Consider the following 121,896-nt stretch of genomic DNA (forward strand, 5'->3'; position numbering starts at 1 on the left):
GAGCCATGGCCGCTGAGCCTGCGCGTCCGGAGCCTGTGCTCCGCAACAGGAGAGGCCACAACAGTGAGAGGCCCGCGTACCGCAAAAAAAAAAAGAATACAGATTTCCCCCCGCCCACCCCAAGGTGGCACAAATGCTATAAAAAATAAAAACATGCTAGACTGGTCCAAAGTCCAAGGGCAAGCAAATCTTCAACTCACACATATTTTTTATAAACCCCTAAATTCACAAGCAATTGCCAGGTATAATAATAGTGATTCCTGAGTAAACATTTTCAGAAATATTTTTTTGTATAGAAAACATTTAATTAAATTAATTTCTTTAATTTTTTTAAAGAAAATGCTTCAGCCATCAAATTTGTCAGCAAAATGAAACAAGGACACTACATACTAAAATGCCAAAGTTACATGAGCAAAGCCAACCAACAACAAGCCAAAAACACCTGATTTTTTTTTTTTTTAGGGCTGCATTCTGATGTATGTAGGGATGGAGTGATGTCCGGCATTTGCTTTAAACTTCTTCAATAGAGACTAAAAGAAGAAAAATGAAAAGGAGAGGATAGGTAGACAAAACAAATGTGGGGAAATGTTCATATGTGTTGAATCTGAGCAATGGGTACATGGGGATCCTTTTTCTATTCTCTGTACTTTTGAATATGTTTGAATGTGTTCATGAAAAAATATGAAGACTTCCAGTTTCAGCTAGAACATGTAAACAGCTTGGAAATTGTCATCCCCTACCTCACAACAAGAAGAAAGTGAAAACTGACAACTTCTCTTAGATTCATCAAAAAATTGAAGAGGTAGGGCAAACCTCCATGATGAAAAATGGAGAGAAAGGGGAGTAGAGATCCTCAAAGCCAAGCAGACATTGCTGGAGCCAGAAACTGGTAGGGAACTTAACAGCTATTTTGACGAATGCCTGGAGGCTAAGTGTGGACTAGATTGAGAGTGAGAAACCCCTGGGGGTCCAGTCTTAGGGGCTCCACATTTTCATGAGTTTTGGACACCAGGAACCCCATCTGGTTCTCACTGTAAAGATCCAAGAAAAATCTCCTGATGTTTCAGGTAGGGAGAGGGGAAACGTAACCATTGTGAGATATGCCCAAGTCATTCTCCATTACAAGTGTCTGCCCACTAAGGGCAACTACTCTACCAGAGCCTTACCGACCTGGGGGTGGGGATGGGGGCAGCATTAGGCAACTCCAGCCCCCTCCAGCCTTCCTGTCTCAAGTCAGGTGAAGGAAAAAAAGTCAAGGAAGTGCTTCTGAAAGTCACAGCTCAGGGACTCAGGCCCTCCCCTCCCCCACCCCCCAAAAGAACAGAGACGTAATCAAAAGATTATAGAATCCAATACCTTACTACCACTTCAGCAGGACTCCTGCATAATAACAGTGGATTACCACTGAGATAGTTGGAATATACAGACTGTATTTAAGAAGGAGTTCTTGGAGATGGAAGCAACTTAAATGTCCATCAACAGATGAATGAATAAAGAAAATGAGGTATATACGTATGATGGAATATACCTATCCATTCTTTATGAAGAAGGAATTCCCGTCATATGCTACAACATGGATAAATCTTGACGATATCATGCTAAGTGAAATAAGCCCATCACAGAAAGACAAATAGTGCCTGATTCAACTTATACGAGGTATCTAAAGCAGTCAGGCTTACAGACACAGAAAGAAAATGGTGGTTGCCAGGGGCTGAGGGGAGTGAGAGGCAGGGAGTAGGTGTTCAGTGGATGTTGGATTTCATTCCGGATGGGGAGGTGCTGGGGATCAGCTGCATGGCAATCTGCATGGGGTTGACGGTATTGTACCACATACTTGGAAACTGTTGACAGGGTGAATTTTATGTTATGTGGTTTTTTGCCACAATTTTTTAAAAGGCGTTCTCGGAAAACTAAAGACAACAATGAAGGAAAAAAAAAATATGGTAACTACAGGAAACTGAAGCCTCTGGCACCTACAGCTATAGTATACACTAAACACGGCCCAGCTATGTCTAACCAGATTAACATAAACCTTTCACATGAAAGCTTAATTATCTCAGTTTCTATCACCAATACATCATGTCTAGTTTTCAACAAAAACTATAAGGCATGCTAAAAGATTTTTTTTAATACAATTGAAGAAACAAAGAAAACATCAAATTCAGATATGACACAGATTTTGAAATTATCAGATAGGGAATTTAAAATAACTATGTGTAATATGGTAAGGGTTCGAATGGAAAAAGTAGACAACAGGCAATAACAGATGGTTGATGAGGCATAGAGGTGGAAACTCTAGAAAGAATCAAAAGGAAAAGCTAGAAATAAAAAACACTGTAACAGGGAATTTCCCTGGCAGTCCACTGGTTAGGACTGGTGCTGTCAAGGGCACAGGTTCAATCCCTGGTCAGGGAACCAAGATCTCATAAGCCGCGTGGCGCAGCCGAAAAACAGAACAAAACAAAACAAGTAACAGAAATGAAGAATGCCTTTGATGGGGGACTCCCCTGGCGGTGGACTGGTTAAGAATCCACCTGCCAATGCAGGGGACGTGTGTTTGATCCCTGGTCCGCGAAGATCCCATATGCCGCGGAGCAGCTAAGCCCGTGCACCACAACTACTGAAGCCCGTGCACAGCAACAAAGATGCAATGCAGTGAAAATTAAATTTTTTTCAAATGTTTAGGATGATAAATTTAAAAAAAGAATGCCTTTGATGGCCATATGAATAGATTGGACATGGCCAAATCAGTGAGCTTGAAGATATGTCAATAGAAACTTCACAAACTAAAATGTAAAGAAAGAAAGAAAAACAAGAACAGAATAGCCAAGTACTGTGGGACAATTTCAAAAGATATAACATATATGTAATGGGAACACCAGAAGAAGAGAGAACAGATTAGAGAAACAACTAAAGTAATAATAACTGAGAATTTTTCAAAATTAATGACCGCTTAAAACCACAGATCCAGGAAGCTTTGAGAATACCAAACATAATAAATAAAAGGTCTACACCTGGTTATATATTCAAACTGCAAAACCAAAGGCAACAAGAAAATATTAAAAGAAGCCAAAGGAGAAAAACAGCTTACCTATAGAAGAATAAGGATAAGAATTACATCCAATTTCCCATCAGAAACCATGTAAACAAGAAGAGAATAGAGTGAAATATTTAGTGTTGAATGAAAAAAACACCTACCTAGATGTCTGTATCCAAAAAAATTATTCCTCACAAGTGAAAGAGAAATAAAGACTTCCCAGACAAAACTTGAATTTGTCATTCATAGACCTGCCCTTCATTTTAACAAAAAATGTTAAGTTTTTCAGAGAGAAGAAAAATGATAAAAATCAGAAAATCAGATCTACATAAAGAAGTGTTAGAAAGTAATGCAACATTGTAAATCAACTATACTCCAATAAAATTTTTTAATAAAATAAAATAAAAAAGAAGTGTTAGAGAAGGAATAAATAAAGGTTTAAAAATCTTTTTTCTAACTCTTAATTGATCTAATTGATAATTGTTCAAAGTTATGATAGCAACAATGTATTTGGCAATTATAGCATCTGGGTAAATGAAATTAATGACAGCAATCTTACAAGGGACAAGTGGGAGGAATTGGGAATGCTCTATTACAAGGTACCTGCACTACTTGTGATACTCATGAAGTGGTATAATCTTATTTTAAAATACATCTAGTTCATTGCAAATGTATACAACAAACTCTAGGATAACTACTAAAAAAGAAATATCCTTGATATGCTAAGAGGAGAAAAATAAAATTTAGAAAATACTCAACTAAAACCAGAAAAGGCAGGAAAAGCAGGGAAGATAAAAAAGAAATAAAGAAAAGCAGGAACTTGAACAGATACATATATAAGGATGTTCATAGCAGCATTATTCACAATAGCCAAAAAAGGAAACAACTTTTAACAAAACAATAAATGTCCATCCATCAACAGAAGAATGGATAAACAAAATACGGTATATCAATACAATGGATTATTATTCAGTCTTAAAAAGAAATGAAATTCTGGGCTTCCCTGGTGGCGCAGTGGTTGAGAGTCCGCCTGCCGATGCAGGGGACACGGGTTCGTGCCCCGGTCCGGGAAGAACCCACATGCCGCAGAGTGGCTAGGCCCGTGAGCCATGGCCGCTGAGCCTGCGCGTCCGGAGCCTTTGCTCCGCAACGGGAGAGGCCATGGCAGTGAGAGGCCCGCGTACCGAAAACGAAAAAAAAAAAAAAAAAGTATGCTTTCAAACCATGGTGGAATCAAACTAGAAATCAGTAACAGAAAAATTACTGGAAAATCCCCAAATATTTGGAGATTAAACAGCCCACTTCTAAATAACACAAGTCAAAGAAGAAGTCACAAGAGAAATTTTTAAATATTTTGAACGAAATGAAAATGAAAATACAACTTATCAAAATGTGTGGGATGCAATGAAAGCAGTGCTTAAAGGGAAATTTATAGCATTGATTGCATATAATAGAAAAGAAGAAAGATCTAAGAATAAACAATCTAAGCTTCATATTATTATGAATCTAGAGAAAGAAGAGCAATAGCAGCCTAAAGCAAAGAGAAGAAAAGAAATAATAAAAATTAGAGCAGAAATCAATGAAACTGAAAACAGGGAATCAATAGAGAAAAATCAATGAGCCAAAAGCTGTTTCTTTGCAAAGACCAATAAATGGATAAACCTCTAGCCAGGCTAAGCAAGAAAAAAGAGAAAAGACACAGATCACTAATAATAGAAATAAAAGAGGGGTCATCACTACTGATCCCAAAGACACTGTAAGGATAATAAAGGAATATAATGAACAACTCTATACCCACAAATTTGATAACCTAGATGAAAACGGACCAGTTCCTTGAAAGACACAAACTACCAAAATCCACACAAGGAGAAATAGATAATCCAAATAGGTTTACACCTATTAAAGAAACTGAATCAATAATTAATAACGTCCCCAAAGGGCTTCCCTGGTGGCGCAGTGGCTGAGAATCTGCCTGCCAATGCAGGGGACACGGGTTCGGGCCCTGGTCTGGGAAGATCCCACATGCCGCGGAGCAGCTGGGCCCATGAGCCACAATTACTGAGCCTGCGCGTCTGGAGCCTGTGCTCCGCGACAAGAGAGGCCACGATAGTGAGAGGCCCGCGCACCGCGATGAAGAGTGGCCCCCACTTGCCACAACTAGAGAAAGCCCTTGCACAGAAACGAAGACCCAACACAGCCATAAATAAATAAATAAAGCAAACTGTCAACAAGTAAAAATAAACACTATAAAAATAAATAAATAACGTCCCCAAAAAGAAAGTACCAAGCTGAGATAGTTTCATTGGTGAAGGCTTCCAAACATTTTTTGAAATAATATCTATTCTCTACAGTCTCTTCCAGAAAATAGAAGCAGAGAGGACACTTCTGATCTATGTTTTCTTAGACTTGGTATTTATCTATTTGTCATCTATTAGTCATAGGCAAAGTTATTTACATCTCCCCTTCAATCCAGAGCCCTTACCCTTTATCTAACTCTCACAAATAAAGACAATATTTCTCCTGGCCTAAATCAATCCAGGGTCAAGTACTGGACACCTAGGAACAGCCCTGATGTCCCAAAGCCCACCAGAAGTATTCAAACTAGCCAGTCCTAAGCTGTTTCCCTTACCTGCCTTGCCTTTTCCATGGAAAACACAATAAAGGCTCTGCCCCAGACTTTCTTGCTCCCTCTGCCTCCTGACCAACCTTGGTGCTTCCTCACATGCCCCTGCCTGCAGTGGCATGCCCTCCTTCTCTTATGAAATGGAAGTAATAAGTTATTCTTTCAAAAGTGGTTGTCTTTGTGTCTGTCACCTTACCATACCTGGTTAAAACAAATCCTGAGAACACATTTTAGAACAACTTCCTAACTCATTGAATGACGCCAGGCTTACCCTATCACCAAAATCAGATAAAGATATTACAGGAAAGGACAACTACAGATCAATATCTCTCATGAACATAGATGCAATAATCCTCATCAAAACATTAGCAAATCTTGGGCTTCCCTGGTGGCGCAGTGGTTGAGAGTCCGCCTGCCGATGCAGGGGACACGGGTTCGTGTCCCGGTCCGGGAAGATCCCACATGCTGCGGAGCAGCTGGGCCCGTGAGCCATGGCCGCTGAGCCTGCGCGTCCGGAGCCTGTGCTCCGCAACGGAAGAGGCCACAACAGTGAGAGGCCCGCGTACCAAAAAAAAAAAAATTAGCAAATCCAATCAAACAATGCTTAAAAAGAATTATACACCGTGACTAAGTGGGATTTATTCCAGGTATGCAAGGCTGATTCAACATTCAAAATCAATTAATGTAATCTAACATGTCAACAAGATAAAGAAGAAAAATCTTATGATCATATTGATGGATGCAGAAAGTGCATTTGACAAAATCCAACAATGATTCATAATAAATGAACACCCAATCAGCAAACTAGGATTAGAGGGGAACTTCCTCAAGTTGATAAAGAATATCTACAAAAACCTTACAGCTAACATCATACATAATGGTGAAAAACTAGATGCTTTCCCCCTAAAATCAAAAACAAGGAAAAGATATCTGCTCTCATCAATCTTATTGAACATAATACTGGAGGTCCTAGCTTGTGCAATAAAATAAGAAAAAGAGGGGGAAGGGTATATGAATTGGGAAGGAAAAGATAAAACTATCTTTGCTTACAAATGACGTGAATGTTTAGGTGCCTAAAGAATCAATAACAACAAAAAATTCCTGGAACTAATAAGCATTATAGTAAGGTTTCAGGATAAAAGGTAAATATACAAAAGTCTATTACTTTCCTACACACTACCACGAACCATTGGAATTTGAAATTAAAAACACAATACTATTTACATTAGCAGCCCCAAAAGATAAATATTAATACTTAGGAATATGTCTAACAAAATATGCACAAGATCCATTTGAGAAAAACTATAAAACTCTAATTAAAGAAATCAAAGAAGATCTGAATAAATGGAGAGAGACGTTCATGGATAACATTTAATATTGTTAAAGTGTCAATTCTTCCCAAATTGATCTGTAGGTTCAAGGCAATCCTAGTCAAAATCCTAGCAAGTTGTTTTGTGGATATCTACAAACTGATTCAGAAGTTTATATGGAAAGGCAAAAGGCTCAGCATAGTCAACACAATACTAAGGAGGAAGAAGAAAGTCAGAGGACTGACACTATCCGACTTCGAGACTTACTGTAAAGCTTCAATTATCAAGGCAGTGTGTGGTATTGGCAAAAGAACAGGCAAACAGATCAATGGAACAGAACTGAGAACCCAGAAATAGACCCTCACAACTATAGTCATCTGACAAAGGAGCAAAGCAGTTCAGTGGAGAAAAGACAGTCTTTTCAACAAATGGTACTAGAATTAATAGACATGCATATATAAAAATAATAATAATCTAGACACAGACCTTACACCTTTCACAAAAATTAACTCAAAATGTATAATAGATCCAAAGGTAAAATGCAAAACGATAAAACTTCTAGAAACTAACGTAGGAGAAAACCTAGATGATCTTGGAAACAGTGATGACTTTCTAGATACAACACCAAAAGCACAACACATGAAAGGAAAAAAATGATAAGTTGGACTTCATTAATGTTAAAATATTCTGCTCTATGAAAGGCACTGTCAAGAGAATGAAAGATAAGCCACAGACTAGAAGAATATATTTGTAAAACACATACCTAATAAAGGACTTGTATTCAAATATACCAAAAATCTTTGAAAATCAACAGTAAGAAAACAAACAACCCATTAGAAATTGGGCAAAAGATCTAAACATACCACATCAAAGAAGGTATACAGATGGCAAATAAATATATGAAAAGATGTTGAACATCATATGTCATTAGGGAACCTCAAATTTAAACAACACTGAGAGAGCATCACACATGTATAAGAATGGCTAAAAAAATTTTTTAATAAGAAAGAAACCTGACAATATCAAATGCTGGTGAGGCTATGGAGCAACAGGAACTCTCACTGATTGTTGGTAGGAATGCAAAATGGTGCAACCACATTGGAAAGCAGTTTGGCAGTTTCTTATAAAACTAAACATAGTCTTACCAGGGAATCCAGCAATCACAGTCCTAGGTATTCACTCAGTTGAGCTGAGAACTTCTCTGTAGGCAAAAAGCTGCACATAAATGTTTGTGGCAGTTTTATTTATAATTGCCAAAAACTTGGAAGCAATCAATGGAATATTATTAAGTGATAAAAAGAAATGAGCTATCAAGTCATGGAGGAATCTGAAATGCATATGACTAAATGAAAGAAGCCAATCTGAAAAGGCTGTATGATTCCAACTATCTGATATTCTGGAAAAGGCAAAACTGTTAGAGGTGGTAAAAAGATCAGTGGTTGCTGGGGGCTGGGAGGTAGGGGATGAAAATGTTAAGCATAGGAGTTTTTAGGGTGGTGAAACTATTCTATATGATGCTTTAGGGGTAGATACAAGACATTATGTATTTATCAAAACCGAAAGAACTATAGACACAAAGAGCAAACCTTAATGTAAACTAGAGACTTTAGCTAATAATAATGTATCAAAAATATTGGCTCTTTAATTGTAGCGAATGCATCACACTAATGCAAGATGTTAGTAATAGGAGAAACTGTGTAGGAAGTTGGTCTTGTGGGAACTCTCTTTACTATCTGCTCACTTTTTTCTGTAAATATAAAACTGTTCTAAAAATGATCTATTAATTTTATTTTTTTTAAATATTCATTTATTTATTTGGCTGCGCCAGGTCTTAGTTGCGGCACGCGAGATCTTCGTTGCCGCTGTTGCGGCATGCAGGATCTTTAGTTGCGGCATGTGGGCTCTTAGTTGTGGCATGCAGGATCTAGTTCCCTGACCAGGAATCTAACCTGGGCCCGCTGCATTGGGAGTGTGGAGTCTTAACCGCTGGACCACCAGGGAAGACCCTAATTTAAAAAAATATATGAAGCTTTTATTGATAGATAGCATTGCAATATAAGTGAGCACAAATGTTATTGCCTGTGATTTCCTGCTACCCCATGATTCTCCCTATCTGGGCAGCTAGAACAAGAGTCTCCCCCTTCCACTGGTTAATGGCAGGGCTATTATAGAGGAATGAAGAAGAAAAGAGTCTGAGTCTTGGCTTTAAGCTTTCAAAACTCCAAAGATGATTTAGAAGACTATTCTATCCATTAGGTAAGGTTTTCCCTTGAAGGAGGAGGGAAGAAATGTGCTGGAGTGAGAGAGAAGAGCTGAAGGGGAAGCAGGAGGGTGAAAAAGACCTGAGAAGCTCCACATCTCCATCCAGATAGCTTTAACAAAACATCATAGACTGAGTGGCTTGAACAACAAACACTATTTCTCATGCTTCTAGAAGCTGCGAAGTCCAAAATCAAGGTGCTGGCAGATTCCATGTCTGAGAGGGCCCTCTTCCTGGATTGCAGTTGGTAGTCTTCTCCTTATGTCCTCACATGGCCTCTTGGTGTGTGCACAAGGAGAGGGAAAGATCTCATGTCTCCTTCTCTTTTATAAGGACACTAATCCCATCATGAGGGCCCCACCCTCATGACCTCATCAAACTCTAATTACCTCCCAACGACCCACATCCAAATACCATCACATGGGAGTTAGGGATTCAACATATGAATTTGAGGGGTACACAAGCGTTCAGTCTATAGTAGTCCCCCAAGCTACAGGAGAGGCCAAGAAGAGGGAATAGTGAGAGAAACCCAGAAAGGCATGGGTGATGGTCCAGGGGCAAAGAGGCCTACCCTTCCCTTCCTGGGGAGGGAGGGACTCTGGGGCTCCCTCGTGGGAAGGGGGAAGAGGCCCAAGACAGCCTCGGGACCCTGACTTCCCAGGCTGGAGCCTGAGGAAGCATGGCCAAATTTCTCCCTCGCAGGAGCTGTGAAAAAACCAGAACTGTGGGAACCCTCAGTTAGGAGAAGCAATGACACAGCAGTGACCTTGATGGACCAGAAGGACAGTATCCACCACAGTGGACACCAGCCTGACAGACAACAGCAAGGATGGACTCCCTGCTCATCCAAATCCCCACCTGATGCTGTGATCCCCTCCACGTTCCTCAAAACATCAGACTAACAATTAATCGAGGAAACTCTGACTGAAAAATAGAAGTTAGGTTGAGTTCTTTAAGTACAGAAAATTACATGTCTTATGTACCTGAGTTTGTGGGTTAGGATTCACTCACACAAAGACTAGATAAACCTTCCTTGCTTCAGCCTCCAGGGTAAAGACGCGCTCTCTCATTTACTGCTCTTTTAGCACTCTTTTCTCATCAAAGGCATCCATCATAACTTTCAAAGAATGCCTTAAAGAAGAAAAAAATTATTTTTTCAAACACAGCATGCTTTCTCCCTTAAAACAGGGTATGTAGCAACACATTCAGAGGTGCATGTTAAATCAGCATCTGAAATGCCTTCCTGGATAACACAGTCTACCCAGGAGCAGCAGTTCTTCCAAATGACGTTTCTGATACACAAATAGAGTGGAGACGAAAAATTAGTTAAATATTTTTGCTGACTTTGGTAACAAGGATGATCTGAACAGATTGTTACCATACACAGAAGCTTCTGTGTGGACAGCTCTACCTACCCTCCATCCCACCAGATCCCATGCCCATTCCAAACCTCCCTTTCACACCTGGTACTTGAAATGTGACTTAATTATCTTTTCTTACCCTGTATACAGCTCTGATTGGATGATTATATAATAATTGTATATACTTACATATCATTATAGGTATAGATAATGATTATATATTATCTATATATATGTGTAATAATTATGTTTACTGTCTTTTTAGAGGATGGAAAGACATAGAAACATGAGATGCAGGGCTAAACCCTTTAATGTAATGGAGAATGGTTAACTTTTATTGGGTGATTACTATGTACTAGGTTTTCCATTCATTAACCCTTTTAGTCCTCACAGTCCTATGAGAGAGGTGCCATTATTGTCCCAATTTTTTAAGTTAAGGACCATGAGGCACAGAGAGGTTAAGCAATGTGTTAAGCAAGGCCACACACACAGGAATCCAACACCAGAGGCCATGCTGGTAAGGACTGTGGCTTACTGCCTCCCATCATGTGAGTCTCATGTAATGACATTTACATACATTATTTACTCTTACTGTAGTACTACAAGTTAGACGTCATCCCCAATTTTCTAATGAGAAAACTGTGACCCAGAAAGGTTAAGTGATTTTCCCCGCAAGACACCCAAATATTAAGTGGTAGAGGTGGAATTCCATTCTCAGAGAATTTTCCATCACACCAGTAGAATGCAAGGTCAGTGAGGGCAGAGATTTTTCACTTTTGCTCATTGCTGTTTCCCCAGCACTGAGAACATTGACTAGCACACAGCAGGTACTCAATATATGTGTGTTAAATAAATGAAGGCTTCCCCTGCTACAAATGCCGAGATAAGCAACAATTATTGTCAGGAGGTTAGAATCACGTATCCATGCAGATAGCCTTGATTTCATTGTGCAAGATTCGGGGATCTCCCAGCTGTTTGCAACTCAGATTCTTCAATTTACATATGAGGGGAAAGTTATATGATATACATCTACTCATCTAACCTTCATCTTTTTCCAGAAAGAGTTTAAGGAAGTTTACAGGCTTATAACCAAAGAGAGATGAAAACTGAGGCAAAAATATGATGGAGACAAAGTAAAGCCAAGAATGGGGCTCAATAATTCAGAGCTTAAGGAACTCAATGCTTGCTAGGTGGGCCTTATATTATGCTCCAGGCTTCCTAACAACCTGTGCGAAAGGAATATCTGATTAGTTACACAATCCACAACGTCTGTGAGATGAAGGCAAAGTCCTGGATCCGAAGAAGTATAACTGTTCTTAGTGCTAAAATCAGAAAAACCTCTATATTGGAATTTCTCATGAAGGTGACTTGTGTGCGTTTTATTAGAAACTCAAAAAGTGAAACCAGAGGAGGAAGGTCCCAGGGTAAGAATTTAACTGAGACTTTACATAGTCTAACAGAGCTTATAGCTCAGTGCACTGGATTGCATGCTAAGAAACAAGTCCCTACGTCTTGTCAGAGTGATATGCCATTGTGTGATAGACCTTACAGTTTTCTAGTTTACTTAGCTGAGGACACACCAGTAAGCCTGCATAGAAGGGATGTTCCTAGTGGAACTCCACTGGCCCCTCTCAGATCCATGGGGATGCACTGGTGACTATTCCCTTAGCTGCACTAAGACATGACCAACATTAATTCTCTTCAGTTGTTTAGTTACTCCAATCCTTCAGTTAAGTCTCTTCTAGACATATGGAATTACAAAGTGATCATGGTGGTGATGGTGGTGGTGGTGATGGTGGTGATGGTGGGGTTGGTGTTGGTGTTGGTAGTGATATTGGTAATAGTAATGGTGTTGGTGAGGGTAGTGATGGTGATAGTGATGGTGGTGATGCAGGTAATGGCAGGGGTGGTGGTGATGCTAGGGGTGATGGTGGAGATTATGGTGATGGTGATGGTGGTTTGGAGAATACAGGGAATGGGCAGTAAAGCTAAAGCAAGTGTAGCCTACTGCCACATTTCTACAAAGTTGGAAGAAAACACAAACCACAAATGAGACTAATCCTAGGATTTCTGGGCACTGACCAGCAGCCACAGGAGAAGCACAAAGGTGACCTACCTCTTTTGCAAGGCAGTACCTTCTGGAAGGGCCAGAATTCTCCTCAGAAAATAGTTTTACATTCCTGTAGGTGCAGAGGCAAAAGAGACCTCAAAGTTCTACTCTAAATGACCTGGCCAGGGACTTCCCTGGTGGTCCAGTGGTTAAGACTTCGCCTTCCGGGCAGAAGGCCTAAATAGACATTTCTCCAAAGAAGATATACAGACTGCCAACAAACACATGAAAGAATGCTTAACATCATTAATTATTAGAGAAATGCAAATCAAAACTACAATGAGATATCATCTCACACCAGTCAGAATGGCCATCATCAAAAAATCTACAAACAATAAATGCTGGAGAGGGTGTGGAGAAAAGGGAATACTCTTGCACTGCTGGTGGGAATGTGAATTGGTACAGCCACTATGGAGAACAGTATGGAGGTTCCTTAAAAAACTACAAATGGAACTACCATATGACCCATCAATCCCACTACTGGGCATATACCCTGAGAAAACCATAATTCAAAAAGAGTCATGTACCAAAATGTTCATTGCAGCTCTATTTACAATAGCCCGGAGATGGAAACAGCGTAAGTGACCATCATCGGATGAATGGATAAAGAAGATGTGGCACATATATACAATGGAATGTTACTCAGCCATAAAAAGAAACGAAATTGAGCTATTCGTAATGAGGTGGATAGACCTAGAGTCTGTCATACAGAGTGAAGTAAGTCAGAAAGAGAAAGACAAATACCGTATGCTAGGGCTTCCCTGGTGGCGCAGTGGTTGAGAGTCCGCCTGCCGATGCAGGGGACATGGGTTCGTGCCCCAGTCCGGGAAGATCCCACATGCCGCGGAGCGGCTGGGCCCGTGAGCCATGGCCGCTGAGCCTGCGCGTCCAGAGCCTATGCTCTGCAACAGGAGAGGCCACAACAGTGAGAGGCCTGCGTACTGCAAAATAAATAAATAAATAAATAAATAATAAAATAAAATACCGTATGCTAACACATATATATGGAATTAAAGAAAAAAAAATGTCATGAAGAACCTAGGGGTAAGACAGGAATAAAGACACAGACCTACTAGAGAATGGACTTGAGGATATGGGGAGGGTGAAAGGTAAGCTGTGACAAAGCGAGAGAGAGGCATGGACATATATACACTACCAAACGTACGGTAGGTAGCTAGTGGGAAGCAGCCGCATAGCACAGGGAGATCAGCTCGGTGCTTTGTGACCACCTGGAGGGGTGGGATAGGGAGGGTGGGAGGGAGGGAGATGCAAGAGGGAAGAGATATGGGAACATATGTATATGTATAACTGATTCACTTTGTTATAAAGCGGAAACTAACACACCATTGTAAAGCTATTATACTCCAATAAAGATGTGAAAAAAAAAAAAAGACTTCGCCTTCCAATGCAGGGGGTGCAGGTTCGATCCCTCATCAGGGAGCTAAGATCCCACATGCCTCCCAGCCAAAAAACCAAAACATGAAACAGAAGCAATATTGTAACAAATTCAATAAAGACTAAAAATTAAATAAATGACCTGGCCAAAATGGTTTTCTTCAAAAATGTATGAAGGAAGCTGAAATCTGACACCTGACTCGGCCAAAATAAACACTCATTCAGTCACGCAGAGAACCATTGCCCAGCTTTGAGCAATGCTGCCTCCTCGTGCCCCTCTCCACCCATGAGGTGTTTGCAAAACTGCAAGATGGCATGGAAGGGTGACTTGATTGTTTAGGTCAGGGGTAGGCAACCTTCTCCCATCAAGGGACAGACAGCAGATAGGCTCTGCAGGCCATATGATCTCTGTTGCAACTACTCACCTCTACTGCTATAGGGCAAAAGCAGCCACAGACAATATGTAAAGAAACAAGTGTGGCTATGTTCCCATAAAACGGTATTTACGAAAGCTGATATTTAAATTATGTATAGGGCTACCCTGGTGGCGCAGTGGTTGAGGGTCCACCTGTCGATGCGGGGGACACGGGTTCATGCCCCGGTCCGGGAAGATCCTACGTGCTGCGGAGCGGCTGGGCCCATGATCCATGGCCGCTGAGCCTGCGCGTCCGGAGCCTGTGCTCCGCGACGGGAGAGGCCACAGCAGTGAAAGGCCCGCGTACCGCAAAAAAAAAAAAAAAAAAAAAAAACCCCAAAAAATGTATAATTTTCGCAAGTCCTGCAATATTATTCTTCCTTTGATGTTTTTCAACCCTTTAAAAATGTAAAAACTATTCTAGCCTTGCAGGTCCTATAAAAACAGGCGATAGACTGGATTTGGCCAGCAAGCCATAGAATGCCAATCCCTGGATTAGAATGCCAGTTTCTAAACCAGTCAAGAGCTGGGGAACTTCTACCAGAAATCACAGATTGAGTTTTAGTTTCATTGAACTGTGGGACCTTCTTTCTGATGACAGTTCTGCCAGCTGGGACCCCTTCTATCTATTTCAGTGTGACAGAGCCATCTCTTCATCTGTGACAGAAAGCTGGTCTTTCTGTCCTCTGCAGCAGAGGCTGAGCTTCCATTCCAAAGCTGGCCCAGATAATTAGGAAGAATGTTATAAAGAAGGGAAAAGAGGGAGGGTAGAAAACAGTTCCCAGGCCACCCCACCCCCCGGAGGCTCTAACTGCTTTGCTTCTATTGCTGTTGGCTGTCCTGGTGGTGCTACTTTTTTTCTTTCTTTTTTTTTTTTTTTTTTTTTTTTTCCTGTGTTCGGTCTTCGTTTCTGTGCGAGGGCTTTCTCTAGTTGTGGCAAGCGGGGGCCGCTCTTCATCCTGGTGCGTGGGCCTCTCACTATCGCGGCCTCTCTCGTTGCGGAGCACAGGCTCCAGACGCGCAGGCTCAGTAGTTGTGACTCACGGGCTTAGCTCCGCAGCATGTGGGATCTTCCCAGACCAGGGCTTGAACCCGTGTGCCCTGCATTAGCAGGCAGACTCTCAACCACCGCAACACCAGGGGCTTCCCAGCTTTGAGCAATGCTGGGGCTTCCCACTACTTTGTGGGCAGAAGAAGGAACCAAGTTCTAACTTCTGAGGGGGCAGACCTGGGGAAGGCACTGGTCTACAGGATAGGCGTGGAAGCCACAAAAACGCCAGCCCCAAGCCTTGATTTTTCATTCTTTCTCTAATGCCTGTTATCATATTCTTAACAACTGTCATGTCAAAGTATAGCATTAAAGGGATTTCCCTGGTGGTCCAGTGGCTAAGACTCTGCACTCCCAATGCAGGGGACATAGATTCAACCCCTGGTCAGGGAGCTAGATCCCATATGCCGCAACGAAGAATTTGCATGCCACAACTAAAAATCCCACGTGCCACCACTAAGACCTGGAGCAGCCAAATAAATAAATAAATAAATATTTTTTAAAAAAACATATAACATTAAAAATATAACAAAAAGTCACAACCATTGGTGGGGAGCACCCTAGCTAGAGCCTTAGCTTTGCTTCTGTAGTTCCTGCCGCAGAGTCAAAGGCAGTAGAAATATCAACAAAAGCTTTAAATTGGGTGGTGGTTCCAAGTTCAAGGTCTAGAGTCAGATAGGCCTGCTAGTTACTAGCTCTGAGATCTCAGTCAAGTTACTTGAAACTGCAGTCTGTACTCCACTGCCATGGCTACTGAGAATAGTCCCTACTTGTCCACCATCTTTGGGTCAGTCCTTCCAGATTGTTCTACCTGGGGGAAGCTCTGCATTGGCTGAGCCTGTCACATGGCAGCACCCCAGTTGCCGGGGGCAAAGCATCTGGCCACCTTTCAGCTTCTACCTTGCTTCCTATCAAAGTATGTACATTGGGAGATGCTCCCCAAATAGGAAGGAATACAACTAAAAATGACACTTCACTGAATTAATTACATTGTAGAATTATTGTAGAATAATACTTAAGGACATAGAAAAAATGCCATTTATTGGTAGGTCAAATTTTAAAAGATTACAAAGTGAATGTATACAGTATGATTTTATATATATGTATATATATGTTAATGGAAAAATTAAGACCAAAAAGTTAAAAGTGGGTACCTCCAGTAGGATGATAGGATTATGGGTGGCTTTTATTTTCTCATTTGTGGTTTTCTATATATCCCACCAGGGAATACCCACTAAGCTGGCTATAATCAAAAAACAGATAATAACAAGTGTTGACAAGGATGTGTAATGGTGCAGTCACTTTAGAAAATAGTCTAGCAGTTCCTCAAAAGGTTAAATATAGAGTGACCATAATACCCAGCAACCCCACCCCCAGGTATATTCCCTAGAGAAAAAAGAAATATATGTCCACATATAAACTCGTACACAATGAATGGATAAACAAAATGTGGCATACACATACAATGGAATATTATTCAGCCTTAAAAAGGAATGAAGTTCTGATACATGCTACAACATGAGCGAAGTTTGAAGACATTATGCTAAATAAAATGTCAGTCACCAAAGAATAAATATTGTATGATTCTATTTATATGAGGTACTAAGAATAGGCAAATTCACAGAGACAGAAAGTAGAATGATGGTTGCCAAGGGCTGGGGGGAGGGAAGAATGAGGAGTTATTCTTTAATGGGTAGAGTTTCAATTGGGGAAGATAAAAAAAGTTCTGGACGTAGGTAGTGATAGTGGTTGTACAACAGTGTGAAAGTACTTCATGCTCCTAAACTGTACACTTCGAAATAACTAAAATGGCAAATTTTATGTTTATGTCTATTTTACCATAATTTTTAAAATAATTACCAAAAGTTTTAAAAAGAAGTGGAAATGAAACAAATATAGTTCTATAAATGTAAGCAAATTATTTTATACACTTAATAAAGTATTCTACAATAATTTTATAATGATTAATATGGTAACTTTTTTTTTTTTGGCCGGGCAGCTTATGGGATCTTAGTTCCCTGACCAGGGATTGAACCCAGGCCTTCAGCAGTGAAAGCACAGAGTCCTAACCACTGGACCACCAGGGAATTCCCTGGTAAATTTTATATTATCCATATTTTACCACAATAAAAAAATGTGTACGTGAATATTCACAGTAGTCAAAAAGTAGAAACAGGGACTTCCCTGGTAGTGCAGTAGTTAAGAATCTGCCTGCTAATGCAGGGGACATGGGTTCAATCCCTGGTCTGGGAAGATCCCACATGCCGCAGAGCAACTAAGCCCGTGTGCCACAATTACTGAAGCCTGCGCGCTCTAGGGCCCACGTGCCACAACTACTGAGCCCACGTGCTGCAACTACTGAAGCCCATGCGCCTAGAGCCTGTGCTCCGCAATAAGAGAAGCCACTGCAATGAGAAGCCCGCGCACCGCAACAAAGAGTAGCCCCTGCTTGCCGCAACTAGAGAAAGCCCGTGTGCAGAAACGAAGACCCCACTGCAGCCAAAAATAAATAAAATTATTTTTTTTTAAAGTAGAAACAAACCAAATGTCCATCAACTGATGAATAGATAAAATGTAATATATCTGTACAATGAACTGTTATTTAGCAATAAAAAGGAACAGAGTACTGATACATGCTAAAACATTGGTGAACCTTGAAGACATTATGCTAAGTGAAAGGACAGACACAAAGGCTATATATGGCATAATTCCATTTATATGAAATGATAGAATACACAAGTCCATAGAAAATGAAAGCGGTGCCTGGGGTTAGGGAAAATTTCTCCTGGCGAGTAAATGTATAGTTGCTACTGGCTGGGTTTCTTTTGGGGATGGTGAAAATGTTCTGATTGTAGTGGTGGTTGCACAACTCTGTGAATGTATTAAAAGCCACGAGTTGTACAATCTAAATGGGTGAATTGGAGCATATGTGAAGTCTGTCTCAACACAACTGTTACCAAAAGCAGTTAATGGGGGGAAAAGCAATCTATAAAGGCATAAGCAATTTTAAATTTTAAATGCTAGATGGTAGAGACACAGATTAAATAGTAAAAACAACCAAAACAAATGTTAAAACTATTCAAATCCAGGGCTGACCTCTCCTTGAGATGCCATATTCCTCTAACAGTCTTTGGTTCCACAGGGCCTGGGGGTCCTGTCTGGTACAAGGTTGCTATGGTCTGAATGTTTGTGTCCCCCCAAAATTCCTATGTTGAAATCCTAACCCCCAAGGTGATGGTATTAGCAGGTGGGGGCGTTTGGGGGGTCATTGGGTTATGAGGGTGGCGCCTTCATGAATGGGATTAGTGCCTTATAAAAGAAACCCCACAGAGCGCCCTAGCCCCTTCCTTCATGTCAAGACACTGAGAGAAGACAGCTGTCTATGAACCAGGAAGCAGACCCTCAACAGACACTGAATCTGCTGGCTCCGGGAACTTGCACTTCGCAGCCTCCAGAATGGTGAGAGACAAGTTTCCGTGGTTTATAAGCTACCCAGTCTGTGGTAGTTTGTTCTAGCAGCCTGTGAGGACCAAGCCAAAGATGAAGTATCATGCAACCATCCTAAGGCAGTTCCAGACTGAAGGTTTCCTGCTGAGGGGTGCCTGAGAAAGCCGGCAGAAATACAGCCGCTTTCCTAGGGCAGAGCACGTGCTCAGGAGGCCTACGCTGGATTGGGACACTCGTAATGTTTCAAAGATGCATGAAATTTCATATCAAAGTCTCATGTGCCTCTACGCCTCAAAAAAAAAAAAAAATCCCATGTACCTACATGGGCTGAACCAGGGTAGCAACTGCCCCATGTATAAGGCACGGATCTCACGGCTTCTACAGCACCCCACTCCTACCTGACTCCCAGTAGGTACTCACACTTGCTTTACCTGCCTGGTCCCAACCCCCTGCTTAAGGTTTCTAAGGGCAATGAGGGAGTCAGTTCATCAACTCACCTCTTTGGTTTGAGGGGGTAGGGGGATCACCCTGGGGCTGTTTTTTTGCCTTTAAAGAATGTTCTGCAATTCTTGGCTAAATTTAAAATGTGAATCAGAAAAGAAAAGGCTTGGTGGTGAGAGAGGCAAGGGACAAAATCCCTCCCCGGGGGGAAAACAAGTCTAGATTTAGAAATTACCAGGAGCTGGGCTCCTTGAGCCACCTTGGCCTTGAACGTCCTACAAAAGAAGGACATCTGTGAGGATTTAAGAGGTACTTAAGACCCCGCCCTTGTGGTGGCCTTTACAGTTTGGTTTCAGTTTTCAACACGTGGCTTTAAAAGGGACTTTCCCTATCAGTGCAGGAAGCGTTGACAACAGGAACAGCCCCAGAGCAAGAAGCAAACTGAGCTGAATTCAGCTACAGCTGGTGAGCAATAAGCTTGAGATGCTGGATTGTCCCACAGCTGGCAGCAGCTGGAACCAGCCAGGGGCCCGTCAGATCGGAGACTTGGGACCTGACACAGACCAAACCCTGAGGCTTGTGAAAGCACAGAGCCTTTCTTAGGAGGTGGAAAAGGAAATGAAAGCCAACATTAGGTTGAGCAGCTACTGGCAACGCTGAAAGTTCAGGCCAAGTCCACGTGAAGAAAGATGCCCCAGGTGGCCTTTCTGATGCAGGATAAAGGCATCATCTCGATGAACCTCAGCCAGGGACCCCGTCCCAGACACACAAATTACCATTCCCCTCCCTGTCCTCAGGTAAGGAGAGTAAGGAGAGGGGTGCCTTTAAAAAAAAAAAAAATAGACAATACATTAAAATTGTAAATGGTGGCCTTATTTGCAAAGCAGAAATGGAGACATGGAGAACAGGTGAGGGGAACAAATGTAAAGATACCAAGAGGGAAGTGGGGAGTGGGATGAATTGGGAGATTGGGATTGACATATATACAATCTTGATACTACGTATAAAATGGATAACTAATGAGAACCTACTGTATAGCACAGGGACCTCTACTCAATGCTCTGTGGTGACCTAAACGGGAAGGAAATCCAAAAAAGTGGGGATATACGTATACGCATAGCTGATTCATTTTGCTGTATAGTAGAAACTAAAACAACATTGTAAAGCAACTATACTCCAATAAAAATTAATTTAAAAAAATTTTAATGGTGAGAAGTACACATTGAAGTTTCCCTCTCATCGTCTCTTGGACACCCAGTTCCTCTCCCCAGAAGAACTGTAAGTTTCTTTTGTTTCCTTACAGAACTAGTTTATACATAAACGAGATAGATATATATATATATATATATATTTACATATATGTATAATTTTTATATATATATTTTTTCTAAAAACGGCAGCATATTATAACGCAGTTCAGACACTTGCTTGTCCACTTCTCAGTATATCATGGAGAATGTTCCAGATCAGCACATACAGAGCTTCCTCTTTGGTTTTACAGTTGCATAGGATTCCTTTGTGTGGTTGCACCATCTTTTTTATTAATATTGAACATTAAGGTTATTTCCAATCTTTGCTATTACCAACAGCGCTACAGTGAAAAACCTTGCACATATGTAATTTCTTGCATGTGCAAGGAAAGTACATTCCTGAAAGAGAAAATGCTGGAAAATTTTTGCTCGTTATTGCAAAATTTTCCTACATAAAATCCATGCCAATTTACCGTCCCCCCCATTTGCAATTCAGGGCATGTGCTCCAGGTAGGAATTGAGATGATTCTGCCCCGGGGGAAAGGGCTGCTCCTTCCTTCCAGAGCTCTTCCTTTCTACCTGTATTATTCGTAGTCATCAAATTCAGACTGGTCATTTGGTCAGTCTCCCCAGCTCTGGCCTGTGAACCCCACAAGAGCTAAAAATTGGGCCTTATCCACCTTTGTACCTCCAGTGTCTGGTCCAGAGCAGGTGATCAATAAATGTTTATTAGATGCGTGAACAAATTAATAAATTGGGCTCCTAGCTTCCATCTAGGAAAAAGAATTGGAAACTGTAGAATAAGGACTAAGCCTATAATAACCGTAAGAGATTTCTTAACTCTCTGCAACTTTCCTGTGTTTGGGGGTTTTGTCTTCTCATCTGTATTTCCCTAGAGAGATTAACAGTTAAATATCAAAACTCTTCTATTTGGCTCTTGCTGAGTCATATCCTTTATAAGAAACTGGTGAATACAAATAAATTGTTTCTCTGAGTTCTATGAGCCATTCTAACAAATTACTGAACCTGAAGAGGGGGTTGTAGAAACCCCCGATGTATAGCTGGTTGGTCAGGAGTACAGGTGGGAACCTGGGCCTTCCTATTGGCATCTGAAGTAGAGGCATGCTTGTGGGACTGAGCCCTTAACTTGTGGGATCTGACGCTAACTCCAGGAAGGTAGTGTCAAAACTGAATTGAATTGTTGGACACCCAGATGGTGTCTGGAGAGTTGGAGAACTGGTTGTTGTGAGGAAAACACCCACACATTGGATGTCAGAGTATCGTAAGTCAAAACAGTTCAGGCCTCCCCAGCTCCCAAACCGGAAAACCTGGCATCATCTTAGATGCCACCCTCCCACTGCCCACCCTTACCACTAGCCAATACCACCCTTACCAATACCTTGACAACTTATCCTGATTCAACCTCTCAAATATCTCTCATCTCCCCTCTTCACCTTTTATTCATCCGTTTACTCATTCAGTCCGATATTTACTAATTACCTTTTCTGTGCCAAGTTTTATGCCAGGCATTGGAAACCAATGAGACCTGGCCCCTGACTTAGGAAAATCACACTCTGGTCATGACTTAGAAAGAAAAATACAATCATAAAGCAATGGAATTCACGCAGAGACAGAGAAATGCCCAGAACCCCATGGAGCCCAGAGCAGGGGTCCCTAGCCCAGCTGGGAGAGGTGGGGGATGGGATAGAGATGTCAGTAAACTTTTCTTGGTGGAATGATGCCTGCGTTTTAAAAGTTTAAAGACTGAAGGGGAACTGGCCATGCCAAGAGGAGGGAAGAGGACATAGTAAGCGGAGTAGGCAGCCTTGAGAATGGCCCAGAGGTCAGGGCAGCATGGACAAGAGATCGTTAACGGCTCTCCCCTCCCATTCTCCTCCACCAGAAAATCTCTCTAAAGCTCAAATTTGACTTCCTGTCTCCCCTGCTTGCTGCCCTCTGCTAGTTCCCCTTCCTGATCTGTGGCTTCTCAGCCTCACCTCTGTTCATAAACTTCTTAGGGTGCCCTGGACAATATTTCCTGTCTCTGCACCTTCATCTCTGCTCTTCTCTCTGTCTGGAATTTCCTGCCCTGCCTTGGTGGATTTGGCGAACTCCTATTCCCACTTCAGTGTGACTCAGCTGTGACTCAGATGTGACTCTTGCGCAAAGATCCCCTCCCACTCGCACTCACCTCTGTGGTGCACGTATTCCAGGGCCGTGAACTTCACCTATTTCCAAGTCTCCCTCCCGCTCCGGCTGTGCGGGGACAGACCTCCTGGCACTGGCACCCACTGGCACCAGGACTGGCACCCACTGGCACCAGGACTAGCCCACAGCGGATCTTCAGCAAATGAGGAAATGAGGGCTACTGACCAGGTGAAAATGCAGCCGATGACCCGGAAAGCAGAAGCTGCTGGAACATTCCTGAGACCCTTTAGAGCTAGAAGGGGCTTGATGTTGGGGGTTGGGGGATGCTGACTGCAGAAGGCCTGAGCTGAGGCTTGATGCCTCTGTCTTCAGCTCTGCCGCAGACCCTGGCTCCAGACACAGCCTCAAGCCTCCCAACCAAGGCTCTGACCTGGCTTCTCAACCAACCTGCCTCCTCTTGTCCATGGATCCGTGTAGACTCCCATTTATAACCATGAGATGCCATGGCTTAGAGGCACCGTGTAATGGTGATTGTGTGGTTATTATGATCGCGAAGTTGTTCTGTTTTACGTAGCATATAACTTTATGTACATCGTGACTAAGACTAGTAAAATTCTCTGAATTAAAAAAATCCCAATTGAATTTTATTTAATTACAAAAGCAAAGCTCTCTCATTTTGAATGTGCACAACATTCAGCAAAGTCAGGAAAAGAGCCCATCAGTCCCAACCTCCCACTTTCCCAATCCTAATCACTAGGTGTGACTACTGTTAACAGTTGGGTGTGTGTCCTTGAAGGTGTATGCAATTTTGCTCCCTCCCCCGAAAAAAATATACATGTATATATGTAAACGACTTGATGGACATCTCTGTCAAAACACCTAATTCTATTTGATTCTCTTTAATAGCCACATAGTAAGAATTCATCATATCAGAGGTGAGCAAACCATGACCTCCACACCAGAGATGGCCCAGCACCTAAATAAAGCTTTACTGCCACACAGCCAAGCCCATTCATTTACATATTGTCTGTGGCTGGGTTTGCGCTACAGTCACCGAGATGAGCAGTTGCATCAGAGACTCTATGGCCCACAAAGCCTAAAACATTACTATCTGGTCCTTTACAGAAGAAGTGTGCCAGCAAATTCCCTGGCAGTCCAGTGGTTAGGGCTCTGCGCTTCCACCGCAGGGGACACAGGTTTGATCCCTGGTCGGGGAACTAAGATCCCACAAGCCGTGAGGCTCGGCCAAAAAAAAAAGTGTGCCAACCCCTGAAATATATGGCTGTCCCATGCTTTATTTAATCTGTCCCTTATTAATCACATTTACATTGTTTTCATTTGTTCACCATTACAAACAATTCCACCATGGGGATCAGTGAGCGAGAACATGACAGAATGTGAAATCAATGTGTTCACACAGAAAGACTTCCTTTAGGGACTTCCCTGGCGGTCCAGTGGTTAGGACTCCACGCTTCCACTGCAGGGGGCACAGGGTCAATCCCTGGTCAGGAAACTAAGATCACACAAGCCATGAGACGCCCCCCTGCCCCCCCCCCCCGCCAATAAAAAGAGATTTCCTTTAAAGGGGGTCTTCAAGTTAATAGACCAAGTGGCTCATGAGGGGTTTCTGGGATTCTGAGCAATTGTTAAAGTAATTGAGATCTCGTTTTCATGAAAAAGAACCAGGACACCCACCAAAAAGCATCAAAGCACCCTCCAGGATCCAGGATTAGATGAAAATTCAGGGATGTAAGACAATGAAAAATAGATTCTAACAACCAGTGACCTCCTCTCTATGATGGCGGGACATAAAGGAGCCAAAAAATAAGGAAAGAGAAGGAAAGGAAAGGAAGAGTTACCAACTGCATGCCAGGCACGTGTGCTGGATACTCTGTATACAGGCATGGTGTTCCAAATGTTAAATAACCGTTATGGAATGGGCATCAACCAGTCAGAACAGACGCAGACCTTAAACAATTGGTATCGCTGAACCAGTGTGAGCCACTGAATATCATACTGCCCATATTAACCCTCAACTGAATCCCCACAGTATTATGCCACCTGACAGCCAAGAAAAGTAACTTTGAGGAAAAACGTCAACCTGCACAAAATGTCTCTTCCTTCAAGGAAGCCTCAGGGATTATCCCCTCTGCTCTGACCGCCAATGATAACTGAAGAAGCAATTATCAGAACTTGTGCACAGTCTCAGACTGTACTGGGGAATATGGGTATGTATGTGTACAGTTAAAGTTATACATAGGTATTTACCCAAAGAAGATATACTAATGGCCAATAAATGTTTGAAAAGTTGCTCAGGATCATTAGTAGTTAGAGAAGTACAAATCAAAGCCACAGTGAGGTACAGCTTCACACCCACTAGGATAGCTCTAGTCACAAGATGTACAATGACAAGTGTTGGCAAGAATGTGTGGACACTGGAACCCTAGTACGTTGATGGTAGGAATGTTAAATGGTACAGACACTGTGGAAAACAGTTTGGTAGTTCCCCAAAAAGATAAACATGGAATTACCTACCACAAATGACCTAGAAACTCTAGTCCTAGGTAGATACTCAAGAGAAATAAAAATGTGTTCACACAAAAACTTGTACACAGATGTTCATAGCAGCAGCATTGCTCAAATAGCCAAAAGGTGGAAATAACACAAATATCTATCAACTGATGAGTGGGTAAACAAAATGTGGTATATCCACGTAATCGAATATTATTCAGCCACAAAAAGAAACGAAGTCCTGATAAATGCTACAGCATGGGTAAGCCTTGAAAACACTGTGTTAAGTGAAAGAACAGAAAGAAAAGGCCACCTACCTGTTGTATGATTCCATTTCTGTGAAATGTCCAGAGTGGGCAAATCCAGGGACTGGAAGTAAATTACTTGTAGCCAGGGGCTGGGGAGAGGGGGATTGGGGAGTAACCACTACTGGACTCAGGGTGATGAAATATTCTAGAATTAGATAGTGGAGATGGTTGCACAACTCTGTGACTATACTAAAAACTGCTAGGTTCACCCTTTAAAAGGGTGAATTTCATGATATGTGAATAGAATTCTTTTAACAGTTACACATTGTTATATCAATGAACTTCATTGCTGATTAACCTTAATGGCTCGTGCCACAGATCTCCCTGTACAAGAGAGAATATTTGCTTCATTTGCATAATTTTGGCACATCCCACCTGAGCCCTCATTCCAGCTAATCCTGCTGGTTCCTTTTTGAAATCAAGCTCTGTGCTCAGCCCTGCTACTGAAGGGGCCTGATTCAGACTGTGTTTCTCCCCTAGGCCCTGTGGGCCCCATGCCACACTTCAGACCCAGCCTGCTGGCTTTCTTCCTGCATACCGTGCCCTGCTCGGCCAGACTGCCACCGTGGTGGGGACAAAAGTTAGAGCCACTCCAGGATGGGAAATAGCCTCATTAAAGAAAGAGACAGAGAGAGAGATTGAGGGGGAAAGGGGAAGAGGGAGGGATGGAGGAAGGTCCCAGGTCACTGGAAGCCAAATCTTGCTCTTGACTCATTTATTTATTTGATTTGCTGGATATTTTCTTTTGTATTTTCTTTCTCTTTCCTTCCCCTCTTGAACCCATTTATCCATCCTTTCTATTGGGCTGGCCAAAAAGTTCGTTCAGGTTTTTCCACAACGTCTTACTTTGTTCTTACAGACCAGGCACAGGATCGGGTCCTGAGGAAGCTGCATGTCTTCTCTTTCAGGTTTGTTCTTCCCTTTGGTGAAGCGTCTCCTCCTTCTGGATTACTCCCAGCTGACATCCTGGCTGACTTTTGCCAGCGGCCACGTGGCCTCGATGGTGGATGTCCTCGGTTCCGGGAGTCTGTCAGCAATGCCTCAGCAGCTTCTGACAACTTGAAGTGCATTCCTTGTATCTTCCTATTTCAAGGCCCATGTTCACTGGAGTCCAGTGTCCTGCCTAAGAGACACCCCTCTTGCCCACAGTCTATTTACAAGAAGCCAGGGGGTGCTAGACACTCTCCAAGTCACCAGCTCCTTACACTTCTCTAGGTCTTTAGGGGAAGGGCAATTAACAACACTCAGTCTTCGTTCGGGTGGAGGGTCACTTGTAGCGAGGAAGAGGAGAGATGACTTCATAGGGGGATAGGACTGGATGAAAGGATCGTTGGTCACAAGCTAAGAGCAAAGCCAAAGGAAGAGATGAAGAGGAAGTCCTTGTTCATGAAAGGTCAAGATGAGTCCTACAAGCCAGATACATGGAGCACAGTTTGAGGCAACATGGCAGGGTTGAGGGGGTGTCCAACTACCTTTACAACAGGCTTTTTTTTTTTAGCCGTGCCACGCAGCTGGCAGGATCTTAGTTCCCCCACCAGGGATTGAACCCGAGCCCTGGCAGTGAAAGTGTTGAGTCCTAACCGCTGGACCTCCACGGAACTCCCACAATAGGCTTATTATTTTTAACTGCTATATATGTCTTCCTCTTTGGGGGCCAAGCCTTGCCTAGTTTAATTACATGGTAATAACAACAAGAACAACAGTAAGTAACACTTATATAGGCTCACTCTGGGCCAGACACTACGCTTGGTGCTTTACATGAGTGAATAAACCTTACTGGGTGGGAGGAGCCACTGTTTGTGCTTCTAGACCAGTGGTCCCTGAGCTCTCCCCACGAGAGTTCTGAAGAATTGGCCTCAGTGGGAGGGTGGGCAGCCGTGGCACAGAGAGAGCACAGGACACTGGGTTCAAAAAAATCAAATGCAGACTCAGAACCCTAGTAGAGGAGCACCCGGGACAGTATCAGGAGCCAGGCTGCAGACCAGGATTAGAAAAGAAATCAGAGTGGGAGGTGGGTTCCCAAAAGGGGACGATGCTCAGCACCCCATGGAGGGGCTCGTTCTACACCACCTAATCCCAATAAAGCATGATAAATTTAAGCCGGGTCTACGTCAAGAGTTCTTAAGGCGCTTCTCTGGTGGTTTAGTGGTTAAGATCCCGCACTTCCGGGCTTCCCTGGTGGCGCAGTGGTTGAGAGTCCGCCTGCCGATGCAGGGGACACGGGTTCGTGCCCCGGTCGGGGAAGATCCCACATGCCGCGGAGCGGCTGGGCCCGTGAGCCATGGCCGCTGAACCTGCGCGTCCGGAGCCTGTGCTCCGCAACGGGAGAGGCCACAACAGTGAGAGGCCCGCGTTCCGCAAAAAAAAAAAAAAAGATTCCGCGCTTCCACTGCAGGGGGCTCAGGTTCGATCCCTGGTCAGGGAAGTTCTGCATGCCAAGAGGTGTGGCCAAAATAAAAGAGTTCTTCGGGCTGCACGTGGAGTAAGATTGGGGGCTAGAGGTATGGGGGTGAGGCCCAGATCTGGACGTGGAGCAGGGAAGAGGCCGGTATGGATTTCCAAACCTGGTTTTCCCATGAGCTGTGATAGGGCACCGTCTGGGGGAACAAGGGCAGGAGTCAATGCTCTGGGTGGTGCTCAGAGTCAAAGATCCAGTCCACAGGGAGGACACGGAAGAGATCAGGACAGAACAGTAGGACCCAAAAAAAGCCAAACCCAGGGATGGGGATCATGGACAGGGCAAGAAGTGATTTCAGAAACACGTAGGTTCATTGGGCGTCCCTGAGCCAGAGACTCCTGGGGCCATATTATAAAGAAAAGGCATGGGACACAGCAACACCGGAGCTCAGGAACAGCCCAGGGCTAACAGAGCTGAGTCTCTTTGCAATGTGCTCCCTGGAATGAAGGTGGGCCCATGGGCTGCATAACAGGATGCTGAGAAAGACGGTCCAAAGTGTCAGTCTGAGGGGCTGGGTAGAAATAGACCAAATTTCAGGAGGCAAGACAAGGACGTTCAGAATGGAGAGAGGAGACAGTCCTGGAGAAACTCCCCCTTGCCCCTTGGAGCAGGTCAAATGTGGTTTTATGCCCCCGGGAAGAGGGTACTGATGACAGCTCACCATATGCTGGTTCAGACAGAGGCTGGGTCCTCACTCCTTGCTTGCTCAACCCCACCACACAGCCTTGGGAAGGACCGGCTCAAGAACTGGATTAGAGAAAGTAGCCGTGGGCCAGCCGTGAGGCGGCGTTTATTGAGTTCTTACCGTGGCCAAAAGCAGTGCTAAGCATGACTCCTTAGTTACAGTTAATCTACCCAGACTTTCCATTCTTTCTTCCTTCAATGAAGTTCTCCTTTTGATTATTTATCAACCACAACCTCTACAAGAGCCTTTGTTTTAGGCAAAATGACAGGTATCTGTTAATGTTTAGGCAAATGTGTAGGCAAAATGACAGGTATCTAGGAGTGGGGCCCCTGTAAACACGTTATTCTTTGTTTAATTTTTTTTGTAGTTTTCAGTCACTGAGATTTGGGAGTTGTTTGTTACTGCAGCGTAATTTACCTTATCCTGATTGATCTAAGTGCATAGAGGAAGGAAATCAGGACAGGCTTCACAGAGAAGCTTGGGAAGATGAGGCCAATTGGAGCAGCAGAGAGCAGAGAAAGGGACACTCTAGAGGGTGATTGGGGTGTGGAATCACAGAGCTGCACAAGCCACTGACAGGCTCTGAGGTCTGATGTGGCTGTCATGCAGGACACAGAGAGGAAAGGAAGTAGGGTGAGACGAGGCTGCAGGGAAACATAGGGGCCAGATCGTGACAAATCTTAAAAATATACTAAGGAGTTACAGAAAATGAGGAACCAACAAAGGTTTTATTGAGTTAAACCCTAGTGGGATATATATTTTAGGAAAATGACTAGCTGCAGAGTAGAGAGAAAACAGAGTAGGAGGAGGACCAGAGGCTAGAAGACCAGTTAGGAGGCAACTACAAGTTGAGAGTAAAGTGGCGAAGGCCTAAATCAGAGACTGACAAAGTTTTCCTGTAAAGGGCTAGACTGGAAATAGTTTACGCTTTGACTACCATGCAGTCTCTGTGACCACTACTCAACTCCTCATGATAGCACAAAAGCAGCCAGAGATAATATGTAACAAATACACATAGCCATGTTCCAATAAAACTTTATTTACAAAAGAAGGAGGTGAGGGCCAGATTTGGCCCATGGGCTGCTGTTTGCCTAGCCTCGACCTAAAGTAATAATAGGACAGCTACCATTTTTTGAGACCTGCCATGTACCAGGCACTTTTCAGACATTGTTACTGATTCTTTCAACCTTGCAGGGAGGGATTATTGGCTCCATTTTACAGAGAAGGAAACTGAGGCTGAGAGCTGTTGGGTAACTTGCCCAGGGTCATATGGCTGGTATATGGCAAAGTCAGGATTCAAAGTCAGGTCTGACTCTAGAGCCCAGGCTCTTAACCCACGCCACCCAGAGGCAGCCAAGAAGGAAGGGACGGGGGATACACAGGACTGTCAGTTCTCAGTGCCTGAGAGAATTCATTCGCTCACTCATTCATTCATTCATCCAACCTCCCTTCAACACATATTTTGCTTTATGCTATTTGCGAAGTATTAGGGATTTGAAGATAAATGAGATGTGCTTCCTGTCCTTGAGAAGCTCAGAGTCTAGCATTTAAACCGATAACTGGATGTGGGGATGAAGAAAGGGAAGTGTGATTTATTAATAAGATCAAGGAAGTAAAACAGTGAAATCGCTTTCATCCCCACCTGCTTCTTTCCTCTAAGCATCCAGAGAGCCCTCCAGTCCTTTGGGATCAGAGACACCCAATATTTTCACCTTCTAGCAGGAACGTGTAGGTGATTTACCATGAAACTATTGAAGTTTAAGCTTCAGGGTCCCTTACTTCCTAAAACAGGCCCTTCTAAGGCCCTGTGTCTAATTTTGTATTTCTTTCTTAGGAATCACCCCTCAGAAGTGTATAGGCCTCAGGCTCCCAAATCTGGATCTGCCCTTGAGTGAATGTTTCACAGAGCCAGGTCTGTGAAACACCGTTTTTAGGAATTACCAGGGGCTAAGGATCCTGGTTTGGGCTCTCAGGGAAACTAAGAACCTGGGCTTGCCCTCAAAGTCACAGGTGTGGCCAATTCAAAGTCGTTCCCCTTAACAGCAGCTGGTTCTGCTCCCTTTTCCTTTAAAATCAACCCTGGGCCCAGTGGTTTCTGCTGACTCAACTCCTTGGAATTTAAGACACCCAGGAATTCAAAAATCTTCCCATCAACCTCTCAACAACCTCTCAGTGGGCCACTGGGGCAGCAAAGGACACAGGCAATCCTAATGGTACTGGGGGTGGGCCTGAGGCTGGGCAGGAACTGAGAGCCACTGAAGGTAGGCTGCTGGCCATCACAGGGCTTCCCAGGCCGAGGACGTCTCTCCAGCTCATCCGTAGGCCCAGAGGAAATCAAACTCTGCAGAGCTGGCTGTTTTACGCTCATCCGAGTCACACATGACTCAAAGCTAGAATGTTGTTTGTGTGAAAACAGGAGGCCTAACTGGCAAAATAATGGGCTCTGGCCATTGCTCAGAGTCCTGTGCCTTGCCAGGCAAACCCACAAAGCATCCCAAATTACAGGCTGGGAATTGTGTGAGTGAGTGAGCACGACGCTGAGACTCCTTCAGGGCAGGTACTATGCCTGTGTTGTCCACTGTCACATCTCCAGCATCTGGTACGGCCCCTGACCCATGGGAGGTGCTCAATAAAGACTTGGATTAAAGAAAGTGGATTAGCTGTTCTTGGGAGATAAATCTGTTTCTCCTAAGATGAATTAGCCATCCTTTGGACAGTTCCCTCTAAATGAACAGCACTGACCAATGGTTTCAGAGCATCTTTTTCCTTGGACAGTGTGAGAGACACACTATAGTTTCTAACCTTGTGGCCTCCCCTTTTTTGGATTCTGTGCAAGTCACACACAAGCCTCTTGTTATGACTCGTTACCTGCCAAGCAGTCACCTTATTAACAGTTACATTCCAGGGCTCTTTTCCAAAGCTTGTTTTAACTCCTTGGTGGGTGTTGGGGAGACAGGTGACATACTGAGAATCCCCACCGGCTGCAGGGACTGGCTCATCCATTCGGTGTGGGTTCCACTCACTTCACTTTCAAAGGGCCTCGGGTTCTGACTTTCCTTACAGCCACCAGTCCTCCTTAAGTCCATTCTTCCCAGGATCTTCCTATGTGGGTCTGTAAGGGTTTTAGTTAGCATATGATTTTTTGGCATAGTTGAAGCAGGAAATGCTTTCATGAAGAATTCAGCGGCTTGTGGAGATAAACCATGATGTCAGAGGGACATCAGGATGCCTGGACTCATTTTGGACACACCATTCATTTCACAACTTAGCACCCGAAGCCCTCTGTGGTAGCCAAGTGCAGGGCTGTAAGCAAAGTTTGTAAATGAAGAGACACTCCCTCCCAAGGTCAGCAAGCTGGTAAAAGGGAATAGCTTAATTGCAATCACGGAGAATTGTAAAATGAACTGGGAGCGCTTAGTGGGGTGATCCTCCAACTTTGCATGACCGGGATCCCTGTGGGTGTTCTTTCAAATGCAGATCCTTGGGCTCCACCCCTCAGAAACTCTGACCAGTAAGTCCGAGGGGGCTGGGAAGGTTTTAACAAACAAGAGCTCCCCCCTCAACCCCCCCCCCCCAAGAAGGTGATGCTACTGGAAGTGGCCCCAGCACACTTGAAGGGGTCAGGAAATTGTTCACAAGGGCAGGGGTCTACTGCTGACTTTTTTTTTTTTTTTTTTTTTTGCACCGCAGCGTGCAGTTTGCAGGATCTCAGTTCCCCGAGCGGGAATTGAACCCGGGCGATGGCAGTGAAAGCAATGAAAGCGCCAATTCCAAACCACTAGACCACCAGGGAACTCCCTCTACTATTGATTTTTTTTTTTTTTTTTTTTTTTTTTTTTGGCGGTACGCGGGCCTCTCCCGTTGCGGAGCACAGGCTCCGGACGCGCAGGCTCAGCGGCCATGGTTCACGGGCCCAGCCGCTCCGCGGCATGTGGGATCCTCCCGGACCGGGGCACGAACCCGTGTCCCCTGCATCGGCAGGTGGACTCTCAACCACTGCGCCACCAAGAAAGCCCTCTACTGCTGATTTCTAAAGGAGGAAGGAGTAGAAACTTACCAGGCACAGAGGCACAAAATGGCCTTACCTTCGACTTTGAGAAAATGAAGGCCAAGAGACACAGCTCTGCCTAAAACAACTTTATTTCTTATGACTGTCAGCAGAGAATGAGTCCTATTGCCTGGTGAACGCTTACTTCACCTGGGCTCCTCTTGTCTCCTCCATCCTCCCCGCTGCCTTACTCAGGCACAGACACACACACACACACACACACACACACACACATGCCTTCCCCTAAGCCTCTAAACACACTGGAGTCTCCCCCATTCCTCAAATCATCAGAACCATCCCCTTTACTCTGGACCCCTCCACTTACCACCTTCTAGTTCCCATTTATTTCAATGAGAAGCTTCTTTAAACATAAAAGAAAGAAAAAAAAAAGAAACAAAAGGGATATGAAACTAGTACTTGTTCATTAGAGAAAATTTCAAAACTAAGGGGGAAAAGGCCCTTCACATCCACATCATAGACTCTCAAGACACTCTTATCAGAATGGCAATTCAATTAATTCTGTCACCAGAATGTAAATGACTTGAGGATGAGGACGTGATTTTCTTTTTCACCCTTGTAAGCTCGGTGGACACAGAAGACTCCCAATAAACATGTATAAATTGAACAAATAACATAAATCCTTCATATTATCCATTCAGTCTTTATTTTATGTATTTGCTTTATTAGAAAACAAAAATGGCATCATGCTGTTTATACATCATTTACAAAAGGATCAGTGTATGATTAAAGTCTGATTTTCTTATGGAAAAGATACCACAAATATATTTCTAGCTGCTCTGGGTTTGGATAAATAATTTATTTAGGGGCTTCCCTGGTGGCGCAGTGGTTGGGAGTCCGCCTGCCGATGCAGGGGACACGGGTTCGTGCCCCGGTCCGGGAAGATCCCACATGCAGCAGAGCAGCTGGGCCCGTGAACCATGGCCGCTGAGCCTGCGCGGCGGAGCCTGTGCTCCGCAATGGGAGAGGCCACAACAGTGAGAGGCCCGCGTACCGCAAAATAAAATAAAATAAAATAAAAAATAATTTATTTAGGTTGTCTTCAGTCTTAAGTATTAAAAAGAACATTGTGATAAACGTCCTTGTATCTAAAATCTTTACATGTATCAATCATGCTTTAAAGAGACCAGGTGAGTTGAAGTGGGATTGCTATATCAAAGACTGGGCAAAATTCTATGGTTCTTTGAAATCCTGTCTTGGAATGGTTGTAACAATTCATATGAATTGTTATTAATAAAATAAACAAGATTTTAAAAAATCAGTGATGGGGGCTTCCCTGGTGGTGCAGTGGTTGAGAGTCCGCCTGCCGATGCAGGGGACACGGGTTCGTGCCCCGGTCCGGGAAGATCCCACATGCCGCAGAGCGGCTGGGCCCATGAGCCATGGCCGCTGAGCCTGTGCATCCGGAGCCTGTGCTCCGCAACGGGAGAGGCCACAACAGTAAGAGGCCCGCGTACCGCAAAAAAAAAACAAAAACAAAACAAAAAAAAAAAACATCAGTGATGGGACCTTATATTAGATAAAGTAGTCAGGAAAGGCTTCTCTGAGGAGATGACTTTAGGTTAAGGCTGCTACAGGAAGAATCAGGTACGGACACTCCAGGGATAGGAAAGGAAACCACTCTGCAGCCAGAGCAACCCATCTAACACGGATTACATAGTGGGGGCAGAAGACAAGCTGAAGTAAGTAGAGGCAGACCCTACCAGGACTTTAGACCTTGGTAGGAATTTGAGTGATAGTCTGTAAGAGATGGGGAGCATTGAAGGTGAACCATCTGAAGGGCTCTAAGCAGTGGATATATGATCCATTTGTAACTCTGAACTGTAGCTCTAGGAAGGAAACACATCAAACTATAACAATGTTTACCTCTGGGTCATAGGTTTATAAGTGATCTTTATTTATTTTCTTTATGTTTTTCTGTATTTGCCAAAATTTCTCCAATGAGTATGTATTACTTTATAGTTTTAGAAATTTAGTCAAAAAAGGGGAAAAATCTAACTAGAAGTGGTACAAAGGACAACAGAAGGGGTATGATTAGTGGCGAGGGGCCAAGATGTACTGAGGCTCGAGGAGGGAGGGTAGCAGCCTGGAGTGGTTTGGTTGCCATGGGAATGGAAAGGGATGAACCTGACCAATGTTTAATGGGTAAAATCCACTGGTGACTGATTGGCCACAGGAGGTAAATGGGAAGGAAGTCTAGATGACTACTGGGTTTCATCTTGGGTAACTGACTAGGTTGATGATGACTCTGCTCAACCCAGTAGAGGATACAGGAAGAGCACAGACATGGGAGGGAAGGTAAGAGTGATATCACAGGAAATGAGAGTGGCCTACAGCATAAAAAGCCAAGCAATCAGATGAATCAGGTTATAAAGCTGAGGAAGAGGAGTGACATTTTATGAAGCTTGACTATGAAGAGAAAGAAACAATAAGGTGGTAAGCAGAGGGAATGTAGGGCTGAGGTGTTTCTTGGCCAACGGAAACAAACCAGCAGAGGCTGCATGGCTGGAAGTATAGATGTTAAGGAGGTGACTGAAGGAGTATGATCCAAGATGGGGTGAAGTGGGATCATAAACAGAGGTGAGATTAAACTGGAAAAAGGACATCTTGGCTCTTCTGGGATGGGAGTGAGGGCATGAAGTAGCAGGATACACATGTACAGATTCCTTTGGGGGTTAATAGTGGGAAGGGGAAGTTCTTACTTTGTGAACTATATTCCCTCTGTGAATTAGGAGGTGAGGTTATCTATTGGGAGGGTGGATAGGTAAGTAGTGGAAGCCAAGTGGTGAAGGTCTGTAATAATCTGAGAAAGGAAGAGGGTGCTGATCAGATAAGAACTGCTCAATGGTACTGAGGTCCAGCTGAAGTTGGATCCACTAGATTTTGTAACAGTTCCCCCCCGCCTGACGAATCCGCTTATTTGCATCATATTTTACATTGTGTTCTGCATGCCAAGAAAATATAGGTGGGGGGAAATCGTCATGCAGTTGATTCCGGATTGGGAGTTTGCAGGGGTGGTGCAGCTTGAGAATGAGGGGTCTAAAGAGCTGAAGGTCATAAATGAGAATAGTTTTAGTTGACCATAGGGAACCCACTGGGTCAGGAAGAGAATACGGTTAAAAGAAAAAGAAAAGAAGTTAAGTGGAAAGATCAAAGGATTGAGGTCCTAAAGAAGTAAAAGAATAGATTTAATGGCAGAGTAAGAAAACTGGAAAAGTAGGCAGTCACAATAAAACAGGAAGTCGTGTAGTAGAGCTCTGGGTGTGGTCAGTAGAGGGGAATGGGTGGCTGAAGTGCAGGTGCACATATTTAGATTGTTAGAAACCAAGGCATTGCAATGCTGTGCTTGAAAATACTCAGAGTGGCAGAATTTGAAATGAAAACTGGAAAGTTGGAGGCCTCCATGACTCTTACCTAGTGACAGTGAGGTGGGTGGAGAGCACAGAGCGGTGAGGTACCAGATAGCATGAGCCTTTCTGACCCTTTCCAGGGCTCTAGGGAGGTGGCAGAAAAGGATGGTTAGCAGCAGGGCCTCTGAAACACACGGGGGCTCAAATCCTGGCTCTACCAGCGACTCGGTATGCGGCCAAGTCAATTAACTTCTCTGTGCCTCTCTTGCCTTATGAGTAAAATGAAGCTATAATAGCACCCACAAGAAAAGTGCTTATCACAAGCTCTACCTGTAGCAGAGCACTACTTAAATGTCAACATCATTATGATTTCTTATTTGTGCAATGAAGGGGTTTTAACAGTCTCTAAGGCAGAGATTCTCAAACTTTTTGGTCTCCGGATCCCTTTATGCTCTTAAAAATTACTGAAGACTCCAAAGAACTTTTTTTTTAATGTGTATTATACCTATTGATTTTTTAAAATAAATTTATTTATTTTATTTATTTAATTTTTTGGCTGCATTGGGTCTTTGTTGCTGCGAGCGGGCTTTCTCTAGTTGTGGCGAGCGGGGTCTACTCTTCGTTGCAGTGCACGGGCTTCTTCTTGTGGTGGCTTCTCTTGTGGAGCACAGATTCTAGGCGTGCAGGCTTCAGTAGCTGTGGCATGTGGGCTCAGCAGTTGTGGCTTGCGGGCTCTAGAGCACAGGCTCAGTAGTTGTGGTGCACGGGCTTAGTTGCTCTGCAGCATGTGGGATCTTCCCAGACCAGGGATTGGACCGTGTCCCCTGCATTGGCAGGCGGATTCTTAACCACTGTGCTGCCAGGGAAGTCCCCTATTGATTTTTAATTAAAATTAAAATCTTAACATAACCCATTTCCTAGAAAATCTTTTAACATAACCCATTTCCTAGAAATACAAATATTTTTAAGAAAAGTAATTTTTCAAAATAAAAAATATTTGGAAGTGTGACATTGTTTTACATCCTTGCAAATAGTACCTCTAATGTTTGGCTTAACTGAAGACAGCTGGATTCTCTTAGCTGCTTCTGCCTTCTATCTACTGAGATGTGCTGTTTCAAGTATACAAGAAAACCCAAGCAACTCACCCTCTGAAATGGTCTTGAGGACCCTGGACAACACTTTGAGAACAGTTACTTTAAGTTTTCTTCCAGCTTTATACCACACTACTGGATCCGAGACAGAAAGGAATCACGTGATTGTCTGTCTTGGAGGAGTTTAGCTAAGAAACAAGATGAAAACTAATTATAAATTATGCACAGCATAAGTGAGCACAGGGAACTTACTGGTGTGCCTGAGGGGCAAGGAAGGCTTAACAGAGTACAAGGAATTTTAATTTAGGCTTGAATTTCTTGTCCTCCCTTTAAGCAGAGGGAAGCACATGTGCAAAGACCCAGAGGCAGGAATCAATATAGTATGAGATAGCACAGGGTACACTGGCAGAGGCAGGAAAAGTCCTTATGCTGGAAAAGAATGTTGGGCCTTATATGAGAAGTTAAACTTCACCCTCTAATCACAGGAGGCTGGGGTGACAAGAGTTTGCTTTTCTTTTTTAAAGTTAGGTTTAGTGAGGTACAATTTACACAGAAGTAAAATGTAATCTTTTAGGTTTACAGATCTATAAGTTGTGACAAAGGTATACAGTAAACACAACACAATCAAGACAGTATTCTCATCACCTCTGTAAGTTGTCTGTAGTCAATCCCCATCCCCCCACCCTCTCAGCTGCAGGTCACTATTAATCTGATTTCTGTTCCTACAGTTTAAGTTTTTACTTTTTCTTTTTCTTCTTTTGGCTGCGCGAGCAGCTTGCGGGCTCTCAGTTCCCCAACCAGGGATTGAACCTGGGTCACAGCAGTGAAAGCCTGGAATCCTAACCACTAGGCCACCAGGGAACTCCCTAAGTTTTTACTTTATAAAATTATACACTCACAAGAAGTTGCAGAGAGAGCCCACGTACACTCCCCCCTGGCCCCCATGGTAATATCTTACAAAACTATAGAAAAATATCAAACCAGGAAACTGACATTAGTGCAATTAACTAGACTACAGATCTTATCCTGATTTCACCAATGTTTATGAGCATTAGCTTGTGTTAAGGTACATAATTGGGCCATTGTATGGATTTGGGTTGGCAAGGCAAGGACACAGAAGAACTCAAGGAAGTGCAGGCAAAGGAAAGGACTGGAAGAAGCATTCCTGGAGAACAAGAATCATTTTTTTAAACATTTATTTATTTATTTGGCTGCACTGGGTCTTAGTTGCGGCACGCGGGATCTTTTGTTGCAGCATGGGCTCCAGGGCGCGCAGGCTCAGTAGCTGCGATGCGCGGGCTTAGTTGCCCGGCGGCACGTGGGATCTTAGTTCTCTGACGAGGGATCGAACCCGAGTCCTCTGCATTGGAAGGCGGATTCTTAACCACTGGTCCACCAGGGAAGTCCCAAGACCAAAAATCATTTGATGAACAATTTGGTATGAGCGTTTACATTAATCCTTTTTTGGGAAATGCAGTCTCCTATACAAAGGACAGCAAGCAGGTTGTTTTAATTGAAGGGCCTGATCTCTAGTTGAATTGAGGAAATGTTTCATCTAGTCATGAAAACCCTGAATAACCATAATATTCCTGCTTACTCTTATTCAAATAGGAAAAAATACATTTTTTTAGTGTCTTCATTTTCTTACTTTTGCCTGATTGAAAACAACGTTAACTGTCAAAGATCCGATATTCCCTTCAGGTTTAGACAGTCATCTGTATGTTCTCCTTAATAGGATTAGCTAACATTTCCCCAAACCAAAAGAAACTAACTCTTATTCCTTCCTGGAGTATTTGTCAGCTCTCCTACCTGCTCCAGCATTTTACCTGACTATATTACTGATAATGCCCTAACCTCTATAACTTATTATTTACAGACATCATTTACTCATCACAAGACTATGGGGTGTTGCTGTCTTCACTTTTACAGCCCAAGAAATTGAGGGTCCTAAGAGTTTGGTACCAGGGAATCACACACACAATACTGTACAATGCTTAGAAAGACACTGGCACAGGGCAAGCATTCAGTAGATATTAGCCTTGTTGGAAGCCCTATTTTCTCTATCCCACCAAGCCCCCTTACGGCCTAGATGAACCTCCTTCTTCAACAACTGTGCTGGCCTGAATTTAGGCAAAAGCTCCGTACATGCACTGGAAGTATTTCTGGTGACAGTCCTCATTTAAACCCGTTTGTTTAAACCTTAGTTTGACTGGGAACTAGTTCATCATTAGTTACTACCAAATAGTGACCTAATACTTAGTTCCCTGACTTTTAAGATGAGCTTTTAAAAATACCTTTCAAATCGAGAAGCGTCTTGAAATCAGATGTAATGAAATATGGTAACAAACTGTGTTTTTACTGTGTCCCGTGCTGGATATTTTATATACACTTTAGCTCTTAATCGTCCAAATACCTGTTGTTATTATTATTGTTATTATCATGTGTAATCGCGCTCATTTTAAAGATGGGACAGTCAAGGCACAAGGAGGCTAAGTCATTTGCTCCAGGTCACACAGATAGTAATGGTGGAAAGGAAAAAGAGTAATCCCAAAGCAAGCAGTACCTTAGAATCCAATTTCAGTAGACTCAGCCTAGGGACACACTTCTAGTTTATGGAGAAAAACAAAAATTCAAATATAAAAGGGTAAATGGCCAAGGTTACATAGAGGATATCAGAACCAGAATCCACGGCATTTGTCTTGACTGCAAAGTGCGATCTCTTTCCACTAAACCACGCTACCAATCGACACGTGGTAAGGGGCTGTATAAATATTTGATGAACTAATTAAGGCCTGAAAACAAAGTTGACAAGGAAGAGGGTAAAAATGTAAAAGATAGATTAAAAACAGAAAAGTAGTTCACGGACAGGAAGAAAAGGAAACACACACACATACAAACACACCCCAACAGTTTTCAGAGAAGAATATTCAGGGTGAGCCAAGGTGCTGGAACAAACTTTGCGCGGGTGCTGCCGGACACCCGGGCTGGAGGGAGCGGAGTCTTCGAAGTAGATGGTTCCCGAGGAGCCGGCCCTGGGGCACAGCAGCCAAGACCGGCCGCCTCCCGGCTGGCCTCTCGCGTCCACGCCCTGCCGACCGCGAGTCACCCCGCCGGGCAACACCGGACGACTCCCGGAGGCCAGCCGCCTTCCCCTTTGGGGCCGCTGGCTTAAAAAGAAATACAAACACATGTCCCCAGCCGGTGCGCAGCCTCCCGTCTGGATCGGAGGCCGCAGGGCGCTGCCCGCTGTCGGCCCGGCAGCCATGGGCCCGAAAGGGGGGAGCCTTCCGGGGTCCAGCTCGCTGCCGGGAAGCACCCGCCGTCGCGGTTGGCCCGGCCCACCGGCGGGGCGCCTACGGCCCGGGCTCGGATAGGCCCCAGGCGGGGCTGGGGGCGGCCGAGGGCCCCTCGAGCCGCGCGGGCCGGTCATACTGGCGAGCGGCTGGCGCCAGCGGCCGAGCATTTCCTCTTCCTGCCTACGCGCTGCGCGGCGGCGGCGGCGGCCAGGCCGAGGCCGGGCTCGGGCGCCCGACCGCGGCCTGCCGACGAGCGCGGGCAGCCGCCGCCGCGCCGCCCCGCCGCCCCCGCCGCGCCCTCCAGCCGTGGGGCTCCGGGCTGCTAGGCCCGGCGCGGGCTGCGAGAGGCGGGGCCGACGTGCGGGCGGCGGAAGGAGGCGGAGGAGGAGGAAGAGGAGGAGGAGGAGGAGGCGGCGGCCGGGAGCCGGGGAAGAGGGGCGGGGGGTGGGCCGGGGGAGGGGAGGAGCGGGATTTGCGGAGCGCGGCGCCGCCGCCCGGAGCCGGCGGGCCCGAGAGTGACCGAGTCACGGCGGGCGCCGGCGGAGCCGCGGCGTCGGACCCGCCTCCTGGAGGAGCTCAGCCTCGGCCAGGCCCGTCCCCATTCCCGCCCCGTGCCGCCTCCCCGCCGCAGCCGCCGCCGCCGCCGCGGGAGCGCTCCGCTGCCCACCCCGCCCCCGCGGCCGAGCCCGGGAGTCGAGTGGGAGTCGGCCGGCCGGCGCGGGCAGCGCCGGGACCCCGCGGGGGACACTGCAGCCGGAGCCCGGGAGGGGCCGCGCCGCCACCGTCTGAACTAGGATGTCCCGACATGAAGGTGAGAGGAGCCCCCACCCCCACCGCCAGGGCCTCGGCCTACCCCGCCCGGGCCGGGCGCCGCGGAGGGCGGCCGGGAATCGGCGGAGACTTGGGCCGAGCCCGAGCCGGGCCCGAGGCGCCGGGCCCGAGAGCGAGCGAGGGCGGAGAGCCGCGGCGCAGCCGCCGCCGCTGCCGCCGACACCGCCGCGGCCCTGAACTGGGCCTGGTGCCGGAGGCGGGGCGACCGGGCAGGCCGGAGGGTTTGCACTGTCATGGGGCGGGGGAGGGGGAGGGGAGGCGGCGGGGCCCGTTACCGGCGGGAGCCGGGCCCTCGGGACTGATACCGGACGCCGCGGCCCGCCCGCCCGGCCCCGGAGTCGCTGGGCCCCGGCGCGGCCTAGCGCTCCCGCCGTCCCGGAAGGGCCCGGCGCGGCCGCCGAGCGGGGCCGCAGACGGCGGCAGGAGACCGAGGAGCCGGCCCGGGACCCGGCGGGCGCGTCCGGTCGCCGGGAGACGACGGCGAGCGCCCCTGCCTGCGGGCGACTGCGGGGTGGGCGGGAAGGCTCTGCGGCCGGGGAACGGGAAGCCCCCGCCGCCTGGAGCCCGCCCCGGCCTCGCGGCTAGGCCTCGGCGCGGCCCTGAGCTCGGGTAACCAAGTTCCCGGGGCGGATCCGTCCCGGCCGGGCGAGCAAACTCCCTGCTCGGTCACCCGGTAGGAGGGGGACTGGCTCCCGGCCGGCCGTGGGCCCCTCTCCCGGCGTGCATGTCTCCCTAAACCAGGTTTTGGTAAATGACCGTGGTGAGGTCTGTGAGTGGTCAGGGAGCGTTTTGGACTTTGTTTTGCGATTTAAAAACATGATGGGGGTACAGTTGCAAATCAGCAGACAGCTCTAGCCCGGCCCCAGGGCACAAAGAGAAAAATGTTTAGAGCCGAGGTATAGGCGTTGATCTGGTAAAAAATAAGTTAACTTCAGTTTGCTGCCATATGGTTTAGAAAAGGGGGAGGGGGGTTGTGTTTTCTTTGTTTCACTACCACAGGTATTTAAATAAAAAGTATTACGAGACTTGGCGAAAAGTTTATCCTGGTAAGGTTAATGCAACATTGTAGAAGTGGCTTGAAGATATTGTGTACTCTGGATGTTAAAATACTGTATAGGTGATGTAGGAGTGGAGAAAGTTTAGTGAGTCACATTTGTGTGTGCATCACACTGTTAGAAGGGTATTCTTAGGGAAATACAGGCCTTAGACTTTAAAGATTGAAAAACTCAGATTGTTCAAAATTATATTCAGAGCATTACTAATTATAATGTAATTTGAGATGGACTCCAAGAAAATATTGTGTCCAAGGGTTCTGTATTTTAAAGTCAGAAAACTAATAGGAAATAGGTTATACTTTCTTCACTTACTGTGTACAAGTGTTGGACAGTTTGAAATAATAAGGTACATAGGCTCATACAAATATTTAGAAGCTATGCCTATTTTCCCATTTTCTTCTACTTAATGGCAATACATTTTCTATCTTGTAATTTAAAAGAAGTTGTAATTAAAGTTATAATAAAATTTTAATTGGGGATATTAAAGTTTATTTTAGGCTGAAGTCGTGTGTACATTGACCACCTTCAAGACAAAACGAAAGTGAGTAATGGCTGCAGGCTCTCTTACTCATAAGAACTAGGAGAGTTAAAGTTACAGAAACATAGCAATGGAAGAAGGGTGTTTGAGACCCATTCTCCTTGCTTTAAGAAAATATCCAGGTAGTTCCAGATGGAATATTCAGATTGAATGGTGTCCTGGGAAGATTCCTTTACCCTCAGTAATCTTTTAGAGTAATTAAAATCCCACAGCGTGAACATTCTTGAATGTAACACAAATTCTGTAATTTAAGCCCAGTTTTCCCTGTTTGGTCCTGTGGAAAGGCATGTGGTCATGAAACTTACATTTACCGTTTAGTTACTTGAATATTACTGAGCTCCTCAGCACATGAATAGCACACCTTTTCTGGTAACTTACATAATGCCAGAGGTTTCTGAAGAAGGAGCATTCCTATAATGTATCAGTTTAAGACTTATAGTACAATATTTGACAAGTGATTACTTTTTAAGGGTCTGGTTTATGGCCTAAGGCAGGAATGGCAATCTCATTAAGAATCACATTTAATTCATTAGATATATGTTTTGTGGAATTTTAGTTTAGGCTGCCAGTTATTTTCATCAGTAGAAATTTAGCCTATCAACAAATGTAGAGTTTGACACCCTCGATATTATAGTTTGTTTCTTACCCTTTCTTCTTTGGGCCAAGTAATCCCATTTCTTTAGTGGTATGATTTTTGAGCCCTTTCAATCGTCTGTCCACCTCCAAATTCTCTGTAGTTGTTGTTTTCCTTTCAGTAGTATGAGCCAGGACTGGGTGTAGTAGTCTGCGAAAAGATCTGAACTGAGCTGCCTGTACTGTTGTGCTTGCATTGTGCTTCCTTTTCAGTGCCTTCTGTAGGCATGTAATTTGTTAGTTTGTCTTTGGGCCCATCCTAATGAGTTGCGCTATTTTACATGTAACATGTAACTTTGGACAACACAGCCCCAGGATGGACATCTGTCAAGCTTAGAGTCTGTACTTGGTGAAGCAGTGGACTACCTCTGAGAAATGAGATGCAACTAGAAGCATAGAAAAATGTCCTAGCCCAGGGGTCAGCATGCTTTTTTCTGTAAAGGACCAGGTAGTAAGTATCATAGTCTTGGCAAGCTATAAGGTCTCTGTCCACTCTGCCGTTGTAGTATAAAAGCAGACAGCATGTAATTAATGAGCACAACCATGTTCCAGTGAAAACTTTCTTTATGGAACTGCTGTTGAATTTCATTTTAATTTTCATGTGTCATGACATATGATCCTTTGTTTTACCATTTAAAACAGTAAAAACTGTTCTTAGCGTGCAGGCTGTTCAAACACAGGAGGTGGCCGAATTTGGCCCATTTTGGCCAGCAGGCTATAATTTGCCTCCTTTTACTCTAGAGTAGAGCTTTAGAGAGCTGATAGAACTGGAATTGTTGGGAGTCCAGAAAGGGCCCGCTCTGCTTGGTGTTTCCTTTGGGAATGGGGAGCAAGTCCATGGACTGAGCCAGTTCTGTACCTGTTTCCAGCAGTACCATGTCAATTGGGATAGAAGTCATTGTTCCTGAGGCATGGGAAGCAGACTCCCCAACCACCTTCCCAGACACTGTCTGAGTGGAGATGATGGTACTCTACATTGTCTCCCGCTTGCCCAACGTGACTTTTCCAACCAGAATTCCAGGGCCTTTTAATTCACTTTGTAACGTTCTTGTCACGTTAACAAACATTTTACAACATCAGTTCCTAGTCACTTTATGTTCAACATACCAACACCATCTAGTTCCATGTTATACACAGTGAAACCAATCATTTTCTATTTCATTTGTAAGAGTATTTTTTTTAACGTTTCACTACATACTTTCCTTTTAAATACATTTAAAGTATAACTGTGTTATGCAGAGCTTAAAAACTATATAATAGCTTTGCACATGTTTTTAAAAACATCAAATTACTCAGTGCTTATTAGCTAAAATGAAATTATGAGTGTTCTTGCATGAGTTGGAGCCTAATTGATTACCTGGGGTTATTACCTTAAATCATTCAACCTTTTTTTATTCGCTACTATGTACAAGGCCCTGGGTTAGTTACGGAGAATGTGGGGATGAATGAACAAGACACAGCTTCTCACCTTAAGTTTGGTGGGGAAGGTGCATGTGTGCACAGCTTCTACCGCCCAGTAGACATACCATAAGGAAGGGATAAACAAATTGATGACAAAATAATTACCAACTTTTTTCTTGCTAATTTTGCCCAATTTCAGAGAGGGAATCTACTGTGATTCCTAACTCCTTTTTCTTGAGTGCCGCCTCAGCTTTTTTGTGGGCTACTCTCGATTTTGGATAAAATTGTTCGAGATTTCAAATAGAGTTCCTATCTCTACCTGATTTATATTTCCCCTAGTTTTTTGAAGATTTTCATATGTAAAAATGATAGTGAATAAATGGACAAGTGATGATACTGTGTTATTCTCAGAAGCATCTGATACTGTTTATTTTCAGAATGTAATGTACAAGAGTAAGTAGGCCATTACTCTAGTTTTTGAAAGTTGTACCATTTTTTTGAAATTGTAGAACTCTTCTGTTAGTAGATTTCTCTTCTCTGAAAGTGCTGTCTGATGCTAAAAATGCACATGCAGACAATCCCGTAGTGAATTGCAATAATTTTGTTTTCAGGATTTGGGGACTGGAAAGCCAGGATTGGCAATTAGCATGTGATTTTAATGTGGTGACTTTTGCCTTCCTGTGGCAAAGTAGATTCACTCCCACTGAAAAGAGCTTTGCCATCATGTCAGACAACTTATTTTACTTAAATGATCTGTTGAAAGACTATGACATTCTTACTTGACTTTAAATTTCAATAAATCATGAATTACATTTACCTTGACTTTCAATAAAGGATAGAACATAAATATTTTAATTTCTGGGGTCTTCAATTTCATGATTTTGTATAAAGTTGATTTTGAAGCCCATTTTCCCCATATATTGACATTTGTGTTAAAGTTAAAATGTGACGAAATATAACTTCCCTCTCTTATTTTAAATTAGAAATTTAATTTGGAAGAAATTCCTTTTAGTCTTAGAATTTTAAGAATTTATTAGCAGCAATCTTGCTTAAAGATTGAAAACTTTATCACAGTGGAAAATTAGGAAGCTTCTGATGTGAAACTACCAAATTCCTTCATATTACACTTGCGACATTTCAGAAAAGAAATCCATGCCCTTATGAGTCATTACTTAATTTTCAAAAATCAGCTTTATAACATCTACCATATATATTTGCTGAGATTTGGGTGTTTCTTTTAGACTGGGGGTTCCAAAAGTTGTTCTTAGTGAAGATTAAGGTATCGTTGTGTTATCCTAAAAATAGTGTGTTTTTAATTTCATTATAAATATTGCTGTGTGGCTACATTCATGAATACGGAAACGTTTCCTACCCATCATACTCATAAAATTTAAAAGGAGTGCTATTCATAATTAAAATCTTTGTTGATAAAAGTTTAATTTCATGTTAATTTTAGTGTTGTGCTAGGAGCCATGATGTTGTTCATTTCCTTAAAATGATATGGTATGCTTTTTTAGTCACTTAAGCTATTCATTATAATTGAAGAAAGAGTCTGTAAGAGGAATACAGATCAGAGCATTTTTTAAATGTGTTAATTTTTATATATTATCTATGTCCTGATTCATGTTGGAGATATTGGATAAGGCAGACAGTTTCCTGAGGGAACAAATTACCTACGTTCCATGGGAAGGAAGTGAGCATTTTGGGTGAAAAGAGAGGACGTTTTGGGGATGGTAAGGACAAGAGGCCAGGAGGGTGATGGCAGAGGAAAGTTAGGGTGGGCCTGAAGCTTGGAAATTATCTGTAGTCACAGGGAGTCAGAAACACAAAACTATTATGCCGATGAAATGTCTTAAGAGCTGCATGCCAGGAGGTAAAAACTCACTGTCCTGTGAAACTAGCAAGAGATGAATTGCCTGATTAGGCACCTTCCAGGGTGCCATCCCTGCTACCTTTCTCACTGCCTTCCCACATGTTTGTTAATCCGTGTTTTTAGCTGTGTCTTTCTGAATAGTGACAAGCAGAGTGTGGGTCTATCCAGTTCATGTACATGGTCTGTGTATCTTTTCAGGGCCACAGTACCAGCCATCAGTCCAGCAGACTTTGCCCGTAGCCACAAGGGGTATCAGGGAGAAAGTATGGATGGATCCTTGCAAATCCATCACTGCTCTGAGAAAAAACCAGCTGAAATCACAGGAGTGGGTCGGTCAATCGAGTCACCTTCAGCTTGGAGGGACAGACAATAAGTGGGTGAAGCCTCTTGACATCATGACTAATTAGGTTTGCACATTATGTTCTGCTGAAGTGTGTGTCTGTGTGTTCCTTCTCTTGGTAGTATTCATTGCCACTGTCATGAACTTCAAATTTTTCTACAGTCAGAGGATCTTCATTCAGAGCGCCACTTTAGAGTGCTAACTTGATGAGTTGACCATTCGAACAGTCACAGGTATACTCAACTATAATGTTTGGTTTTGACTTTTGTTTCTTTTGTTCCTTAAGACTCTGTCACCCTCCCCATCCACCCAGCAAAGTTAAGTTCCTCCGGTGGCACTCCTGCCTCATTCTCCAGGCGTTTTTTTATGCTGCAATTGTTTACTTGTCTGCCTGCCCCACAAACTACCTGAGGGGTAGGTATAGTGTTACACTTACCTTTGTACCCTACCACCTAGCATAGTGTCTGGCCTTTGGAGGCCCAGTGAACATTTGCCGGTGATTGTTAGAGATGTTAATACTTGTCTAAAAAATGGTGAGACTGGACAATGCATTCCTGTTTTTATCTGGAGGAACTGGTTAAGTGGGAGAGAGATTGTAGGAAAGAGAACTTGGAACTTCCATAAAAGTCAGAGGGGATGAATAAACTATGTACATAGAATGAAAATAACTTAGGGTAGCTGACTCCTGTGGGGATGGCCTGGGACTGGACTCCGAGGTACTGTTTTGTTCTCCTTCTGGCTCTGGTTTCAGATTAGCTGGCTGTGGGTTCTGCATATTAATTGTACTGTGTATGAGTTTTTTGGTTCATTCAGTCATTCATTCAGCAAATATTTATGGACTACCTACTCAAGTACCACTCAGTCATCTCCAGAGCTTGCCGCAAGTTGTTGACCCTTGCTGCAGGATGATGATATTCAGCGGGTTAGAAACACATGTTTGGGAATTAAATGCTGTTGCATAGGTTGTGGCTCTTTTCCAGTGTGCTTGAGTTAGTCCTTGAAGTTTATATTTTATGACAGGATAGTTAAGTCATGTAAGTGTTTTAATGTTTTGGCAATATTTGCTCCCCTTCCTTTTTTTTTTTTTAGCTTATTTTCATTCAAGCTTCACAATCACTTCTAATGCTGTCTAGCAGTACATTTCTTTCTTTAACAATATTATCCTTAGACTGTAAGACTCAACACACATCTGCATATATAAGTATCTTTTTGATATTGAATACTTAGAAAAGAGCTCAAGGGATTAAGCTTTTTGTATTCAGTATAGTTTTTTTGCGAAGTCCTTATGGTTATATAGCAACTGTTGGGGTGAGTAACTAGACCCTACTTCCTTCTGTTATTCTTCCTCAGCCAGCATTCTCCTTTGGTGTCCTCTGTGATTGTAGAGGTTTGGCAGTGCAAGCAAATGAGAAACTTTCTAAGTCAGGAGTTAAAAACATTGAAATAAAATGGGCGGGGATTATATAAAGGAGTTGTTACAGATGTGTCCCTTCTCTGCAAGAATGAAATACATGCTGGGAGCTGGGGGTTGGTTTGGTGTTGGGAACCAGGTAGTTTTCATAATCAGAGATCTTATGTTCATCCTTATTGACACTACTAGGGATTCTGACACAGTTAATTGCAATTTGAATTGAATGTCACCTGTTCACGTGTTTGTATAGCTATAGATATGGATATACATAGTAGTCACAGAGGTAGAACCAGTCTTCCTATCCTTGGGAAAAATGGTGATTAGAACCTCAAGTTACAGTGGATGAGCATCTGGCCCGTGGTGATCCTGTATCAGGCCAGGATCAGGGAGCTTCACTCCATGTCAGACATACTGCATATCTTCATGCTCATTCATTGTTCCATATCATTTTCTGCAAGCTTCTTAGAAATCACCCAAATGGTAGAGGAGATAGCAAATCTACTTGCAGAATTGGGGTGCATGATCACACTGTCCAACAGAAATCTAATTGCAAGTCACATGTAATTTAAAATTCTCTGATAGCTACAGTAACAAAACTAAGGAAGTGAAATTAATTTTAATAATTTAATGCTTTTAACCCAACATATACAAAACAGCATTTCAACATGCAATCAGTATACAAATTGTTTATGAGATATTTTTACATTCTTTATTCTTTACAATGCTATAAAAATCTAGGGTATAGTTCACACTTAATACTTTTCAATTCAGATGCTAGATTTTCATAAAGAATACTTGGTCTTGGGCTTCCCTGGTGGCGCAGTGGTTGAGAGTCCGCCTGCCGATGCAGGGGACACGGGTTCCTGCCCCGGTCCAGGAAGATCCCACATGCCGCGGAGCGGCTGGGCCCGTGAGCCATGGCCGCTGAGCCTGCGCATCCGGAGCCTGTGCTCCGCAACGGGAGAGGCCACAACAGTAAGAGGCCCGCGTACCGCAAAAAAAAAAAAAAAATGAATACTTGGTCTTAGTTGAGACATACTTTAGACTCATATATCGGGGGTCTGCTGATTCATCTTTTGATCATGTACTGTCTCTTTTTGTAAGTACATGTTGATGCAGTATTGCCATCTACTTAATGGTCTGTTCATTAGCATTCTAGATTTCTGTTCCTAGAATTTCTCTCCTATGAAGCTAGGTTTTACCTTACTTTTTCACCTTAAAATTATTTTTAACTTACTTTAGCTGCATATAACCATCACAATAGAAACGTACTTTATAAACAGCTACAAATGTATGTAAATTCTAATCCCTTTGTGAGCTGTTCAGATTGATGAGGTATAAAGTAATGGCTTCAGGGTGATTTTAATGTGAGTTTGGGGGTTATTTTAAAGTCCCCTGCATTGACAAATGTAGAATTTGGGAAAATTGTTACTAGTCCATTTCAAGTTCTATTACGGTGAATTCATCATTTGAAAACAGTGACCCCCTAGGCTTGGTAATTTATTGTCGATATATTTCATTGTATAGATTAGATCTCTAGTATCCATCTCCAAAAGTCTCTTGGCATCTAGCAATAGAAAGACAGGTGGTTATGATTGTTCTTTAAAGTAATTTTAAGGAAACTGACTATGGAGTTAATACTTAGCCCACTATCAAGGTTAGCCACCCACTGGTGACTTCTCTCTTTTACCTATTTGGCTTATTGTTTTCCAGTTACAGCTAGATTTGCAAGTGAAAATAGAGTGTTTGGAAGACAGTCTGTTAAAAATTAAAGACCTAGTGTTTTTCTGTCTTCATTTTATTGGAGCAACATTTCCACTGAGCAGTCAGTTTTACGGTTCTTTTTTTTTTTTCCCTGCAGTCCCCCTCCAGCCAGATCACTGGAACATAAGGAATCTGTGGCTCTCTCTCTCTCTTTTTTTTTTTTTTTAATAGTATAAAAATGCTAGTACTGTCATTTTTGGGTACTCTCATCCAGTGGTTCTCAAAGTGTGGTTCAGGACCAGCAGTATCAGCATCACCTGGGAATTTGCTAGAAATGCAGATTCTTGGACTCTACCCTAGACCTACCAAATCAGAATTTCTGGGGGTGGGGCCCAGCAGTCTGTGTTTTAACAGGCTCCTACCTGGACCCAGTTACAACCAAAGGCATTCTTTGCCTGAGGTTGTTATTGCTGGTGACAGGCACACAATGGTTGTGGGACCACTTTTCATGGTGTGATACTAACCAAATGGAAATGGAGCTCATGACCTTGGCATCATTCTTCTTGAACGTCATGCTGTTGTCACCTGAGGGGGTGAAGAGGAGCATAGCTCTCTGCTCCAGACTAGTTCTATTTGTTTGTTTACTCAACATATATTTATTGAATGTGTACTTGGGGCTAGGCACTATTCTGGCCACAAGGAAACCATAGTGAACAAAACAGAGAAGCTTCCTGTCCCTCTGACACTCACACTCTATTAGAAGGAGTATACTGGGGGTGTATGGCCAACAAGCCAAACTTGGCCACTGCCTGTTTTGGTCAATAAAGTTATATTGGAGCACAGCCACATCTCCTCTTTCCCATATTGTCTAAGCTGCTTTGTGCTACAGTGGCAGGGTTGAGTAGTTGTGACAGAGAAAGCTGAACATATTTATTCTCTGCCTCTTGGCAGAAAAGGTTTGTGGATCCCTGAGAAAGACCATGAAAGAATGAATAAGTAACAGAGTGTTAGGAGGTGACAAGTGTTATGAGAACCCATACAACAGGTTAAGGGAATAGAGAACGGGGGCCTACTTTAGATACGGTGGTCAGGAAGGGCCTTTCTGAAGACAGAACTTTAAAAGAAAAAATTTGAATTAAGTGAAGGATGTGTAAAGGAGGGTACAGCAAGTGCAGAGGCCTTGAGACTTGGAATGCTCTGGGAACAGCAGTGAGGCCACTGTGGATGGCGGACAGTGATCGAGGGGGAAGAGGTAGGAAATGGAGTTGGCATAGCCAGGCCAGACCCTGCATACCCTGTATGGTGGGCTGTGGTGAGGACTGTTGAATTGTTAGTGCTTTGAGAAATACACTGTAGAAGCCCTTCTTTAGAGAGATCTTTCTGGCAAAGGCTGGAAACTAAATCCCTAATGAAGCACATTCCAGCATCTCTAAGAAACATTTCTTTTTGAACTTTCCCCTATACTCTTCACTCTAGGGAGTCCACCACGTAGGAGAATGGGAGGGAGTAGACTGCAGAGCTAAGAAAACATGAGCGACTTGGAGAGAGGTAGATGGGACAATACTGAGGAGACCAGGGTGTCTAGAACAGGAGACTCCCATATGCCAGTAAGTCCTAACTTCCAGTTCAGTGCTAGGAATCTGGTTTCTGTAAAAGGATACTAATACACTTCTTTGGCCTCTTCCCAAGGGTTGTTGTGGAGATGAAATGGCAGCACATGTAAGAATGTTTTCTAAGTTAGATAAAGTGCTGCACAAATGTAAGGTGATGGTATTTTTATTATGGGAGATAAGATTAGAAAGGAAGATTGGAGCAAGGTAGATAGGGAAGGATTTTGATTGCCACACTAAGGTCAGTCTTTTCCTTTTTCCATACAGGTTATGGGATGGAAGGGGGGTTGGGGTAGTGCATCAAAAGTTTTAAGCAGAGAAAGGGCATGATGAAGAGTGGCATGTTTTAGGAAGAGTAGTGGGATCCGTGTGCAGGGTAGGTTGGTGCCTGGGGCAGGGACCAGTTAGAGACTCTGGCGGAATGAGCTTGAAGTTAAAAGGACCTGAATTAGTCAGTGACAGTAGGAGCAAAAAGAAAAAATATGACTTGAGAGAAAGTCCTATTGCAAGAGAGGAAGGACTAAAGTATAATTTCAGGACAACCAGCCAGGGTGCTGGGAGGATAGCAGGTTCTTTTGGTAGTTAAGGAAGATAGGAAGGGACAGGTGGGGAAAAGATGGGGAAAAGAATAATTTTCAGCTTTTGACGTTCTGAATTTAAGGTGATGGTAGGCCATTAGGTAGAAATCAGGAGTTGAGAAATACTACACTGGGGCTCAGGAGAGAGAAATCTTGGTTAGAAAAAAGAATTTTATAGCCCCCTACATTGAAGTCTGGGGATTGGCTAGATTTCTAAGGAAGAAAGCATCTAGAGAAGGGAGGATCAGAAAGCAAAGGGAGAACCATGATTGTGATGTGACTTGGAAGCCACAGACCATTCCTGACCACCCATCATCTGCAATAGCACTTGTCATGCAAGTATTGACTTACTCCTTTAGATATAGGCTGCTTTGAATAGGGGTGAGAGGTAGAGTAGATGAGGAGGTGGGAAGGGGAGAAACTAATACTAACCAAACATTTGCTATAGTAATAGTAGTATTTATTGAGTGCTTACAATCCGAGGGGCACTGTGCTCAGCATTTCACATGTACCAACTCATTTAGTTCTCACAACTGTCCTGTGAGCTGTATATTTATTATCCCAGTGTAATGGATGAGGAAGTTGAAGCACTGAGTTCAGTACCTTGCCCAAGGTCACACAGTCTGCGATGAAGCTGGAATTCAAACCCAGGTCTGGGTTCTCAACATTAAGCTGTACTCTGTACCAGGCACTTTATAGACTGGTTCCTACAGCGGGGATCACAGTTAAAAGGCTTAGTAAAATTTCAAAACAACCCAGCAGATATGTTATCCTGCTTTACAAATTAGGGATTTGAGTCTAAGTAAGAGAGGTTAGCTTATTTGTCCTAGGTCACCCAGGTAGTAAGTGGTAAAGCCAGGACTTGAACTAAGTTCTGTCAAAAACCAAAGCCCATGATCATTTCATTTCATTCAGAGGTCAGTAAACTTTGTGTACAGAGCTAGATAGCAAGTACGGCTTTGCAGGGCACGTGGTCTCGACTGCAGCTACTCCACTCTGCTGCGGTGGTATGAAAGCAGCCATAAGACTAAACATAAACAGATGAGCGTGGCTATAATCCAATAAATCTTTATTTGTGGATACTGAATTTGAATTTCATATAATTTTCAGGCATCACTGAATATTATTCTTTTTAAAATTTTCTAAACATTTTTAAATGTAAAAACTGTTCTTAGCTTGTAGGTTGGACAAAACAGTTGGTGAGCCAGATTTGGCCCATGGGCAATGGTTTGCTGACTCCTACTTTAATCCATTCATTTAATAAATATACATTGAATACTTTCTCTATGCGGAGACATTGTGTTGGGCACTGGGGATGAAAAGCAGAGGGAGTTCCAGTTCCAGCCTTCTAAGATGAGACAGGTAATTATAATACAATGTAGTATGAACTATAATAAATTTATACCTGCAAGGTATAGTGAAGGAATAGATATGGGAGGCTTCTCAGTTTTATGGATGAATTCATGAATGCATCCCAAAAGGAGTTATGTATTTGAGCTGTATCTGATGTTGGGGAGGAGTATCCCATGGAAAGAGACATGGGCAGAAAGAATTTTGCTCTGAGGGGAGACCATAAGAAATTTAACATTATTGGAGCAGAAAGGGAGGGGCTGATGCCAGGAGATGAACCTTGTCAATAGGATAGGTTAATGGGAACGAGTTTTTAGGAAATTTTAAACCAGTATGACTTTTGTGTTCTAGAAAGAGATGCTCTGAAGGATGGATTTGCGGGGGGTGGGGCGGGGGGACGGACAGGTAAGTTACCACAAGATAAGATAATTGCTATAGTGGGTGCAAATGAGAGACCTATCTGGTGAATGGTTAGGCGTGGGGATTTTGGAATAATGAAGAGTCTAGGAAAACTCGGGGTTTGGGCTTCATTAGTTGGGCAGTGCTATTCATCAAGATGCATATCTAGGACAAAGAAGCATGCTTTAAGGGTGAAGGTGGGAAGTAGGGAAAAGAGAAGTGACTTCCATATTTAGCATGTTGGGTTTGAGGTACCTGTGGGACATCCGGGTAGAGATGACCAGGGACAGTTGAACATGTGGGTCTGGAATTCAGGAGGAATAGGTCTGGGCTAAGATAAATCCATAGTGGTAGAGTTGATTGCTCAGTGATGGTGAGAACATACAGATTAAGAAGATTGGTAGACCAATCATTCAGCCCTTGGGAAAAGTTCACGTTCAAGGAGCAGGAGGACTGGCTGAAGGGGATAGCCTGGAGAGCGGGAGAGCCAGGGGAGAGCATTGTCACTGAAACTTAGGAAGGTGACGTTCTGGAAGGAGGATATGGTTAGTATTGCCGCAGAAAGGTCAAGAAGATAAGGAGTGAAGTGTTCTTTGGCTGGGACTGTTGGAGTGAGGAAGGTTGTGGAACTTAATGAGCACCTTCAAAGGCATAGGCTGGAGCCCAGATTGCAGTGTATTCAATCCTGAAGGAACATGAGAAACTGGAAACACTTCTTAAAGATTAAGCTGTGAAGGAAAGGAGAGATGTCTGTAGCTAAAAGGTAGATACTACAGACTGATACTAAAGACTGGGAAAAGTCATTCACTCAACAAATACTGTGCCAGGTACTGGTGTTGAAACTGGGGATAGAGTAATGAAAGATAAGAGGAAGTTCTCAGCGTAGAGCTTATGTTTTAATGGGGAGGTTGGATACAGAAAAGGAACACATAATTTAATTTTGGTTACTGATAAATATTCTGAAGAAGATAAAGCAGACTGGGGGATTAAGGATTGAATATGATGGGAGGTGAATGAGTGGTCTGTGTGTTTTTTAAAAAAAGATTGGTCAAGAAAGCCTTTCAGAGGAGGGTGACCCATCTCAAGCAGAGACTTCAGGTATACAAGCCCTGGAGTTAGAATGAAGTAGGTTATGCGAGGAACAGGATGGCTGGAGCTGACTAGGTGAGGAGGTGGGGATAGCCTGGGCCAGATTACATGGGGCTTTACAGGTGATGGTGGGGCATTGGGGTTTAATCCTTTGAATGTGGATCTAACAAGGACACAGGCAGGCCAGGTGAGTGAGAGGAGGGCCATTTACTGAGATGTGGAGGGGAGGAGCATTTGTGGAGGCTGGAGTCAGGAGTTCCGTTTCAGACATATTAGGTAAGAGATGTCTGTTAAATGTGCAAGTGGAGATGTGTGCTGAATCAACTGGAGTTGGTTGAATGAGTGTGAACAGGTACAGGCTCAGCAATATCATTAGGTATCTTAAAGTCAAGACTTGGTGTGATTCTGCTGCCTTTCTTTCCAGTTTATTGTGGCTTGAGTCCCTGAACCTTTTAGTAGGTAAGTGTCTGTTTGGGGGGGCCTGTGAACCTGTTTTTTTCCCCCAAAGTAGCAAGAGAGAGGGAGCATAGAGGTCACAAGCCCGGTGTGTCTCCTGTGCCAGTGTTGCAGTGATACAGGTCCAGGCCAGGAGAGCTCAGTGTGGAACTTAGGCCAGTTTGGCACCTGGATAATGAATTAGTTTATTTGAATCCTTTTCTCTCCAATAAAATCAAGAGAAGATAGAATAATAGACCTTTTGGTCCAGAAGGAAATCAACCTTTTTTTTCCCCAAATAAAATTGCAGTCTGGAAAGGCTGAGTCGCACTACCTGAGATCACAGTGAGGGCTAGAATTCAGATCCTATGACTCTTATTCCAGGCTCACTTTGTACTATATATGCTGCTGGGATGAAGTTACCCAAAACTGTAGGCTCAGGGAGAGTTATTAGTTTGTAGATACTCTGAGGCTAGATTTCTTCAGTGGATAAAATTTTCTGTTCACTCAAGGTTTTTTTTTCCTGAGATGCTGACTAGTAAATTTATCCATGGGACTTTGGAGCCAGACCACCAGGGTTCAGACCCCAGCCTGGTCACTTACTTTACAAACTGTGACCTTGGGTAAGTTGTTCACCTCTGTGTGTATCATTTCATGAGGTGGGCATAATGCTAGGGTGGTTATATTTGATGGTTATTATATATATAATGTTTAGAATAGTGCCTGGCATATGGTAAGCACTCATTGTCTGAGCCATCATCATCATTTTCATCTTGGACGTACGAAACAGTTGTCTACCATACTTCTCAGTTCCGTGCCTGTAATTTGAGTGTTAACGTTATGCAAAGTATATAAGAGAAGATATAGGAAGGTAGGGTAAGATAAGGTATATAAGGTAAGATATAGTCTCTACCTTTGAGGAATTTGCATTATAATGGAGGGAGAAGTTTTAAAAGGCTTACCTATTTGTTATAGGACAGTGAAAGCCATGAATAATCTCTTACTTTCCTAATATTCTGTGAATCTGAGTGTTCAGATGAAGGCAAAGGGACTAAGGAGAAAGAGGTTTGAGCAAGTTTTGTGGATAAGGGACTTGGCTGGGTAGAGGAGAAGCAGACATTCTAGACCAATGGGGTGGGCAGAAATGAGTATGTAATAAGAAGGCCAAGGTAGGAAAACACAATTTGTGAGAATTTGTGAACAGTGAAAAGAACAGTTTTGCTAGGGAAAAGGCCCATGAAAAATAGTAGTGATTAGGATATATTGAGGATATATCAAAACCAAGCATACCAGACTTATCTCTTTTGATTGGGCTTCTAAATTGGTATATCAAAGTATCGCCATAGACAATATCTTTCATTAAGGTGTATAAAAGACTGTCATTGTCCTCGTGGACAGGATATTAGCTCTATTAGATGATGATGTCAGAGGAGTGCATCACTGAGTAGCTCAGAGTGTTGATTGGTAGATTAGTGGCAACCTAGAGTAAAGAGAGGACTAAGGAGGTGATTCTGTACCTCTTTTTTTCTGTTCTAAGATTTTTTTTTTAATTGACTGAGATTAACACATTGGTAATATATTCCCCTGTTCTGTTAACCAGGTTCATCACATCAGCATTTTGCCATTTTTAAATCAATTTCCTACCCCCTTCCTTTTGGGGGGCTTTGAACATTTTTAAAGCAAATCCGAGACCTGTGTATTATTTTACCCACAAATATTTCAGTATTTATCCCGTTGATAGGGATGCACACACACGTGCCACAGTATCATTATCACACCTCACAAAATTAACAGCAATTCTCTAGTATTATATAATACCCAGTTCATCTTCAGTTTTCCCAGTAGTCTCAGAAACGTCTTTTTAAAGTTAGTTTGTTAAAATCAGGATCCAAAGAAGGTCCACATAATTACATTTGGTTGTTATGTCCTTTAAAATCTCTATAACAGCCCCCCACCCTTAAAAATGCTATTTAGTTTTTGAAGAAACCAAATCATTTCTTTGGTATTTCTAACATTCTGGTTTGCATTTTTATGATGTCATTTTATCATATTCTTTCATTCTCTGTATTTCTTTTAAGCGGTAATCAGTTCTAGAGGGTTGATTCAGATGTTTGTTTCATAGAATATTTTATAGGTGCTGAATATTTCATAATACTTATTATATCACATTAAGAGGCCCATAATGACTGGTTGTCTTAGTGGATTCAAATGTCAGCTGTCCCTCCGTTGGCAGTTACTGATGTAAGCTGCCTGGATCTGTTGTTTCATAGTGATTGCAAGATGTTGATTTTTCCATTTTTGTTTTCCCTATGTTTATTTTATTCATTAGAATTTTTCTATAAAGAACTCTGATTCACGTACTTTAAAGAAATCACTGTAATGCTCTCATAAAGGATAAATGAAATGAAATAGTGCCTTTCAGGATGTGAATGCTCAGGCATAATTAAATTAGAGGAAATAATGAAGAGGTTAGATACTTGTACCTATGTAAGACTCACTGTGAGTCAGATAGCTTCAAATGCAAATCCATACAGACATGTTGTGTTGGCAGTTCACCTTCAACAATGTTGCCATCAGTGCTGTTTCTGTTGAACAACTCTTGGTGTCAAGTTTTAAACAATTTACCCAAACAGTTACTGATGATTTCAGTGTGTGTTTAAATCTTACAAAACATACTTAGTATCTATACGTAAAATTCAGTTAGCTTCCAAGTTCAAATAATTATAAACAGGTTTTTCTGTTTGGACCTTTGAAAGATATGTGAAAGGTAGAACAGCAGTTCTTCATTGTGTCATATTGTCCATCACATTGCAGGTTTCTTAAATCCCTGGCACTGACCTCCCAAATGCCAAGATGACACCCAAATTTCAAAATGCCCTTTCGGAAGTAATACCACACTCTTTAAAAACCACTAGTCAGGGCTTCCCTGGTGGCGCAGTGGTTGAGAGTCCGCCTGCCGATGCAGGGGACACGGGTTTGTGCCCCAGTCCGGGAAGATCCCCCATGCCGCAGAGTGGCTAGGCCCATGAGCCATGGCCGCTGAGCCTGCGCGTCCGGAGCCTGTGCTCCACAACGGGAGAGGCCACAACAGTGAGAGGCCCGCGTACCGCCAAAAAAAAAAAAAAAAAAAACCACTAGTCAAGTGCAAATATTATTAAGACAGGAAATCAAATAACCACTATAAATAAACATTTGAAAATAGGAGGTAAAAACCACCTCTCTTGCTTCCCTGGTGGCGCAGTGGTTAAGAATCCGCCTGCCAGTGCAGGGGACACGGGTTCGAGCCCTGGTCCGAGAAGATCCCACATGCTGCGGAGCAACTAAGCCCGTGCGCCACAACTACTGAGCCTGTGCTGTAGAGCCCGTGAGCCACAACTGCTGTGCCCACGTGCCACAACTGCTGAAGCCCGCACGCCTAGAGCCCATGCTCCGCAACAAGAGAAGCCACCGTCATGAGGAGCCCGTGCACTGCAATGAAGAGTAGCCCCCACTCACCACAACTAGAGAAAGCCCGCGTGTAGCAATGGAGACCCAACACAGCCAAAAATAAATAAATTTAAAACAAAACAAAAAAACCCAAACCACCTCTCTTTTTGCTAATATCACTTTATGCCTAGAAAACGTGAAACTCTTTTAAAATTATTACAATTATTGAGATAATTTAGTAAGCGGATTGGTGTATATACCTAGAGGTGAGAATTGCTAGGTCATAGGGTAAGTGAGCAGCTTAATTTTCATTTAAAAATTGTTCTTGCGCTCACTTATTTTCCGCCTCGTAGAATTGCTTGTTTCTTCCTGATTGTTACCAGTCTTAAGGATATTAAACCTTTTTTATATTATAGGACTTTTTTCTGAATCGCATTTGCCTTGTATATGCTTTGGCTCCCCCAAAGACTTTTCACTTTTATTATAGACCTATCTCTGTCTTTTCTGTATGCCTTCTGGGTTTCATCCTGCCTTAAAAGACTACTTTTTTGCCTTTTGCCATGCCCACAGTTTTTTTGTTTATTTATTTGTTTTTTAAGACAGAAAAGATAAAAAGAAATTGAGGGAGTGACTTGAAGGCATCCATATGGGGAGTAGGGAAGGTGAAAGCACCTGCTTTAGAGAGACAGGGAGGACCTGGAGGTGGGAAGTAGATCCCAGAGTAGACTGAGCGCCCAGGAGGTGAGGGACGTTTGTGAAGCAGACAGCGAGTGTGAGGGACCTTGTAGGACAATTGTTGGCCACCGATCTGTTCGGTAACTGGGGGACCACAAATTTATTTGACCTTGACTTCTAGCAAGAAATACATTTTTACAACACCCAGAAAAACACACACAATGGAAACAAAAGTTTCATGAAATGGTCCCCTGTTTGCAGTGTACTCTGATAATTTTCAGTTGTTTTCAAGAAATTCTGATTAAGATCCACTATATTAATGATTCTCAACCCAGTCAGACCTAGTGCCTCATTTATTCTTATAACAAATATTTTAAGGCTGTTGATTATCCTGAAATAAAGTTAGTAGATAGGTCATCAGGTACCTTAGATGTTACAGTGAAGTAGTTGACGGCCTGTACCTACTTACAGTAAATACCTTCGGATTCAATGTAAAATAGATAGCTAGTGGGAAGCAGCAGCATTGCACAGGGAGATTAGCTCCGTGCTTTGTGACCACCTAGAGGGGTGGGATGGGGAGGGTGGGAGGGAGGGAGACGCAAGAGGGAAGAGATATGGGAACATATGTATATGTATAACTGATTCACTTTGTTATAAAGCAGAAACTAACACACCATTGTAAAGCAATTATACTCCAATAAAGATGTTAAAAAAAAAAAAAAGAAATAGGCTCAGAAGACATACCGTATAAAAATCATAGGAAAATGAAAGAGTTGAGATATATGTAGATACTAAAATAAAAACTGTTAGAATAAATAAAAACAATATATGATAAGAGGAAGAGGGAAATTTTTAAAAATGGAAAATATGATAAGAGAGGGAAGTAATTTTACTTGATGTGAGGATAACATAAGAAATTAGACTGTCCACATGGAGAAGTAAAAGTAGTATCACATACTCACCAGTGAGTTTGACCTTATTTATACCTGTGGTGTCAAAATAATTCCCTGTGAAATGACCTGGCATGAGACAAGGAAGTGATGAAGTCTCACAGAAAACCTGGAAGAAGTCATCATTAGCAACCTGCTTTCAGACTCTAGTACTTAACTACCCTGCAGGGCATATCCTTTGATGGGCAGTGGGGTGTAGAGGATGGATTAGAAAAAGAAACAGTTAACAGCCATGTGGTAAACTTGGAGAGACATTCTCAGAGTAAAAAAAGAAAGAGAAGCAGCCCCAAAATAAATAAGTTTAATAGTTACTTTTCACAACATAGATTTCTAATATCGGATAACATATAGGATGATCTTGATGTGAAATTTTTTTAATGTTAATAAAGTTTAGAAAGAACCCTCTGTTTCATAAATCCTTACTAACTTAGTGTTTAGAAATAAATCTATTCAGAGACGTCTCTGTTACATACTATTTGAAAGTTACGGCTATAAAAGCAGTCTGATAGAGGTATGCTGTACTGGAAACTCAGCTACTACAAACAGCTTGTCATCAGATTTTCTGAAATGCTAAACAGTCTTAGTCCTAAATGAAGCAAAACAGTCTTTTCTTAACTTATAGGATAGTGTCACACCTGGAAAATAAGTTAACTAAAGCGTCAGGAAATATTTTGTGTTTATGGGGAAGATGGAGTTTGGTAGTATGCTCAATTTTAAGGTTTTTTGTTTTAATTTCCTACTTGAATGTCTGGTGGGAGATTTGGAAAATCTTGTTGGGATACTGGGCAATTCTTTATTGCATTTCCAGACTCCTAGCATCTTTGGTGCCTTTCCCCCAATAAATGCCAGTAGGACCCCAATCATTGTGGTGACCAAAAAATAACCCCCATAGGCTCCCTGGGGATGGTACCTCCCAGGTGAAAGCTTCTGTGATTAAACTGATTTTACTGGGTCCTGAGCTACAGTTTGCAAAAACACTTAGGGAAGCCTCTGGGTCCTCCTGAAAACTAGTAGAATGACTTGCAACATTATTGCAAATGTAAGATGGTTATTTCCCTAGTGTTGATAGGTCACTTCAGTTTGCTTTTGTTCTTTACATTCTGGCTTTCATACTCCAAGACAGATATTGATGGTCTTAATAAACTCATTTGACCTCCAATTTAGATGGCCTCATCCTCCAGTGAAACACTCAGAAATTCTTTCAAAGGCATGTATCAGTTTGTCTAATCTCTAAACACAGCCCATGCATTGACAGAGCACTCACTACACTGTTTTGAGTGTCATTCATTGAACCATCTGCCTCCTTGTTTCTTGGGTTTTTTTTAATAAACTTTTTATTTTGTAGTAATTTTAGATTTACAGAAAAGTTGCAAAGATGGTAAATAGACTTCCCACGTACCCCTCACCCAGTTTCCGCAGATGTTAACATGTTAACTTGACAAGTTTGTCATAACTAAGAAACCAACATTGATGTATTGTTACTCACTAAACTATAGAGTTACTCAGATTTTTACCAGTTTTTCCCCTTATATCCCCTTCCTGTTGCAGGATGCAGTTCAAGATTCCATGTTGCATTTAGTGCTTCCTGGTTTGGACTTGAGTAGCTGCATGGAGAGCAGTGCGTTCTTTCTCTGTACTGGGTCTGTGTGGAGCCGGCACATTTTCTCCACACTGCATGCTCTCTGTTCTTCTCATTTTGTCTCTTAGTAATTTCTCTTGACTGAGTTTCTAGATCTTTTGCCATTCTGTCAGTATGTTGTATTTGTTTCTCATTTTAAAACAAGACATCCAGAACTGAATGCAGTTCTTCACATATGGTCTGACGAGAGCAAAATGTTGTGGAAATATTACAGTTGTGTGTCCCACATGACAGTTAATGTAGCCTAAGCTTGTTTGTTTATTCCCTCACTTTTGTAAGCAACTGCATCCCATATTGGGCTAATACTGAAGCTGAAGTTCTGCTTACTTAATTCACCCAGAGTTTTTTTGTTTTGTTTGCTTGCTTGTTTTAATCACATGAATTGCTCTTTAATCCAACAGCAAGACATTATGTGAACCCCTTTAAAAATTCATCTCGTTTGTTTTGGCACACCCATTTGCCTCTTTGAATTTCTATCCTGTCCTCCAGTGTTTTAACTGTTTCTTTTATGCAAATCTTATAAGTATGCTTTCTGTCATTTTCTAAGACACTAATAAAAATATCGTATAGAACAGGGTCAAATACAGGACCTTACCATGGCACAAGATGGCAAGTGAAAAGAAGCTGTATAGCAAGTATGTAACTGTATGAGGAAGCTAAAAAATGTTGTCAGCATAGGCTGAAGGCCGTGATTCAGTGTTACTTATATGCTGACTGGGGTGGCGCCTAAACTAGAACTCTTGCAGAATGAGAGCAAATGAATTTTTTGGAGGACTGGTAGGTGGAGGGTCAGTTTTACCTAAGAATGGAGCCAGCTGTTATTCCTAAAACTGTCAGCTTATGCTTCATTTGACTGGATGTGCCTGAAACTTCTACTTTAAGAGTTCATGAGCCTTTCTTGAATTAGGCCTTTTTATGAATGGCATTGAAAATTTTGGAGGACTTTAGACACACTTTTTTTTTTACTATCAAGGATTTTTTTTTTAATATTTATTTATTTATTTTTGGCTGCATTGGGTCTTCGTTGCTACGCACGGACTTTCTCTAGTTGCAGCGCGTGGGGGCTACTCTTCATTATGGTGCGCGGGCTTCTCATTGCAGTGGCTTCTCTTGTTGCGGAGCATGGGCTCTAGGCACGCAGGCTTCAGTAGTTGTGGCACGTGGGCTTCAGTAGTTGTGGCTCGCAGGCTTTAGAACGCAGGCTCAGTAGTTGTGGCGCATGGACTTAGTTGCTCCATGGCATGTGGGATCTTCCCGGCCCAGGGCTCGAACCCGTGTCCCCTGCATTGGTAGGCAGAATCTTAACCACTGCGCCACCAGGGAAGTCCCTCAAGGATGTATTTGAATGATACTTCCTTTTCAGTAGTGCCTGTTCATGTATCATTTCCCATTTTTCTTTTTTGTTTTTCCTGTTGGTCTTTTCTTAATCTTTAAGAGCCCATTGTTTGTTGTATTTGTTGCAAATATTTCTCTCTATCTGTTGTAATTGACTTATTTTGTGGCTCTTTTGTCAATATTAAAGTTTTATACTTACCTATTATCAAATTTACATTGTGCTTCCTTGCCTCCTTTATGGTTTCAGGTTCCCTGTATTGCTTAGAAACTTCTCACACACTAAGAGGTAAAATAAAGAGATCCTCTTGTAGTTTCTTTTAAGAAGTTCATAGCTTTTTTAAAAAATCTAAACATACTTGCCATTTTTAAGATATATGCCAACCAGTCAGTCCTTTTCGTTGAGAATGGAATTTTTATGCATGTGTGAGAAATGTGTCATGCATTCAGAAATGTGCAAGATGTCTACATTCAGTAAAAAGATAATAAAACAAAGGACATTGTATCCATCTGTATTAAAACATAGGCTGTCTCCCAGACATGTCCATAACCACTATCTGGACCTTTGTCTTGATCGTCCTCTTGCCTTTCTCTATAGTTTTATCCCCAGTAAATCTCTTCCTATCTAAGCAGCGTATTGTTTAGTTATGAATCGCTGAGTGACAAGCTCAGAGCTCTCTGTGTGAGGAAAGGGCAGTTTGCACCATTGGACACAAGCTGCTAGGAGAGGAGAAGCTGAACAAAGTCTGTCTTCAGCCTCCCTGGGAGTTTCCCAGAGACCCTTTGCAGAAGTCACTGGGTGAGGTCACGAGTGGACCTTGAAAGATCAGGGCCACCACAGAGCAGGGGATTTGGCTGGGCCTTCGTGTGGACCAGGGTGGATCTCCAGCCGAGATGCGGTCAGAGGACAGCCGCTCACATCCCCCGCTCTCAGGAGCAGGTCAGAGCAGAACACTTGTGGGGTGAAGCTGAACTCCCTCCTGGAGTGGAGAACAGGAACTCACTTCATCAGCCAAGTCCAGATGAGCAGCGGAGCCTGGGCCAGACGCCCTGAGCATCATTCTGTCCTCAGGTCAAAAGGAAAAAAGTATATAATTTTGTGTGTGTGTGTGTGTGTGTGTGTAGTTGATTCTTGTTGTTCTTGGTAGCTGTGTTCTGTAAAGTTGCCGTGAACACTGAAGTAGCAAATACTCAACCAATGCTCCAGTAGAAATACAGGGCTACGTTCCTGTGAGCCTCTGGTCACACTTGCATCAACAGATCAATACATAACCTTGTTTTCTGTGTGTTTCTGTTGAAAGACACCTTACTTAATATACAGTTGATTCATAAACATAGAAGTCATAGCTAACAGCACTATAATTCATGACTGGACAGAGTTTATCTAACACATATTTTCTCAGCCTTGTGGTGCTTAGGAACACTAGACAGCACTTCAGCACTTCACTAGGGGCCACTTTAAACAGTGAGATCACCTACAAACAATACAGAAAGTTGAAAAACGTGACAGTACATAGACCATGAAAAGGATGCTTGTTTACAGGATGAACTGAAACAAGAAGGCAGAGCGGCCACTTGTTTGAGCTCAGCTAGGAATGTGCACATTGGTAACTCAGATGTGCATGAGTGACTTTGAAAGCACTGCAGGTATGCTATGTAAGTCTGTATGTGTGTGTGTATATATACACATACACACACATGTACACATACACACACACACGTACACATACATACACACACACAAAAAACAGGGAAAGTTAATCCAAGATGTTAGACGCCAGGATAGTAACTTGGGGTAGTTACTACCAGAAGGGGCGTAAGGGAGACTTTTGTTCTGTTAACTTGATCTGGGTGTTAGTTACGCAGGATGTGTTCACTTCGTGAAAACCAAGCTGCGTATTTATGATTTGTGTATTTTTCTAAATGGTGTTCCACTTCAGTAAATAGTGTAAAACAAACAGTACTGTGGCCTCAGGATCTGGGCGGTGGCCACTCATTGGGCACGGCTTTTGAGTGTCACTGCTCTGTTGTGGACAAGTTGTTCTCAGCTACTGCATGGCTGTCATTCTGGGGGTTCCCACTTCACCATCTTCCTGCTGATTTTAGTTGCTTCTCTCTTATTTTGGATCTCCTGTTTCCTAGATTCGATCTCCCCATTATTTCCTCTTCTCACTCTTCTGTAGTTTCTGGAGAAAGGGTGCACTGGGAATAATTTTGTAAGAACTTAACAAATATGAAAATATTGTTAATACTACCCTCATCCATGAATGATAACTTTGCAAAGTATATAATTTTAATTTGGAAGTTCTTTCCTTTAGAACTTTGATGACATTAGTGTATTACCTTTTGGAGTCCAGTGTTCCTGTTGAACATATCAAATTCTTGATCTTTGTGTGTGACCTCTATTTCCTTCCTCCCCTATTCCCTCTCCTGGAAGGTGGTAGAATCTCCCTTAAGCCTGCTCTTTTGAAATGTGGTTACTTGCTTTCCTTTTATCCATTTTGTTCGGTACTGTATGGGTCTTTTCAGTCTGTCAATTATATCCTCTTTTCTGGAAAGTTTTCTTGAATTATTCTGTTGATTATTTTCCTCTCCTCCATTTTCTCGCTTTCAGGGTAAAGTTTTAAGAACTCTTAGGATTTACTCTGTTAACAACTTTCATATATAACACACAGCAGTGTTAATTATCTTTGTCATGTTGTGCATTTCATCCCTAGTACTTATTTATCTTATAACGGGAAGTCTGTACCTTTTGACTGCCTTCATTCAGTTCCCCTTTCCCCCACCCCCTGCCTCTGGTAACCACAAATCTGATCTCTTTTTTCTATGAGTTTGTTTGTTTTTGAAGTATAATTGACCTACAATACTGTGTTAGTTCCTGTTACACAACATAGTGACTCAATATTTCAGTACATTTCAAAATGATCACTACAGTAAGTCTAGGTACTATCTGTCACCATGCAAGGATATTACATAGCTATTCACTATATTCTCCACACTGTTTATTTCATACCTGTGACTTGTTTATTTTGCAACTGGAAGTTTGTACTTCCTGATCTCCCTCACCTATTTCTTTCCTTTCCCTACCCCCTCCCCTCTGGAAACCACCTATTTGTTCTCTGCATCCGTAGCTCTGTTTCTGTTTTGTTATGTTTGTTCATTTGTTTTTTAGATTCCACATATAAGTGAAATAATACAGTGTTTGTCTGACTTATTTCACTTAGCATAATACCCTCTAGGTCCATCCATTTGTCACACATGGCAAGATTTCGTTCTTTTTATGGCTAGGTAATATTCCATTTTATACATATGTATATATACGTATGTATGTATACATACACACACACACCCCCCACATCTTCTTTACCTATTCATCCATTGATGAGCACTTAGGTTGCTTCCATATCCAGCCCACTGTAAATAATGCTATAGTGAACAACGTAGGGGTATGTATATCTTTCCTAATTAGTGTTTTTATTTTGTTCAGATAAATACCCAGGAGTGGAATTGCTGAATTGTATGGTAGTTCTATTTTTAATTTTTTGAGGAGTCGCCATAATGTTTTCCATCTCCCTGATGATTAGTGATGATGGGTGTTTTCTTCATGTGCCTGTTGGCCATCTGTATATCTTCTTTGGGAAAATATCTATTCAGGTTTTAATCGGGTTTTTGTTTTGTTTTTAATGTTGAGCTGTGTGAGGTTTTGGTATGTTTTGGATATTAACCCTTTATCGGATATATTGTTTACAGATATCTTCTCCCATTCACTTGGCAGCTTTTTCGCTTTATTGATAGCTTCCTTTGTTGTGCAGAAGCTTTTTAGTTTGGTGTAGTCTCATTTGTTTATTTTTGCATTTGTTTTGCTTGCTTCAAGAGACATATTCAAAGAAATGCTATTAAGACCAATGTCAAAGAGCTTCCGGTTTTTTTTTTTTTTTTTTTTTTGGTTGCACTGGGTCTTAGTTGCGGCAGGTGGACTCCTTAGTTGCGACTCACGTGCTCTTAGTTGTGGCTCACCTGCTCCTAAGTTGCGTCATGTGCGCTCCTTAGTTGCAGCCAGTGGGCTCCTTAGTTGCGGCACGTGTCCTCCTTAGTTGCAGCCGGTGGGCTCCTTAGTTGTGGCTCACCGGCTCCTTAGTTGTGGCATGCGAACTCTTAGTTGTGGCATGCATGTGAGATGTAGTTCCCTGACCAGGGCTCAAACCCGCATCCCCTGCATTGGAAGGCAGATTCTTAACCACTGCACCAGATGGGAAGTCCCACATTTAAGTCTTTAATCCATTTTGAATTTATTTTTGTGTGTTGCTAGAGAGTAGTCAGTTTAATTCTTTTACATGTAACTATCCAATTTTCCCAACACCATTTATTGAAGAGGCTGTCTTTTCCCCATTGTATATTCTTGCCTTTGTCATAGATTAATTGCCCATATAAGTGTGGGTTCATTTCTGGGCTCCCTGTTCTGGTCCCTTGATCTATGTGTCTGTTTTTGTGCCAGTACCATAATGTTTTGATTACTTTGTAGTATAGTCTTGATGTCAGGGTGCATGATTCCTCTGGCCTTGTTCTTCTTTCTCAGATTGTTTTGGCTATGCAGGGTAGTTTGTGTTTCCATACAAATTTTAGAGTTATTTGCTTTAGGTCTGTGGAAAATGCCAATCGTATTTTGATAGGGAATTCATTGAATCTGTAGATTGCCTTAGGTAATGTGGTCATTTTAACAATATTAACTCTTCCAATCCATGAACGTAGTATACCTTTCCATCTGTTTGTGGTGTCTTGAATTTCTTCCATCAGTGTCTTACAGTTTTCTGAGTACAGGTCTTTAAGCTCTTTAGTTAGGCTGATTCCTAGGTATTTTATTCTTTTTGATAGGATTTTAAGTGGTATTGTTTTCTTAATTTCTCTTTCTGATAGTTGTTAGTGTATAGAATATGCCACAGATTTCTGTATATTAAGTTTGTGTCCTGCAACTTTACAAATTCATTGATGAGTTCTGGTAGTTTTTTGGTGGTGTCTTTAGGATTTTTTTATGTATAGTATCATGTCATCTGCAAACACTGACAGTTTTACTTCTTCCTTTCCAATTTAGAATCCTTTTATTTCTTGTCTGATTGCTGTGGCTAGACTTCCAATGCTGTATTGAATAAAAGTGGTGACAGTGGGCATCCTTCTCTTGTTCCTGATCTTAGAGGAAATGCTTTCAGCTTTTCACCATTGAGTATGATGCATATGTGACCTTTATTATGTTGATGTTTGTTCCTTATATGCCCACTTTGCTGAGAGTTCTTTTTTTTTTATCATAAATGGATGGTGAGTTTTGTCAAAAGCTTTTTCTGTATCTGTTGAGATGATCATATGATTTTTATTTTTCAGTTTGTTAATGTGTATCACATTGATTGATTTGTGGATATTGAACCCTCCTTGCATCCGTGGGATAAGTCCCAGTTGATCATGGTGTATGATCCTTTTAATGTATTATTGAATTAGATTGCTAGTGTTTTGTTGAGGATTTTTATATCTGTGTTCATCAATGATATTGGTGATATTGGTCTATAATTTCCTTTTTTTGTGTGATATCTTTGTCTGGTTTTGGCATCAGGATGATGCTAGGCTTGTAGAATGAGTTTGGAAGTGTTTCTTCCTCTGCAATTTTTTTGAATAGTTTGAGAAGGATAGGTGTTAATGTTTGGTAGAATTCACCTATGAAGCTGTCTGGTCCTGGACTTTTGTTTGTTGAGAATTTTTTGATTACTGATTCAATTTCATTACTGGTAATTGGTCTGTTCATATTTTCTATTTCTTCCTGATTCAGTCTTTGCAGATTATACATTTCTAGGAATTTGTCCATTTATTCTAGCTTGTCCATTTTATTGGTATATAATTGTTTTTAGTAATTCCTTATGATCCTTTGTATTTCTGTGGTGTCAGTTGTAACTTCTCCTTTTTCATTTGTGATTTTATTGATATAGGCCCTCTCTCTTTTTTCCTTGATGAGTCTGGCTAAAGGTTTATCAATTTTGTTTATCTTTTCAAAAAAGTAGCTCTTAGTTTCATTGATCTTTTCTATTGTATTTTTAGTCTCTATTTCTGCTCTCATCTTTACGATATCTTTTCTTCTACTAATTTTGGGTTTTGTTTGTTCTTCTTTTTCTAGTTCCTTTATGTGTAAGGTCACTTTCAGGATATTGAAACGTCTAGATTTGGGTTCCAGTTTTCTTCTCTTTAACGTTCTATTCTCTCTCTTTCCCTCCTGCACCTTCTCCTTCTGGAAATAATTTAGTTAAGATTTAACTCAGACTCTTCTCTTTTCAGTAATACTTGCATATTATTCTGTTGTCAACAGTGCCTTGAGTTCCCTAGGTCAGAGGCCCTCTGTTTTACCCTCTTTAATGAATAAACTTACTATTTCCACTTGGAGTAGAATATGTTGGAAAGGCAACTTACAAATTTAACTGCTTCTGGAAGAGTTTTTACATCTTTCATCTTTAAATGATTTCCACTCTAATCCAAGTTCCAGCAATACCTGATGCTGCCAGTCCCAGACATTTTGTTGAATGTGTACTGTAAATTGGGTGGTTTTTTTGCTTCCCCCTTTACCCATACAAGGATTCAGCTTTCTCCAGCCTCCTAACTCCATTACCACTCATCCATCTGCTTCCCAGCTTCCAAAATTTTGTTGCTATTATTTATTTGTGTTGTCCCTATTCTTATGAAATTGTCTTTTTTAAATTCCAATACTAGATTTTAAGATTTTCAGAAAAGAACAAAATTAGGTCTTACCTTATTATCTGTTCTAGACCTTATCATCACAGAATTATGGTTCAGTCTTAAATGCCACTGTCCAGTGCACTGTTGTCCAATGCAATAGCCACTAGCCATGTGAGCCCTTGAAATGCAGCTGTGCAATTCAGTGTGGAACTGAATTTTTAATTTTATTTGTTTTTGTTTGTTTGTTTGTTTGTTTCTGGCTGTGTTGTGCAGCTTGCAGGATCTTAGTTCCCCGACCAAGGATCAAATCCATGCCCCCTGCAGTGGAAGTGTGGAACCCTAACCACTGGACCACCAGGGAATTCCCTTTATTTTATTTTAATAAATTACATTTAAATAATCACATGCGTCTAGTGGCTGCCATACTGGACAGTGCAGGTCCAGTGCTGGTGAACTAGGAGTTGGAATGTAAATTCTAGTCAGCATATCTACTACATGGACGTTTTTTTCCTGTTTCCTTCTCCTTAATTTATTTCTTCATTCATATCAGTGTGGACACGTGGATTTCTGTATTATTCAGTGGGCATTATTTTTTTATTATTGATTTTGATGCTCAAATTATCCCAGATTTGGACAGTGGAAACCCCATTCAGGTTTCTTCTGTGTCCTTTTGACATGTACCCTCTTTCTGGATCATTCATTCTAGACCTTAGACATTACAGGCTCCTCACGTACTCACCCTGTCCTAACCTCTGGAATCATCCATTTCTCCAAGGAGCTCTGGTTCCTCTTAGTGGAGGATAATGGAAACCAAGATCTGGTTGCTTGGTGGGCTCATTGCTGCTGGACCAGCACTGCTTCTAGGCTCTGTAAGCTGACAAGGGATTTTTAAAGACTGATGGCTTTGGACAGCACGGATAAAGAGATATTTCTATCATTGCAAAAAGGGGAAAGATGGGGTTACTAGAATTTAGGAGTTCAGAGACTCCTACTTCCCCAGGCCCATCTCTACACAGCTGGTGCTTGGCCTTTGAGTGGATTCAGCTGGTTGGTGATGAGAATGCCAGAAGAGCTTGGTGCTAGAACCCCTCTGCTGCTGGAGGGGTGCTTTCTCTCTCCCTCTTTAACCTCCCATTGGCAGAACGTGAACCAGAAGCCAGCTGCCAAGGGAATATGAATAACTTGAGTTTGCAAACCCTAGACCATTGTTTCTCAGCCTCAGCACCACTGACATTTTGGGCCAGGTGGCCATCCTGTGCTTTGTAGGATGTTTAGTAACAACATCCCTGGCCTCTATGCACTTGATTCCAGTATCCACCCCACCCCCAAATGTTTCCATATATAGCCAGCTATCCCCTGGGGAGGCAAAATGACCCCATTGAGGACCACCTCCTGGACCATCATTGCAGAAAAGAATAGAGAAGGGTAGACTTGGAGCTGAGAAACAGTAGTACTAACCAGCACCCTACTTTACTTTACACAACCTTGAAGTGTGAAGGAAGGGAAGAGAAATTAACATTTACGTTCCTGTTACAGCCCTGCAATATAGAGAGATTAGTATATGCTTTTTTTTTTTTTTCTTTAGTTGATGAGGAAAGCAAAGACCAGTTAAGTAATTTCTTCGCAGTCAGGCAGGGTTCAAATCCTTGCTGATAAAGTTATTCGTTTACATGCTCTTGAAGTTTGTGCTTGAATTTTTAGGTTGTAGTTATTGCCATAGTCTTTTTAAGTGGGGCAACTATTCTTTTGAGTGTTGCATTTTCAAGTCATTATGGATATATTGTCAACCTGGGTGCATTTTCTGGATGGTGCCCTACTGGAGCCATGCTTAGAATAATGGCTAAAAATGTTCACAAACAGAGGGAAGAAGAAACATGAATAATATTTGTTAGGCAATTCCCTGGTGGTTCAGTGGTTAGGACGCTGTGCTCTCACTGCTGAGGGCCCGGGTTCAATCCCTGGTCAGGGAACTAAAATCCCGTAGGCTGTGCGATGTGGCCAAAAAAATAAATTATGTTAAAGCCAATGTCTTATTTTGTTTTTTAGTTTTGGATACTTATATTTAAGTACTAGTTAACTTGATTTCCTAGAGATTTGCTTCAGACTATACAAGCACTGCCTATTTTTCTCATTTTGCCTTTATGCCTAGTCCTTTACTTCTTTCTATTCCATACTGTTGTGTGTCACTCTCAGTGGTAGAAAGACATGTCCTCTCTCAAAGGAAATCTCCCAAAGATCAACCTAATACTTTACAGTACCTTGCACCTTGCATGACTCATGATCGCCTCAGACCTAACATCCAAAGTAGGCTAGTGTGCTTTCTAAGCCAGACGTAAACCGCTTTTTCTCTTCCAGTGCTAGAGCATTCTCTGTACTTTGCGTTATTCCTAGTCCTCTCCAGAGTTTTATATCTGTTGTAGGTCTCTTTGCTTTAAAATCAGTGAAGGAACTAGAGCAGACACAAACATAATGTAACAGTTGAAGGTAGGATTTTTGAAGACCTGTTAGATTTAAAATCGGTTCGCCTAGAAAAGAGGAAGGGGACTTCCCTGGTGGCGCAGTGGTTAAGAATCCGCCTGCCAATGCAGGGGACAAAGGTTCAGTCCCTGGTCCGGGAAGATCCCACATGCCGCAGAGCCTCTAAGCCTTTACGCCACAAGTACAGAGCCTGTACAGACCCAACACAGCCAAAAAAAAAAAGAAAAGAGGAAGAAGTGACTTGATTCTTTTTTTAAATAAATTTATTTATTTATATTTGTTTATTTTTGGCTGCACTGGGTCTTCGCTGCTGTGCGCGGGCTTTCTCTAGTTGTGGTGAGTGGGGGCTACTCTTCGTTGTGGTGCGCAGGCTTCTCATTGCAGTGGCTTCTCTTGCTGCGGAGCATGGGCTCTAGGCGCATGGGCTTCAGTAGTTACGGCACACGGGCTCAGTAGTTGTGGCTCGCGGGCTGTAGAGCGCAGGCTCAGTAGTTGTGGTGCACGGGTTTAGTTGCTCCGTGGCATATGTGATCTTCGCAGACCGGTGATCAAACCTGTGTCCGCTACATTGGCAGGTGGATTCTTAACCACTGCGCCACCAGGGAAGTCCCAGAAGCGACTTGATTCTTGTCTTAAGCTGTGTAGTGGCTTTCTGAGAGCGGATTTAGAGTAATTGCTTTATGTGGAGGAAACATGGAACAAAGGGACCTGAAGTTGTGTTTCAGTGTTTTGAAGAGAAGGTACCTCAGGGACTGCTTGATATGAAGCGTTGTGTCAGGGTGAGGCTAATTGTGGGGCTCTGTTGTACTCTCCCAACTAGAACAGGTCATCTTATATTGCTCTTATTTGTTGGATGTGTTCCCATAGTTCTCTGCCACTTACTCTTCATACTCTATTTTAATTGCTTGTTTACTTATCTTTATTCCCTATTAAACTTTAAACACTAAGTGGGCCTATAGGTGCTCAGAAACTTGTGTTCATTGAAGTAATGTTGTTACAGTAATTTAATACAAAATTATCTCCTAATATCCGTGCAGGACAAATCCTTTACACTATAATAGAAAGGGCTGTCATGTGCAGACTGTGAATTTATCACAAATAAATGTGCAGACATTTCTAGCTCAAATAATTATTAAATAGTATGTTTTCTGGTCCCTCCCTATTCATCTTGTGGTTTTCTTCCCCTTTCCCTAAAACAGTTGCAGAAGATCAGTTTTAAAGTGTTTAAACCATAGGCAGGATGTTCTGGGGTGGGGGGGTGGCAAATCCCATTAAGTATGTTTCACCCTTTAGTTGTTTAAAATGACATTCTTCTCTCTCACGAATATATGTAGTCTGTCTTTCCAGGAAAGGCAAGAGGTCCCCTACTGCTCTTTGTACTGCATTGGCCAACTATGCAATGGGAAGGCATTCTAAACAGCAACTTCAGCCTGTTGTCAGTGCCCACTAGTACGCTGTCCACGTTGTCTGTGCAGTGCCTAGCGTACCCAGATTATACACTGTGCTTGGGAGAAGTCATTCTGTGAATGCTTAGCTTGAAACTCAGTGACTAGTTGATACTTCAGCAAGAATTAACAAGTACGGGATATAGAATCCATCTCTGGGGCCAAAAAACATTAGTTTTATTCTATAATTTCATTAGGTCAACTATTTTACCCATTTATACCTCAGTGTAAAACCAGCCATCCTGTCAACCTTCCATGCTACTGTACAAGTTGAGATGGGATTGGGGGAGTTTTGTCTGTGTTAGGTTTTCGTGGAGTTTTTAACGAAACATTTTAAACATGTAGAAAGAAAGATTTTGCAGATATGGACGAATTTCACTTTGTACCCTTTCTTGATTCCATTCTATTTCCTTCCTTTTTCTCCCTACTTCCCAGAGGCCATCACTTCTTGGAGCTGGTGTGTATCCTTTCCGTTCACATTTCAGCATGCTTTCCACATATGTATGTGTCCATAAACTCTAATTATAGAGTATTGTGTATTTTAAAATTTACATAAATGCTTCCATGTGGTTTGTATCCTTTTACAACTTGTTTTTGTGGGGACTTATACATGATAATAGCAGTTTGTTGGAGTACGATGTTCTAGAATTTCACTATGTGATTATGTCACGTATAATAATAGGTTGTTGATTCCCATGTCTGAAGATGTGTGTATGCCAGATTTCCTTATGTTTGAAAAGACCAAAAAAGAAAAATAAATTATATATTTGAGTCATATTGATATTCTGCTGTGATTTGAAAGAGTGAGGCCTGACATGTTTCTTGCTTACTGAAATTTTATTTTTTTTATTTTTTAAGGTTTTTTTTTTTGTCTTTGTTTTGGTTTGGTTTTGGCTGCGTTGGGTGTTCGTTGCTGCACACGGGCCTTCTCCAGTTGCAGTGAGTGGGGGCTACTCTTTGCTACGGTGCACGGACTTCTTATTTTGGTGGCTTCTCTTGTTGCAGAGCACAGGCTTCAGTAGTTATGGTGCGTGGGCTCAGTAGTTGTGGCTCGTAGGCTCAGTAGTTGTGGCACATGGGGCTTGGTTCCTCCGCGGCATGTGGGATCTTTGCAGACCAGGGGTCGACTCCGTGTCCCCTGCACTGGTAGGTAGATTGTTAACCACTGTGCCACCAGGGAAGTCCCTTAAATTTTAAATAAAAGAGATGGTGATGTTTTTAAACATTTACCAATATAGGACATGGATTTTCAAAAAGTTAAGAGAACACTACTCTAGAATAAGAACTTAACAAAATAGTGACTTTAGGTAGAACTGTGTTTGATCAATTATCAACCTCTGGAAATATATATATATATGTATATGTAAAAACACCTGCCTTGAAAGTAATTCCTCAATCTCAGGGTTTCATTTTAGAGAAGCTATGTGGTAGGTAAAATTAAAGTCTCTCACGAAATAAAGAATTAAGGGAAGAATAATAAACATGACATTAAATGTATATCTCTATGCCATAGTAAATAAAAGTTCTAAAGACATCCATTTCTGAAACAAACAAAAAACAGATTAATTGTTGTCAGATGATCTGCTTTAGTAGGTAACCCTTCATCGTCATCACCGTTGGTCACTTCATGATGGTGCGCCCTAGGAGCAAGCTGCATAGTGCTTGTGGGCCTCAGTTTATTCATCTGTAAAAGAAGAACAACAGTTCAGTGACCAAGCCCTTAGCAGGTGCCTGAGGCAGCAAGGTCAGTTAAACACTAATTGGTTAGTGGAGATGATCTGAGGGAGAGTCTCCTATGTCATTTTTTTTTAACATCTTTATTGGGTTATAATTGCTGTACAATGGTGTGTTAGTTTCTGCTTTATAACAAAGTGAATCAGTTATACATATACATATGTTCCCATATCTCTTCCCTCTTGCGTCTCCCTCCCTCCCACCCTCCCTATCCCACCCCTCCAGGCGGTCACAGAGCACCAAGCCGACATCCCTGTGCCATGCGGCTGCTTCCCACTAGCTATCTACCTTACGTTTGTTAGTGTATATATGTCCATGACTCTCTCTCGCCTGTGTCATTTTATACCTGTTTTAAGGGCTTTAATTTTTCAGACGGATCCCAATAGGTTTGAAACGTAATGTGTTTTTTACTAGTGTTCTCCTTTACAAGGCTCTGCAAAATGCTCATGTAATCACTAGATATTTTAATAAAAATTACCACCTTCTTTAAGGGCACTTGTCTTTTTGGGAGGGCTAGAGCTTTCTGCCCTTGCCCTGTAGGCCTGCCTGGAGGGTCTTTAAAACAGGGCAGGGCTTCTCTGGTGGCACAGTGGTTGAGTCCGCCTGCCAACGCAGGGGACATGGGTTCGTGCCCCGGTCCGGGAAGATCCCACATGCCGCGGAGCGGCTGGGCCCATGAGCCATGGCCGCTGAGCCTGCGCGTCCGGAGCCTGTGCTCCGCAACGGGAGAGGCCGCAACAGTGAGAGGCCCGTGTACCAAAAAAAAAAAAAAAACAAAAAACAGGGCAGTGTTTCTGATTAGTGTGCATTGTTTATAGCAACTAAATGGAGTTGCACACATATTTGGAAATATTGAGATTTTAGTTTTGGCTTTTATATATGAAATTGTTAACACAATCTGTGGCTGATAAAAAACCTGCTTCCCAAGAACAGACCCTTCGTTTATACAGCTGGCAGCCAAGCTCTTCTGGGCTAATGTTGCCGAATGGGGGCTGATGCCTAGAAGTATTCGGCACAGCATTTTTGCTGACTTAATTTTCCTTTCTCCTACGGGAAACAAGTACCTGTTGTTCAGTCCCTTCTTTTTCCCCCCTACTTTCATCATTCAGTCATTCTTACATCAAGAGGTCTATTATAGACACACATTAATCCTTGTTTCCCTTCTCTCTTTTGAGCTCTTATCTAAATACTCTAGGAAAATGTCCCTTTCTCTTTTCATCCACTTCATTCAGCAGATACCCACTGAATTCCCACTTTGTCCCAGGCATTCCTTACACACCTCTTCTTCCTTCGTTTTATGTGTGAGTCAGAAAATAGCTCTAATCATGGCTGAGTATAATAGTAGATTGAGTAATATAGAAGCTTCTCTATTTCCAGATGAGAGGTTCTGAAAGACTATTCCTAACTAAGCTTACTCATGAGCAAGTCCACTGTTACTAAGGTAGGTTTCTGTTCGCAGGCCAGGGATGCATTTCTACGAAATAAGAGCATAGAACAGTTCTTTAAAACCAAGGAAAACAGCCAGTTGTTCCAAAATGGACCAAATTTCACTACACTAAAAACTTTTAGAAATGAATTAAACTTCCCTCTGAAAAAATGCATAAGGAACTCCTTAAATATAATGTCCAACCCCTGCCTTTCTGTCCACTTTGTTGAACAGACATGAACTAGCTTGGAATCATCCACAGCCATGAAAGAAGTTTTATCGTATTTTCCAACTACCTCATGACTTTGTTGTGAGGATTAATAAAGTAATTATGAAAATGGGCACACAATAAATAGTGATGGAAGTTGCTGCTATTACCACTGGAGTATTATAGCTCTGTGTAGCAAAGACCTTTACTCACTGCTGTATCTTGGCGCAGAATAGATAGTAGTGGAAGGATAGGTGGCTGCTCCTCATTGTTACATGTCATCAAACTTGTAGAATTCCACCTGAAAACAATAAACCGGAAGTTAGAAAGCTGAGTCCCAGTACAGAAAAGGTTGTTTTAAATGGCCGGGTAAATGTATCACAGGTTCAAGCAAGTCTGCTAAGTGTGAAGAACACACATACTACAAGATCTATTTACCAGGCTGTTCCATGTTTTCCCATAAAATTCCTCGCCATCACCCTGCCCTTGTTCTTCTGAATCGTACCCTCCCCAGGTGTATACGCTCCTTCTGATTTCTCTTTTCTCTGCCCCTGGCATCTCTTTAACTATAGGTCTTTTCTCTTTTTTTATTTTATTTATTTTTTAAATTTTTCTATTTCTGGCTGCGTTGGGTCTTCATTGCTGCGCTCGGCCTTTCTCCAGTTGGGGCGAGCGGGGGCTACTCTTTGTTGTGGAGCACAGGCTCTAGGCGCACAGGCTCAGTAGCTGGGGCTCACGGGCTTAGTTGCTCTGCGGCATGTGGGATCTTCCTGGACGAGGGATCGAACCCCTGTCCTCTGCATTGGCAGGCGGATTCTTAACCACGGAGCCACCAGGGAAGTCCTAAAGGTCTTTTCTTTTTCTTTTTTTGCTGTACGTGGGCCTCTCACTGTTGTGGCCTCTCACTGTTGTGGCCTCTCCCGTTGCAGAGCGCAGGCTCAGCGGCCATGGCTCACGGGCCCAGCCGCTCCGCTGCATGTGGGATCTTCCCGGACCGGGGCACGAACTCGTGTCCCCTGCATCGGCAGGCAGACTCTCAACCACTGTGCCACCAGGGAAACCCATCTCCTTTTGAGTCTCTCCCTTTATCATATGGCATAGATTTTTTTTTTTAATAAACGTATAGAATTACGTGTGTATTTAATTGGGGGGGGGGGTGCGGGATTCTGCTCCTAATTCTAAAAATAATTGAGTAGGGCTTTCTTTTTTCTTTAAAAAGAAACAAACTCCTAGAGTTACTTTACCTTTGCAAGGCATGATTGATTCTATTTCCCCCAATGTTTCTTTTTTTTTTTTTTTTGCGTTACGCGGGCCTCTCACTGCCGCGGCCTCTCCCCCTGCGGAGCACAGGCTCTGGACGTGCAGACCCAGCGGCCATGGCTCACGGGCCCAGCCACTCCGCGGCACGTGGGATCCTCCCGGACCGGGGCACGAACCCACGACCCCTGCATCGGCAGGCGGACTCTCAACCACCGCGCCACCAGGGAAGCCCCCCAATGTTTCTTTAATAGAAGGGGGGAAAGCTTTCTACTCCTGATCTAGGCTCCCAGCTTGTGAAGCATTATAAAATTTGTCTTAGGTTCCAGCAATTTTGCTTCTAGAAATATCCATTGATCATCTTCTTTAATTCTGGCTACTTCTGCTGTTCACTGAATTATAAGAGTTCATTTCTTTAACTGCTTGTGTTCATCTGAGATCCTCTTCAGAAGGTTGCATGATTCTTCAACCATCTAAATGCAAAGAGCCTCTTTGGGAATTGCCCTTATCATTGTCAAGTTATTTTAGTGGCATAGTTCTCTGTGCAGATCTTAATATTAAAATTGTTCTATAGCATGTAACACACACACATTCTTTTTTTAAAAGTCACACTTATTTAGAGATGCATAGGGCCTGAAGAGAGAATTCACTGAAGTAAAAAGAGAGCCTTCTCTCCAAATTACATGGCATCTAGAAGTCAAAATAGATTGTCAGTGGCAAAGGCTGAATAATCCCAGGGCTTCAAATTCAGGTGGATGGAGTCTCTTCCTGTTGTGTTTCTTTTCACTGTGTATCTTGACAGATAGCTTTCCCTTTGTCGACCTTCGCTTCCCACCACCTCTCTGTTCCCTACCTAAAAATTCGTTCAAATCAAAAGAAAAAGCTGTATCAACCTTTGGGTTTTTCTTTTAAAAGATATATAAATGTATATTTAATGTACACGTAATATATATATAAGTAAATAAACCTTTGTTTATTTTAGAAAATTAAGAAAGAAAAAAGACTTTACATATTATTTCGGTGGATTTTTAAACATCTGTTCCCACTAGAGGGCATTCTTTCCTTTGATTTTAGTTCATAGCTTTTATGTATTTATTTTACAGAACTGCTAAATATAAAGGTAAGTGTTGAGGGTTTGAATGTGTTCAGATATACCTATTATAGATAGGGGTTGTCAGATATACACCATTCTTTTTATGTAAGTTTCACACATGGGCGTGTCAAAATTGAGGATAAGCTGTATTTCCTAGCATTTTTGTTTGTCTTGTTAGGTGAACTTGGTCAGATGGGGAATCACAAATATCCCACCATAACTTTAAGATGTAGCTTGTGTAGATGTAGATATGGTACATATATACAATGGAATATTAGCCATAAAGAAAGAATCAAATAATGCCATTTGCAGCAACATGGATAGACCTAGAGATAATCATACTAAGCGGAGTACGTCAGAAAGAGAAAGACAAATACCATATATCACTTATATGTGGAATCTAAAATACGACACAAACGAACTTATCTACAAAATGGAAGCAGACTCACTCACAGGTACAGAGAACAGACTTGTGGTTGCCAAGAGGGTGGGGGCGGGGATGAATCAGGAGTTTGGGGTTAGCAGATGCAAACTGTTATATATAGGATGGGTAAACAACAAGGTCCTACTTGTATAGCAACAAGGTCCTACTGTATAGCACTATGTTCAATATCCTGTGATAAACCATAATGGAAAAGAATATGAAAAAGACTGCATACCTGTATAACTGAATCACTTTTCTGTACAGCAGAAATTAACACAACCTTGTAAATCAACTATACTTCAATAAAATTTTTAAAAAAAAAGATGTAGCTTGTGCTAGTTGCCATGTTACAAAGTAGTGACTGTCCGAATTTGTTTATGACAATATGGCTAAAGCTAGATTATTCAAGGATGAGTTGCGTATTTTATTATTTGGTTAACTCAGTTTTTGCAGGGTGTATATAGTATAGAGTAACTGAAACCTAACATTTTTTAAATCCAGGAGATCTCAGTGCTAACACATAGTGGTTCTCCAGCCTTGCCTCTCAAGGCGATATTTTATTTGACAATATTTGAATTCTTGTTGCTATAATAAATGATATTTTTCTATAGGAACTTTTTTTTAACATCTTTATTGGAGTATAATTGCTTTACGATGTTGTGTTTCTGCTGTATAACAAAGTTAATTAGCTATATGTATACATATATCCCCACACCCCCTCCCTCTTGCATAGGAACTTTAGTTCTTAGCATCTTAAATATATCTTATTGTTATCTCACCAGAAGGAACTTCATTCTTCCTATCAAGGAATTGATCGTTTTACATATGCCACGTATATGTTCTGTTTCAGATTTTCCTGAGTCTCCTGGTACCAGGTAGAACATTGTTATTAACCAAGTGACTGTGCATTGAAGAGCTGGCTTGTTTTCCCTGATAGGAAAGCACCTGTAGTAGACACAAAGGGAGCACATTTTGTTAGTCTGTGTTATAGAGTGAATTCTGACAGGTATACTTGGAAGAGGTTCTGTTTTGAGTGAGAAATCTGGGGTTCTTTTCAAAGCTACATGAGATTTAGTAATTTCGAGTTGGGGCAGAGGGAGACCGGGTTACTGTTGAGAAACTGTGGCAAAGCCTATGCATGCTTCTGTGCTTCTATTCAGAGACTTCGAGCTACTGTCGAGAGGTGGTATGGAATCGTCTCTAAAGTGAGATATTGACTAAAGCTTATGATGACAGATTAGAAGTATTAAATTGGCAGAGCTGTTACAATGAGAAGGAGTAGCAGGTTGTCTGGAAAATTATATGTGATAAAATATTTTTACTTCCGACTTCTTGTTCATAGTACACTCTTCACCAAAACAAATACTCTATAACATACTTGCTGCTATAGATTATTATTAAAGTTACTCTTACTTATGTTGTAAGAAACCCTGCCGAGAACTTACCTAATATAATGTTTAATGGTCAGACTGAAATATATATTTGTGTTTGAAATAATGACCTTGAATCACAAAAGTTGTTAAATGTCTTTTTTGGGTGGGGGGAGAGGCACATGACTTGCGGGACATGACTTAGTTCCCCAACCAGGGATTGAACCCGCGCCCACAGCAGTGAAAGCACGGAGTCCTAACCACTGGACCGCCAGGGAATTCCCCCAAAACATACATTTTAGAAATGATTCCATCAAAAATAGTTAATAGGGCTTCCCTGGTGGCGCAGTGGTTGAGAGTCCGGCCTGCTGATGCGGGGGACACGGGTTCGTGCCCCGGTCCGGCAAGATCCCACATGCCGCGGAGCCTGCGCGTCCGGAGCCTGTGCTCCGCAACGGGAGAGGCCGCGGCAGTGAGAGGCCTGGGTACCGCAAAAAAAAAAAGTTAGTAATTTTTTAAAAGAACCTCAGTTTCTTAAAGGGCTAACAGTTACTGAACTCCAGCTGGATTGTAGGTGAAGCCTGACACCACTCGACATCCTCACCCCTTAGGAGAGCATTTAGATTTAGATAGCTTCGAATTTTATCAGCCGAGTAGAACAGGCAAGGGACAGGCATCATCAGCATGTCCCTACTGAAACTGATGCAGTGTTTGGCAATATCACCATCCCCAGTCGCCTTAAGCTTTGTTCATTTATACTTGTCGGTGGGCATCCCCACCACAGAAAGAAAAGTGGGGCCCGCAGAGTAATGGTGGATGGGACATGCCGAAAAGTTAGTGTTCAAAACTGAGCTTGCCTTTCAGGCACCTCTTTAGCTCAGTTCACACTACATTTTGTTTGACAAAGTTATTGTACCCTGTTACATTAAACTTTCATTTGTGAATCTGAATAGATACTTACCCCTTTTCAGTACCTTCAGTGCTGTGCTAAAAGCATTGTCATGCTTGGAAGCTATTTTGAATAGGCAGATTTTGAAGTATTCCATCTTTTTGCCCACCATCTTTTCAGTGAAGCTTTCTTTGTCCACACTATTTATCCTGTTTTGCTTTATTTTTCTCCATGGCACCTATCTTCCAACTTGCTTTATAACTTAGTTTGGTTGTATGCCTGTCTTCACCCACTCTTTTAGGCTATCATTCATTCTTTTTTAATTCATTCTATAATGGACGGTTGATGGCCCTTTGGGTTGTTAACAGCCTTTTTTTTTTTTCTTTCCAGTTGCCAAAACTGCTTTGAACATTCTTTTGCATTCTTCTGGTGCTCCTGGGCAAAAGTTTCCCCAGGGAATAGATTTAAGAGTGAAATTGCAGTCACAGGAATTGTACATGTTTAACTTGACTAGAATATGAACAAAATTTGCAAAGTAGTTGTGCAGATATGTGTTCCCACTAGCAGCGTCGAAGAGTTTCTGTTGCCCCTTGTCTTCTCTAGCACTTGATATCAACAGACTTCCAAGCTTTTGCCAGATTGGTAGATGTAAAATGATAGCTCATGATGGTTTTATTTGCACTTTTTTGATGACTAATGAGATGAGAGTCTTTTCATATATTTATTGGTCAGTTGTGTTTGTTGTTCTTTGTAGTGCCCATTGAGGTCTTTGCCCATTTTTCTGTTGGATGTTGGTCATTTTTTACTGATATGTGAGAGTTCCTTAATGTATTCCTTACTTCTGTCTGTCACGTATGTTGTATTTATCACCAGTTTCTGGGCGTTGTCTCTTCTGTCACTCTAGGGTATTAAAAGTGAAGGAAAAGTCTTAATTTTAACGTGGTTGAATATATCTTTTTATGGTTTGGGCGTGTGTGTGTGTGTGTGTGTGTGTGTGTGTGTGTGTGTAAGAAATTGTTTCCTACTCTGAGCTCATAAAAATATTCCCTACATTGTCTTCAGAGATTTTTTCACTTTCCTTTCACGTTTGTCTTTAAACGATTTGGAACTGGTTCTTGTGTGTAGGATCTGTGAAAGAGATCCAATTTTATTTTCCCCATATATGGGTGATCACCTGTCCTAGTACCATTTATTGTCTACTCTCTCCTTTCCCCACTGATCTCTAGTGACCTTACTGTCATGAAACAGATTTCAACATGTGTGCATCTGTTTGGGGGCTTTCTATACTGTTCCTTTGGTCAGTTTGTCTGTCTCTATGCCAATGCCATTCTATCTTTATCACTGTAGCTTTATAGTAGCTCTTGATATGTTAAGCAAATCCCTGCATCTTGTTATTCTTCAGGAATATCTTGGCTATTCTTGACCCTTTGCAAATTGTGTAAAAATTTGAGTCAGCTTATCATGTTCCACAAAAAATTCTTTTGTGATTTTTTTTATTAGAATTGTATTGAATCCACAGATCAATTTGGGGAGAATGATATTTTATTATGTTGAACCTTCTAGTCAGTGAACCTGGTATTTTTATTTTTTTAAAGCTCTTTGTCTTTGAACACATTTTTACTAATTTACTTCATAAAGGGCTGCATATCTTTGGTTGGCTTTTTTAAATTTATTTATTTTATTTTTATTATTTTTGGTTTCGTTGGGTCTCAGTTGCGGCATGCGGGATCTTCGTTGCAGCGTGCGGGCTTCTCTCCAGTTGCAGCACGCAGGCTTAGCTTCCCCATGGCGTGTGAGATCATAGTTCCCTGACCAGGGATTGCACCTGCGTCCCCTGCATTGGTAGGTGGATTCTTAACCACTGGACCACCAGGGAAGTCCCCTTTCGTTAGCTTTATTCATAGGCACTTTTCAGAAATGCTACTACAAATGACATAACGTTTTTATTGTGGTAAAATATGCACAGCATATCATTTTAACCCTTTTTGCAGGTACAATTCAGTGGCATTAGTACATTCCCATTGTTGTGCAACTATCACCACTGTCCATCTCTAGAATTTTTTTATCATCCCAAACTGAAACCCATTAAACACTACTCCCCATTCTCCCTTCCACCCAGCCTCTGGTAACTAACCACTGTTCTACTTTGGTTTGTTGGGTTTTTTTTTGGGGGGGGGGTTGTTTTTTCTGTGAATTTGACTAATCTGAGTACCTCATATAAGTGGAATCATAAGTGGCATTTTAAAAATATACCAGTATTTGTCTTTTTTGAGTGAAGAAATCAGTGTTTTATTAAATTGGTTTTTGTATTTAGCTAACTTGCTTAAAATATTAATTTCAATAATTTAGCTGGGGTTTTCTGTATAAACAAGCATATCACATGTGAATAAAAGGCTTTCCTACTATTAATTAAACCTGCCTATTGAGTTTTAAATTTTAATTAATTTTTTGTATACCTAGATAGTTCATTTTCAAATCTGTTGGTCGCCTCTTCAAGCTCTTCTTTATTTCTTTTAAACTGTTAAGTGTTATTTGATATTCGATTCTGTTATAAACTGTTTGCCATTCTGATTCTGCTGTTTCTGCTACTTTCTGATGGTGTTTTGTTTTTTGTTGGTATTTTGTGTATGAGCTGTCATTCCTTCAAATTTTATTTCTGCCAGCTGCCTGGTGGCAGTACTAATTTAGGACCACTTTAAATTAAATTCTTGACCTGAGAACCATTTGGGAGTCTGAATTTGGGCTCTCCACTTACAAGAAGTCTGGACTGGTTTGTAGTTATAACTTTTCAGGGTTTTGTTGTTGTTGTTGTTGTTTTGTGCCTGGGGAGAGGGGGATTTCACGGGTAAGTTTTGTAATTCCCTAGGGAGGGTTTCTAGCTCACCCATATACTGAGGGTATATTAGGGTCTCAGCTTTATGAGGAGTTGCCTGTTCAGACACCCCGCCGTGGCAGACCTTGGTCTTTGCTTCCTGTGTCTGTCCTGCAATGCTGTGAAAATTTAAGCTCAGATTTTTCCAAATAGATGCCCACTTCTTGAGTGATTCCATTTAACCATTCCTCTTTCACTTGGGTTTTGCCCTCTTGCTAGTTCATCAAGGCATTTAAAACGTTTCTCTGCATTTTTTGAAACATTTTAAGTTATTTCCATTAGGAATGTAAATCAGGGGAACAAATCCACCATGTAGTTGGAAATTCCTATATCATTTTACTATGTTGTTCTTAGTCATTTTGGAAAGGAAATCTGGGATTAAATGCATATTTTTTTATTTATAAAATTGAAATGGAGAGTGGCCTTTTACGGCTGCTGATTAATGATATTTCTTTTTTTTATAGGTGTCAGCTGTGATGCATGTTTAAAAGGAAATTTTCGAGGTCGCAGATATAAGTGTTTAATTTGCTACGATTACGATCTTTGTGCATCTTGTTATGAAAGTGGTGCAACAACAACAAGGCATACAACTGACCACCCAATGCAGTGCATATTAACAAGGGTAGATTTTGGTACGTATTTAATTAAAATTTTAATGAATTATCATTTAGAACTTTGTGTGTATGTGTATGAAGAAGTAAAGGCAAAATGTTCTAAAACTGTCCCCAGTAGAGTACATGAGGCTCCAAATTCATTAAAAATAACATGAGTCTTACTTTTATATTCTAAGTAATTTTTCCTCTTATAGTTTATTTATGAAAGCCATTCAGAAATAAATACAACCGGCAAGGTATGAAACGGAAGAGTGCCTCAGTAAAGAAGGAATAAAGTTTAAACTGACCGTTCTTGCTAACAATACACAAGTCTTCTTGCTCTGGTTATCAGGAAGCAGATTATTTCTACAGTTGATTAGAAGGCACTGTCAATTCATAAGAAAAGCTTTAAATGTTTCATGCTGTAATTTCTTACTAGTCAACACTTGTTATTATCTGATTATAGCCATCCTAGCGGGTGTGAAGGTGAAGTGGTGGTATCTCACGTGGTTTTGATTTGCATTTCTCTGATGGCCAGTGATGTTGACCATCTTTTCTAGTGCTGATTAGCCATTTGTGGATCTGCTTTGGAGAAATGTCTATTCAGATCCTTTGCCCATTTTTTAATTGGGTAATGTGTCCTTTATTATTGACTTTTAATAGTTCTTTGTGTATTCTATATACAAGTTCCTTACAGATAAATGACTTGCAGAAATTTTCTCCTATTCTGTGGGTTGTCTTTTCACTTTCTTGATGGTACGCTTTGAAGCACATAAGTTTTAATTTTGATGGTGTCTAGTTTATCTGTTTCTTTCCTTTGTTGTGCTTTTAGTGTCATATCTAGGAAACTATTGCCTAATCCAAGATCATAAAGACTTAAAATTATGTTTTCGTCAAAGGGTTTTATAATTTTAGTATTTACATTTAGATCTTTGATCCATTTTGAGTTAATTTTTGTGTGTGGAATGAGGTAGAGTTCCAACTTCATTCTTTGGCATGTGAATATCCGGTTGTCCCAGCGTCATTTGTTGAAAAGACTATTTTCTACCCAATGAATTGTCTTGGCATTACTGTTGCAAATCGGTTGACCAGAGGGAAAGGGGAAATTGGGGTGTGTTGGTCAAAGAGTACAAAGTTTTGTTATGCAAGATGAATAAGTTCCAGAGATCTAATGTATAGCATGGTGACCATACTTAACGATATTGTATTGTATACTGGAAATTTTCAAAGAGGAGATCTTAAATTAAATCTTCTCAACACACACACACACACACACACACAAAATGGTAACTATGTAGAGGTAATAGAGATGTTAATTAGCTTGATTGTGGTGATCTTTTCACAGTGTATACATATGTGAAAACATATTTATACCATAAATATATACAATTTTTATATGTCAAAGATAGTAAAGCTGTTAAAAAAGAAAAATCAATTGACCATAAATGTCAGTTTTAATTTCTGGACTCTCAATCTGTTCCGTTGATTTATATGCCTATATACCAGTACCACAGTGTCTCAATTATGTAGTAAGCTTTGAAATCAAAAAGTATGCGTCTTCAAGCTTTGTTCTTTTTGAAAGTTGTTTTGGGTATTCTAGATCCCTTGAATCTCATGTGAATTTTAGGATCAACTTGTCAAGTTTCTGCGAAGGAGCCAACTGGGATTTTGGTAGGAATTGTTTTGTACCTGTAGATCAGTTTGGAGAGCAATGTTATTAAGTCTGCCAACCCATGAATGCGGAGTATCTTTCTGTTTATTTAGGCTATCTTTCTGTTTATTTAAGTCATCTTTCATTTCTTTCAGCAAAATTTTGTAGCTATCAGAGGATAAGTTTCACACTTCTTTCATTAAGTGTATTCCTAAATATTTTATTCTTTTTGCTTTTGTAAATGGAATTTTTAAAAATTTTTATTTTGGATTGTCCATTGCAAATTACAGAAAAAGAATAGGTTTTTATATATAGATCTTGTATCCTGTAATGCTACTGAACTTGTTTATGAGTTCTGATAGTTTTTTAGTGGATTCGTTAGGATTTTCTATATACAGCAGGGATCCCCACAGCTACTGGAACCCGGCCTCACAGCAGGAGATGAGCGGCGGGTGAGCAAGCGAAGCTTCACCTGTATTTACAGACAGTCCCCATCGCTCACATTACTGCCTATCAGATCAGCGGCAGCATTAGGTTCTCATAGGAGCGGGAACCCTACTGTGAACTGCACATGCAAGGTATCTAGGTTGCACGCTCCTTATGAGAATCTAACACATCATCATCTGAGGGGAGCTGAGGCGGTGATGCCAGTGCTGGGGAGCGGCTGCAAATACAGATTATCATTAGCAGAGAGGTTTCACTGCACAGAGATCATAATAAATCAATTGCTTGCAGACTCATATCAAAACCCTATCAGTGGGCTTCCCTGGTGGTGCGGTGGTTGAGAGTCCGCCTGCCGATGCAGGGGACACGGGTTCGTGCCCCGGTCCGGGAAGATGCCGCGGAGCAGCTGGGCCCGTGAACCATGGCCGCTGAGCCTGCGCGTCCGGAGCCTGTGCTCCGCAACGGGAGGGGCCACAACAGTGAGAGGCCCGCGTACCGCAAAAAAAAAAAAAAAAAAAAACAACCCTGTCAGTGAGTGGCAAGTGAAACAAGCTCAGAGCTCCCACTGATTCTGCATTATGATGAGTTGTATAATTATTTCAATATATGTTACAATGTAATAATAATAGAAATAAAGTGCATAATAAATGTAATGTGCTTGAATCATCCCAAAGCCATACCCCACCCCCACCCCGCCCGCATCCATGGAAACTGGTCCCTGGTGCCAAAAAGGTTGGGGTTTGCTGATATACAGGGTCACGTCATCTGCTAATAGAGATAGTTTTACTTCTTCCTTTCCATCTCGATGCCTTTCCTTTCATTTTCTTGCCTAATTACTCTGGTTAGATCCTCCAGTAAAATATTGAATAGAAATGGCAAGAGTGGACATTCTTGTCTTGTTCCTGGTCTTAGGCGGGAGGCATCCAGTCTTCCACCAGTAAGTATGATGTTAGCTCTGGGTTTTTTGTAGATGCCCTTTATCAGGTAAGAAAGTTCTCCTTTTTTTTTTTATGTTTGTCTCCACCTACCCAAATTCACTTGGCAAGTCTTATGCATATAATAAATGGTCAATATATATGTAATGGGTAAATATTTTTAAGATAGTCTTAATTTCCCTAAAAATGAATGTGCACGAATCTACCATGTAGTAAACACTTTCTTTCATTTTCTCGTCTCACAAAAACGATCATATCCTCTTAAAGTAGGTATTTGTTTCATGTTAAATAATGAGATCTTTGTAATGAAGTGACATAACATACTAAGTGTACTTTCAATTGCATTTCCTTTTGTGCTCCTGATAGAGAAAAATAGACTTATTCCTTGGCATGTGTTAATCAGGCAAACAGATTATTCCCACAGACTCTCACTAATTGGTCAGTTCTTCAGTAACCAAGTTGGGCAGAGTACGTTGTGGTAGTTCCCCATTCAAGTTAGCATTTATAATAACTGAATGCTTAGGGTCCTTCCTGCTATATGAATGGTATGTTCTGTAGATAAATAGCTGCATCTAGGAGTTAGCATATTGATCATTGTCATCTGTTCTTTCCCTCTGAGCACTTGTGTTCTTGTATATGATATATCCTGCTGATTCTTTGTATTGACATTGATGTTGCCACAGTATATACAGAGATAAAGAAAAAAAATAAATTACGATAAAATTAGAACCAGATGTGAAATTAGAGATGTTTCAAAATTAAATGAAGGGATATAAAGCTGTTTGCTTGCTTTTCTCTTAAGGCTGTAGTAGCAAGTAGAGAAGGAATTTGGGAAGAGTGACATAGAGTCCTTGGGAGAATAAGGATGTTACAGAGGTAAACAGAGAGGTACCTAAGCACTCCTTGACAAAGTGAGGCTGTTGGTGGAGATTTCAGGCACCCTGGGTTTTTTTACGTTATTGTACCACATGGTTACATTTTTATATATTTTTAAAAAAACGAATAATAATTATTTCTCAATGCAGTTCCACTCTGTTTTTCAGATTTGTACTATGGTGGGGAAGCTTTCTCTGTAGAGCAGCCACAGTCTTTTACTTGTCCCTATTGTGGAAAAATGGGCTATACGGAGACATCTCTTCAAGAACATGTTACTTCTGAACATGCAGAAACATCAACAGAAGTGGTAAGTGAAGCAGCCTTGTGTCTAAATGATATGGTAAAGTATATTATTTCTAACATAAATAAAGCCATGTCACTATCATCTACCTCCTGTTAAGTGTACTGTTACTGTTTGTGTGATAACTGTTAAATTATCTTCAAACAGCAAATTTTACGCATCCTAGGAGGGAGGCTGCACGTGTACAAGATGATGCCCCCTATTTGTCCACACTAGCCTTTCTTGCGGTGTTGCTGAAAGCACAACGTGGAATCTTAACCAAATTCAGGAGCCTTCAGTAAACACGTGGTGAAAAGGTTTAAAGCACCCCGACCTGCAACACATCTCTTTCCATAGTATTCTAGCTGCCTGATTGATTTCCCTTTTATAAGGAAACCTTCACAAGGAAATTTTAAAATCTTTGGTCATATACTAAGTAGAAATCCATTGTCACATCTCATTGTGATAGATCACTGACCTTCCTTGGTTTTCATCAGATCATATTTCTTGCTTCATAGGTCAGAGCTTTGAGGTCCCTAGAAGTTCCTCCTACTCTGATCTTTGCCAGTGGCCAGGGACCCAGAATAATACCCAAAGAAAATCTTGGCTTGAAAGCTTTTTGGATATTTTACTTGACACCTGAGTCAGCATATATCCAACTTCAAGAAATGATGAGTGCACCCCAAAGAGTCCCCTTCCCCCCGTTTACCATTGGTAACAGTAGATAAAGTGAGCCATGAGAGCTGGAACTGTGGGTGTGGAACTCGGAGAGTTTGGGCCCAAGCATTTGCACATTGCTTCAACTCATAAGCCCCTGAATGTACTCAAAACAAATTAACTGAAACTCAGGAGAAGTAAAGTAATAGTGTATCCAAGGACTCACAGCTAGTAAGGGGCAGAGTCAGGTGTTTGAACTCAGCCAGAGTCCCTCTGGGTTGTAGAGTCCCTACTTAACCACTGTCTTATTCTGTCTCCACTACAGCCCTGCTGTTACAGCTGTGAGAGTACAGGTTCACTGTTATCTCCACTTACACTGCTAGTTGATGTTAAAGTTGTTATAAGATTCATAGTTCAAACAGTTGGTAAATTTACATTATGTAGTTCTCAAATCAAATTTTACCGTCTGACAACTCAAAAATGCTCTCATCTTGCACCTTGGGGAACCTCAGAACACTATTGTCACATTTTACTTGTGTTCTTAATTTGTTCTTTTTATTCTACAAAGGTGATTTTGCTTCCTTTTGGAACAGTCCCAGATGACAGTGTGAAGAATGAATGCTGATTTGATTGCATCTCTGTCCTGGTTGTTGTGGGAAAGTTGGAATAATTTCTCTTTGATTTAAATTCTGTTAAGTTTGAGAATTTATTTACCTAGATATAATAAGGAGGGGTTTCCCTATTGTAAACCTGGCATTCTTAAAATCATTATTATATTAGCCAGTAGGCCCTAGTGTAGTAGTTCCATCACCCCTTTGGGACAGGACAATGTGTCGGTTTTCCACATCTAAAACTGGGGAATCCAGTGGAAATTCAAGTCCTCTCCATGAATGAAAAGCTAATTATTCATTTTTAAAAATGAGAGTCAACTACCAGCAGCCTTGCCTTTATTTTTTTCCAGAAAGTAAATACAATTTATTTATACTCCTTTGTACCTGATACACAGTTTGAAAATTAAATACCATCTACAAATAGTTTTATGGTCTGTCTCTCATAAGTTGTGTTCAGTTATATGCCTTCGTTTAGTTCCCCAACTTTTGGAACATAGCTCAAGGCAGCGGCCATACCATTTTTTCATATTAGTATTTGTGTAATATTTTAAGGATTTCTCTCTCCTCATGGGCTCTTAGTCTGCATGAGCACCGCATCTACCTCGCTTCCCACTCATTAGCACACCCAGACATTTCAAAGTGAAAAATAGCAAGCAGGCAAGAATCTTTGATACAAAGGTGCTTGATTCTTTGAATCATGTAGGTCGTGTCCTAGATCCGGGGCTGACATCAGCAGGTGTACGACGTGTGGAATACTGGCCAGTGTCCATGCTCAGTGATTGCTGCCTGTGCCTTGCCAGGTGTTAAGTATTTTGAATGCCTCTAGGTATATATGTGAAACACATTATCAGCTCTGATGTGTTACAGTTATACGTAAATGTCCATGTGATATTATTATGTGTGCCCTCTCAACACCCTCCCCCCTGTGTTTTGCCAAGTCATGGTAATTAAAACATTTTTGAATTCTGGAGTTCAGGAGTGACTCATGTCATTTTGGAAGGTAGGGAATTAGATTCACATAATAGCTGTATCTCTGTTTCTATTCCTGTTTATATTTTTCTTCCTAAATGCTCAATTTTCTATCCTTCTTTGCCCCTGCATTTCCTGCATATCTCTCCTCTGTACCACCAGCTTGTACCTTCCTCTAGGACTTAAGGATCTCACTCCTCTAACCAGCATCCCTTTGGAACATTTAGGAGTGAGAGGATATATCCCTGCAGATATTACTGTCACCACTAGTAAGCACTTACCAATACCTGACATAGCTAGTAAGAAAGTGTACGGAAGGTTAATTTTTAAAATAACTTTGTAGTCTTTGTGTGTATATATATATTTTGTTGTTGTTGTTGTTGTTTGTTTGTTTGTTTTTGGGTTTTTTTTGCGATACACGGGCCTCTCACTGTTGTGGCCTCTCCCGTTGCGGAGCACAGGCTCCGGACGCGCAGGCTCAGCGGCCATGGCTCACGGGCCCAGCCGCTCTGCGGCATAGGGGATCCTCCCAGACCGGGGCACGAACCCGTGTCCCCTGCATCAGCAGGCGGACTCTTCAACCACTGCGCCACCAGGGAAGCCCCTTTGTCTATATTTTTGTCTCCTTTTTCAACTTGGGACTCTAAGGCCCCAACCTAAGATTTGCCTCCTTTCTTAAGATTAATTTAAGATTGCTCAAGAGGCTTTTGATTTTGAGGATATGGAGGATCCTTCAAACTAGATATTATTAAAAACATCTGACATAGAATGCATAGTGAAGATGATTAAAAATTTTACAAGCAGATTGGGTGTAGTCTCAGGGATCTTTTTATAAACACCAAATCTGATAAGCAGTGTGATTTTGAAGTTAAGCACAAGTTCTTAAAAACCCTCATAGTTATGAAATCTGGTTGATTGGGACTAGTTTTTGGTTGCGGGAAGAATTAAGAGGGGAAGTAGCACAGTATGTAATTATCAAAATCCATCAAGCTGGTAGTAGAAGTGAGCGCTAGAGGTCAAATGGGATTGCAAACATGAAGGATTTGTTGAGGAAGTGGTAAGAATGTGGAAGAAATACGGTGGGAAAGCTTTGAACATAAAAACGTTAAGCATGACTCCTGAAATTTTTCTTAAATCTTACATTTGAGGTGACTTGCACTGCAGCTAATTAGAAAGCCTTCAGGGATTTTTGTTGTTGTTTTTAAATGAAATGTAGCTTTACCTCTAATTAATGATATGTAATTAATCTTTCACTTCCTTGTTTAATAAATCTCTTGCAATTTATATTAAGAACATTATGCTTTAAAAAGTAAGAGTACTTTTGTTCACCAACATTTTCTTCTCACTTCTAGAAATCTGTGTTGCAGTATACTACTCCGTTCATAATTGCATCAGTTCTCTAGCATTCCCTGCTGGAAGCTTTTTGCTTTCTATTTTTCATTTGGTTTTACTCTTTGGTTTCTTTCCTCTCCAAAAAGGGGAGGTTAGGGCAATCTCCAGCTTTTAGGTTTTCATACATGTAAGTGATACAGTCCCTCCTTTTTTTTTTTCTTTTAATTGTGTTAGTTTGTTCATTTTTATTTTCCTAGGGATACATCCGTATAAGTTTCTGAACTTGGCACAAGGTTATTCATAATATCATCTTATTATATTGTCGATGTCTACACTATCTGACTCTTTCTCATTTCTTTTTTGGTTTGTTTTTTTTTTACCTTTTTTCTTTTTTTAATTAATTTTTATTGGAGTATAGTTGCTTTACAGTGTTGTGTTACTTTCTACTGTACAGCAAAGTGAATCATCTTGCACCTTGGGGAACCTCAGAACACTATTGTCACATCCCTCCCTTTTTAATGAAGACCTAGATATGTTTGTAACAAATTGAGTTTAATTTTGAAATAGCATGGTTGTATTGTGTTCTATTTATACTGATTTGATAAGAAGTAAAAACCAAGAAGAAAGAATTATTTTAGAAATTTTTCACAATCTGACTATACAATTTTATTCTTATGGAGAAACATGACGACATAAAAGGACTTTTAAATTTGTTTTTAATGAGTCAGAATGATCTGTTTTAGCTGATAATTTTTTTAATATTTAGATGGTTGTTTGTCAATTAAAAGGAGCCATAGAACACAGAATAGAAATTATCATCATTGTGGCGTTTTGTGTATAAACAGATGCATTTGATACCTAAATTCAACAAGCAGGAAAATATAAGATCTAATATACTGCAAACCAAAATAATGTGACAGGTATGGTTTATACATGAGGGCTATGAAAGGTTGCATATCTTTAAATTGTGTATAGGACTTTTAAATTTTGACCATCAAAATAGTATCTGTATTTCATTGAAAGACCATTTTAATATGTAGATATATAGAGCTAACTTCCCAACACAGGTATTTCCTTATTAGGAACAATAATAGTGGAGTGAACCACAATTTTTACAAATCTTCTAATCTAATCTTGTACATTTTCTTAAATATTATAATTACCTATTTACTCTTATAATCAGGTAATCAAGAAAAGTAAGCATTTAAAAGCCAAATACACATTTTTTTTTAAAATACGCTTTAATTGACTGTTACTACTTGCATTCTTCTTCAAAGAATGCAGTTGGATGCTGTCTGCTTTTCTGTGAACTAACAATGGTATTTTATTTAATAATAGTGGAGGAATACATAAAACTACCGTTGCTACAGGCAACCATATAGCTACTACTCATTTGCATTTAGCTAGAGAGATTATAGAAGACCAGGATTTGGTACTTTTACCATTTGTGCTTTTCAGTACTTTAGACTCAGAACACTTTCTTTTTTATAAATCACTTTTTTACTATCTTTAGTATTTAGCTATCTTTGCACATTTTTAATAATAGTTATTTTGAGCATATTTACTTGTTTAAAATCGGATAGTAATACTTTTGATTTTAAGGGTGTTACAGCCATTGGTTTCCCAGTAGATTCTTGAGTTGATAGCACAGAAGGAAATGATAGGAGACACGCTGGGCATTCCAGATTGTTCTAGGATAATTCAATTTATGTGTGTGTCCTGATATTTTAAAAGATATTTCTATAAGAGATCAGTTCCTTAAGGTGATATGAAAACCAGGAGGGGAATCATTTAGAATATTATGAAAATGAGGTAATAAAAGCTTTTCCAAGAAGGTGTTGTGCCTGGTATTTCAGAGTATATTGTTATCCTGGGTAGGGTTTTCATTGCTCTGTACTTCCCTCTGTGTTGAAGTAAACTCCTGTAGGGGAAGGTGAGTAGGCAGTTTTCAGAATGGGAAGAACACCCAGTGTGAAGGGGAGTGCTGGGTAAGAGCAGCAGGTGTAGAGACATTCACTTTGAGTTCTTTTTTTCTTTGGCCACTGGTTTGGTTTCTTCTTTGTCCTGTGAAATACTGGCTTGTCTAGTTCAGTGTCTGGACAGCTAATTTCAAGTCAGTGCATAGAAGTGGGGCCTCTTCTTGCAGGGCTTGCAGAAAGATTTGTAGGGAAGGGGGTATAAATTAAAGATGGGACCTCTCTGGCAACTATTGGAAAATTATAAGGTAGCTCAGTAGTCCTTTAAACACTTTTCAGCCTTGTCTCTTCTCCTGGTATCCCTTTCTTCCCCATCGTGCCCCTCAGGTTAAAAAAAGAAAAACTGGTTAAGAAAATTATTTGAAGACGCCAGTCTCGGTCTTCATAGCTGAGGTTATTTTTTCTAGGAAATCCGACCAAACTCAGCCTCACTTGACAAACTTGTAATGCTCTTGAGGAGAGAGCATACAAAGCTTCTGTCATTGCCAGACACTCAACTCATAAACAACATAAACCCACTAACTTACGTGGAGTCATTTGTGACTTTTCACTAAAACTGTTGCTGGCTTTGGGCTCCGCCTCCCTGTGCCTGTCTCCCTGCAGCTCGCAGGTGCTTACGGACACACTATGCAACAAGAGGTGCCCGTTTCCTTTTCTTTCTCTAGGTCAACAGGGGAAATAGATAGCTTACCCCAGGATAGGTGGAAACAGTGAAGCTTACACTGCAGTTCTTCTTCTCAGTACTCGTGGATATGAGTGCTCATATTCAGAGTGAACTGTGAACAGGATAAAGAAATGCGAGCGCCCTGACCCCTTTGGAGTTATTTTTCATTGTGGCTAAATTATGTTTTTTCAAGTGTTATGAATTTCCGGGACATCAGTATACACATGTAATTTAAATCTATATCCAAGAAACATGTTTAAAACCAAAACTTTATTTATTTAGTACTCTTAAATCATATATAAAAATGTAAGGAAAACTGAAATTTTTGTATTTAACAAAAACTCCCTAACATTCTAAATGCTGCTCTTGGGAAGCAGGTGACAGTTCCAACCTCAGCATTAAAATGGGGAGAATGGAACTGAGGAGAAAAATAAATTCAATATGAAGTAGCTTATACTTAATTATAAGTTAATTTGAGTGTTCCACTGCAACCGCAGAAAATTAGATTATAATCGAGTTGAACATTGTGATCACTCGGGTCTTGAAAGAACCTATATCTGTATTGACAAAACAGATGGCTAAGGTGCATGTAGCTACAATTTAGATGGTTCTAGAGAAGGCCCAAAATGAGTTTGTTGACCATGTAGCATAGATTTTCCACTAGTGCTTTTTGTATGTCCTCAAAGCAAAACTTCACTCTGGTCTTATTTTCATTATATCTGCAGATTTTATAAGATAAACTACTTTTAATTACTCAAGAGATCCAAAAATCTGGAGTTATCAGTTAGCCTTAGCAGTTGTTAATTCAGTAGAATGTCAACTCTCTTTTTTTAGTATGAGGATTAAAATATAATGCATGTGAGGGGTTTTGTATGTCATGGCTTTAAATTATAATAGCTCCTTTGGGTCACCACCTTTCAGTAAAAGAAACTTTGTTAAAAACACCCCCATTGAATTGCAGTTGATCAGAAAATCTGCCTTACAGAACAAGGCCGTGGTACTTCCTCAAAAGGAGAGACACAAATTGTGCCCCAGATATGAATTGTACCTAAGTATTTACTCAGTAAATACTTAATGAATTAGTTAATCCATAGTAACAAAATTATACAGTATGGCAAATTTAACCAGTCAGAACTTTAAGTTTACCAGCTTACCTGGACTTCACAGCATAAGTCCTTTAACTTACAGAAATTAGGACACAGTTGTAAAGAGCAGCACAAGAGAAGGTATGCTTATCGCACTTCCAGAAGTTGCCCTTATCTTAAACGACACTCACAAGGCTTTACTTAAATGTTTTTATTTGAATTTATTACATAGTCTACATAAATATCGTAAAAAAGGAAGACCCCAACTTTAAAAAGAGGCTATTTTTGTAAATGTCCTTTGGACACCTGGTTTGGAGCTCAGAGCACAGTAAGCACATAAGTTGCCAGAACACATCATGTAGTGAACTTGGGTTTCAGAGCTAGCTTGGGAAAACCTAGGTAACCTTATACTAGAAAATTAGTATAGTATCAAACAACACAGGAAAATTATTTGGCTTGAAATTATGTTCTTGTGTTATTATTGGGGAAAAACAGCACATTCACATAAGGATGAAGAAATAATCAGAGCTTTTCTGAAGACAGTAGAGCTATGGCAGTGGGCAGGTTCTTCACTGCATTTTAATTTTGCTTCAGAACTTATAACTCTTCAGATACAAGGCTGTTACTTTTAATCTTTTCAACCACGATTAACTTCATAACTTGACTCACAGCTGTAATAAAGGAATGAGGAATGGAAAAGGGGGAAGGAGTTTTGAAGTAATGACCGGACAAAAAACAGGGAAACAAAGGAGGATGGGGGCTGCAGAAGGGCTAGGGTGTGAGAGAAAGTGTGGGTGCCTGAGAAGAAATTAACTGAGGTGTTAGCTGTGATGGAGGAAATGGGTCAGGGTGAGGCACAACATTTACTTTGCCCTCAGACGGATGACGTCAGAAGAAAGGCTGTTCTGGGTCATGCCTGGGTCAGTTATTAAGGACAGCTTAGGGAAACATTTGCTGGTCTTTCTCAAGACTTCATATATTCCTAACTTCTCAATGTGTCTCTCCAACTATTAACCAGGAGCGTTACATCTAATATGTCAAGTGTGAAGTAGTGCTTTCCGAAGTCATCAGATTCTTGGAGTAAAGCACGATGGCTGTCAGCATAATAAATTTAAAACATGGCCTCTACCCACACAGACTTTATAGCATGTCTAAAAACCAAACTAGCTCTTTTGACACAATTGGAGAAAAACGCAAGGAGTCAGGGCTTTGTGACTTGAGGTAGGCCTTGAAAAATGGGTGTTACTTCAAAAAGTGGACAGAATGGAAGGAATGGTATTACTCGAGGGAAGAGACATGAACCAAGATGCAGTGTTAGAAAGAACACAGGAGGTGGAAAGGATGGTAAGGCATTGATTGTTGTGTGAAGTAGTGGGAAAACTGAATCAGCCAAATGAAGCCAGATAGTAGAGAACCTTTAAAGCCAGAATATTTGTCCACTTGGTTTGGTGGACAATAAAGAGAAGTGTTTGCCCCTGTACAGAGGAGAGACATTTTCTCTACCATCATGGCACCTAGGCTCTCATTTGGGAAGGGAAGGATGGTAGGGTTTGAGTGATTCTGTAGTTCTTTTGAAACGGGATGAACTTAATCATAATGATTATGTGGATGAACATGGATCAAAAAAGGGTAGAGGGGCTTCCCTGGTGGCGCAGTGGTTGAGAGTCTGCCTGCCGATGCAGGGGACGTGGGTTCGTGCCCCGGTCCGGGAAGATCCCACATGCCGCGGAGCGGCTGGGCCCGTGAGCCATGGCCGCTGAGCCTGTGCGTCCTGAGCCTGTGCTCCGCAACGGGAGAGGCCACGACAGTGAGAGGCCCGTGTACCGCAAAAAAAAAAAAAAAGGGTAGCAATTACAAAGAAGCTTTTGCTGCCTGTTATAAGACCATGATCATCAGAGAAGTGATGCCTCAGACATTTGGTATCACCAGAAAGTAACAATAGAAGATGATGTAAGGAAATCACAGCTTTGGAACGTGTATTCTCAAAAGGAGAATGTTTCTCATGGGTGTAAAATTAGATCGAAGAAATAAATGAGCTTATCAGGTTTGTGATCCAGAAACCTAGTCGAGAAATGCCGATTGCCAGGGCAGTTATTTCACTTAGGGTGTTTGCTGTGAGAAGAAGCGTGGTGTCCCAGAATCTGAGTTCAAGGGCAGTTTCAAGTGGTCTGAGAAGATGATGCATCGAAGTGGATCCTCCTCATGGTGAAGAGCCTATCTCGCTCCCCAGCAGCTGCTGAACGAATTTGGTGAAAGACCGGTCTCTCTATAATGCTGCAGTCTAGCTTCAGTGAAGGCCAGGTTGTATGCTGGATCGGATAGGCAGTTTTTAAAATGCGTTTTTCTGTAGCAGTGAACAAAATGGGCAAGAAGTGTATTACGAAGCCTATCCAAAAAAAAGGAGGGAGAGAGAGAGAGGTAAAGAACTCACCACATCACAGGAACTTAAATCCTCCTCTCTTGTTGTTTTAAAGCACTGTACAGTAGCCAGACAGAATGCCACCTGGAGAGGGTTTTCGAGCTCAAGAAAGAAGCTGGGGGAAATCCGAACTTGCTTTAGACTGGTTGATAATTATATGGGGTGCTTTGCTTTTAGATTTCTTTTTTAATGTAGTAGCCTGTCACAGGGAAAAAGGTTTTGTAAATTCAGTAGTGACTTAGCATTTACATGTTGAATAGTAACTTCAGAAGGTATGTTCTAGACATTGGTCACACAGGTGACCACCGGTGTTAAGAATCTGTACTGACTGGTTACTCACTGGCAATCATGCACTGGGAACATGTGGAAAAATGGAAACTCCATTATGTTTTTGGCCTGGGGTCTCACCCCAGTACATGGGTAACGGCTTCCAAAGGTGCTACAGGTAAAAAGCAGGACTGACGGTGACCCTCAGTGGCAGGATGACGCAGAAGGGGAAGACTCGAGCAATAGCAAAGATTGCTAAGACTGAGAATAGCAAGGACATTTGTGAATAAGCTTGTGGGGGAGGGGTAGCTAATGACAACATTTGGTGTTTCATACAACAGGGTAAGTATTATTTTTCAGTACCTTTGTATATTCAAGCAGTATTTACCAAACTTTCTAATTATAAAGTAACTGGGACCCTTGTCAAAATACAGATTCTCAAACCTAGAATCACTTTCTAGGCAGGAGTCTAGGAAACTATTTTTTTATATATATATTTTTTATTTTATTTTTTATACAGCAGGTTCTTATTAGTTATCTGTTTTATACATATTGGTGTATACATGTCAATCCCAATCTCCCAATTCATCCCACCGCTACCACTCCCCCCCGCCGCTCTCCCCCCTTGGTGTCCATACGTTTGTAGGAAACTGTATTTTTAACAAATGCTCCAGATGAATTATATCCTTAGCACATTTAGGAAGCACTGACTTAAGCCAATTCAGTAAGCCTTAACGTTGACAAATTGTTGTAATTTTTTTAATTTTTTATTTTATTGAAATATAGTTGATTTACAGTGTTGTGTTGTCATAATTTTAAGCTAATGTGTTAGCTTAAAATTAATGGAATTTTCTTGTTCAGGTGATAGATATTTCTATATCATGTGGCGGTAGAAGTATGATAAATACTAATGTTGACAGGCTCATAATTTTAGGGTTAATAGCTTATCCTTTGTGTGGAATTTGCCTGTCCTGTAAAAGGTATTAGGTACCATCTCGGGGAAGTAAAGACACACTCAGAGCTAAGCTGCATTTGTGCTCCTGGGTGCAGGGTGGCGTCTGTCTCTATTCCCACCTCTTTGTTTCTCCTGCCCCACTTTGCTCTTCTTTTTCTCCCTTCCTCTTGTTCTCTCAATTATCTCTCAGAAAAGTAGTACAACCTTGATTTACCAAAGTTTTTATTCTAAAACATGAGTTAGCTTGCTAAGTATAAAATGTAAAAACTTGTAAGGTGACCGGGCCTCCAGTTCCATCAGCACTTAGTTTTCCCTTCCAGGTCTTCATCTGAATTAGCTTCATGTGGCCCCAAGTGTCACAGCATCTTCCACTTGGTTCTAATCTAGCCTCTTGATTTTTGTGTGCCAGCTGCCAAACTAGGTGGTCCTCCTACCCCAGTAGTTCCTTATCCTTGGTAATTCTTTATCCCTAGTTACTAGAGAAGTGTTTGCTTTTGGTATTTCTCTCTAAGGGAAGCAGTCTGAATACCTTCATCCTGCCTTATCCCGATAGTGAAATATAAAAGATTTTGAATTACAGAACTGAAATTAATATACAGTATTGAAGGATCCTGATTTTCCTTCTATTTTACATCAAAGGTGATTTTCTAGTTTGTAGGAGATTATCAGTCCTATTAGGACATTCTTAGTATGTTTGGTATCTGTACTTTCCCATTCTGTCTTCCTTCCAGGAATGCATGTTCTCAAGGAGACTTTCCTCATCTAAGTTCACTTATATGCATCCTCACAGTACTGCAACTTCTGTAGCTGTCTTTGTGCAGTTCAAGTTATAAATAGATAACCACCTTTTGGTGGTTATTTTCTCTTTGGATAAAAATCTCATACATGCAACTGGAGGTTGTTTCTGCTTCTCCAAACATTGTCAATCTTTTTCGTTTTAGCAAATCTGGTCACAGTTCCCAAACAAGAAAGAAATCACACTGTCCTGCATTTCTCAAAGAGTTTACAATCTAGCTAGACAAGACAGAAACATGTGAAAAGTAAAATAAGTATATCAGACTCTACCCCACAGTGTCACAGCACAGGAGTGGTACAGACAGTAAAACCCAAGTTCCTGGTAAGGAGAGAGTTGATAATCTGTACACTTGTAAACAGATCCAATTGCTTTTCTCTCTGGCACCAAAAAAAAGAAAAAAAAAAAAGTTTCTAGCATCTTCTGAAAAAACACAGGCATAGCTATCTACTTCTTTCATTTGCCTCACAAGTATGTCCCATTGTGACCTCCCTAATTCTTTTGCACAGTCTTGCTTAAGTGTTATTTTTCTTGAGCAACTTTAGGTTTTCTTGAGGATATTTCTCAGAGTCCTGAGGCAGATAATCAGGACAGCTGACTGTTTGCACATTAAGGGGAACCTAGGATCACATCAGAGTCCGGGAGCTTCTGCTTTCTAGTCATTAGAGATAGGGATTTGTGTTCGCTTAGACTCTAGGAATCAGAGTGATTTGTTTTCCCCTCCGTATCCCGGTATTGTCCTTCCAGGTCTCGCCTTTTTCCTGCTGCCTCATCTCCAGTGCCGCTCTCCTCTCCCACTTGCTGTGAGCCGGCAGTAAGGTCAACCAGATGCCCAGTTTTACTCCAGGTGAAAGAACTTAGGCACAGGACACATGTATTGGCAAGATGAATCCTACCCTCAGCTCTCCCGTCCCTGGAGGGGCACAAGCTGAGACCTTTCTTTGTCCGAGTCCCGTGGCTCCCTTTGGTTGTGTCCTTTGCTGATATCAGACCTTTCTTCTTGGTTCTGTTCTTTCAGGTTGAAGTTCTTCATACTTCAAGGCTTGGCTACCACTCTTAGGCCATCATCTGTCCAGTTGGATTTCTGGAAGAGTAAGGGGCTTTCCCCTGAAAGTTGTGCATTCTTCCTGTCCTTCCCTCTCTTGCCTCCTATTTCACCACTTCTGTTGAAACTGCTGTTTCAGAAACCACATTCCCAACCTGTCAAGCCTCCTCTGCCTGTGGACACGTTATTTTATTTCTTCTTTCTCCTCTGTCCCTTGCTCTCAGGCCCACAGCGAAGTTGTCTTCTACTCCTTGACCTGCTCTGATCACAAGCTTTTGTCCTACCTCCCATCCTTCTGGGAAGTGAAGTTCTAAAAATGGTCTCTCATACCCACTCGCCACCTTGGAAGTCCCATTCATGAATCGATAGAGCATATTTGCATATTATCAGTAGTCATTGTCTGTCTTACCATACCACATTCAAAGTACTTAAGTTCGTGCAGTTGTGTTTTTAGTAAGAGCTTTGCTGTCTTGTTTGGCTGTTGGCCCTCAAGTCTAGCTTACTTTAGGGAAGCTTATGTCTCAGCCTTTACCAGTAAGACCGGACTTAGACATGAATGTGCACTAAATAGCACACTAAAAAACTCTTTTTATGGAAACTGTGTTACTAGACCATGCAGATGAATTGGACAGGCTGTTGGAAGTCGTTGCCAGAGCTCAGATTTGACCTGTGTGTTTAGAATTATCTGTCTGAGCCTGACAGACGTCTGCTTCGGTGGAGTCACAGCACTGATGCCTGTGGTTCTTGTTCAGCCTCCGCAGCTGTTCACTAGTTCAGGATCTGCTTTGTTTTTGCCTGGTTAAAACCTGGTCAAGGTAAAATGTATAGTAAAGTATTCATCCGGAAACATGTCTGATCAGTGTTCATCTGTAAGTAAACCTGCTTTCTTTACTTTCATTTCAGATTTGTCCAATATGTGCGGCATTGCCTGGAGGCGATCCTAATCATGTCACGGATGACTTTGCAGCTCATCTTACACTTGAACACAGAGCCCCTAGAGATTTAATATCCTTTCGAGAGGCAACAAGGGGAAACGTTGTTTGTAACATTTATCATTTCGATGAATTTTAAGGACGGCATCCCCAAAGAGGAAAACTAACCTCCAGACTATCTTAGTTGATTTAACCTTTTCCTAAGAGTGACTCAGTGTTAAGGTGCAATTTCTTATTTCTCTTTTTCTGTGCTATGACTGTTATATTAATCATGCTCAGTAAGTGAAAGTTCCCTTGCTCGTCATCTTTAGTTCGTTACCATCAGATTTTTTTTAAGACAATTTGACCAGGTTATAAGTCTTCAGTAGGGTGTTTTCATACGAAAGAGGAAAATGCTAATCCAAATTAAAATCTCGTTCATTAACTATACGGAGGATGTATTTGCTTGCCACCCCTGTTCTCTGTTGCCTCACCCTGTTATAGGCTGGATGGTGGGCAAGTGTGCGTCGTGGGGCTCCCTTCCCTTTTGGAGTTTCCTTCTCCAGAGAGAGCCATTTCCTGCCCAGTCTCTGAGTAGGATAGCATAAGGTCAGGTCCAGCTCTAAATTCCTTTCCCACTTTCATTTCTGCTTCCCCTCCCAAACCAATCTCATGACAGTTCCTGGCAGTATTCCCTAATAATCTCCAAGAGATTACTGGCCCCCCAGAGTAAGTTAATTTTGTAGACTCGGTGCTTCTGGTTTCAAGTTATGAATTGTTTTTCTGAAACTATCACCTATTAACGTAGGGTTCTGTTCTCATGTAAAGGTTTTAATGTTCGCTGCAATTTGAAGCAATTCAAGAGCTAATCACAACCTTTCTCCCTGCCAGACTTCATTCTGATTCCTTTGCTTGCCTCCTGGCAGTCATAATTCAAGCTTAGACTTATTTGAGGAAGAAACTGGTCTGGTGGTTTTCTTGTCCTATAGGTCCCATCCCTTGCTCACAATTCCTAATTTTCTAATTAGAAATATGGCCCTTTAGAGTTAGGGGAAGATAAGTGGAAACTAATGGAAAGAAAAAGATATCGACCCATCCTGAGAAGTTAGAATATCAGCCTGGACTGAGCCAGTCTAGGACAAGTACTGAAAGAGGAACCCACTCTTCCTCTCTCCTAAATGCAGGGGACACTAAAAGCAAAGTGAAGAAAGCGGTGCTTGCTTGTTTTTGTTTTTGTTTTTTTCCAAGAGAATATGAAAATCCAAATAGGCCAAGAATACTTTAGCCTTAGGGTCACTTCTCATTTTGTATAAAAGAATCCTATAACGATACCCGGAGTTATGCTTGATCCCTGCTTCACTCCATCTTCATGGAGAAGCTGGGCAAATAACTTAAAACCGTGCTGTTATCCTGCACTTTTTCAGCAAGTTCAAGGGCCTCTAGTGAAATTAGTATCCATTCAGTAGAATGTCCCGTATCATCTACATGCATTTTTGTAAGATTTTTATGAGTCTTTCATTACCAAGAAAAGATTAACTTATGCAAAATATAAGAATAAGAGAAGTCATGTGTTGCATATTAGATTACTAACAAGTATTATCATTAAGTTCTGGAAAGCAAAATGTTGGCATAGCCGTTTTCCTGGAAGCATAACTGATTTCTCAGGTACTTCAGGTGCTGCTGTGGTAATTTTGTTTGACATGAGGGAGTGACTTGTTTCTAAGCCTCTTAAGCACCCAAACTTCTTTTTTTTTTTTAACTACTTTGATGGAACTCCTCCTAAAGTGCACTTTTTACACTTTTTAAAAGCAGAGTGTGATGATCACAACATTGCTTTCTGCAGAACCCAAGCCACCGTCATACCACCCTGAAACAGTGCATCATGGTGGCGCCTGAGGGCTTCCTGGAGCGGCCACCCACCCTGTCCCCACGTGACTCCTGAACCATCAGCTGAAAAAGCTGGGAAGTCAACACAAAAATTAATCTGTATTATATAGCTGTCTGTTGGCTGCTTTGTTTCTTTTTTTTTTTAATTTTTGTTAGAGTATGCTTGATTTAGAGTGTTGTGTTAGTTTCTGCTGTACAGCAAAGTGAATCAGTTACACATATACATACATCCACTCTTTTTTAGATTCTTTTCCCATATATTGGCTGCTTTGAAAGAAGATCTCCCCTGCTACAATAGCTAGTTCACCCAGTCGCCCTCCCCACCCTCTTTGCACACTCACACTCACCTGTGTGGAGGCAACACAGTGTTGTCTTCACGAGTTTCGGCAGCTTTTTGCTCCTCAGGACCTTCTTCAGTGTAACTCACACGCAGGTGCGTAAGATGGTCGAGGCTGCTGGAACTTTGACTTCTTGAGAAATGTGCTGTTACTCTGTCTGTGTCCACCTGTACAGGAAATTCAAATCTGGTTTTCTGCTTAGCAGCAGCATTGGAAGAAAAAAAAAAAACTTGACAGATTAAAACTAATAGCCAGAAGGAGTCTTTTACTCCTGAATTTAAATTATTTATACTGTTCGGTTCTCATTACAGATGGTCATTGAGATTTGATTAGCCTGCATATTAGCACAGTTCTCACCAAATATAAAAAATTGCTGGTTATTATTTGTGGTTACTTCGGTATGAACATATATGGAATTCAATACTGAGTTGAGGGTAAGAGAATGTCTCACCCTGGGTGTCTGACCAGGCAGTGCCTCTCACCTCGTTTGGCAGTGTTAGGAGGGAACTTCTTCCCACCTGGAGAAACTTTTTTCTCTTTGAAAACACACACACATGCACAACATACACACACAGTATACACATACTCACATGTTGCTTTATATTTGAGTGTCTTTTTTTAGAGTTAATAGCCCTCATAGATACAGTTGTACCATTTGTATTCTAAATGAAATGTGCTATTTTAAAATGCTTATAATTTGGGAAATCTGCATGTCTATCTTACAAGAACTCGAGTGATTTTTTTTTTTTCTTTCTATGAAATACTTCAGTTTTTTCCTTAACTTTGGAGTTATGATGAATCGAGTGGCGTTCGACATGTACGTAGAATGTTTCACCCTGGCCGGGGATTGGGAGGTCCTCGTGCACGTAGATCAAACATGCACTTTACTAGCAGTTCTACTGGTGGACTTTCTTCTTCTCAGAGTTCATATTCTCCAAGCAATAGGGAAGCCATGGATCCTATAGCTGGTAAGTTAGTTTCACATTAATAAAGGAAATGGCTGGGGATGGTGGAGCTCCCTTTAAAAATTTTTGGTAGGATTTGTATTCTTAGTCTCTTATCACACGCCACATGTTCCTTGACAAAATTCCTCTAAATTTTATAAGTATAAAATATGTTTAAAGTAGACCACATAAAGTAGTTCATATTATTTTGGCATTTCTTTAAGTACTTAGAGGTATAAGAGAATAAGGAACAGTCAGTGTTCTATTTGTGGCCTCCAGTGAAACCCAAGAAAGTCATAGAAGATGTCAGAGTTGAAAGACCTGCAGAATTTCATGGCTCAGCCTCCACAAGCACACAGATAAGAAAATTAATTGACAGGACTAAAGAATTAAGCTCTTCTCATGGAAGAAAGTCAAGTAGGAGTGTCTTGTCCTTGCCTTGATTTGAGAATTATATTATTGTGGAACATTCGTGTTTTAATAGCTTGGGAAAATCTTACTTTAAAAAACATTTGGGGGCTTCCATGGTGGCGCAGTGGTTAAGAATCCACCTGCCGGACTTCCCTGATGGCGCAGTGGTTGAGAGTCCGCCTGCCGATGCAGGGGACACGGGTTCATACCCCGGTCCGGGAGGATCCCACATGCCACAGAGCGGCTGGCCATGGTCGCTAAGCCTGCACATCCGGAGCCTGCGCTCCGCAACGGGAGAGGCCACAGCGGTGAGAGGCCCGCGTACCGCAAAAAAAAAAAAAGAACAATCCACCTGCCAATGCAGGGGACACGGGTTCGAGCCCTGGTCTGGGAAGATCCCACATGCCGCAGAGAAACTAAGCCCGTGCGCCACAACTACTGAGCCTGCGCTCTAGAGCCCACGAGCCACAACTACTGAGCTCACGTGCCACAACTACTGAAGCCCATGCGCCTAGAGCCCGTGCTCCACAACAAGAGAAGCCACCGCAGTAAGAAGCCCACACACCACAACGAAGAGTAGCCCCCGCTCGCCACAACCAGAGAAAACCCGTGTGCAGCAACGAAAAACCAACACAGCCAAAAATAAATAAATAAATTTGTTATTTAAAACAAAAAAAAACATTTGGGGCTTCCCTGGTGGCGCAGGGGGACACAGGTTTGAGCCCTGGTCCCGGAAGATCCCACATGCCACGGAGCAACTAAGCCCGTGTGCCGCAACTACTGACCCACGAGCCACAACTACTGAAGCCCGTGTGCCTAGAGCCCGTGCTCCACAACAAGAGAAGCCACTGCAATGAGAAGCCCACACACCGCAGTGAGGAGTAGCCCCAGCTTGACTCAACTAGAGAAAGCCAGCGCACAACAACAAACACCCAATGCAGCCATAAATAAATAAATAGGAAAAAATTATTTAAAAGAAACAACAACAACATTTGAACATGTAGTTCATAGCCAAGTCACCGGTCTCATGCACGGCCAACCTGGGAAGCCAGCAGCAAAACACAAGGTTTGACAGTCAAAATGTCAGAAGTCACTGTAGCCTGAGACCCTGAAAGACACAGTAAGCACTGGCAGGCAGTAAGAGTCCAGGGAGCCTGTACAAGTCCGAAATGTGTACGTACAGTGGAACGCATACCTGAAATGCAGCTGAGTATACATCCGTCATCGAAAGTAGGAACAGTCTTATTCATAAAATCTTCCTGAAAATGTGAGGTATTCAGTGTAAAATCGTTTTTTTAAACTTTTTTTTTAATAGATTTATTTATTTATTTTTGACTGCGTTGGGTCTTCGTTGCTGTGCACGGGCTTTCTCTAGTTGCGGCGAGCAGGGGCTACTCTTCGTTGAGGTGCTTGTCACCTCAAGGCTTCTCCTTTCAGTGGCTTCTCTTGTTGTCAAGCATGGGCTCTAGGTGCGCGGGCTTCAGTAGTTGTGTCACGTTGGCTTCAGTAGTTGTGGCTCGCGGGCTCTAGAGCACAGGCTCAGTAGTTGTGGTGAACGGGCTTAGTTGCTCCGCGGCATGTGGGATCTTCCCAGATGAGGGCTCAAACCCGTGTCCCCTGCATTGGCAGGCGGATTCTTAACCACTGCGCCACCAGGGAAGCCAGTGTAAAATCTTAATTTCAAATGTGCTTTGGGCATTTGGATGTGCAGTAAGCCCCAAAAAACTGAGTTTTGGGAATTTTAAAAAATAACTTCTTCATCTAAAAGGATATTTACCTGCTGTCTTTGGTAGCAGGCTCTAAAAGTTAATGTGATTTCTGGGGGCAAAATTCACAGTTGAGACACTTTCTCCATTCAGTTTTTTTCTGTCAGTGAAAATTAGTTTGTGTTAGTGATGGACTATGTGAAAGAATGGTGTTAAGAGCCCCTGGAATAAAACAGCAGTGAGCAATAAGGCAGAAATGTGCCCTGGAAATGAATTTTAATGGTGAAGAGCTTTGCCAGCCTAGTAGTGTTGAAAGGGCAATCATCAAATCCATGCAAGCCAGATAGACCCTCCACGTGGAAGAAGGCAACTACTGCACCTCACTTAGATGACAAGGCAGGGACAGAGAGCCACCTGGCTTCTGATGAGCACAGCCTTGTCCAAACAAGAGCGTCTAAATAGGCTGTACAGTCAGGAGCTAATCAGCTTCACTGGGCATCACCAGTGGTCCTCACTGCAGTGGTGTTCTGGGGCTCTCAAACAGCAGTACCAGAAGGTTCCAGAGAAAGAAGGCAGAGGCAAGTGTACAACCGTCACAGTTAGAAATGATGCAGGTCTCTTGGATTTAATTCTGAGAGTCATTCAATCATTAAATAAATGTTTGAGTGCCTACTATGTGTCAGGTGCTGTTCTAAGAACCAGGCATATCGTAAACAGTAGACTTGATCCGTGCCTTCATGGGGCTCACGTTGAGAGGGTTTTTGTTGTGTTTGGACCAGCAGATGAGCCACCTTAGCCTACTAAGATACTAAGAGAAAGTGTAACTAAATCAGCCCATTATGCAGACAACTTGAAAAACAATTTGCTATGTTTTGCTTAAGAATAATTGTATGTGAGCTAATATTCATATGTGTTTGCATTTCCCATGCACAACACATACACAACTCTTGCCTCTAGGAGGCATCCTAAAAGGTATTAAGCTCCAAGCTGGAACTGTATGTTGCCACAGGTTACCTTCCCGTTGACGATCATTTTTAATGTTCCTCGGGTAAAAGAATGATCTGTAGCATTTTGTTTTCCTCATATTGAAGTAGACATTAATGTCTTCATTTCCATTGGCAGAGCTTTTATCCCAGTTATCAGGAGTGAGACGTTCTGCAGGAGGACAGCTTAATTCCTCTGGCCCTTCAGCTTCTCAGTTACAACAACTGCAGATGCAGCTGCAGCTAGAACGGCAGCACGCCCAGGCAGCACGGCAACAACTGGAGACTGCACGCAACGCAACCCGACGTACTAACACAAGCAGTGTCACCACTACAATCACACAATCCACAGCAACAACCAACACAGCTAACACAGAAAGCAGTCAGCAAACTATCCAGAATTCCCAGTTTCTTTTAACAAGGTAGTTCATTTATTAACGTAACTTTGAGAAGTAGTATTTTATTAGCACCGCGCAGCCTGAGATGACCTTTTCTCTTTTGTGCTTATATGTGTTCTTACAGACTCGGCCTTTGATCAAACCATTAAAACTCACAGATCTCTAATCAAAACTGTATATTCAGTATTTCCTTAAAAATATGAAAAATAATAGTTTATTTTAGATAAACTAGGAATGCTGATGGTCTTGTTCTGACGGTGTGTCATCATCTGATATGAATTTCTTTTCCCATGTTGCCCATAAAATGTAAACATCATATCATTACATATATGGGACATACTAGGTACATTTATTGTCATAATTAACATTGCTGTCTTTTTATTGCCAGTTTCAGTCTGCTGTGAAATATCCAAAAGTACAAGAGAAGATTTTATAATGTGGTGGTTTTCTCCTGAGACTTTCTAAAGAAGTGGAATTTAAATTTTTGTGGTTAGCGTACACAAAATAACCATTTAAAAAAAATGGTTCACCACAGTGTAAAAAATACTTAGTACACACAGTAAATGGCTCTGCTGGATGGAGTAGAGTTCTTATTTGCTTCTGAAAACTACCATTAGCAACCAAATATGTTCCTCTGCTGAGACCTCGTAGGCATTTTATGTGACTTTTAAAAATAAAAGAATTTTAGAAAGAGCAGTAATGAGTAGGCTCAGCAGATAAAGAACCTGGACTAATTTGGACTTTTAATGGAATAGAGAGGAATATAAAGTTAAAAACTGTGACACGAAGAAGAAAATTAGTGTAATATATCAGTTATCTCCAAAAAGTAATGTGTGTGACAACTAGATGTTAGAAGAAAACACTATTTCTGTGTATATTTCTTTTATCTCATACTTTTAAACATCTCTGTTAGTACAGTGGCACATGTGTATAGTTGTAAATAACATATTGTTGATGCAGAATAAAAACTGTTTGCACATCGCTGCAAATAGGACCCCTGTCAAGAGCCCCAGCTTTTACTAGTTTGGACCTTAGGCAAGTCACTTCACTTCTCCAGACCTCAGTTTTATAATATCCCATGAGTTTTGCCGCATTAGAATGAGAATTGTTTTGAGGATGAAATGGAGTACAGGTATGTGTATGGTCTGGCTCAGTATCTGGCATGTAATAAAAGCCCAGTTAATGGTACTTATTATCATTTGGTATGGATCTAAGGAGGAAGTTTCAAGTGGAAATTTTACCTTTGTATTATCTCTGCAAAGTGAGTACTGTGCCTGATTGATTATCACCAGAAAACGTGGCTTCAACGTAGAGAAAGCACAGAGCCACAGATCTAGGTACCTACCTCAGAAAGGAGCCCTACCAGTGTATGTGTCTGCTGAGGGTTCGCTGGCCTGGGGGGTGGAATGAATGTCTTGCCCCACTGCCCTTTGGAAAATACATCTTCCCACCTTTGCTCCAGTCTGGTTTTTAGTTTTTGTTTTTTGAGCTCCAGACTCAGTGAGCTTGATCTGGGACTTTTCTCTATGTAGTTATTCTAGACCAGACAGCCAGCAACCAGGGCACAGTATGGGTGGCCTCTGAGTGCTTTCCTTGGATTCTGGTTGTAGCTTCTGGAAGGCCCCCTTTCTGTCATACTGTATGTTGCATAGTACCTTGCAATTTGTAGACCACTTTCTACATCTTTCATTGTGTCATTAGATCCTGACTCATATAGTTTACCTAAGGCAATATTTCCCAAAAAATATTCCCTGGAACTTTATATATTCTAAGAAATATAAATAGTTATTTATGTTCAAGTTTTTTTCCTGATGAATAAGTTTGGGCAAAACTAACTAACAAATAGTTTATTTACTCTTGGGCGTCTCAGAACTTCAAATACATTAACATGTGTGCTGAGAATCTTCAAGGCTAGGAGAGGGTCTGCGATGTTTCCAAGGGGAAATCCTTTTCCCTGGCCACACAGCTGTCATGTGACATGTGTGGGGCTCCAGCCTCGTCTTTGGTCTCTTTGACCAGGGGCAATTCCTGTTCCTGTTGCCTTGGAACTGATGGTGGGACACAGTTTCTTTGGGATCCAAAAATGGTTGACCTTTTAGAAAGCAGTTGTGTAAGTGCCTATGTCAGATTCCAGTCTCTTGGTAATGGAGCCAGCTAGTTTGGCTAACTCCGGTTTGAAGCTCCTTACAAGCTTTGCAGTTACTTCTAGATCCCAAATGAAGTTTGGCCATCAAGACATCTAGTCCTAGTACCGATTTTATCTGCCCCCCTCAGGAGTGAAACATTTTCTCAGTTATTTCCTAAAAATCAACAGTGATACCAGAATTACATGCTCTCCGAAGGTTTGGGGGCCTCAGCCTGTATGTTTCTAGTTTGCCTGCTTGCTGTGTAGGTAGTTTTCTATGCAGCCTTTCTCTTTCTAATAGGTTTGACTTTAGTTTGTTGTTCTTTTTAAGGCCTTTTCCAAAACTAAGGATGTGGAATGTACTTCACTTCTTAGCACTTTCAAAGTTTTTGATGGAGAATATGTAGCCTATTGCTCAATCTCCTGTTTCATTAGATACTCTCTTATATTCTTAATTTGGTTTTAATCATAAATGTCATCAGTCATTTCCTTTCAGTGTGGATTTAATGGCTTTTATGTAGTTGCCTTCCAGATCCTTTTGGTTCTTTCAGTTCTTAAATTTAGATCTTTTGTTTTCTAAGCCATGGATCTAATCATTGAGCGGTTTTGAACTTGATGGCTGTGAGATTTTTGAGCACGTCACTTAACCTCTTCCGTTTCTTCTGCCTATAACTTGATAATAATGAGACCTAACTCGTAGGAGTTAAAAGAGATAATCCATACAAAAAGCACCTAAAGCAGAGCCCATGGTGAGTGCCCAGTACGCCTCCTCCATGGCTACTTTGGGATGCCCCCGTGCCTTCCAGCGTCGGTGGGACAGCAGGGAACAGGTGCGGGGTGTAGACGAACGTGGGCTCCAAGTGCACCTGGCTTCTCCGGGAGGAGCACCTGTCACGCGTGCCTACTGAACCTCCTTTCACTGTCACCATCTTCTCCCTGTTTGTTACTTTTCTTGATCCCAGTGCTCCAACCAGTTTCCCTTTCTTTCTTTGCCACTAAAAATGTAGAGAAATAAAATTAGCACTGAAACTGAGCAGAATTTTGCATAAGTCACTTAACAGGTTAGTAATAAAAATTCAGCTCTTGACAGCCGTCCAGTCTCTGTGCAAACGAACCAGGTTTCCCAACATGACACAGGTCTCGTAAGTGCCTGTTGTCAGGTGAGCATACTGGGCCGTTAAACCTTGGGTCAGACTTGTTACACAGTCCTTGGTAGAAGCGTAGGTGCGCACATGCTCGTGCGTGCGTGTGTGTGAGTGTGTGTGTTTGCCCTCTCAGTCTTCTGGACATATCTTCATTTCAGGAAGAATTAGATGGAAATAATAGAGAAAAGCCAAGAGAACTTTTAGGATTTTTTTCGGTTGACTATTCTAATCACTGCAGATTTTGTTTTTGTGACCGGGGTTGCTACTTTTCCTCTTTTTACTACCCACTGGTAAAATTTTGGTTGGGGAAATCACTACTTCCCCAAGTATCTAATCTGGTAGAAATTTTGTTTTCCTTAGGAAATTTTTCACCAGTTTTCTCTAAAGGGAGTATGAGAAGTGTAAATGTATTTTTTCTCATTGAATCTAATTAAAGCATAGACTTGCACCTCGGGGTAACAGTATTGCTGTTACAAGTGTGGGGAATTCATCTCAACATAATTAACGAGGTAAATTAGAGCAAGGTGTTCCATTAATACGTCTCAGATTCTGAGTTTTGCCGCCTGTGAAGCTTGTACAGAGTAGGACATTGTAGAAATTGACCACGACATTGTTCATTGACTCTTTACCAATAAGCTCTTTTCTTTTTAATTTACACAGGTTGAATGATCCTAAAATGTCTGAAACAGAGCGCCAGTCCATGGAAAGTGAGCGCGCAGACCGCAGCCTGTTTGTCCAAGAGCTCCTTCTGTCCACTTTAGTTCGTGAAGAGAGCTCGTCCTCAGACGAGGATGAACGGGGGGAGATGGCAGATTTTGGTGCTATGGGCTGTGTAGATATTATGCCTTTAGATGTTGCTTTAGAAAACCTAAATTTAAAAGAGAGTAATAAAGGAAATGAGCCTCCACCACCTCCTCTTTGATGACATCCCAATTCGCAGACAATGTCCTCTGTGCTGTATTTGCCAATGAAAGTGGACAACAGCTATCTTGGGTTTGTTTGGTGATTGTAATTTCAGGTCTGTCACTCTGTTACATTGTGTACATTCAACAGGAAGAGAGAAGATATATATGATAATCATTTCCACTTAACTAATTTTTACTTCTAGCAGGTAAATGTAGGTAGCAGTGCAGGGGTGATCTCTGCTTCCTGTACCTTGACATGCAAAAGGCTCTCCTAATACTCCACATTCAAACTGAAGAGGAAAATTGAAATCTCTAATGAAGCTGCTGTGTGTATTTATGAATATTAATGAATAAAAACTGCTTGGATGGTTTACCTTAACTACTGCATGAGGTTTTTTGCAGCGTGCATGAGTTTTAGTGACCTTGTTATTTAAAAAACTTAAATACAAGGAGTAAAACTTAAAAATAAAAGCCCAAAGCTTTCCCAAACATTATTCAATGGTTACGCAGCAAAAGGGTTACTTGACAAAGTAGCTTTTGAATAATGTCTGCCTGAATCACCTTTCTTTGCGTGCCTCTACGCACAAGCCAGCTCTGCAGTGGAACCTGGGGTCGTAGCCGGTGTCGCGCTCCGCCCTGTGTGACTGTCCTGTCGCCCTGTTAGTCATCTTACCGTGTGGAGCTCAGCCTGTCTAACTCATCCATAGAAGACACACCAGTACAGCTACTGTGGGAATCTGCTGCAGGCGTCTGTGTGCCCTGAAAACAAATCCTGTTCTACTTGTTTAACTTTTACTTTCTGTGGTTGTTTAAATTTTTTTTCAATTGTTAAATATGTTTTATTCAGGTGTAGATGAATTTCATTTATTCACTGTCCAACAGTTAACCTGAATTATGTTGTCTTTGGTTTTGAAAATCTCACATTCTCAATCATACTTTGCATTATTTATGTATTTGCTTCATAGTTTGCTGAGACAGATCAGTATCAGGGGAGCTTTGAGGATTTGCCTTCCCAGACTTTGTCAATATATTACAACCAAATTCTTAATGCTAACTTTAGCACCTTTTATTTATTGGGTTTTTTCCAGCATAAAAAGCAAAGCGTTTTAATTGAATCATGCCACCTATATGCCTATATTATTAATCCTATGTGTAAAAAAAAAAAAAATGTACAACTCTTTTGGGTTTGTTTTGGGGTTTGGAGGGGCCGGGATATTTTTTATTTTCTGTTTCAGTTTTTGTGCATAGACTTTTCACAATAGCTCCAAGGCAGGGACAGTGGGTTTGGGGTTGGGGGGCAGTTTTTGGAATGTAAATTTAGGACTTTTAAAAAAGGTGCGCACAGCTTCTGATAAATTTATAACTAGACTTAACCTAATCATGTCTTGTTCCAGTGCTCTCTCCTCTGAGCCCTTTCCTCCGTCTCCCCTCTTCCGCTGTAGTCCTTTCCTTCCCCGTCTGTGTTTCTCTGTTTCTTCAACACAAGCATACAGACTCAAGCACCCTCCGGTGTTTTCCCGAGAACTGTGAAGTCCATGCTCATCCAGATGTATCCAAAAAAGATGTCACCCCACATTTCTAAAAAACTGTTGCTTCTCCTTCTCTGAAACTTCAGACTCCAACAATTTCCAAGTATCCTAGCTTTGTTTTCTTTAGTTTCTGTGATGGAAAATGTTTTAAAGGAAAATTTTACACCAGGCTTCTGGTTATGCTAGAAGTCCAGTCCAGTAGGTTTTTTTTTTTTTTTTTCAGTTGGTTGTTGAGACGTTTCAAAAACCAGTTTTCAAGCTGTGGTCTTTTCACACACATCTTCTGCACATACGTCACACATTTCAATAAAGCATTTTCAAGACTGTTGACCACTTGGATTTCTTTGGTGTTGGTGAATTAGCCTAACCATCATTCAGAGATTGTATATCTCTAATCTAGTCTTTTGGTTTGTCTGTGGTTTGGGGGGGTTTTTTGTTTGTTTGTTTCATGCTAGACTTGAAGGTCCTGATTTTGTGTGGATGCATTACTTCGGATGTGAGAGAGAGAAATTGCCAATTCTTTGCTTTCCCTTTACTGCACACGCTCTGGGAAAATGTAAGATCCTTCCTTTTTTAACGTGGTTTGAGGGAACAGCTGTAAGTCCAGTCAGGGCAGTTTAATTGAGATGATCAATTTGACACTTCAGAAGACCTAAAGGTTTATAAGATTCCATCTCAGAATACTGTATATTAATCATTTTTTACCAGATATTTTACAAATACCTCACCTCATCCTGTATGTAATCAATAATAATGTATTAGGGTAGAAAGACACAGATTATCAATATAAAAAATATATTTAAGCCCTTCAAATTCTTGTGTCCTTTTTCTTTAGTTTCTGAATTAACATCATATTACTGGGATTATTGAATAAAAATAATTGCAAAGACGGTGATGTAGAGGAGAGAGAATCACTATACCATTGTTTATTTTGGCTACAGCTTCACCTTTCTAAGGACCAGACCCTGAGTTTTGAGAGGTTTTTGTTTTGTTGAGTTTTGAGTGTCTAGGCTGTACGTTTGTAAGTGTTCTGCAGTGCTTCTCTTCACTTACTGCGTGGAAATAATTTAAATCTGCTCAAGGTGTTCTGGAAGAAGTTTAATGTCATGACTCACAGAGAAACCACCCCCCACCCCACCCAAAAAAAAAAAAAGCTAATGAAGGGGAAGACCTACAGGGAATGTTTGAAACTGTATTTGTTTCTATTTCTGTATAATTTATGGACTAGAATATGCTGTGTCTTAAGAATCCCAAAGTATCAGTAATTCCTGCTAAACTGAAACTGTGTAGGGGTTTGTGGGCTTCCCACTCCTGGATAGTTAATCATGGAGAACAATGGAATTTTGGAATTTCAAATAGTAGAACCTACCGCATGACTTTCTCAGATTGTTTTTCGTTCCTTTAGTTTTCTAAAATACTTCCGCTCTTTTGAACAAATAGAAATGCCTGTGCTTTTATGGCCATTGTCATAAGATACAATTTCTGTGATTGGCTACAGTGAAATATTTGGATTTGTATTTAGATTGTATTGGTCTTTTGTTTGTTTTCTTTTTTAACCCACAGAGTTGGAGCCTAGGTTTGTTACGCAGTAGATTATTTCGTTTATAATTAGACTCAGGCAATAGAAGAGAAGGTCCCTCTCCCTGTGACCCACAAAGAAATGTAGTTTAGGATAGCGGATTACGTCATTAGAATAACAGAAGCAACACAAAAATCCATCCATCCCATTCAATTTGAATTTCGATAACGTACAAAGAGATTTTATAATACTAAGCCTGTTGTATTTTTTCTGGTCTGTGGGCCACAGTTAGAAACAAAAAACAGGTAAGGAGTTTAAAGAGTTCTCTTGACGGCCCCTCACAGCAAGTATTCCATTTCCCTTGTGTATTTTACTCCATGGCTCTTGGGAGGAAAGGTGGTCAAGAGGAAAGATAGTGGAAGGAGGTGCTCGGTGAAGAGGGCTCTTCTGAATGAGGTCCCTGCCACTGAAGGTGTCTGGTAAAAAATAGGAAAGTCTGCTGTAACTGGAGTCTGATGATCAGTACAGCCCTGTGAAACAGCAGTGTGTAACAAACTATCCAAGTGGGTGCTAAAAGCTCTTTAACACATGTATCAGTTTTGTAGCAAAGAGCCCCACATCAGTGTTCATATATGCGAGGTCTGCCGTTTCTCCCTTATTTGCAGGGGAGGCACATGCAAAATTGATTTCATGTGCAGGAATAAGTAAAATGCTATGGATGAAAATTTCCCAGAATTATATGCTGAAGTTGTGATGTCTGGCACAAAGGTCTTGCTTTTCCATGCTTATTTTATCTATTTGGTGGGGGGGGGGGGGGCATGCTGCACAGCTCATGGGATCTTAGTTCCCCAAATAGGGACTGAACCTGAGCCCTGGCAGTGAAAGTGCCAAGTCCTAACCACTGGACCGCCAGGGAATTTGCAGACTTTTCTGGTCATTTGTGACAATGTTGTGAAATTCTGTGGCTTTAAACATGGCCTTAATCTGAATAAGTTCATCACAGTATTACAAAGCCAAATTTAGGTTACTTTGTTTTTCAGAATAGTGTAGAAATGTAATTCCTATGCCATCAGCTTCAACCATGCTCAAGAAATGCTTTGTCTTTGTTTCTGACTAGTACTCTTGGTTCTTCTAGTTTTCAACCCATCTCTGTCAAATAATTGTTCTGTAAATAAATACATGAGCTTGGGAAGTTCCTGATTTAAGGAACCCTGCAGCAAGCCTTGCTAACGTGGTTAGCAGGTTCAAGTATGAAAGATTATTCATCTCTCAGAGAGGCTGGTCCAGAACCTCAAATCCACATGACATTTTAGTCAGTTGCTATCAGGTGGGTAGTGCCTTGACTGGCCTCCTCAAATTACAAAGCGTGATGCTCCCCTCAAGTTCTCAGGTTTTACAAAGTCAGTTGAACTTTACAGCAACTAGTAAAAGAGATGGTTCAATCAAAAAGAAACCCTTCAGCATGACTCTGTGTCCCTGATAGCTGTCCTTGGTGTGCAGACTGTGCACGGATGGATGTGTGCATGTGACCTGAAACCCTGTGGGCCACACGTGCGCACACTCTCCTGAGGCTGCTCTCCTCGGACCTAGACTGATGAGTTTTAGAGTCTGAGGTCTTCACTGATACTTTAGGAACCACCAAGAACCTAGTCTGTACCTTGTTTCCTTTGTAGACAGTGGGTGTGGCCTCACTGTCTCCATAAACCACCATCACCCCTGATCTCTCATTCATGTATACTTTTTGAGCTCTCAGTAGGTACAGAGCTTTAGTCCAAGCCTAAGCATTGCTTACAGCTTGTGGTTTTCACAGACGTTCCCCCCATAAGAGAATTCATCAGAAATGACTCCTAGAAGAGCCTTTCACCCTCACCCAATTGGGAGTGTTTTCAAAGGTCACCAAGCCTGTTGCCTTTGGTAGATAGGGTGACCGGTCTGATCTGGTTGAGAGAGCTACTTCTTTAAATCTTGCTGTCAGACTGGAGTGCCCATGTTTAGCATCCCGCCTTACACATAAAACATCAATCCGAATTTGATGTTTTAGCAAAGCCGGCACAAAAACAGTTGGGACATCCTATTCTGTAAGCTGCATGAGGTCCCAGTTCTCTCCTTTTAGATCTTCTGACCACACCCTGTATAAAAGGTTTAAACACTTGAGGTAGAAGCAACAATATTCTTAAGGTAAGATTTTGTAATACTCCTAAATCAGCAAGTGCGCCGGACCAACTAGGAAGCAGGCCTCAGCCACGGTCTCTACCAGCTGAAGATTTCATGGATTCTTACAACCTGCATAAGGTGCTCTGCCTAGTCTGGAATGCCTTTAATTCTGTCTGTGAGAGCCTCTCATGACAAGACACTAGTTTCACCAATTAAAAAAAACCATCTTTGCATATGCAGCGTGCTAATCAAAATCTGCTGCCTTGCAAAAGAGCTTGTCACTGGAGTGCAAGCAGATTGGATGGCAGCCACCTTGTTCACTGACCAGTCTGATTTAAAGCTTACCTTGAAAAATATCCCACCGACAATACAGCAGTATTTTTAAGTGAATTACATCGTAACAGGCGCCCAGATTAATTGACACTGAATCCTTACATGGATTATCTTTTATAACATCATCACTTAGCCACCCAGTTTATCTGTGTGGTCTGATTTGAATATATTTTGGGGTACATATATAAACAAACTTTGTGTTATACAAGTCACTTTCCATTTCATTCATGTGGAGCGTCAGTGGCTCTGTTGATTACCTCTTTAAGTAATGCTCAACAGACGCTGTGGTACCAGTGTCTTAGCTGTTCTACAGGGAATTTTCTACAGTTTTAAATGCCCCATGAATAGCTTCTTCCTCTTGTCCCTCTCTGCTTCCTCTATTTCCTCTGTCTTCCATCTGTGTGTGTGTTTCGTTAGTGCTTCTGGTGACATGTAGAAGTTTTAGCTCCGTTTGCCTACAGAATTTTCAGGACCCACCCAGGTTACCCTGAGACCCATTGCTGACGGCACTTGGGATGAACACGAAGACTGCTGAGCCGGAGAGGTGAAGGTGTGGCCTCTGCTCAGTCCAGACAAGGACTTCGGAATACTTACCCTACTCACAGCCTCACAGGACAAGCAAGACTACAGAGAGGGAATTGGGAAGGAGCCCCCGGAACTTCGTCAGCACAACATGAGTCCTACCCCCCCGCCCCAGGACCTGAGAGGGGACAAAGCTTAATCCTCATCAATTTTTTTTTTCCCTCTTCAGAGTCCCTGTTAACTTTTCACTTGTTGCTGGTTTTTCCCTTTTGGAACAGCCAAATGCCTCCAATGAACAAAAGTGGGTTTAAAAGTGATTGGTGAAAATCATAAAATGTTTGGCATCTCCCTGAACAAGAGCCTTTCACTTTAGCCCAGGGCTCTAAGGGTTGAGATGAATGAGCCTGGAGTGGTCTCTGGGAGGGAAGATGGAGTGTATCTTTTTTTTTTTTTTTTTTTTTTTGCGGTACGCGGTCCTCTCACTGTGTGGCGTCTCCCGTTGCGGAGCACAGGCTCCGGACGCGCAGTCTCAGCGGCCGCGGCTCACGGGCCCAGCCACTCCATATGGGATCTTCCCAGACCGGGGCACGAACCTGTGTGCCCTGCATCGGCAGGCAGATTCCCAACCACTGCACCACCAGGGAAGCCCCGGAGCGTATCTTTTAAAAGTAATTTTAGTATATTTCAACAAGGCTTTCAATTCTTTGTAGTGTTTTTTTCCCCAGGTTCTCACCATTCTTTGGTTACAGAG

The 121,896-nt window shown here is 41.7% G+C and overlaps 1 protein-coding gene across 3 annotated transcripts; it reads left to right on the forward strand.

Annotated features, from left to right (window-relative positions):
* Positions 1-41,267: 41,267 nt before the first annotated feature.
* KCMF1 (potassium channel modulatory factor 1) lies at positions 41,268-116,945 on the forward strand. 3 transcript variants are annotated; one of them, XM_082671874.1, is made up of 7 exons: positions 41,268-41,421; positions 86,248-86,415; positions 90,450-90,589; positions 104,239-104,340; positions 107,265-107,439; positions 110,655-110,937; positions 114,844-116,945. In XM_082671874.1, exons 1-7 carry the CDS (start codon positions 41,406-41,408, stop codon positions 115,103-115,105), a joined length of 1,146 nt encoding a protein of 381 aa, XP_082528000.1. In that variant the 5' UTR covers positions 41,268-41,405; the 3' UTR covers positions 115,106-116,945. The 3 variants fall into 3 exon arrangements, with proteins under 3 accessions (XP_082528000.1, XP_082528001.1, XP_082528002.1); XM_082671875.1 differs by lacking the exon at positions 41,268-41,421 and adding an exon at positions 47,497-47,514; XM_082671876.1 differs by lacking the exon at positions 41,268-41,421 and adding an exon at positions 47,628-47,695.
* Positions 116,946-121,896: the final 4,951 nt, after the last annotated feature.

Source organism: Grampus griseus (assembly GCF_964374135.1).
Source record: "Grampus griseus genome assembly, chromosome: 15".
Classification (NCBI taxonomy): Eukaryota; Metazoa; Chordata; class Mammalia; order Artiodactyla; family Delphinidae; genus Grampus; species Grampus griseus.

What these genes read in the sequence shown, in the direction of transcription:
- KCMF1 (XM_082671874.1), top strand. An exon ending in ATTAACAAGGGTAGATTTTG is followed by an intron (nt 86,416 to 90,449) that starts GTACGTATTTAA and finishes TCTGTTTTTCAG; the next exon opens with ATTTGTACTATGGTGGGGAA. An exon ending in CAGAAACATCAACAGAAGTG is followed by an intron (nt 90,590 to 104,238) that starts GTAAGTGAAGCA and finishes CTTTCATTTCAG; the next exon opens with ATTTGTCCAATATGTGCGGC.